General features: G+C 41.8%; 1 protein-coding gene across 1 annotated transcript; it reads right to left on the reverse strand.

Moving 5' to 3' along the window:
• Nucleotides 1-952: 952 nt before the first annotated feature.
• ANKRD33B (ankyrin repeat domain 33B) lies at nucleotides 953-76,587 on the reverse strand. Its single transcript, XM_067569345.1, has 4 exons — nucleotides 76,177-76,587; nucleotides 20,571-20,700; nucleotides 7,633-7,773; nucleotides 953-1,803 (listed from the first exon to the last, which is right to left on the reverse strand). The coding sequence occupies exons 1-4, from the start codon at nucleotides 76,585-76,587 to the stop codon at nucleotides 953-955; spliced, it is 1,533 nt and encodes a 510-aa protein (XP_067425446.1).
• Nucleotides 76,588-143,684: the final 67,097 nt, after the last annotated feature.

Here is a 143,684-nt window from a genome sequence, read left to right on the forward strand (position 1 = left end):
CCATCCCCAAGGGGCAAACTTAGATTTAGGGAACAGGACCTTCATTTAAGACAAAAAACCAACCATCCAATGATTTTGTAGGTAAATGCAATGATACAAGAGTGGAATAGCACATTCCCTGAGACTAAAGAGAAGAAGGCATAGCAAGTAAAGGAAAAACTGTAAGGGAGGAGACAAATCTTAAAGCTGACCATGACATTAAAAAATTGAACCAAGTTCGCAGCTGGTGTAAAGGGCTGTAGCTCCCCTGCAGTTTATGGAGCCATGTTGATTTACATCAACTGGGGAGCTGATTATCTCAGTTGTTGAGACAGTGTTTATATATTTGATATGCAGCCATTTTTTATCTTCAAAGAGTAAAACCAATATCATTAAGAATCACATTCATCCCAGACAGTACAGGTGTAGTGTTTGATACCTTTGATGTCTTAAACTCTGATTTTCAGAATTAAAATGTTAATCATAAAGTGCTTACTATATTAAAAAAGATCTACATTACACATAGCCCTGGATTTGTTACCATTCATCTACTGTACCAAGATAGTGGCAGACCCTAAACTCTTTGTGGTTTTCATTATTATTACAACGCATTGCAATTCATGTGGTCCTATGGAAGGGGAAGGGAGTGTGACTAGTATCAAAAGCTGAAGCCCTTAATTTTATCCTGTAGAAAATGAACACAAAACCTGGCCCTTTCATGCATGTGTGCAGTGAAGGCTGTTTCTCAGCTGTTAATCTTGGACTGGAACAAAAATCACCACCTCAATGCCAGTGGGCAAACAGTTTTTTTTACACTTCAACCCCAAGATTTCCTCACACTCCACCAGACAAAGTCAGTGATAGCCCGTGTGCTATTTCAGTGCCCAAAGGCCATTATTCCATTTGGTAGCCCCTGCTTTGATGTGCGTCGTCTGTTAACATTGGAACTTCTGACATCATCTCCACCATTGAATCAAGTCCTGTTGTCCTGGGGAAGCCCCTGCCTCAGTTTCTGAGCCTCTCCTGCTTTCCTCTTCTCTTGTTCCTCTGCCTTCTTCCGCTCTTCCTTCAGCTCTTTGTATCTCCATTTGGGAATCTGCAGATAAGTGCCATCTTTGGCACTGCTCTTCCTCCTCACTTTCTCTGGTTGGTAGGTGGGTGGAGGAGCCTTGTTGATACGGACTTTGGGGATGACAAATCCTGGTCTCACACTGCTCCTTCTCAATAGGTGCAGTGGCAGGAGGCTTGCTTTCCTTGTGACCACAGTGTTCATGTGAGCTACCGTGAGGTTGAGGGGCTGCAGACTAGCCCGCCGATCCTTCTTTTTGGGGATCAACATGACTCTGGAGTTCTGAAATAATTTCTCATAACTGCTAACATGGTCTCTGTCCTGAGATCGGATTTCCTGGGCTCTCTGCTTCCTAAGGATTTCCTGCACAGCCAGTCTGCGTTTCCCAATGCAGGGTGGACTCCCTGGGCACACAGTCCTGCAGGATATGGCAATAAAGGGGCTGCTTAAACTTGTAGTCATCCTAACCATGTGGTCAAGGACCCCATCTTCTTCCGGGCCACTGGAAACCCTGAATGACATTGCTGACCTCACACCCTCACAGATCCTCTGCAAACAGCTTTTTGGCTCTGCGGCCTTGGCAAGATGTTCCTTCATCTTTGGCCATTCTAACTTATACTGGCCACAAAACTGCTCAGGGCATGGCCTGTCCATCAGCCTCTGCATGAGGAAGGCTGCTTCTGATCTTCCTGTGTAACAAGCCCATTCCCGAGGAGTCATTCCACGGTTTGGGTCAGTCGTGTGAACATCTGCCCCTTAAAGAAGAGAAAGGACAACATTTGCATTGATAGGTTACATGGTGCACACCTCAACTCCTACTGCCATAATCAAAACAGAGTTCCTGTAGAGAAAAATAGTATGTGATTATGTAACTGAAGACTGTATCATAATGCACAAACAAAAGGAGTAGAATTAATTCTGGCATTTCCTGACTTCTGAGTGCTTGACTTTGCAACCTTAATGGTTTTAATATAGTTTTCTTGTGTATAATTTCCTATTTTTTTTAAACCAGCACACTGAAAATAAAAAACAAAACAAACCACCACACAACCCAAATTCCATCATGTGGAACTGTACTGACTCCTCACATGGGTCACAAATAGGGTTGAAGCCTTTAGGCCCACAGCAAAGACCTCTGCTACTTGAGCTAATGGAGTAACTGGTAGCAAAAGCAAACTACTATCCTCTATGTGGACCAGTCACTACCAAGTAATGAGACATACACTTTGTGACACTTTGTCACAGCTACTTACTAGTGAACCGAGGACTGTTGAGACTCAGGGATCCTGAGTTCAACTCCAGCTTCTGGAAAGGAGTGTGTTCTAATCTAATAGTGTCCTTCTCTATCAATCCAGTCCTAGCTTCTGTCTGTGTCTCCCCACTCTGCTCCTATTACCACTGTGATGCTGTATGAGTGAATATGGTCATTGATATTGACACAAATCTTATACAAAGTATGTCATGTAACATATCAGTGGAAAAGTTATGATTTGCTAAGTATGATTATCCTGTTTATATGCATGTATCATCTTTGATTTGAAGTTATGAATATTGGCTATTTAGTGGCATTGAATACGTGTTGGATTCCTGGATAACACCCACCAGATAAGATTTACATCAAGGCTAGACTGCTATGTATTGATGAACCATTAAGGAAACTTCACTCTAACAATGGGCCAGAGAAGAAAACTCTTTCCACCCAGATAACTCTTCCTGTGGACAGCTCAGCAAGTATATGGGCAATGGCTGCCGCTGGGAGTCATCAAGTCATGTAAGGACATATGATATGACCCTGGACTCCATCTTGGGCCAGTAAACAAACAGAGGCTGTAAGCTGTGTTTGAGACAGTAAAGTTCCAGGCATATGGTAGAGGCTATAAAAGATCCCTGAGATATCTCCATTTTGCCTCTTTCCTGCCCTGATTCTCTGGACTGTGGATTTACAACTAAAAAGAGCATTTTGAGAGACCTTACAAGCCTGCAGTTTATTCCATCACTGTACAACCCTGATATAAGGATTTTGCAATTATTCATATGTAGATATGATCTATTAACCATTAACAACTCTCTTATTCTTTCTTTTGTTATTAAACTGTTAGTTTTTAGTTACTAAAGTATTGGCATCAGTGTGATTACTGGGTAAGATCTGAGTTATAGATTAACCTGGCTAAGTGGCTGATCTCTTGGGATTAGAAGAACCCTATGTTTGATTAAATTGGTTTTCAGTGACCACTCATCATAGACTCCAGTGTCTAGGTGGTGAGACAAGGGCTGGAATGCCTAATGAGACTGCATCTTTGACTTCCTGTTAACCAGTGTGGTGAGACAAAAGTTTACCTTTGTTACTGGTGTGGTATAATCTAATGATAGAATAACCACTAATTTAGGGTAAGGCTGCCCTATTTCCCAGCAGTTTGTCATGAATTTGGCATCCCCTGCTGTGACCCGCAGAGGTACAGTGAAAACCCCCTGTGCCTTTATCCTCCATACTCCTATCCTGCTTTCCCTAATGGCTCTTGCACTCCTCTTTCATGTCTCTGTATTCAAGTCAGATTGCTTCCTCCTCCTTCTCCATGGGGTCAGGTAGTCAGAGTACTGAGAGAACAGGAGAGAGAGTCTTTCTGCTCTCAGTTCCAGGACCCATGCCTCTGTGGCCCCGTCAGGAGAAGTAATTGCTGGGAAAGTTCTGCTCAGCCTCAGCCATGCTAGGATGGAGCATGCTCGGACAGGTAGCAAACAGAGGTAGATCTGTGAGGCAGCGGCATGAAGGTAATAGTTTGCAGAGAAGATCACCAGAGACAGGGTCCAGTGGAAGAAGAGATGGGGGCCAAAATGGAACTCCGTGGGACCCGACTGAAAGACAGGGAGGGAAGGAAGAGGAGGACCCACCAAATGAGACACTGCAGGAGCAGTCAGAGAAGTAGGAGCAGAAGCAGGATAAGGACAGTATTGTGAAAGCAAACAGAGGACAGGATTCAGGAAGAATCCGGCTAACAGTATCAAAAGCTGTAAAGAGGTCAATGAAAATAATGACAGAGGAGAGACTGTGATGTTTGGCCCTGGTCTACTCTTCACCACCCCATCAGCCTGACTGTCTCTGAACCCCATTCCTCTTCCCCTACACCAACCTCCTCTTCCTTCGCCTTTCCCCCTCTCAGCCTGTCCCCTTCTCCTGAATATCCTTGACCTTTCCTCAAGCCCACTTCTGCCTGCACTCCTTCCCCTCCCCAACTTTCATAGGTCTCCCTGGGAATATGGGAAACTGCATAGGAGTTGTTTGTTTATTGTGTACATATGACATACATTTTAATAGTAAGCTGAGGGTGGGAATGATTTATTACATAGGACAGCGCCCCCAACCATGTGCAGTGGGACCTGAATGTGCTTAAACTGGCCCTGGGTTTTCAGATCCAGTTTGCTGATGGCCATGCCCCATGCCCGCCCCTCCCTACCCCAAAATGCCATGTACACAAAAAACCAGAACAGCAGCATTTCCATGGCAGATGATCCAGCCAGACCTGATGTGAGGGGAGGAAGCTATTCTGATATACGGTTAAACAGATTAACCAATTTGTGAGGCCATCTCCACTTGGATTTGTTTGCAAACAGACAACGCAAAGCCAGGTGTTTGTCTCCAGATATATTCCAGATGTCAAATTATGGAAGAGCTGTGCTCTAGCTCTAAACCATGGTCAAATACATTGTGTTTCTTCTTATTCTGGTACATTTTTCCCAACTGATCAGAGACCATTTAAGAGGGACCACTGAGCTCACTATTCTTGCTGCCTCTTCTATCGTTTCAGGCTCTATCAGTACAAATTGACACATTCCCAGCTCTTTCGGGAACTATATCTCAAGAAAGAAATCTACCAAAACCAGAGATCCAAATCTTTTAGCAACCCACGCTACACTGACTTCATGTCTCATCTTACGAAATCGCATGTGACACAAGATTTTCTTAAGACAGTACTGACTTACTTTGCAAATCCAGAAACATTCCTAAACAAATTCCTCATTCAACAGAATTTCTAAGGACTTTACCAATTGGGTCAGACATGAATATTCAAGCCCTTTTTCAAAGGTTAGGGCAGTCTTATTGAAAGATTTAAGGATGGTCTAACAAGTCTTCTTTTAGAAAATAGGTGCATTGCCCTTAGTCCTCATTTTCATTAGATTAAATCACGTCCCAAATCCTGTTTTTCAAGCAACTAATTTGAGTAGATGTGTCACTTTGGGATATTAATATTCTATTCAATTAATGAGGTTTCATGTCTCATGAGATTGTTATCTGCAAAACTGACATCACTGCTGCTGTGTTTGTGCGGGGCCACCAAAGCATCAGAGTTCTAATTAATCAGAATTTCAGACCCGTGAATAGAAAATGCCTAGTGTACTATGAATGTTTTTTATTAAAATCCAGATGTAAGTCTTCTTCTCAATGTATGTAAGTCTATACGAAGTCGGGTCTAAAGTTCTGATTAAATAGTCATCTCTTTTAAAAGATAACAGCCCCATTAAATAAAGCAGCATCAGGACTTTAATTAAATGGAATCTTCAAGGAAAACTACACCCATTTTGCTAAGTTTAGCAATAACAGAGTGCTAGAGTAAGTGGCAACTCTAGCCAGGCCAACTCTGAAGCTCTGAGTCGGGCAGCACTTTCACTGATGTCAAGGTTTGGCCCCGGGACATGCACTATGAAATGTATTATTTGAGGTCCAGATTCTGCTCTCAGTTATACCAGTTTAAATTCACAGCAACTCCAATGATTTCACTGGAGTGGCTTTGGTGTAAAGGGGAGCACTATCTTGCCCTCTTTTTAATCACAATTGGCATTTCTGCACTATCTTCTGCTGGAGGCGGTTATCTTGCTCAGAAATGATATCACGTGACCTTGGCAGTGTGGCAGCTCAATGGAAGCAACTTCAGACCAGGAATTAACCTGCTTTAATATTAATTTTACATTCCAAAAAGTATATTCTTTTTTTTATACGATTAAACATATGGCCAAGATTTTCCAAAGTGACTAGTGACTGTAGGTGCCTCAATATTTTGATTCCCTACCTGAACACTCTGACCTTCAGAGAGAACAGCCTCTCTGAAAATTAAGCCCCAATCACTCATCACTTTAAGAAAGAGCAGGGTCCAGGGCACATGGAATGATTACCTGATGCCCAGTTGTACTTAAGGGAAAGCACCCGGGCCTTATAAAGAGGGAGACAGTTGCAAGTATGGGTTGGCAGATTCCTACAGGTACAGCATGGTGTAAGGCTCCTGCAGGGCCCTGACTCAGCAGAAGAAGACATCAGCAGGGTTTACAATGCACTACATCTGTGCACAGCTGAAATTGCCAGTCTAAAAACCTCACAGTGCTGGAATTAATGTTGTAAATACATCTCAGTAATTTAAGTGTGTGTGTATGGGGTCAGAAGAAGATCTTAAAGCTTCCTTGCTTTTAAATGTTTGAAAACGTACATTTCCCTTTTTCCTTATATTTTCCTTTGTCATGACTTGATGTAGTGTAATAGGATCATCAAGTAATGTGCTTCCTCTTTCTCTGAAATACACGTTATAGAGTCCTATCCTTTACAAAAGAACATGACAAACATTCTATAAATTGTGCTAAATGGCACAAGGCCATATGTACTCAGACACACAAATGATGCAGGATTTTTTTTATTTGGTTTTTAAAATGATCTGCTGTATAATGATTACTCACAGAGCAATACTGCCAACTAAGGGTATGTCTACACAGCAAGGAAAAACCCATGACTGGCTCATGCCAGCTGACTCAGGCTCAGGTTATGAGGCTTTTTCATTGATGTGAAAACTTGGAGGCTTAGGCTGGACACAGTTTGTCGTGTCTTATTATTTAACATTAAGTGGCTTTATAATTGTGGACACAAACATAGTTATTAGATCACATTTGAATATTGTATCATATTGATAGTATTTGAACTGTATGAAATGTTGATAATGAAACTCAATATCACATCAAAACTACTGGGTTTTCTTATAAAATCATGCCAGGTTTTTCAAATATTTCAGTGGACCTAAGCCCAATTTTGTAACAATATAGCTGACCCCATATTTTACAAAGATTAAAAAGAAAAAATGACAGTACTCTACTCTTTTAATATTGCAAGAGTAGGTAGCCTGTTAATTAAAGCATAGCAGTAGGAGATCTGTGTTTTGTTCCTTAGTTTGACTCAAACTTGCTGTGTGACCTTGAATAAGTCATTTAACCTTCTATGCCCTGGTTTCCCCATCTGAAAAATGTGGATAATAATACTACTTCTCACGGAATATGCAAGTCTAAATCAATGAATGCTTGTAATTTCCTTTGAGATGCTCAGATGGAAATTCAATAACAGTATTAAGTACTATTGGACAATAATAACAATAATGATGATAATTGCATCACTTCTCTATTTACAAGACCTTCAGAAATTATTGTTTTCATTTGAATCAATGGCTCCACCATGCCTCTCAATAAAGTAAATACTAGAAAGGCCAGCTTTTCATTGATTTACTGCTACTTTATTCACAGTAAGATGTAATGAGGAAGCAAAGAATTCCACATACCTGCCAACATTAAGGCTCTGACACATTCAGTTCGGCCTTGCATTGCAGCTTTCATCAGTGCTGTGAATCCAAATATGTTCCTCTTCTCAATATCAAGACCAGGAAAATAGTTCAACAAGTAGTTTGTAATGGTTATATGCCCTGTAAAAGAATAAAACGGGAGAGGAGAGTTATTGCTATTGAAAAATATTAGAGTGAAGAATCACTATGAGAGTTAGACTGCTTGAAACTTTTAATAGGCCACTAGCAGCTAGCAAATATGCAAGCCACAGCGACTTAATACTTATGCCCTTGTCTCATATCCTTTTTCACGTGCTGTAGTCATTAGCACTTACTCTTAAATCTGATTGGAGCACAGGAATAAGAGCCTGGAATTCCTGGGTTCTAATCTCAGCTCTGAGATTGACCCTAAGTATGGTTTTCCCCTCTATTTAAAAAAAAAAAAAATGATGTAGATAATACTGCTACTTACCTGCCTCAGGTTGTTGTGGGGAATAGCTAAGGACCAGACTGTGACATGTCATAGTAAGATGCCCCTACTTGCCTGTACCAGTTAGCCATACTTTGGGTAGTAGCACAGAGGGAAGAAGAGCATGTGTGGGGTTATTATGTGTTCTCCATTCATATTGTTGGGAGAGGTAGGGAATGGATGGAGTGAATGGAGGTGGTGGAACCATTTGTGCTGGCCAGCACAGCTGCACTGGGGATATAGGCCGTGCCACTTATGGGGCTGGAGCAGGGGAAACCAGAACATAGAATGTGACTCTCTGCACCAGGGTCTGCTACTAGGGCAGTGCAAACACGTTGCGCCATACACAGGGCTTGTAGCAAAACCAAACTGACCCCTAAAATCCTTTGAAAATGGAAGGGGTGATGCAAATGTGAAGGTATTCATTGTACATACATATTTTCAAATACTGCTCTGGAGACAGCTGGATCCTTTTCTCTAAAATCGTAGAGTCTGATTCATTTCTGGTTACATTAGGCAGTCAGAGCTGAAAAGTCTCAGCAGAACTTTGGAGGGCTCGATAGTAGACAAAGGGATTATTTGTGGGGTTTTTTCACCATTTCCCCCCCTGTCACTGGGCCACTCACTAGCAGTAGGCCACTGGGGCTACTTTACTGGCTTCACAGTAAAATCAACGTGACTGATGTTCTGCTGTCAAGTTTTACTCTCCAAGAAAGGTCATTGCTGCCTTTCATTTACTTTGGTTTGTGTGACAGTATCACTGGTGTCAGTAGGGATATCCAGAGCAGTGGAAGACTATCATTGGCTAAAATAATACGTGTCACAGAGCTAACAGTCTGAAAACCAAATTAAAGCATCAAGCCCTTATAACTGAACTAACAGAAGACAACAAATATCTAGTGCCATTTTGACTCATTCAAAACAGTTTTCCTTTCACTTGTCGTTTATTTTATGATGGTTTGATGGTTTGTATAATAATGCAATCTGTCAGGCAGCTGCAACAATCACAACATAACTACTGTGAGCTGTAAAAAATGTTCTGTCACCTCACTCTGCAGTCCAGTTGGATATTCTGTGATGCATGACAGTGAAGTTAATCCAGAAATGTTACTGAAGCAGATTGTAATTCATACAGGGCAATTTAAAAAAAAAATCTGCAGCACATGTGGTGCAGTTTTCATCAGCAGTTGTTTGCACCAACACAATCCTACACTTCTTCTGGAAGGCAGGAAAAACGAAGGTTTTTAATATATTTGTAGTTGTGTTAAAGATGTTTTCAGTTTCACCCTTCCTCCTTTGAAGTTTGCCAAATGCCACCAACCCTTTCTGTAACCAGAAACTTCCTAAATTCAAGCAATTTCCTACACAATCTAAAACTGGAGTTTAAATTGTGCAAAAAGCAAAGAAATTGAAGACCAAATGCAGAATTGCTCTTCACCTTGTGTCATCACTTAGTCCAATACAAAGTGAGTGCAAACTAGGTATAAAACAATTCCAAATCAGAATGGCAATTATTTACACTCATTTTCATCTGGTGTAAATGATCACATAAGGTGCAGGGCTATGATGAATTGAGCTCATAACATAACCAAATGCCCCAATCCTGCTCATGTTGCATTCAATAGCAAAGTTCTCATTAACTTCAATGGGAGCAGGATCAAGCCACAAATAAGGATAATGAAGACAATTAACACTGATGGTGTTTCTGCGTCCAAAAGGTTTGCCGGACTGGCCCAAGAATGCTCAGTTCCTCTTGATGTTTAAATATCCCTCTGCATAGCCTGAAGGCCTCAAGATAGCAGAAACACTGTTTTTCAACCACAGAGATCTAGAGAACATCAGAATAGTGAGGACTATAAAACAGTATTATATACATATAAATTTAGTTTGAAAAAAGACTCTAATTACTGTTAAAGATGCTCTTCTTTATGTTACCAAAAATATAAATACAATATAGGCTATTTGATTCAGATAGGATGGAAATCATAGTTAAAGCTCCCCAGGGAATTGGATCTAACTTCAAATGAAGATTAAAAAAATAGCAGTAAAGTAACAAAGAAAACTAAGCAGAGCTGTGTGGAACTCAGCTGTTTAATATCACAGAGGTTCATGCAAACCTCTTCAGTTTCAATCTACAGGGGTTTATGTATCCCAAGGTTTGCTTCAAATTTCAGGTTCAAAGTAATGCAAACTCAAAGTAAAACTTAGACATAACTGCCAAATTTCACCTTATTTTGCGTTCAAACTGTCACATGATTTTGATACGAAGCCAGAAATTTGGCCCAGGTTCTCTTGAAAAGTTCACCGGTATTTCAGCGAACCTAGGTGAACTTAGAGTTTGTACCTAAACCCAAAACCAGGTGAGTGTTGTGTGATTTCAGGTTTGCTATGAAAGCTTCATGAAGCTCTAAAAACAAGTTAACATGTTATATTTAAATTGCATGCTATTGCTGACTATTAATGACAGATGTAAAGTCTGATCGATGGTGGCAGTAACCGTGGGTTACTATACCTACTGTAATTTTGTGGGAGTGGGAGGAAAGTCGCAGCACTGAGAGGGTGTGAAAGGGGATTGTGAATGAGGGAGCATGGCACTGCGAAGTTGTAGAGTGGGGGAAAAAGACTTTCCAACATCAAGGGTTTCTTGGTCTGTATGCTTGGTGTACCACCTATCAAGAATAATTTGCTCAGTATACAGTTCTTTGTCCTGTATGTCTCGTATTTAAAGATCTGGAGAGAGACTGCCATCCAGCTGAAGTGTCTGTTTTTCATTCACACCATGAATAGCTTGGAGAGAACCTGTACAATTTTTACAGTATTACTTGCTTATGGAAACTTTGTGCTGTTTAATTTCTTATACATCACATTAAATACAACTCAACTCCCTTTTTCCTAGGATGGTACTGATTCACCTTGGCCTCGCAAAGTGGTGCACAGCACAAGACTCAGTAAATAGAGAAGTGTCTATTACAGTATAAGTAATCAATCATACCATAGCTCATGCATATGCCAAGCATATTTTCTGTGAAGTTTATCAATGGCCTCAAATACATGTTCTGTGACTCACTTTATGCCTGGCATGGTTGGTCCATTAGAATGACTTTTCTATTTGGTTTAACAGTGCGTGGAACAATGGGGTCCCAATTTTCGTTGGGGCTTCCGGGCACCGCTGTTCTACAGTAATAATTAATAATAATGGAAGCAGCAGCATGCAAATTCAGTCCACTAGAGGCAAAGGCTCCTCAGCCTGTCGTTATTTAGAAAGTATTTTTTCCATCCATGTTTTACAAATGAAGGTAAATATTATTTTCATTTTACAGATGGGGGGACTGAGACAAGAAGGTGGAATGACTTTCCCCAAGACAACACTCCATTTAGGGTCTCTTGGCTTCTATTTTGGGGGCTTAAACATTGGATTATGGGTGCATCATTGATATTTCTACATATAAGCAGGCATGATGTCACACACTGACTGTCCTGAAAATGTGCATATCAAGGAAACATGGATTTGTTGAAACATGGGTTTGTGTCTGAGAATGTAGTGTCCAGTCCTGTCAGATATCTAATGACTCCTGACAGATCAGCAGAATGGAGGCTGCTCAGCACCTTCCATAACATTCTCAATAATTTGTGTGATTGGCTTTTACATCCTCATTAATGTAAAGGAATTATTCTAATTTGCAATTCTGTATTCCACAATTACTACGTAACTGTGTTACAGATTGACAGGTAGTTGGTCCATATAATACACAAGTATCCAGCGGATGTTTTGAAAGAGTGAGTAAATTAGGATTTCCGCTGGATATCAGCACCTCTGTTATCACTCATATCTGGCTAGGGTAATTGCAATCCAGCAGCAGCAATATTGTGCATCGGGACCCTGAGAAATGATGTGTGTTTTTAATAGTATTATTTTTACTTTATTTTATGGTTGCATTAACCTTTATTAAATAAAAGTTACTGTACTCTATCTTCCTTCCTTTTTTCCCTTCTATTTTTGTTTTTTATTCCTTCATTACTTTCTTTTCTTTTACTGTACGTGGTATTCTTTCCTTCTGTTTTTGCATTGTTTTTCTTTCTCAAACTATATATTTTTCCTCTTCCTCTATTTCTTTTCCCCATATTTTTTCATCCTCTCATTCTCCTTTCTCTCTTTCCACATTAATCTCTTCTTCTTCATCATTTTCACATTTCTTCCTTTCTTCCCCACTCTTTTTGTCACTCCTTTATTACCTCTTCCCCTTCAACCTCCCATCCTTTCTTCAGTGCCCCACAACACCCACCCAATCAATTTTGTTCCCACTGTTAGTCAGAATTTTTAAAATGTATATGTAAAAACCCTTTACCATCTTTCGGGCGCAACCTGTTTTCAGGCTGTGATGAATTTTATAATTCTAGAAGGCATGTGGTCTCCAAAAATAAATGCTTTGTCAGGAAGAGATGCTGAGAGACGGGTAGGCAAGTTACAGAGATATGTTTGCCATTTTTCAAACCTGTGATTTACATGCCAAACTGGGTAGTTTGTAGCTGCTTCTCAACATTACTAAGATGACAGTATAGCTCCCTCCCTATACTATTTCAAGGTTATCAATCTAGAAAAGCCCCTGAGCTGGATGTTATCTTTGCAAAGATGTACATCTTAAATTTCAAAAAGCAGATGAACATCAGTGAGCTGAATTCATTTTTCTACCAAGACGTTAGCTAATCTGAAGTTTTAAAAGCAATTCTGCTGCCAGCATTTTGACAGACCCTGATGTTCAAATCAGTGTGTCAGAATAACCATGAAATTCCACATATCAAAGAGTTTCTTTTAACCTCAATCTACAAAAATAATAGACAAGTCCTTCCTACAGTCTCACTAAACACTTCCGGTCTGCTTATCATCTATATCATGTGTTCCCAACCTTTTACTCAGTGTGACCCAGTTTAAACACTGAAAATTTTGGTGACCTCAGCAGACATGCCAGGGCATTGCAATGCTTGATATTTATATTTTTCATTTAAAATCATTGTAATGGTTTTTAAAATAAAAAGTACAACATTGAATACAAAACCTAAAATAGCTATTAAATCAATTTATCTGACATTTATTACTTTTGCTTTAAGTGTGGATTATATTTACTGTGTGGTCATACTGTTCAACAATCCTAGATTTCATGGTTGCTAAATTGGGAAAGGGGCACACTGCATAGATTCTGGGCAGTGCTGCTATGTCTAGGTATCTAGCAATGGGCTGCAGTAATGTAGGCTGTTCCCTGGTGATGTCTCAGTTTTGCCATGGGTGGCTCTGGCTCCCAGATAACCCAGACACCCGAGGATACAAAATGACTTAAAGCCACTTATCCCTTTTCCCCTGGGCCTCAAGTTTTGTCGTGCTGCACCTCTTTAGTGCCTTGCAGTAATTGTCCTCATTCGGCTCACTTAGGCCCCATCCACAACATTGTGACCACACCCCCTCCACTCTCCTGCCCCAGGCAGTCCTACACCCAGCACTGTGACACCCCCATCTCTCCTGCTGAGACACCCTCATCTCTCCTGCCCTAGGCAGCCCCAGACTGAGTACTGTGACATACCCATCTCTCCTGATTCCCGCCCCCGCACTGTGCCTCTCTCCTGCCCCAGTCCCCAGCAGTGCCTCCTCCTATTCCAGGGCTGCCGGGCACTGCTGGGTGTCGCGATGCACCCAGGACTCACTGTGGCGGAGAGGGCGCGCGGGCGGGGAGGACACAAAGTGAAAGAGGAAGAGTGAGGTGGCCTGCTCGTGATCCCCACCCCTTGCTGCCAGTGCTCCCAGCCGGGAGCTGTCAAGCATCTTTGCGACCCCATTTTTTATTGTTACAACCCCAAATGGGGTCGTTACCTTAAGGTTGGGAACCGCTGACCTATATATTTCCTTTGCTGAACGGCACACCAAAGATGTGTCTGAGACATATGAGAAATTCAATAGCGCCACCATATTTACACCCAAATACTGTTTGAATTCAGACCCTGTGAGAGCATTTCGGAGGACACACATCTCAGCCATAAAGTGGAACTGTTTTATATAACCTTACAATTAATCAAAATAGTGTGGCTTTACCATTGTGTATAGCACATGAAAGAGAATAATTTCAGATTAAAACAGAAATGATCTTGATGTAATAATTACACTTATTTTTTAAGTGTCTATTTCAGTGGCTTGAGAGTTTGTTTCAATTATTATTTTAAATGGGAATACCATGCAGTTAGGGAAAATCAATTACTAATAATAGCTTGAAATACAGTAAACTAATTAGGACCATGGGCCACAGGAGGTACTTGTGGAATCACAAAAATTCAGACAGGATGCCTTAGACTGAAACTGTGATAGAAATGCTATATTCGGACAGCATGTCTTAGAACTACAATAGAAATGCAAAATCGTTGGTCTATGTTGTAAGACATTAACTACCTTTGTAACTGCACCCAGCCATACCCTGTCAGATAAATAACAAGTGACTATATGTGACCCGGGACTCACTGGCACCAAAAGAATCGCCAGGACATGCTGGCACCGTGAGACCCCCATTGTGTGTTATAAATACCCTATGTGCGGTAAATGACCTGTTAAGTATCAGAAACTCCACTATACGATCTGTATGTAAAAAGGAATCTTAAAAACCAATATAAGCCACTTGTATTTTGTACCAAGGTGAAGTTCCAGAGATCAGCACGGGGACGTGCTGTCCGGGCTTCCCTATAGCTATAGCTTCCTGTGTGTTTGTCACAATTAAAGTTCTGCTCGATCCAACCCTAAAGGAGAAGATGCGTGATCTTTTCCACGACATACTACTACTGCTTCATGGCATATTTCAGGCAGGGAGATTTACAGAGCAACCACTTGGAGTTTGGCTCACAACTTCCCTAAGCACAATTCATTAAACCTGGCCTTCTGTTTAGAAGCTAGATTTGGGCAGCTAGTTTAGCAATAATTCTGTAGTTACAGAACTCCTCGGCCTACCATTCATCTCTGGTGGTACTGCTCACTAATGTCCCACAAGGGGCAATGCACAGAGAATAAGAAAGGTCAGTTACTTACTGGTAGCTGTTGTTCTCTGAAAGTCGCCTCTTTGCATTCACATTTCCTTGTCACCTTCCCCTCTTTCTCAGAGTTTTTATCACAGTTTAGGATCGGGAGAAAGGACTGAGGCGGTAGAGGGGATGCACTTATGAAGATTCAAACATCAAAGTCACTGTGCTTATGAGACCCAAGGGACATGCTGTTTGTAAAGTTATTTAAGCTCAAACCAGGGACCACCAAACCCCAAAATTAGCCCTCCATAAAGGGGACACTCAGAGAACACCAGTCACCAATAAGTAAAATTTTCTTTTTTGGATGTAATATAGGAGTCTATGAAACCCCAATTAAATTAGCATTTATCGGGTGACTAGATGCCTCAGGGCACTGCTAGTGCACTACTAAGTCTTTCACCTCTGGGTTGTTGGTTTGAATCTAGCAAAGCTCAGTACAGATTAAAATGTATTCCTATCTAATGGATGTTTGGTGGCCTTTCCAGGAGAAGATCTCAGTTTCAGTTCCCACATCACAAACTCACCAGCACACTTTGCACCAAGTAGCAGATTCAGCAGAGGAGCCAAGAACTTTATGAGCTATGAAAACTCAATTGTCCCATTACCCCAGATAAGAGTAGAGCAATGCTGGCAGGGCAGTGTATATGGTATAGACAGAGAGCTTCGTTTGTCAAGGTGATGCCTTTCACAAACACTAAAGGCACATGATTTTTTTAAAGAATATAATTTATGCAAACTGTTTACAAATAAACTCCTTAAATAATTCACAAAACCTCACACATGGAGCTGACCTTGGCAGCTATGTATCACCACCATAACCAGGAGCGGGCAGGCAGCACTGGTTCTGCCGGGCCAGTTGAGGAAGGGCCAACCTGAAAGCATCAACAGCTTAGAAAGCAAAGAGAGAGAGTGATCTTGGGGAATGGGCTCTTCACAGCAATGGGGAGTGACAAATGTTCCATTTCTCAATGTGGTCACCTTGTATGTATGTGTGTGTGCACGTGTGTATATATATATATATATATATATATATATATATATACACACACACCATAGTCAAGAGATATATCTTTAGGACTTTAGTAGTAAATTACAGTTCATGACAAATAACTGGACAATTAGGTTCAGTTTGACAAATTTATTGACTTTAATAGTGGGCCAATCTACCCAAACGGCGTAGAAAGCTAATGAGAGGAATTGTGGGGGTGGGGCACGAAACCAATCAAAAGCTGCAAGAAAGTAGAAACTGCAGATAATGGGAGGAAAAGGGAAGTCACTAAAATCTGGTCTACACTACAGAGTTAGATTGACGCAAGGCAGCTTACATTGACACAACTATGGAAGTGTTTACACTTAAATTTTGGTCCCACTTACATAACTGCCCCGTTATGCCGATTTAATAACTCCACCTCCACGAATAGCATAGAGTCCAGGTCAACATAGTAGGTTGAGGCAGTGACAGTGTAGACACTGCATTGCTTCAGGTGACTGTTACTGGCTTTCAGGAGCCATCCTACAATGCCCCACACTAACAGTACAGTTGAGACAAGTGCCCCTGGTGAGGATGTGCACCGCTGACACAAGAAGCAAAGTGTAGACATGCACAAGCAATGTAAGTACTGCAGTGGTTGTATGCTGATGTAAGTTAGGTCAACTTAATTTTGTAGTGTAGGCATGGCCTGACCAAATAAGAAAAACAGAAGACATGAGACAGGGTCATTCTACAGTTTTAAAATATTGTATTAGAAAAGGTTATTTACAATATACTTGAAAAATTAAAGAAAAACCACATAAAATCTCTGGTTTCAGCCTTCTATAGTATATTGCTGTCAGCTACCACTTAGAATTAAGAAGCAACTATCTTCCATTCTAACTCCAATTGCGATGTTAACCACATGATAATCTGTATTAAACACAACATTCTTGTAAGAATGTATTAAATAACAGGTATCAACACTGTGGCTCAGGATTACAAAGGGGAAAATAAGTAAAAACAAGTATTAAAGAGCTTGCCTAAGCTTCTGCCGACTAAAGTCAGCCTCATTTGCTTTTGGGATCAATATCAAATACTGATAGACAGTGCCAAGTCAATGTTTGTCAAGTCAATCTCAGCACTGTAGATTAATTCTGAGCTCATTATAATTAAGTAGAAACGTCAGAAAAGAGCCAGCCTTAACTCTAAACCTTTTATGGGCCGAATATACATCAGAAGCAGATAAAAGAAAAGCAGGTTACAGAACTTCTGAGACCTCCTGATTCTATTTAGAAAGCTACAGATTGCTATAAATAAGACAATTCTGAAAAGACAAACATTTTTATAAGGAATTACTATCTCCTAAGAATTTCTTAAGTAAAATATAAATCATCGTTTCCTTTTTCAGAATCATACAAAAAAAGTTGCCAGGTAAAGCCAAAGATTTTCTAGCAGCAAAGGTGATATTGTTTTTTATTGATAAATAATGTCTATGCATGTCCAGTTAGCTGCCAAACAAATTTTGTGGTAATTAGGGTATAAAAAATGATCACTAAACTATATAATTTTATTTTTTTAAACTACAGTGCTAGATGCTTTTAAAAGGGACTTGACTACCACAGCTGGTCCACTTGTCTGATGCTGTCCATTACATGTAAAACTAAATGTACACCGACCTATTTGATGCTAATTATTACATTCCTTCAGTTCATCCGATCTCAGATTTCGAACTCCTCAACACTAGGTATAAATCCTCTTAACTAACATCTGTCAGAATTAATTATCTCAAGGTCTATCATTTCCAAGTTGCAGAACCACCTACTCCATGCCAGTCAGCGACACTAAGGCTTAGATCGACAAAAGGACTTAGGTGTTGTGACGCTAAGCTTTGAGGTGCCTAACTTTTATGCATATGGAAAAATCACAGGGACAGCACTGCAATCCACTAAGCTTAAATTTGTAACTCTGCTAGACACCAAAGATCATGTTTTAATAAAGACACCGGATTTGTTTAGATGAGCAGAGCTGCAGAGCCTGGTGTGACTGCAAAGCTGTTTTGGGCTCCACACCACAGAAAAAAAATAAAGACTGTATTTGGCCAATAGATACAGATCCTAATCATTTTTGCCACCTCTCTTTTGCGAGTCATTTCAGCATTTTGTAATCAGTTACAGTACATGACTACAGCAGTCTTTAAAACTAAGGCATAGTATTTTAGCTTTTAACAATGATCAACAGTTAGATGATTCTGAGTGTACTCATGCTAGAAATAAACACACATTTGTCTTTGGGTGGGATAAAATATGCAGACTGATTCTTTATTCTCCTCCCACTCCATTGTAAATAAGGCGTAACTCTACTGAAGTCAATGTAGTAACCCTGTTGTGTAATACCAATGTTAGTGAATGTTGAATCAAGCTCATAATATCTGATTAGATTCCTTGTCCTTAACAGAGAATGACTGAATAATGTATTTGCGGCTAAAATACTTCTGGCTATCATATGGCTCCTTAATTTTCTTTCCAATATTCAGCAATGACCACAGGGCATCAAGATATGTGCAAAGTGTGTGAAAGAAAGCTACAGTTATGAACACACTGCAGCTATATAATATATCATATTAACATTAAGACTGGTTGTTTGTCATGGGAAAAAAAGGCAAATACAAAAGGAAACAAGCAAACAAACAAACAAAAGACACCGGTCACATTTTTTAGCAAAATTTTCTTTATTTTGAAGTTAAAATAATTAAAACCATCTGTTAATAATTAATGGCTTAGACCCATTCATAAGCCCAGGTTACTCTCCCATACTCCACTACAAAAGATATTGTTTGAATGTGTTATCAATATATATATATAGCTGGAAGGGCATAACAAGTGGGGTCCCACAGGTATCAGTTCTGGGTCCAGTTCTGCTCAATATCTTCATCAATGATTTAGATAATGGCATAGTGAGTACACTTAGAAAGTTTGCAGATGATACCAAGCTGGAAGGGGTTGCAAGTGTTTTGGAGAATAGGATTAAAATTCAAAATGATCTGGACAAACTGGAGAAATGGTCTGAAGTAAATAGAGTGACCAGACAGCAAGTGTGAAAAATTGGGACAGAGAATGTGGGGTAATAGGCGCCTGTATAAGACAAACCCCTGAATATTGAGACTGTCCCTATGAACTCGGGACATCTGGTCACCCTAGAAGTAAATGGGATGAAATTTAATAAGCACAAATGCAAAGTATTCCACTGAGGAAGGAACAACCAGTTGCACACATTCAAAATGGGAAATGATTGCCTAGGAGGAGTACTGCAGAAAGGGATCTGGGGGACATAGTGGATCACAAGCTAAATATGAGCCAACAGTGTCACACTGTTGCAAAAAAAGCAAACATCATTCTGGGATGTATTAGCAGAAGTGCTGTAAGTCAGACACAAGAAGTGAGGCTGATAGGCCTCAACTGAACTCCTGTGTCCTGTTCTGGGTGACACATTACAGGAAAGACGTGGACAAACTGGAGAAAGTCCAGAGGAGAGCAACAAAAATGATTAAAGGTCTAGAAAACATGACCTAAGAAGGAAGATTGAAAAAAAAGTGAGTGAGGCCGGGTCTACACTGCCAGCGAAATTCGACAGCAGTCGATGGGAGTTACGCAAGCTACTCTGTGTAGCTTGCATAACTCCCATCGACTTCGTAACTTCCCTTTAGTGCACTGTCTCCACAGCGCTGCACAGATGGGAAATGCCTATCCATCATCGCAGTGCTACATTTTTGGGGGAGGTAGTTTTATTAAATTGACTTCCGGATAGATTGAGGGGATCTTCACTTCCGCTCAGTCGATCTGGATAAATCGATCTGATGGTGCGAATTTGCCGCTTTCAGTGTAGACATACCCTTTGTTTAGTCTGGAGACGAGAAGACTGAAGGGGGATATGATAACAGTTTTCAAGTACATAAAAGGTTGTTACAAGGAGGTGGGAGGTAAATTGATCTTGTTAGCCTCTGAGGATAGGACAAGAGGCAATGGACTTAAATTGCAGCAAGGGCGGTTTAGGTTGGACATTAGGAAAAACTTCCTAAGTGTCAGGGTAGTGAAGCACTGGAATAAATTGCTTAGGGAAGTTGTGGAATCTCCTTCATTGGAGATTTTTGAGAGTAGGTTGGACAGACACCTGTCAGGAATGGTTTAGCTAATGCTTGGTCCTGCTTTGAGTGCAGGGGACAGGAATAGAAGACCTCTCAAGGTCCCTTTCAGTCCTATGATTCTATATTGAACTTGTAAAAGATTCATGAGAGACTTGCTTGAAAGTAGACTAGCTGGGTTTATAAAGTCCATGAGTTGTGGTGGAAAAAACCCTAGGAGTCACAGATTTTGTCCCAGAAGTGGTGGCCATGACAAACATACTGCCGTAAACCAGATACATAAAGGTGAAACAGAAAGAGAACCTTACCTGCCTGCGCAGCTGTAATTAGAGCCGTGTTCCCTTCATTGTCCTGCCAGTTTACATCAACATGAGGGCACTGTGCTAAGGCTATTACAATATCCACAAAACCTTGGTAACAGGCAACAATAAGGCCAGTCTATAAATGAAAAATAAGGAGGTGGTTAAGGGTGAGCAAACTTATCAATAGTATGTTGATGAAGCATATCATTTTACTTATTTTTTTTACATGGGAGAAGTCAGATGACATCTGAGTGTTAAGTAGCGATGGGCTCAACTTGCAAAATTTAAATCTGAATTTCCACAAAGTTGGGATAGTTGGGTGAGGGCTTAGACTGGACCTGGATCTTCCACAAACCTGGGATGGGGGGGTGTTTGGATCTGGGGCTTTCATTTGGGCTAATTTTCTTAGGGCCAGATTTTGCCCTGCTGCTTCATGGACAGCAGTCCCTGTGCTTCCTGTGCTAAAGGGACTGCTCCCTGCATGTGCCCCTGGGTGTATGACACCTCAGAAGGGCAGGAGGTGGGGTAGGTCATGACTGTGTCCCCAAGAACCAGCAGGAAATGGGGGGTAAAAGCAGATATCTGGAGACCTCCACATTACTGTAAATGCAGGGCTGTGCCTGACATGAACGATTGACCCTTTAATTAGGCTTCCTGTTTATATTTGTAAATTACTTCCTTTAAAAAACCTCAACAGTTTATAATATATTTTGAAAAATATTAAGTGAGCTCTAACAATTTTAAATATTATGGAAAATTATAACTCATAGAGCCCCACTAACTACCATTTATCAATTAGTGCAGCTAGTAATTTGTTGTAGTTCAGCAAGTGACCATGCTTTTCCATATTCAGAAACGAGTTTTGACAAAATATTTTAATTCAGAAATTCTACTTCTCACAATAGATTGGGGCTCACAGACAAATGAAACCATGTGGCTCTAACATGGTAAGAGTCTATTATAAATTAATGTGGGATTATGAAGTATAAGAGTATTCACAAGCCAATTTACAACTCATAAAGCTGGTTTTGGAAGCACAAAAAAGGATTATATTAAAATACAGACTAGTATGCTACTAGAACACTAATGCTCTGACTTAAATCTGGGATACTCAGATTTAAGACACCCATGGCATACTGAATTCTGTACCTTATATGTATATTGTATGGTGGGACACAAGACCTTTCCTTACATGATCACATAGCAATAATACTGTACTACTGGGCAAATAATTATTTTACGAATGTGGCTTGATATGCAGCACTAGAAATATTTTGTATATGAATTATTATAAACTATCTGATGATATTATATATCAAGATGAACAAAACAAGTTCCCAGACCACTGGGTGATTTTGCATTTAGTTCTCTGAAAAGCAAATATCTGTCCTCTGGGTAGTTTTATTTTAAGTTCATAGTATCTGTGATCAATTTTAAATATTTCAGCTATCATCTCGCAAAGATACATTCTTAATACTGTAAATAAATCAGCTTTTTATTTAAAAAAACCAAAACTTTTATGTTCTTGATAACAACTAAAAGCTCAGTAAAATCTCCAGGAGGAAGAGAAGCCAGGAAATGTATCTGACCACCCAATTTCACCTCAAGCCATTGTTTCATTGAAAAGCAATGAAATAACAGCTTCCCTGAAACATCAAAATACTCTGGCCATTGATTAAATGGAACCAAAATATTTAATCCTCAACATCCCACGTGACCATTAGGATTAAAACCATTATCTCATGTTTCCAGGATTACTTGTGTAATTCAGTATGTAAACATCCATATTGCTCTGATAAATGTACAATAAGGCAGCAACAAGTAAAATAACTTCAGTGTTCAGTGAGATTCCATGGGTTTTCCCCCACTGCCTACACATTGTTTTTAGATGCTGACTGTGATCTAAAGACATCAACTAATGGCTCAGAAGAAAGAGGCAAAGAACAAGAAGACAAAATTCATCCTCTCTGATCCCTCTGCAAGCCAGAAAGCACTAGGAGAAATACAGAATTCAGCTTGACCACCAATTTACAGGGAGAAGTAGAAGCCCATTGATGAAAGATCTTTAAACCTAATGTAGTGGCAAACACAAACCCCACTGAAACGTTTTCAGTTCAAAAGACACAAATTACCCCATTTGACTCCTACCTGGTCCCTATTTAATCTGAGATAAGTGGTGACTGCTGTTAACAGTAGCAGTCCTTCACATACTCTAGTTTGTCCACCGTGTGCATGAGGCCAAGAGAGAATCCCCATCTTGCTACAATCCATTAGTCACATTTAAAACAGAGTAATGAGGAAGGAATAAGCAGATCAAAATCTGAGCCTTAGTATGTTTTTTCTTTCTTTGGGAAAATTAAAGCAGCAACAAGGGCCCAGCATGATGTGGGAAAGATGGTTGAATAGATATAAACACCAAAGTTACACATTTCTTGTAGTGATGGGGTCAATAAGCTTGTAAAGGAAAGATCTCCGCAGAAACCATCTCTAATCTTTTTTATTCAGGAAAATATTGGACAAGATCCCTAGCTGGTGTAAATGGGCATAGCTCCACTGAAGTTAATACAGCTGTGCCAATTTATACCAGTTTAGGATCTAGTACACTTAATGCACCAAGAGAGAAGTAAGCAAGCAGTTGTGATTCACAGGTGTGTCTCTGAGTTACAATTCCTCTCAGGCTAATCCTGAGGTGATGCACTTTACACACCACCCCTGGCTTAAGGATATACCTAAATTCACAATATAGCCATTAGCAAATACAGCAGACACCAGTTCATTTCTGGGCTTAATTTACTCAACCTACTACTCCTAGTACCATAGTGCCATTACTGCTAATAATCCTGTCCTAGTCAATCTCACCACCTTTCTAAATTCCTCTTACCCTAGGCCTCTTGTCTGTGCAACTGAACTACTACTGACACAGACCCCATTGGGCAATGAACTTCCTCTGCCAAATTACTGTCATTACAATCAGGTTGCTAGTTGTCAATATATTAATGTTACACCATTGTCTCAATCCCCTCTTCCCTTTAAATTCTGGGTAGTCCTTTCAGTTCAGGTGACAAACAGCGTCCTTAAGATACAGACACAATGGGTATGTCTACACTGCGGGTGCCTCGTCAGGTTCCATGGATCAATACAGCAGGATTGATTGAGCGGGCAGTGGAGACCCACACAGTCGAACCCGGATGTGCTCTCCAGCTGACGCAGTAAATCTATCCCCCCAAAAGGAGTAATGCGGCGTCGACCGGAGGGCGTTTCCTGTCGACGCAGTGCAGTGAAGATGCTGTGGTAAGTGAAAGTTAGTAAGTCAACAGGAGATATGCAAGTTTCAATACATAGCTTGCATATCTCCCGTCAACGACACTGACAGTGTAGACTAGGCCAATGTCATCTTTTTGGTCAGCATACAGACCACAATATTTCTCAATTGCACCTTGGAATAAAACTATTATTCTGATTTCTTTTCTACACAATTTACTTCACACCCACAATTTAATAAAGCTCAGCACTCCTTGATAAAGACTGTTTCAATTTCCTTCCAGTTAACATGCAATACTTCAAACGATTCTTTTGAAACTGCATAGGGGATCTTGCTAAGTGAAAGCATCCTTATTTGATACAACTTCAAGGAACATTATTAGAAGGCATTCATCTTCCAAGTGGTGCTGTCTCAGATAATTGAAACCTTATTGCAATTTAATCATTCTGACCCCCTGCAGGCTCATATGCTTCCTTTGCCTGAATGGTTAGCCCCAAGAAACAATGCAACTCCTTTTGGTCACACCCTTAACATTATTCTATTTCTTTAAATTATTTCACTTCCTGTTGAATGTCCAGGGCCCAAATCCTCTCAGGCTTTAAAAGTCTGCATATGAAAAAAAAACCCACAGTTTGATCATATGGGGAAAAAAATAAAATATTAATGGTATCCGCAAAATAAGTGTACAAAAGTTTTAGGAATATAGTGCTCTTCAGGGAAAGAAGAGGGACTGTTTTATTTTAGAAGAAAATAATTTTTAATACAATGGTATTTTTAGCATGTTCTGGTAACAATAATGTAGTTCTCCTTTTCAGTGGGTAAACCACTGACTGTTTCAATCACTATTTGAAATATCAATACTGTAATAGGTTCAGAAACTCATTAGTGTTCTTCAGAAAAGCCCATTGCTCATGTTTTGAGCTTGCTTCTTGCTTTCTAAAAAAAAGAGAGAAAACACTGCCTCCTTCATTTGTGGGAAGGTTACTACATTACTACAGTTTGAGACTTTCCTCTTGTTTTTAAAGGCTTGTAGACAAGGTTCCTTTGTGAGCCAAAACATCACTTATTGGAGTTCAGATACAGATTTGGAGAAATCTTGCCAGTTTATTTAAAAGGTAAAGGTTTTACATGAATCTTTTAGGGTTTCCAGATACTTTACTGACCAATTACATTTAAAAAAGTAACTTCTCTGAACCCTGAACATGTCTTTCTTTTCCCAAGGTTCCTGCAGTCAAATGTTTGACTGACACCAAAGCTATTGTCATGATCGAGTTCCAGTGCAGTGCCCTGACCCAATCAGATCAATGTCCCATTGTGCTAGTCACTGTACAAATATGCCAAAAGACATCGTTCTGGCTCAAAACAGCTTACAATCTAATTGGAGAGGTAGTACATGCACACAGGAGGAAACTAAACTCCAAAGCGATGAGGAGAAATTGTTCTCATGAGAGCAGCAGAGAATGGGAGGATACTTTTATTAAAGGCCCATGCCCAGGGAAAGAAAGTAAATAACACACATACACAGTACTGTGCAATGTAATCAAATAGCAACAACTGTCTCATTAAAGTGGGTTTATTTTTATCTAGTCTTTTTAATATCACCTTACTGTTATTTTCATATAGCTCTCTATTTGGTGTGGGATCTGGAATGGCAGGGGAGCTGGTCCACTAACACCTTTGTTTTAAGAAGTGATCCACAGAATAAAATATTTGAGAAGCACTTCTATAGGAAATGTAGTTCTCTGTCCTTCATACCCAAAAAAAGAGGAAAGGTTTTCAGATCTGTCTGAAAAGTCAGACTATATTCCATTTAATGTAAGTATAAGGGCAACATAAAAGTGTTGATTTTCATTTTTAATATGCATTACATATTATGAAGCTTTACGAACAAATTATGATGTGGACATTTACTGATCTGTTGTAATTCTGTCACCATTCCCCTTCCCTCAACATCACATTATTCTGTGCAGCCAGTAAAGTTAATTTAGTCACAGTGCACTATTTTCCTTCTGCGGCCAAGAGGTTCCTGGTAAAACTAGTGATATTACGGTCCCCTTATGGTTTTTATCTTTTTATTTTTTGAGGAGAATGAATAAAAACTATGAGATCATGAAGTCCAACGTGACATACTTCTGTAGAATTGTATGAGCCTGGAATAGTGACAAAACAGCTATGAATGTTGTTTAGTGAAAATCTTTATTGTAAAATCTTCATTTCATTTGTGAAATGGACACTATTTTCAGCTGCTACTAATCCCACAGCACAATGAACATACTGCACAAACACCCATTAGTACTTTGCTGACACAACTACAGACATAGCAGACCCAAGTAAGTAGTTCTCTCTCATGCTAACAGAGATTTCTGTGCTTAAGCAATAGGTAAGTGCTAGTGTAGAGCATTTATGTTACACCCTGTAGCACTAGGCGGTAGCATGACTCAGTTGAGTGAACTCCTGTACATGTCTTATATCTTAAATGTAAAATGTAAATGTAAAATGTTATAAATAAGGCTGTACAAACGTTGTGCATTTTTTTTACTCAAAAGCTGCAGCCACAGTTAGTTAAAATTGTGATTGATGTAAATTTGAGTGGTGTTGCAACAGGGTCGGCATTTCAAATTTCAATGAAGGGGCTGCTTAGCCCCAGTGCTGGGGATTTTAAAGTCTTTCCCTCTCTGTCTTGCATCCAGCCCTGCTCCCTCCACAAGAGAGTTGCCATCATAGCCCAGAGCAGGCAGGAGCACATGGACTGAGCACATCCTGCCCCAGTGGTGGCAGTGATACAGACTCACTCCCACCAATACTGCAGCTCTCTGTTGGGCTTGGCTGCCAAAGGCTCATTTCAGCACTGCTAGCCCTTGGATGATGCTGCCAGTGGCAGGGACTAATCTCTCCACAACCATTTCTGCATGCCTCTGCTCCCTGATCCAGAGCAGGACCATGACTGGCCTCCCTACCAACAGGCAGAACAGCTTGGTTTCAGTTGATATGAAGCATGGGGTGCCCTCTTCCCTGCCCTACCTGAATGGTGCCCCTGCATTACTCACTGAAACTTGGCCTGGCTGCTCCTCTGTCAACTGAGCCAAATTTGAGTGGCATTGCAGTCCTGTGCACCATGTCACAATACCACTCACTCAAATTTGGCCTTCCCCCTTCTCCCCACCAGCCTTTATGACTGAGGGCCAGCCAGGCCACATCTGAGTGAGTGGTATTGTGGAAAGTTGGGGTGAGGGTGGAAAATCATAGCCTGCGATTTTCTTATAGCCTTAGGGTATGTCTTCACTGATCTATTTATCCGGATTGATTGAGCGGAAGTGAAGACAGCTCAATCGATCCGGAAGTCAATTTAGTAAAACCACCTCCCCAAAAAGTGTAGCACTGCGTTGATGGGTATGCATTTCCCATTGGCGCAGCATAGTGGAGGAGAGGTTTTAGGAAGCACAGATGAGGATTTAGGAAGTCGACATAAGTTACGCAAGCTACTCTACATAGCTTGCTTAACTCCCATCAACTGCTGCCGAATTTCGCCGTAAGTATAGACCAGGCCTCAGTTATGGGTCAGGTGTGGCTGCTGCCATCCATTCCAGATAAATATAAAGCAGCTTTGTAATCAGGAGGCTGAAATAATAGCAATAGAACCCAACAACCCAAGCACATGGAAATACTGGGTAGAAGCTGAATGATGTAACCCAAGGTTTTTGAAATGCAGGAAACTGGGGCTTTGATAGGTGGATCTGTTTTTGTTTTTTGTATGTGTGAGAGACAGACAGGACAAGCTGGAGGAAGGCAGACTGGGAGAGTCAGAAGGACAGCCTGAACAAACTCAGTATATGAACTGGGAAGAAGCTAGAGAGAGGGTTTCTGGGTCAGATGCTGGCAAAAGAGATTTGGGGTTATAAACAAAGACGCTATGCCTGTTTTTGGCTCCTCCTGCAATTGGTGAAGCAGGACTTTGTACATTCCTTGTAAATAAACAAGACTGCATCAAAGAAAATACCAGATCCCATCATCAGTTTCTACTCCCAGCTTGAACACCCCCAGGGCCTTGACCTTTGACTAGCTGCTTGGGTAGAAAAGCGGTAACAACATAGCCTTTGCATTTTGTCACATATTTTAAACTAAAAGTTGGTGACTAGAAGCTAAGGAACCAAGACAGCTGGAGCTAGGTCCCTGTGTTTTGTCCCTATTTACCAGTGTTCTCAACTGTCGCAAATTTTTGCAAATTTTTTTTGTGTGCAAATTTTTGTAAATTTTTGCATGGCACCTGTGAGCATGAGGTCTCTAGAGTGCTATACAGACCAGCAGAAGGTGAAATGCAAGTTCTCAGACTATGAATGCTAGTCCTAGCTCTTACACTGATTCCTATTAGTATTTCTGAGCCTTCTTAATTCTTGTTATGAGACCAGGTCCCTTACTTCAGAGGGCAGTTTTTTCACAGATAATATAACAGAGATTACACAAGGTCACTTCAGGTAGATCTGGGAATAGAAACCTAGTTTATAATTAAACACAGCCCATTATCTTCCTGAAAGAACTTGCTGTGACCTATATTAGCACAGTGTGACTCTGTCACCCTCTTAACAGCTACACATTATGTATAAGTTTGAGTGTTCTAGCGCTTATTTCCCAGTTCTCTAGCTTGGATGATAGCTGCTTCTACTGTTATATCTGGAAGTCCTGGACTCAGTCCCACAAATGACCCAAATAGGTGCATTGTTATGTTTAGCTATGATGTTTAGATCACAATCTATTCCCAGAACCAGGAACAGAAACCAAGAATCTTGATGCCTGGCATTCCACTGCTGTCTCACAAATACTTGTGTAACTCACTGGTAATAGGTGTGTTGTGTCTTCCTGTTTGGACTGGTCCATGCAGAGAAGACCAGTATGCCTTTTCTCCCATCAGTTACCCCTATAGCAGAAATGGTCTGTGCTATCATTTTGAGAGTTGTGGGTTACAACCCTGCTGACAAACTCGTGGCGGGAGAAAAAGAGATATATGTACCAACGTTAATGTAAGACCCTTGGTATAACTAGTAGAATGATTTTATATTGCAAAATAGTGTATTTAAAGGTGAATGTGGATTCTGTGCTAATATTTGCTTTACTGTTGCATTTTTAATTATTGGTATTTGGTTAATAGGAGCTGTCCCTTTAAGAATAAGGTGTGACAGATTTAGAATGTATTTGAGACTGAGATCAGTGTGTGTTGGTGATTTTGTCTGTGTCCTGAGAGTGGATGGCTCTGCCTGAGTGAGCTGTGAAAAGGTCAGAACTTGATTTAATAAACTTATTTTCCAGAAAGCAAACCCAATTCTCAAAGGTGTATCTTTAGTGCTTGAGGGGACTGGACAACTCAGGGCATTGCTAATGAGCTATAGAACCTTTCACTGGTAAACCACTGGGATTAAAAATTCAGATGGGATTAAAAGCTGTTTGCATTTCATTGGTATCCCTTGTACAAAATGAGTTTGGTGAATCTGAGCTCCAGCTCCCATGTCACAAACTCCCCACCATGGTTACACTAGATTGTAAATTGTTCATGGCAGAGATTCTCTTATTATGTGTTTCTACAGTGTCTATCACAATGGACCCCCGATCTCACTTGTGTCCTCTACATACCTCCCAACATTTCAAGTGGTTAAAGTGGGACGCAGTGCCCTTCCAGTCTGGCCCATCCGCCTCTCTGGGAATGGAGATGGAGGGGAGGATGGGCAAAAATTGACTGGCATTGGCCGCGCCCCTCCTCCGTAGATGGTGACAGAGGAACAGCCAGGCTAACCCTGAGCTACAATTCTGTGTGCCAGGTCACACCACCACTCGGTTTGGGGTCCCTCTCAAATGCCCTGGGCAAACTGGTCCTTTTGCCCCCACCTCCTGGGAGACCCTGGCTGTGGGAAATGTTCTGCTTCAGCCAGGACAGGGGGTTTTCGGGGGTCAAAGCGGGACAGTGTTGCAAAACCTGAGACTGTTGGGATGTCTGCCTCTAGCAAGAATGCCTGTTGCAGGGGCCAAAATTGCATTTACTCACTATAAATGTGTGAAATTTAGCAACACTATAATGTCATATAAGCATATGCTGCATGAGTTCAAAAATCAAAATAGAGACCAAAAACCATGTGTAATCTTTCTTTTTTAAATCACATGCTTGGGAAACCAATCTCATGGTTTGGGGGGGGGAGATGGACTCATGATTTTTGAAATTTTGAAATACTCGTCCAATGTGCAGAGCAAGAATTGCAGGAGCAGTGTGGGAATGGGAGATAGCCTACCAGTAACAAGAGAGAAGGAGCTAGTTCAGATGGTTCCCACCTATAGCTGCTACCGGTGCTAGAGACAGCTAGGCAATGAGCACAGAAGGTGCTGTGATGCTAGTAATGATAACTACTCTCACAGTCCCTAACCTCTCTCCTGTTTCTGGTGCCTTCTTGCAGAAGGTTACAATAGTCCACAATAACAAGATGGAGCAGGTTATCTGGGACACCCAGTGAATCGCTAATCTCATTCTATAGGAGACAGCAGCATTAGCCAGGAGAGTGTACAGCATCTCAAAAAAGCTGTTTTAATTTGAAAGGCACTAAATTCAGTTAACAATAGTCATAATCGACTTAAACTGTTTCGACAATACCAATTAACAAATATAGCTGACATAAAATGGCTACTGGCATCTGATGTCTTGGGGCTACTGATGAAGCTGTAAGATACGATGGACTACAGAGTAGTCTGCAGTAACATACAGTACAGCAATAAATGTCTTTTCTTTTTTAAAAGGCAGTTTAATTGTGATGAGGGTGAAAGGTTCCTGTTAGACAACCATAGAGTCTGAACTCCTCTATTTATATTTATCCACACAACGGATGCAGCACTTTCCCACACTGTCTCACTCATGCTCTACCCTGTGTTCAAAGTACCATCTTGCTGGGGCAAGAGCATAGTTTGCTTCCATCTTTGCCCAGCTGAGTGCAATTGTAAGCACAACACTCCCCAACTTTCAGGCAAGGGGCAACAACAGTGTCTCTTCCCACTACCAGCTTTTGAGTCTGAGGCAGAGGAGAGGGGAGGGAAAGGGGAAACCAGCCCCAAACCCAAAAGTGCTCCTTTGGGCAGCAGCAACAACAGCCTTTGCATTTCCCAACAGTCCTGCCTAATAGCTGAGGAGTGAAGATGCCTCACACAACAGACTCAGCCAGCACAGGGAGCCAGACGGAAGAGTCCAGCTTTCCTTCAGCAGGCTTCACTGACAGGGAGGGGGAGGAAGAGTCTGCTCCCCACAGTTCTGGAGCACATGGGAGGAGGCAGAGGAAACCCCCACCCTCTAACACTGGAAAGGAAGATACTGTGGGCAAGGGACCGATGTTCCCCAACACTGGACCTGAAGAGAGGGCAGGATAGAGAACATGGTGGGGGATATAGGAGGACAGAGGACACTGGGGGGGAAGAACAGGCACTGAGAGGACACAGGCAGGACATCAGGGTTAGAGAGCACGGGGATGACAAAAGGGGATATAAAACTTGGAGGTAGACAGAGAACATGGGGAGAGCAAGAGGATCATGGATACCTAGGTAGAAACTGGAATTGGGGTAATATAAGGGGTGGACAGAGTGCTGGGTGGGGCTGGGACACATCGGTAGTGGGTAATCAGAGTGCTGTGCACACACAAGCATGGTCACGCACACATGGAGACACACACTTTTATGATGAGGGGCTTTGAGGAGGAAGGGAACTGAGCCCATCTGTGGAGCTAACTCCTTGTACCCTTCCAGTTTTATTTCTGGTGGTTCTGCATATTGTTCTGATGTGAAAACTTCTACGGTAGGAAGTAGACACAGATATTCAACTCATTTCACATATGCCATTGAACAACCATTATATGGGAACAGATTTGTTACTAGCAGGAACTGAAACGGTGCCCTAGCCATGAAAGGTTCTATATCCCATTACTAATCCCTGAGTTATGCAGTCCTCCAGTGTGAGGTGGGTGCATTTTTAGTAGGTGGGTTTCCAGTGGCATCTTGCATGGATCAGTTCTTGGCCCTATGCTATTTAACATCTTTTATCAATGACCTGGAAGAAAACATGAAATCATCATTGATAAAGTTTGCAGATGATACAAAAATTAGAGGAGTGATAAATAATGAAGAAGACAGGTCAGTGATTCAGAGCGATCTGGATCAATTGGTAAACAGGGTGACTGCTGCTGAAATACTGTGCCCTGGTCTGGTGCCCACAATTCAAGAAGAATGTTGATAAACTGAAGAAAGTTCAGAGAAGAACCACAAGAATGATGAAAGGATTAGAAAACATGACTTACTACAGTTATATTCTCAAAGAGCTCAATCTATTTATCTTCACAAAGGGAAGGTTAAGTAATGATTTGATTACAGTCTATAAGTATATAGATAGGGAACAAATATTTAATATTTAGTAGTGTAATAGAATCTTCAATCTAGCAGAGACATGTTATTTCTCAAGAAATAGAGTTTCAAGGTTTCTGACTCTCTTTCTCCTACCATCCACTCTTTCCTCCTCAGCTCAGTTAGTCTCTGTTGCCAACTCCAGAGCACCTCATCCCCTACCTCTGCCCCATTACCACCATTTGTTTGAAAACTTAGTAAAAATTCAATTGCTGGTACTAAATAGCTGTGCTAGGAGAAGCAATCATACACACACTTACACACATACGATATGCACACAAAACCACCCAATATTCAAGGCTTGTTATGTCAGTAAAGATCTGTTCTTTCTTGTGCTTTTACCATAGCTGTTGCCAGTCATTCCAAGACCAGTTAAAAAGGAGAAGGAAAACTGCCTTGTTTCCCAGGACAGAAGAAAAGATCAAGATATGAAAGGATACTGATGATGCCTTTGGACTAGAATATAAAAAGCTTCTCTGTCTAAGAACACTGGGAACTAGGTTATACATCTCCAAGATTTGGAACAGGTCCTATTCCATCCTCTCAAACACCATGTCAAGAGACTCTGAAACCAGGCAATATGAGTTCCTTTTTCTTCACATCACCTGCACATAGAATCTGTGCACCCTGCACTTGTGAGAGGTCTATGAAAGCAGGGCTCAGCTGTGCTTGTTTTCCTAGTAGTGGGCCTGATCCTGCAAGGCATTGAGGACTCACATTTTCCTTTGACTGCTATGGAAACTGAAGGTACCCAGAACTTCCCAGGATTGGGCCCACATTATTAAATACTGCTGGGAGCAAAAACATCGTTCTTTGTGACTAGCACAGTCTTCACTTTTTGGAATGACAGAGCACAATAAATAATGCTATCTTTAGAATATGTGACAAATGAGTCATTCACCTCAGACTTCTCAAATACACATTGGAGAACTGGTCTAACAGCTGTATACAAAGTTTACAGAAGCCAGAAGTATATTCATTTTCCCCAGGACCCTAGGTGACTTTTATGAAGCTTAAAGATTTCACAGCCTGCTTCTGAAACTGGACTCTTAGCAAGCAGGATTTTAAGGTCATTTGAAATTATAATTTTAAAATACATATTTACATTAGGATAAAATAGACTTACAAACTCTTAGTTATTTTTAAACTGATGATAATTTTAGGTGTGTTTGGTTTTGCATGAGACTGGAGTTGATGTAAAAATAAGTTCTGAACCGTTCAGCTGTGCTGGCCCATCACACCATCGTGTGACAGATTTAGCAAACTATAGTGAAGGATTTTTTAGGAGATGATTTTATAACTTAGATTTTACGTCAAGATTTATACAGGCAATGATATTTGTGCATCATGTCATTATGGAAAACAAAGAGATTGCAGGAAATACCACAGGATCAATAATGAACATAAGGTGAACAGCTGAGCAAATCACAAATACTATAAAATAATTTTAGCTTGATTAAATTCTCTTCAGACAACACATTTTCCTCCAGGAAGATAAGAATGAAAACAACTTAATCAAATCTTTCTTCTACTTGCCTGGAACAAGTAATGTGTCTGAGAGGAGAATAAAATATCATTAGATTGTTCTGAGCATCTTGGTAAAGAATTGGCAAGTAGATTTTGGGTGGGTTCCACAAAGATACTTAGGCACCTAAGCCCTGTTTTTAGGCTCCACTGTGATACATAAAACTCCCTCCTGGCTGCCGCCTAAACCTATAGACCCTAAACTTGGTGCCTAAGTTTTCGCAGTAAAAGTTCCTTAGGTGCCTGTTTCTTCCTCTGAGCATGCACACTGCTCCCCATTTTAGGTGACCAAGTGCCAAGTTCCTGCCTGAGCCCCAGATCGATTCACAAATCAGGGAAAAGAGAGAGGGAGCTGAATGCCTACATGGTTTGCGGCCCAATCTGTAGGCATGATCAGAGGTAACCTAACATCCATACAAAACTGTTAAGGGGAACAACTAGGGGGTACTCCCTCATAGTCTTCAGTTTAGTGGTTAGGGTATTCTCCCAGGATGTGGGAAATCCCTAGTTCAAGTCACCCCTCTGCCTGCTGATGAGAAGGGATTTAACCAAGGATCTATCGCTGCTCAGTTGAGTGCTCTAACTAGTATGTATAAAGCCATTCTGACGCTGTCTCTGGCCCAACGAATATTTAACTATTCAATTATTTTATTAAAATGGAACAACTTCAAGAGGAGAGATAGAGGAAGCCCCACGTCGAACCATCCCATAGCTCTGTGGTTAGCACATTTACCTCAGAGGTGACAGACCCCTGTGCAAATCCCTTCTCCTTAGTAGACAGAGGGAAGACTTGAATGAGGCACTTTCCATGTCCCAGGTAAGAACCCCAACCACTGAGCTAAAGGTAACAAGGCAGGTTTGCCTCCTTCCCCAGCTGTTTTGTGTAGAGTCAGGTGGCCTCTGAGCACATCTACCAGATTGGGCCCTGCACATGACTTAGGCAGCCGAACACCTGGCATGCCCTGGTTCATGAATCAGAAGCAGAGATAGGCGCCTCCCTGCAGCCATCTCCATGAGAGGAGAGGGGCTTAGGACACACCTCTGTTGTCAGCATCTCTCCTTGGCTAGCTTAGCCAAGAAGCTACCTAGCATGCTGGCTTTGTAGCTCACAGTCTAAGGCATCACTCTCTACCCTTTTGTGGTACAGGGAACCTAGGTGCCTAACTCAGGCTCTGTGGATCACAGTGTTGTTCCTGTGATTTTCCAAATGCTTAAAAATTAGGCATTGGGACACTGAGCATCACAGTGCCTAAGTCTCTTGGTGGGTCTGTGCCCCCGGAGCCTAGCTTTGTAAGCTTTCATGACAGTTTTGCAAGGTTGGCTAAAAGCAAGATTAAACAAGGATGTAATTTAATTAAATTGAATAATTTAACTCTAACAATGTATATATGCACAAACCTATGCAGAGAGAATTATGGTAACTGCATTTATGAGTTTTAAAAATATATAAATCAAACAGCATTTATAATCAACAATAATTTTCAGTTATAAAAATAAAAATACTCTCCATCATTGTATTAAATGTGATAAATTACAGTAATTCATAAATAAAATGTTTAATGTGATGAATAGCATTAAAAATCTGGATATTTAATACTTAAAGATAGCATAAAGCAAGAGAGAGACCCATAATTTTATAGATTTAAAAAAAATCTCCTCAAATTATTCAGTATAGGTCAAATTCTGCTCCCAGCTGAAATTGTGTAAATCTGGAGTCACTCTTAATTTATCTCTGCACTTGGAACTGGGGGGATGAGTCCCAGTTTGCATAGACATACCCGGGTTAAAATGATCACTGTAGCGAAAGTTTCACAGGTGGTGGCTCAGCCTAGCTGCCTAAGTACATGCCCAGAGGGTCCAGGTGAGTTTGTATTTGGGTGGCTAGCCTCAGCTGCTACCCTGGCTCTACTGCTATTTGTAGCATGCTACCTCAAGTAGGGCTTGCGTGGGTATGTCGACATGCATTGGGAATCACAGCCACAGCTCCCAGTGTAGAGGTAGTCTATAAATCATCTGAGAAATTCCAGATTTACACCAGAGTAACTGAGCAGAATTTAGTACTGAGCATTGATATCTGTTATTACCTGATTTGCATAGACTGGATAAACTCTTACAGACCACATATAACATTAGGAGAAACATTTGCCAGTAGCTGAAATCATATTTATAATTGGTTTTACTAATTAGGTCAGCAGAGAATGAGATAAGGTAATTATCCAGGTCTTCCATCCCATGAGAAAGATTGTTTGTGTGCCACAGAAATCTGTCAGGCATATAAACTTAAATACAATTCATAAAAAGAGAATGTAGGCTGACCTTTTAGAGAGAGAATGGTAGTAATGTATTTGTGTAGATATTTATATTGGGAAACTGACAAAAATAGGAGTTTGAAAGAGAAAATTGTTGTTTGGACAAAAATACAGGAGCCTGGAGAAAGATGCTGATTTTGCCAATGAAAGTGGTCAGACAAGTGCAAAAGAGAGTATTTCAGTGTGGATTGAAGTAGTGGGGTGTAAATCTTTGTGACTCTGCAAAGAAGCATAACAGCCAAAAGCAAAATCTTGTCTCCACCAGCAAAGCTTGATGACACTATCCCGCCAAGTCCTGAATAAGAGTCATAAAAATGTCACCTCCATTGAAGAACATTAAGTACACTTAGAACTCAGCTAGAAGTGTACCAGAGTTTCCTTGCACCTATGTAAAAGCATGCCAGTTCTCAAACCGTACAAAAATAAAGTGTAACTCATCTTCCATTTAATGAATGCAGTATTCTGCCCTCAGTTATCCCATAAAATGCCACATCAGTGGGGCTTCACAAGTGTAAATAAAGGTAGAATTTAGTCTGTGCATCAGTTCTGCTAAAAATCCCTACTTAATCTATGTAATCTAAATCTACACTAATCTCTACTAAAAATAGCCTATGAGAGGCCATTTTTCTGTGTTTGCGAAAGCTTACATTGTACAACAAATAAACGAGTGGTTACCTGGAAAATGAATAAGATGGCAGGACATGTTTTCTGCTAATAATTATTTACTGTTGTTAACATATAAATTCTTTTAATTAGTTATAACTGCATCACTAATGACATAAAGGAATGATGAGAATAGGCTGGCAGAAACTTCTGCTTTACAAAATTAATCTCTGTTTTTCATAGTGAAGGTACTATATGGAAACTCACAATCCCTATGATGGCATGGTTATTTCTACCTCTTACAGGAGTTATCTCACTTTTAAAAGTGCTTCTCTTAACAAAATGTTTATGTTAAAGAAGAAGTGAGATGGCATTAACTAGCTGCGACCAGGTAACTTGTAAGGAGCTAACCAGTCTCAGCTGATTCAGTGTCAAAGGCAGTAAAAGCGGTCAGGTAAAAATCCATTTATAGTTCTTTGAAACAGATCAAAGCTGTTTGTTCAACTCTCTGGTCTGGATACAATTTGACTGAAAGCACAGCTTGGATAAGAGCTTATATTCCTATCTCAGTGTGCTTGTAGTGGTTTTAGTATTTTGTTATTGATTATTATTAGATAGTGGTTTTATTATTTTGGGGGACGTAGTATCACTGTGGCATTAATGTTTCCTTATGTTCTTAATATGAGATAAAAAGGTTCTGTACTGAGTACCACTTAGATGGACCCAAGTATCAGGGCCTATGATTATTACTTCCCCAAATGCTGGAAGTCCCAAAGTGAGTGGAAAAAATTGGAGCCTACACGAAATCTAAGAGACTTGAGTGTCTTCTCACTTACTCCAGCAGGGTCAACAACACTGAGTTGTCTGGCCCTCCAATGAGGAAAACCCATGTCTTGTATACGAGAGAAATCCCTGAATGATAGGTTGCCTTTCACCATTCTCCACCTCCTAGGGGAAGGTAGTTAATCAGAGTTGCTGTACATAGTGAAGGGTAGTTTCCTCTCTGAGCCTGTCTGTCTAGCAGGCTCCTTCCTTCCCCTCCACTCTGTACACAAGAGGCTAGAAGGCTCCTGAATTGCTCAGCCCTTTCATCACAGAGCCTAAGGAGCTCCTGCTCCTTGCTGCCTCTGCAGCTCACTCTCTCACCTATTCGGGCCTGGAGTGTGGCAGCTGACAGAGCTTGTGCTATTCCTCACTCCACACCAGTATCAGTAGGGAAAAGACAGACCTAGGAAGAGCAGATCAAGTGCAAGAACAGTAGCTCCTGCAGCAGCAAAAATGGCCCTGCAAAAATATTAGCTGAGAGAATAGTTTTATGTGCTGTGGGGGGCTATGCAGCATTGTCAGCTCCTGTGATTTTATTACCAGTCTCACCATATTTGGTGTTTTATTTAATGGCCCAGAAACTGGAGTCCCGTAATTACATGAAAATCTCAGCTTTTTTTCTTTTTAAAGTAAGTTCCTATCTCACGTTTATGTAGAAAGGCTTGAAAACGTGAACTCTAAAGGCTCAAAAGAAGAAGGCAAATACAAAGGAATGCCAAAATCTATTATTTTAAAATCTCATTAGTATTAAGACACTTTTATAATTTGGGGGAAACTGACTCATTATTTTTTAATGTTCTGGGTTGACAATATTGAGTTATGTTTTGAGTGGGACTATATGTATTTATTTGTATATATGCTTGTGAGTAACAATATTTTTAATGTGCTGGAATGGCATTAAATAGAATCATAGAAGATTAGGATTGGAAGGTACCTCAGGAGGTCATCTAGTTCAACCCCCTGCTCAAAGCAGGACTAACCTCAGCTAAACAGATGTGCTGAAGTTAGGATTAACTATTATTTGTTGGTTTTGGGACCCCCTTCCATACCAATGGAGGGGATCTGGAAGCCCCACACTATCAGCCAGCAATTAATGTCAATGTATATAAGATTTTATGCAGTTATTATAGGCAGAGCTGGTAGCACCACCTAGAATTAAGTTTGCCTAAACACTTTCCATTACATGACCCTGTTTTCAGTTGCTTATAACAAGAGTTGCCAATCATTTGGACTGAAGTTTGGTATGCTGGATGTCAGGATCAAGATGAACTATTTGGAAAAGTTTCAGCAAAACAAGCTTAGAGAAAATACATTGTTCTGCCCATATTAACAAAATGTTACAGTTGTATTGTTGACAGGCTCTAGTGTTTCCATGATGTGGAGCAGGGACATAAAATTTGGCAGGGGTGTCACGCTGTGTCAGGGATGTGCCTTTTGCCTTTGATGTGAAAATCCACCCAAATTTAGCTAAATTATAAACCTTTGAAAAATCTCAGTTTGCACATTCTCAGTAGAGAGTTGTTAGAGTTTGGCAGCTAACTTCTCCAAAGATTCCATCTGTACTGAGCATGCTTCAGCCCCTCACAGCTCCTATGTGCTGACAGATTGTGCATGGGCCATCCCCACAGAGCACCTATGCACATTCCAGCCTGGGACTGCAGGGGCCAAGCAGGAGTCCTCCCTGCAGCTGTTCCTCCCAACTTCTGGTGGCCACTATGGCACCAAGCACAGAGACCCTGTCTCTCCTATGTTCTAAATTCCCCCCACTGGCACCCAGGCAGTGTGGAGAAGGACGGTGCCTGACTGCAATGAAAGGGGTTGAGAAATGGGATGGGGTGGGATGGGATGGGATGAAGGTTGTAAGAGTCAGAGGTTGAGTGGGGGGAACAGAAGCAGCCAGAGGAGGGGGAAGTAAGGTGGGAGGGGATCAGGAACTGGTGGTGTGTTCAGACACAGCTGAATTAAAGGATGTATATTTCTTAATTAAGAGGGAATATATGTAAGAGCCATTTAAGGAAGTATTATTTTACAAAGGGAGAGCTTAAATAGATGGAATGAATTGACAGTTGAACTGGTGGACCTGATACTAGTTAATTCCCCCGTTAGCCTGAAGATGAAAATAAGCACCACACTTTGGCGCACCAACACTACCAGTGAGTGTCTCTCTAACCCAGCCAGGCATTCAATTTGTGTGAGAAAGTATATACTGTTTATGGGATGTGTCATTGTGAAAAATGCAAAGCAGCTTTGGGGGGAGGGAATTAACCTATGCATTTTTTACACAGTCCAATTCCATTTTTCAGCTTAGTTAGGTTGTCAGGTTGGGATAAAACTATTAAGTAGCAATGATCCCTGACAAATAATGTAACCCTATTAATCCTAACATTATAGTTTGTATTACACAGATTAATCAGTGTTAATACTGTCAAATATGAGAGCTAAATCTTGATGGTGTTGGCAGGGATAACAAAAATACTTTGGACACATGGCAGCCAAACTGCTAGCTGATCCCTACTTCTCAGTATTTATTTGAGAGTTAGCCTATTCTTCTCACTTAGAAGTATGGACAGAGAAATCTAAATCCAGGAGGCTAGGCAGAGAGGTCTGAATTTACAAATAATAATGTAAACAACACATTTAGTGTTAATTAAAGGGATACTGGTGAAAACCCTCACTCTATTTTAGAAGACAACTTTCCCCACACATCCTGTGTCTGCAGTTTAATATCATATAAATCATTAGCAGCTTGATCCAAGCCCACTGAATTTATTGGAAAGACTCCCATTGACTTCAGGCTCCAGCACAGTGAACTGGAAGTCAGACCTACATTCTGTTCTTTCATTGACTTGCTGTATGGCCTTTAGCAAGGCTCCTAAACGCTGTACCTCCACTTCTGCACCTATAAAATAAGGGGTAGTAATACTTTACATTTTGTAAAGTGTTTTTGGATCCTTTGATCTGGAGTGAATTTATAGTAAAGACCAAATTCTACACCTTTGAAGAAAAAATCATATAAGAAAATTCTGGAGTTTCAGTATGAGTGATGAAGGCAGAGAAACAAATACCAAATCTAGCCATTTAAGGAATACAGATCCTGTGGTGTGGTATTTGCTGTTAAGGGTGGCTTTGGAAGGGCTTTATAAATTCATAGGTCATAAATGTTACTATTTAACCAATAATTAGTGCCATATATAGGTCCAGTATTTTGTTTCACGTTGGTTTTTGCATAGTGCTTTGTTCTGGTTTCATAACACAGAATAGATTCCCAGGTTATATAATTAATTTAAATTACAGTAATGATCTTCCTAACTATCAGTGCCATTTGAAGCGCAATAGTATTTCTGCAGAGGGCTAAGCAAAACTAGCATGCCACTGCTGGATCATCCTGGATGGTGTATACCCAAAATGTGACATAACACGTATAGCGATGTTCCCAACAAAACATGGAGTCCGAACACCCCTAAACTTTGGGAAAATTCAGAAGTGAATCTGGATCTGAGCTCTCTAGGTTGGGCCTAATCACCAACCAGCTGAACATATTGTATTTCTGGGCAGGACTCTCTATAAACTCAGATTTTTTCTTACTGTTCAAAAAGCAGTAAGGGTGCATTTTTGGACATACTATAGCATATAGAGCAGCAAACTGAAATGCATGCCGCACTGCCATGTAATGATATGTCACTGCCAAAAAGACAGCATACACATTCCTTTGACTTTATAGCATATTGCATATCACCAAATGCTTCAACTCTTTTCTTAGAAATTTTATGTAAGTATTTTCCATTCTGTTGTATTTTGTCAGCTATGGGACCATCGTGATTTAGATTTAGAATTAATTACCAAACGAAGAATATTAGATCTGTAACAAATAAAAGAAACTACACATATGAAGAGTATTATCCATTCACATAATTTATGAACACAAAGTCCTCCAAGAAAGGGGAACTAAATAATGAATCCTTATGAAGTTCCTGAGGACTAGATTTTAAATTTGGTATCTGTTGAAGGATGTGCACTTTTGCATAATATTCTAAAACCTCCCCATGCCCCATCTCTTTTATAAGTCACATTTCTCCTTCGAGAACTCTGTATATTTCCACTTGGGAAAGGTCAATCCCTGCTTCCCAAGCACAGGGCGATTCTTTGTGACTTGGCACCACCGAGGGCTGCTCCTTCTAAAAAGGATTAAAAAAAGCACTCTGGCACCCAGAAGCTGCCCAAACAAAATAAAGAAGAAAATGTATTAGTGCTCTTCTCCACCCCCAGTGCCAACTTCTTCAAAGCACTAGCACCAGAGTTGTTGGTGCAGAGCTTATTAGAGCTGATGATCAAAGATCTATCCCTAGTCAGGATTCCACAAACATCATCCATTTCCTGTGCTTTGGTCCATCCCTTTACATGCATTCCTGCTGAAGGCCTCCAAGAAGGGTCAATCTGTTCTGGGCATATACCACCCTTGGTGCCATCAAGATTGGTCATGAGGGCCCCCAATGCTAAGCTTGGCATTTTGACAGTGGGTCTTGCAGCTCTCTCCTCGTGGAGGGACCTAATACAAGGGCCATTTCCTAATGTGACCATACATTTATGTAGGACTCAATCCAGGCTCTGGTAGACACAGCCAGACCTAAGCCTACCTTCCCACCTGATCCCTGAGTTTTGGGGAAAGCCCATCAGCTGATGTGACACAGAGGTTACCACTTCAGCACATGGCATTGACTCCAGTATAAGGAAATATTATTTCAGATCAACCTTCACTACCCCTCTCCACCAGCCATGACTCTCCCTCTGAGTCATAGTCAGAATGACTTTGCAGATTCCCCCAGAAAGGACAGCAGGTGCCACCTCCCTAGATAATAATATGGGTTTATCCATGGTGCCACCTACAGTGACCAGTAGCAGTAGAGGGGTATTGTTTAACCAGTCCAGTGCCAGTTCAGTAGACATTTCACAATTAAAACACTCCATTTTGTTACAAAGGTATGTCCTTCTCAGGGAAAGGCTCCCTTTACTGGGGAGTTATCTCTTGCCACAAAACCTGGATTCTACACCAAACTCAAGTGATCTTGTGCAAGATTTGTTACTTTTTTTGTAAAGTTGGAGGGGACAATAAGTGCCTGCCTCCTGCAGTATGGATGATGCCTTGGCCATTAATAAGGGTTGTGAACTACACAGAATTATCAGTGCCTGTAAATGTAAGTTGTGAAACCAGAACACATGGCCTCCGTGGAGGATAGTTCTCTGTCTCTGCATGAGATTTTACCCTAGATGCAGGCATGTATGATAAGGCTGCCTCATCTGTGAGTATCAGGCAAGATATGAGAAACTTGACAGATCCAGCATACGTTGTCTAGAACATAGTTTCTCAATCCGTGGTATGCAGGGGTACGCAGAGAAAAACCCAGTGAAGGGAGGCGGGTGGCAGCCACCGACTTCTGAGGAAGCCAGCGGCAGACTCCCACTTCCCACCTATCCCACCTCCCAGTTGGGAGGTGGGCAGCAGCCGCCAGCTTCTGGGGGAGGCGGGCAGCAGCCGCCAGCTTCCCGCCTGCTCCCAGCTGGAAGGCGGGAGGCAGCCACCGGCTTCTGGGAATGCCAGGCAGCAACCACTTGCATCCATCCTGGTTCCAGCTCTCAGGTGGGAGCCCGGCAGCAGCCTCCTGTACCTGCGAGGTGGGTGGAAGCCACCCAGACCGTGGTTCTGAGCCAAGGGACAGCCTCCTGCACCCCGGCTTGAAGACAGACAGCAGCTGCCTGCTGCCTGCCCACATCCCCAGATCCCAGCCCACATGGAAGTCAACTCCACCCAGCTCAGAGCAGGTGGCAGCCGCCCACCTCCCGGGCTGGCAGCCAGATGGCAGCTGCCTGCAGCTTGCCCAGGTGGCAGCCCCACTCCCCTGCTCGAAACCCGGTGCCCAGAAAGCCAGGCGAAGAGCCCAGCGGCTTGCCCGGTCCTGGAGCCGGGCTCTACCTGTAGGCTTACTTGTCAATTTCACTGCTCAGCTAGTGAATTGACAACTATGACAGCCCCAGATTTTACCAGTATAAAAATGTTAAGCAGGACCCACACAGTGTGATTTGTCCCAGGCCCGCACCCTCTTAGGGACAGTAATGGGGAGCGTTGCTATCCACTCTAGTGGGCTGCTAGTGCCTGCTCAGACCTCACAAGTTCCTGCCTGTGTGAGGAGAACACCACGTGACCCCCACCATCAGGCCATAGTGATTGGCTGGTGCTGAACTTTGCTCCTATATGGAGGAAGGGGAGGAGGAAGGAGGGGAGAAAGAGCAAAGGGGGTTGTGATCTGCCACAGCCACACAGCATTGCAGAACTCAGAACTCTCCTGCTTTATGAGAAATACAGTCGTCCAGCAGTAAAGGGGAACAAGATTGTGTTTCTCAGAGTTTAAGCACGTGCCAGTCTGCTGTAGTTTCCACGTTTAGTGTTTGAATGTAACTGGGCTTGTGTAACTGTTTTAATTTTACTGACTGTGAGGGTGTTAAAATGGATCGTTTTCTTGTAAAAAGAAAGACTTCAGATTTAGAAGAAAGTAGTTCCCATACAAATGTGCAACAAGTGTTGGGGCCAGAGAATCATGTTTCGGGGGGAAAAAATAGCATCAGTAGTGAAAGTACAAAATCTTCACAGGTTCATAAAGCATGTAGCTAGGATCCCTTTTGAAACAGAGGTATACTTCCATCACCACTTTGTGTGATCTGCAGTGAGACATTGTCTAATCACTGTATGAAGCCTTCCCTTTTGAAAAGGCACCTTCAAATGAAACATCCTGATCTGAAGGACAAATAAATAGATTTTTTCACAAGAAAATGTGAAAGTTTGAAAAAATCAAGTGCTCCTATGAAATTGTACTTTGCGATCCCTAAACAAGCTCTACAAGCTTCTTCTGAAGTTGCACACATAGTGGCAAAAACAAAGAAACCACATACCACTCCTGAGAACCTTGTCATTCCTGCTGCTACCAGAATTGCTGAAATCATGTTTGGCAAAACAGAAGTAGATAAAATTAAAACCATCCCACATTCACATGACACCATGACAAGAAGAATTGATGGCCTGGCAGAAGACATCATTAAACAAATTTCAGAAAAAAATCATCCAGAAAAAATCCAATTCACTTTACAGATTGATGAATCTACGGATGTATCCAACTATGCACAATTGATGATGTTTTCAGATACATTGATGATGAAGATGAGCAAGGAATACAGGAATAAATATATATATGGCTGCAAAGAATTGGACACAAAAACAACAGGAGAGGACATTTTTAAGATCTTAAATGAGCACATTGTAAAAAATGGATTGTCATGGGAGTGGTGTGTGTCTGTGTGCACAGATGGAGCAGCAGAAATGGTAGGTCGACGAAGTGGTCTTGTTACTCACTTAAAAGCGATAAATCCTTCAATCAAGTGGAACCATTGTATTATCATAGACAGGCAGTGGCAGCAAAGTAACTGAATGAAGATTTAAACAGCATGCTAGGAATGGCTGTGAAAACAGTCAACTTTATAAAAGTGTGGGCTCTGAATTCACATCTTTTCCGATCACTGTGCCGTGACATGGGATCTGAACATATTACTGCACTTTTTCACACTGAAGTTCAGTGGCTGTCATGTGGAAGGTTGTTGAATTGCCTGTTCGAGTTTGAGATATGAAGTTACTGTCTTTCTCAGAGATATGAAATCTGAATTCTTACAGCATTTTGAAGATGAAGTATTGGTCTGCAAATTAGCCTAGTTTAGTGACATTTTTTATAAACTTGAACCTTCAGCTTAAGGGATACAACACAAATATATTTATCTTGCATGACAAAGTAAGAGCTTTTTGAAAAAAGTTGAGGTTCTGGAAAAATCGAGCTTTATGTGGAAATTTTGTTTAATTTCCATAGCTCTCAGAGTTCTGTGAAGAAAACGAAATCACTCTGAATGAAAGTGTGAAGGAAAATATTAAAGAACACTTCATAAATTTGGAGTCAAACTTTGAATATTATTTCCCTAATGTTGAAGAGCATGAAGAGCCACAGAAACTGTGGATTTTGAATCCATTTAATGACAGCGCTATTGAACAAGCAGGGATTCTAGAAAGCACGAAGGAAAAACTTTTTGAGCTTTGTACAGACAGTACGTTGCAGAGGATGCAGAGCATGAGACTGGATGACATCCTTGCATTTTGGCAGAAAATGAAACGGGAATACCTACAGCTGAAGAACATGGCTCTCACAGAGCTTCTCCTGTTTGCCTCAACATATTTGTGTGAGACCAGTTTCTCACACTTGACTGGGCTAAAAAGTAAAATAAGAAATCGTTTGTCCCTGGAAAATGATCTGATAGTAGCAATAAGTAGTTTAAAGCTGAGATTTGGAATGCTTATGTCATCCAAACAGGCCCAAGTTTCTCATTAAATCCAGCTCTTACAAGAATTCTTTTTTTTTTTTTTTTTTGTTATTTTGTTAAAACTAGGAAAAAGTCCAGTCCAGTCCCTGATTTGTAGAACAATTGTAGAGGGGGAGTATCAGTTCCAGTCACAAAGATACCTATGTTTAGAGTTTTATTAATATAAATGTTTGAGTTATGTTGTTTTTACTGTACTATAATTTTTATGATTCATGTTTTATTTTGTTTCAAAAACTGTTGTAAAATTCAATAAAAAATAATAAATCTTACATTCTGAATTACTGTATGCCTATTTATGTGTGTGTGTGTGTGTGTGTGTGTGTGTGTGTGCTTCCATGTCTGCCTGCATGTGCATGTGTCTCAGCATGTCACTACATGTGTCTGACTATGTCCTTGTCTCTTTTTATCTCTGAACTACAGGTCCAAACACTCCCTTCACCCACTGCCACCACAGTACTCCTGCCGACATACCCTTTTTAGAAAAAGAGCAACCACAGTCTTCCCTCTCACCCTCCTTCCCGGTCTCTCTCTCTTTCTCTCGCCCTCCTTCCCTGTCTCTCTCTCACCCCTTCCTCCTCTCAAATCTATGGCAAAAAATTTGGCACTCCACGTATTGGGTGGCGCTTTATATTCCCCCGCATAGGGATGCCACTCAAAGCCTCCTAGCTTTGGCCAACATCACCTCTAGCCCAGGTACATACTTGAGTTGTGCACCCCTGGTGTAAAGGTGGCAACCCTACCCACACTAGATCTGACATCACAGCCTTATATACTCAGCACTTTTTCCAACATATTGCTCACATTAGTCTGTAAATATAAAATCCCGTGGAAAATTGAGTGTTGGGGTACTTATTAAAATTTTCAGAAGATAGGGGGTACTTGCTACTTAAAAGGTTGAGAAACACTCATCTAGAAAATAATTCTTCCTCAAAAAAAGCAGATGCAGAATAAAGAGAATGATGATGGAAAACTCATGAGAACAGGCTCTCTGCAATTTCCTGGATTCATCTTTGGCTGAAGAATAGCCTCATTTATATTATTTCTAAATATAAAAAGAAGTAGTGCTGAGATATATGAATAATAAAAACAAAACTTAGTTATTTCAAACTTCAAAAATGATTACTCTCTATAGGCAGAGTGCCTAGCACCTTGCTCTTGATTGGTGGCCTGTAGTTGCTATTGTAATACAAATAGTATTTATCTAAATGTAAAGTAAGTACAAACTGCTCTTTTCTCATCATCTACTCTCTATAGCTCAGCATATGATAGTACCCCAAAATTTTCATACAGAGATAGTATTGTAGTGCAAAGGAATAGAGTATTATCGTAGGGAGTGGCCAAATACTCCATGGTAGCAACTTCACATAGACTATGCCATACCATATATGGGACTTGTGGTTTTGATTGCAGGAGATGCCCATTCCAAATGGCCTGAAATATTCTGTATGAATTTAACTAATTCAGCACAGACAGTGGAAGTGTTAAGACTATCATTTTCAAGGACAGGAGTTCCTTGAACAGATTGTAAGTGACCATGGAACCCAACTCAAATCTGAAGAATTTCAATTGTTTGTCAAAAGAAATGGTATCAAGCATATCACATCAGCTCCTTACCATCCAGGCACAAATGGGTTTATGGAAAGATGTATCCAGACATTCAAGCAAGCAATTCATGCTATGGCTCCAGATAAAGGTAGCTTACAATATAAGATGGCAAAATTTTATTAGCCCATAAAATGCAGCTTATGCTACTATGAATCAGATACTAGCAATGTTGTTTATGGGATGTAATTTAGAGGTTTCATGTGGTCTTGTTAAAGCCCAGTCTACAGAGGGATGTTCTTATGAAACAGTATGATCCAATGGCCACAGTAATCACACCTGACCGTGCAGTTTTCACACGGGAGAAAAAAATCCTAGTAAGAGACTGAGATAATTCATAGTAGCATGCAGTGATTATGTAACAGTCTGGTCCTCTGCCTTATCAGATAGAAGTGGCATTAAACATGTCCTGGAACAGACACATTAAACCATCTTTAAAACACATGTTCAGCATGATTGTCTACACCATTGACCCCTACAATACAGACCAACTCTGCAATACAGCCAAAACCAGTGACTCAGGATAGCACCAGCTAGCCCCAGATCCCTATTTCTACCCCAGGTGACCCTAACACTACAGAGCAGAAAGATGTTGCTGTTACAGCGACGCCAGAAAGTGCAAATGCCGTTCCAGATACTGTTGTAATGCCTGCGAAATATTATCCAAAGTTGGGAACCATTGCTCAGATTTAATATGTAGCATGTTGTCATTTGCAGCATGTTGCATAGTGATAGTAGATTTGATAATTATGCATTTGTAACTTTTTAATGTCCTCCTACATTAAAGAGTGAGGAATATGTAGTAGATAGGAATAGGGTAGTATCCCTTTAACTAGATTGTGAACCCTCTATGGGGTTTATTGTGGATTTTTTGGTAGAAACCACCAGAAACCAGTCAGCGCAGTAGGATATATGTAACTAGGGCTGGTATGTTTGTGTTATTTAGTAAATAGTAGAGCTGGTTAGGAATTTGTCAATGAAACTGGTTTTTGATGGAAAAAGCTGATTCATCAAAACGGAAACTTGTATCAGGGAAGGTTCAGATACAATGAAACCTTCATCAAGAAAAGTTTCTCAGTCCAAGTCAGAATTTCTGAGAAATAGTCAGGGGGAGACAGCAACCCACCCACACCCCAAAATTGCCAGGTGGTGAGGACACCCATTTGGGATGTGTGAGAGACCTGGATTTACATCCTATTCTGCCAGATTTGGAGCAGCGAATTTAAACCCGTGTCTCCTACATTCCAGATGAATGTCCTCACCACCAAGCCAATGGCTTTTCTGAAGTGGGTGGGTGTCTCTCTCTCTCTGTCTCAATCTCATTTTTTGACAAAAAGCTTCAAAAGTTCTTCACAGGGACAGAACCAAGAACAATAAACTATTTCAAAATCTTGGTTTTCACCATGCAGGAAAACCATATCTGCCCTTCCCCCCCAGACTCTCATAAATAGGTTTATTTGGGACCCAGCTGCACTTGTGCGGTTTCTTCATATTGTTTCTGATGTGTAAGAACAAAGGACACAATTATGCTTATCTGTAATCACATTGGAACATATTCTATCTCTGCACATATATGCAACTATCTTTGAAGCTCATGTAGATGTTCACGAATCTGAGGCCAGATCATAAGGACTCAGGAGTGATGTAATAGGAATTGGGAACTTGTATTAAGGGAGGGAGCTGATTGTCAAAGGGAGGTGTGGAACGATCACAGGATAACTTGCCCAGGATTATCTTGTGAAGTGAAGAGAGAGGTGGTTGGGACCTTAGGGGTAACTGAATGGTCAAGGAGGGTCATATAGTGAGAATTGGGTAAAAAGGCAATTTGACCAATAGGTCAGTGGGTTTAGGCAGGAGGAAATTTTTCACATATTAAGATATATTTTATAAGACGACATGTGAATAGCAGCTAGGTAATTGTGTAATATTATTTTTATAAACCTTGTCCATCTGACTTCCTAATTTCTCCCACCTATTGTAGCTGTCACTTGTTGCATCATATCTAGCATTAGAATTTAAGCTCTTTGAAAGAGTTTGGGTGTTCCCACAATAGAACTGTTATTATTAATAATATAATTATACTAGTCTAACATTACTCCATGCCAATAATTTTTAAAATATGATTAACAATAAGAATGGACTGCAGAACGATGGTCCCTTAGACCGATGAAGATTGCTTGCAGCCACATCCACATATTGTGCTAGGTTCTTTCCAAACACTTAAAAACCCCACAGTCCCTGCTCTGAAGACCTTATAATCTGAAAAACACAAACAGACAAAGGATGGGGGAAGAGGGTAGAATATACAAGCCAATTTTAAGGGTAACGGCTGCCACACATACTAGTAATTCCATATTTGCTGCTATTGTTTTCCATTTGTTTATTGCATAAACTACCCCCAGCTGCCTTCCTACCTTGTGATTGACAGCTGGCAAATTTTGTAGTCTTTATAGCAAAAATGGGTCTTGTTTCTAACATCTATATTAATAAGTTACACACTGACACATGACTCAGAAATCAGGAAGTGATACAGTTACTATATTAAAAATAAATGTTTTTTGAGGAAGTGGAAAATAAAATGTTTGAACTCACATATTTAATAGCTATTGTAAAGCTTCTTTCATAGAGAAATGTATTTGGTGGAAGTGGGAAATGGGGAAAGGGAAAAGTTAATATAAGCGGGTCAGAGCTACAACTATTATTTGGCATTGCACAATGCTAACACTGAACTGCTTAGTTAAAAACAATCATATGTCTTAGCCACAGAAACACTTGTACTAAACTTTCAGTCTTTTTATACTAATCTATGAATGACATCACCCTAGCCAGAGAGAGAGGTATGCAGAGTATATTATTCACAGCAGTAAGTGAATACAAGTACACTACTGTACTTGTGTGCACACACAGGTCTCCCATATAAGAATTGTAACATAAATAGGACCAGATCATGGACTCATTGAGTAAGGACTCCAGTATGAAACCCACAGCCATCCATATATGTACTTTCATAAAATGTGTGCAAAAGCCATACAGGGCAGGAAGCATTACACAATATTTAACACATACGGTAATACGTATGGTAATAGTACGGTAATCACTACTCTAGGAAATTAAGGACACAGTTTAACAACCCTGTGCTGTAGGTAATGACATAAACATTTTAGAATATGTAACCTTAGTGTCCTTTTCACACCACTTTCACATTTGTGTAAATCCAGTCTTCAGTGGAGTTATTTCTCATTAGCACTGGCGTAAATAAGAGGTGAATAAGGCCCATAATATTTAAACTTCATCTTTATTGTATGTATTACATGGGCGCAGATGAAAATTTGGTTTGTGGTTTGGTTCATTTTCTACATGTGGGACTGTTGAGTCTCCCTAAGCTTGTGCACTGGAACCTTATTTAAAGTAATTTCTGCAGACTTATGATGGCCAGTGGGTCTTGTTATCTCCAACTAAGATATAACAGAAGTTGTAGAGTCTCTCTGCAGCAGAAGGAGCTACGGGCTGGGACAGAAGAAGTACTGCAGGAAAAGTCCTAGGAACAGCCAACCTTGGGGAGAAAATGCAAGCTGAAGTTTGTTTTTTGTTGTTGAAGTTACCAGCAAGCCAAATCCTTGGAGGAAGGTCAATTTGGATTTACACACACACACACACACACACACACGTGATGAAGAACTGGATAGTTACAATACTAAATGTTAGAGTGGATATACCTATTAATTGCCACTGCTATTATTATTGTGAGTAATTTACTATGATAATAATTAATAATTTGTATATTACAGATTATGAATAGGTACAAAGAGAATATACTGCCATTATCCCTTTTGCCTTTAATTTTGAACATTATCCATTGAATAAAAATGTATAAACACTTTCAGTAAAATGTGAAGCTACGTGATTGTATTATTACATATAAAGAGAAACTATTTAAAATTAAACTATTTGTGTATATTTAGTTATCTTTCTGATGATGCTATGTGAAAAATATAAAGTAATTATATATATAAATATAATTATAATTATTTCTATTTTGTGTGTTGTTCTTATGAAGCATAAACTAGATCAAACTAAAAAAAAATCACTGAAAAATATAAAACACTAATGTTAAATGAAGGACACGTCACAATCTCTGAGGAAAATCATTTGGGTGATGAATTATGAGAGAAAGGTTGGTAGATCACTTCATCACTTCTCTTTATATATTTGTGGCTGCTTGATATTGCTTATTTCTACTAAAACATGTTTTCTCGGTTAATTTTTTTACATCATGTCAGATCACTGTCATTTATCATGAAGTTTGTTGGGAACAGCTTTATTGAGGAAAAACAGACACTGATTTTTTGCATTGCATTTGACATTTATAAAAAATTGCATTTTGCTTTGTTCTTTCAGGCACCTGTACACTCAGTCTTTAATAAGAGGTGGGGTAAAGCATTTAATAGCACCCAGGAGTCACATGAAATGATCTTTCTGTTATTGTTTTCCATAACTGTAATTAGTTTTATTTGTTTTTATGGGAACTAGCATATTTCTTGTGAAACTGGGTGGAAAAGTGTTATTGTTTAAATGTATGAAAGTTATCAGGATTCAGTTTGTTTCACACAAGCTATTTTAATTCAAGTGAGGTACTAACAAAATTATTTCTTTTCAAGGGCCCAATTGTACTATGTTGTAATTAGGGCCCCTATTTCACAAACATTTATGCCCATGAATAACTTTACACACTGAGACTATTCATGTGTGTTAAGGAACTGGATACATAAGTGTTTTCAAGGCTGGCACCTAAATTTGCAATCCACAAACAAGTGGTAGAAAACATCTTCAGACTTCAGAAACAATACAAAGAAGCTGTCTTAATTGTATTAGGCTGTATATGACTCAGAAGGGAAGGAAACCACTAGGCTAACACAGATGAAATACAGCACTTTTAAATTTATTGATGGGGCAGGTCTGATAGAGACTTTGATTAAGCTTCCCAGAGAAAGGAGGAGCTTTTGTATGGTAGTCTGAGGACTTAATTAGGGATACCATGTGGTCTGTCTTTCATCCTCTCTCATCCTTCAGATGCCAGACCTCTTGAGGTCTCACAGCTAAGGACCTCTTCAATTATAGTGAGTATATATAGTTATGCTCTCTGTTGCAACTAAATTTTCTGCTTTTCATTAATAAAATCTCTTAGCTAGTTTTCAGGAATACATTTCCTGGACAAGCCACTCCTCCATATTCTGTTTCCTCTTGAACATTTTACTTTCCATAGATTGCAAAATGAAACATTATAACTACAATTCTTTTCACTGCATAATATTTTAAGGAAGCTCTCCTTTGACATGCACCTTTAAAGCATTTTGCCAAAGCATCTCCACTACACATAGAAATGTTTGGTCCTCATTCACTGTGGCAAATAGCAAGGCCCAAGCATAATTTTCTCAGGCCCAGTACAAACTTTTAACATGGGCTGCCTCCCATAATGGAGGTAATAGGGGTTGCAGCCTGAGCCGGGCCTCCCACGGCCTTCAGGCCCCGGTAAAGTGTACCCTTTCCCCACCCCCATGTGGGGGCCATGACAAAGAGTGTTTGAATCATGGCACCAGCATCTAAGAGGTTCGCTTGTTTTAAATTATAATCCAAGATAAGCCAAGGAGTTTACATTGGGATGATGTAACCTTGGATATCCAATAAAAGTTTTGGATACATTATAAATGCAAGCACTACATGGTCATAAAACTCAAGTGTTTTGGAGAATGCTCTGTGAAAGCATGCTGTATCTATTGAGAGGCAAAATATCAACATGTTGGTAAAGAACCAAAAGTCCTCAGTAAATTGCCACAGTGTTTGTAAATTATAGCCAACAGAACTGTTCATTTCTGCCCTTTGACTCACATAGGGCTGCCTCTTCTCAATTTTAATTTGCAGAGATTATTTATTTAACCTCTTTACAGCCAGGTAAACCCTATAGCTATTCCATGTGCAAAGCTCTCACTGAAAATCAATGAGCCTCATTCTGGTTGCTCACCAATTTTACATTGTTGTAAGTCCATTGGGTGAGACTCAACTGGTACAAATTGATGTAACTAGCTCTGTTGACTTCTGTGAAGCTACACTGATTTATGCCAGCTGAAGATCTATCGCACTGGCTTCAGTAGAGTTACTTGTGATTTATTTTTGATTTATGCCTGCATAAGATCAGAATCAAGTCCAAAAGGAATTCTTTGTTCAGAAGAACTGCAGAATTATTCTCTTCCAGGGGAGAAGGCCAGTAACTTGCTTCTTGAACTCATATTAGTTCATATTCTTGTGTGTAAAATTCCTGTTGCCATCAGCTAGGGACCTTATTTCTTGTGGTGTTTTCACCTAATAAAAAATGACTTAATTTTGATGGTTCTATCTGTACTAAGAGGTGCTAGTCAGAAGTCTTTTTGATATTTTTCCTGTTGATATTGTATGGACTACACCTTACAAAATACCAGTTTTTTTATAATACATTTTCAGAGTTGTTACTATCAGTTCAGGTAGAGATAATCCTGACTATCCAGGTTTCTGGCAAAATGCAGAAGAAGTGGTATGGGACATACAAATATCATCTATTGTTCAAACACCTACTCTTCAGATTTGACAAAACTGCATGTGAAAATCCTTCTTGCTCCCCCCACTGGGTCAGACTCTCCAAAACTAAGAAGTGTGGTACTAATAGAGAGCTAACTCTTGTTTCCCTATTCTTATTCACTTTGCATTAACACCCCAAATGTATCAACTGCTTTCCAGACACAGAGGGAAACACCTAGTGGAAATGTGAGTGACTGATTAATCATGGCTGAAACCAGGGCATATTTCTGAACAGCAACAGTTGGAGTTAATAAACCCCGTTAAACAGAGAATACTGCAGTAATGTCAATGTGCAAAGCACAAAAAAAAAACAACCCAAAACAACCCACAACCTCACCCAAAATACAAAACAAAACCAACAACTGCCACCCAGAGAGGATGAATGGGAACAAAATTGAAGTAAATACTTAGGAATGCTAGTTTACAGTGAAGAGAAACAGCTTAATTATTGAGTGATGTGGGTTTAGAAGAAAAAGTACTGTTCAATCAAAACACTCATCCCTTCAAAATAATCTTTGCCTTACTTATAACCAAATAATTTTGTTAGTGATTGTCAGGAGATAAGGTGGTCATCTAACTACCTCAGGCAATGACTAAATGTTTGGCTATTAATCCATGACTAAGGTTAAGATCTGTCACAGGTATTTTTAGTAAAAGTCAGTGATGGGTCACGGGCAATCAACAAAAATTCAGAGAAGCCCATGACCTGTCCCTGACTTTTACTAAAAATACCTGGGGGAGGAGGGACAAACAAAGTCCTGCCAGGGCTTGCAGCTGCTCCAGCCCCGCCGCTAGTCCTGAGGCAGGACCTGACTGCTGCTGCTTCAGTCCCAGAGGAACTACCCAACCCTGGTCAGCTGTTTGGTGTCCCCTCCCGGGGCTGATAGCTGCTCCAGCCTTGCCCCAGAAGAAGTCACAGAGGTCCCAGAAAGTCAAGGAATCTGTGATCTCCATGACAGAATCGTATTCTTATCCATGACATAGAAGGATTGTTCATGTTAGTAAAAAGCTATTACTGCATCCCAGAAACTTTACACTATCTGGGAAATCAAATTAAGGTCAGAGAGCTGTAGAATATGATAGTTTAGCAGTCCAGCAATATGTATATTTTGAAAAGTACTGAGCAGTTTCAATTTCCTTCTAACATGTCAGACCAATCAGAGGGTGCAGCTAAGTAGCAAGAATTTCGATAAACATTGTGGGAAAAGAGGTATATCTGATCCCTTTCTTTCATTCCTTCCAAATGCGCTGGAACATGAATTATTCAGATGGTGTAAAAGTCACAAAGCCAACACAAACCCAAGCAAGGGTCTTTAAGCTGAGTAAACACAAGCTTTATTCAGAGGACTATATGGAAGATGGCAGGCGAGACAGAATCCACATGCCCTCAATAACCAGGAAAGGCAGGGAATAGGTGTACAACTCTTCTACAATATGCAGTAATTCTGCTGTGTTAGGGGCATTATATGGGCTCTGTACCACTAGGTAAATTTTATTCATATGCAGCTTTATATATTTGGTAGTTCCCAGTCAGCCTGTGTGCTACTTTTCAACCATGGTACCACAGTGTATCCTTTATAAGGCCTTTCTAGCATGAGAATGATACTCACAACGCTGATGCCCCCTTCTATTCAAAATATCTCAACCAACCAATCCCACCCCCAACACACACAAAAGAAATTACAAATAAATAAATCAAAAATAAAACCACTATTGCAAGCACAGTTTCAATTCTGGGGAAAAAAAAAAAAAAGCAAGACACTCCCTGAATTCAAGTAGGAACTTTGCTATGGCTATTGATTTTACATGGAAGATGCTCTGATACCATGGTGATGGGTAGCAATTTCAAACCTTTCTTAGATAGATATAACCATGCCTAACTGATTTCAGGTCATTCTGAAATCAGCTAGACATGTTGATTACCCAAACTATTACAAGCTCCTTTATTTGTCACCCTTGAGATGTGGGAGAGCTTCACTTGCTGTGTAGAACCAAAAAATGAAGTAATTACTCCAGTATAAAGTCCCTTTTGTACTTGAATAGAGGGTCAATATGGGGAGCTAACCTGAAATAGCTACCCAGATTAGCATATTCTACTATATCCATGAGGGTCAATTTATCTGTATAGAGAAGGCCCTAGTTAAAGAATATGGAAATATTACCTACAACCCAGTAGAAAAATATCCTTTCTCCTTTCACAGCTCCCTCTCTTTCCCTGTCAGCTCACTGTCTCTGGACACATGTCCCAATAAGGTATATTGAAGTGTAAACAGAAACTTTTCTATTGTGGGTTTTTTCTTTTACATAGCTCAGATGAGTTCTGGAAGTTCAAATGTCAAATCTCAATTAGTTTTTGAGATACTTTTTCTTCAAGAACAGATCAAGATTGTCATTTCATTTAACAAATTATCATCATCATTTAATTAATGTCCTTTCTATAAAGTCTAAGCATTAAATATATTCCTTCGTGAACCTGAGTTTTGGCTAAGGTTTCTTTCTGTCTCCAAATTTACAAATCAATATGATATTTAAATACTTTTCAAGAACATATTCCCTATCACCACCTTCAGAGTAAGGCTCAACTGTAGCCTTTCTCCAGCTAACACCTTTGAGACACACTTTAATTAACACAAATATAATGCCTCCTAAATTTCCCAATCCAACAGTAATGCTTAATCCCACTCCACACAAATTATAGATAACAAGAATATATAGAGTTATAATAGTAAATACTATGTTAAAGAAACATGGGATTTGGAACAGATATAAATACTCATGTTTCAGGACAGAAGGTGACCTCTTAACTATAGGATTGAAGAGGAATAACCTTGTGGGCAGGTTATCCCCTAACTGCCTAATGCAGAGTTGCTTTCCTTTGAAGAATCTAGTACTGGTCCTTGCTGGAGACAGAGTGGACTAAGTGGACCATGGTGTAATCCAATATGGCAGTTCCTAGATAAATGACACACACAAAGATATCAAATGGAAATTATTTACATAAAAGATACCAGTAAAATAAATAGGTTAGTCTTGTTTGGGATAGTTCTCAACTCCAGGCACTTTTTGGGTATCCCACTCAAAATTTCTCATATTGTGCCTAGTTTCTCCCCACACTTAGTATCAATTTTAAGACTTTGTTAAAATAATGTAAATGATGTAATTCTATCATACCTGTCTTTAAGCTATAATGATTAATTGTATACACATTTACAAATTGTATTATCATAGAATCATGGAAGATTAGGGTAGGAAGGGACCTCAGGAGGTCATCTAGTCCAGCTCCTGCTCAAAGAAGGATCAACCCCAATTAAGTCATCCCAGCCAGGGCTTTGTCAAGCTGGGCCTTAAAAACCTCTCAGGATGGAGGTTCCATCACCTCCCTAAGTAACCCATTCCAGTGCTTCACCACCCTCCTAGTGAAAAAGTTTTTCCTAATATTCAACCTAGACCTCCCCCACTGCAACTTGAGACCATTACTCCTTGTTCTCCTATCTGCCACCACTGAGGACAGCCTAACTCCATGCTCTTTGGAACCCTCCTTCAGGTAGTTGAAGGCTGCTATCACATCCTCCCTTAATCTTCTCGTCTACAGACTAAATAAGCCCAGTTCCCTCAGCCTTTCCTCATAAGTCATGTGCCCCGGGGCACTAATCAATTTTGTTGCTCTCTGCTGGACTCTCTCCAATTTGTTCACATCCTTCTTGTAGTGGGGGGCCCAAAAATGGACACAATATTCCACATGAGGCTTCACCAGTGCTGAATAAAAGGGAATAATCACTTCCCTTGATCTGCTGGCAATGCTCCTACTAATTCAGCCCAATATGCCTTTGCCTTCTTGGCAACAAGGGCACACTGTTGATTTATATCCAGTTTCTTGTCCACTGTAACCCACAGGTTTTTTTCTGCAGAATCGCTGCCTAGCCAGTCGCTCCCCAGTCTGTAGCAGTGCATGGGATTCTTCCGTCCTAAGTGCAAGACTCTGCACTTGTCCTTGTTGAACCTCATCAGATTTCTTTTGGCCCAATCCTCCAATTTGTCTAGGTCACTCTGTATCCTATCTCTATGCTCCAGTGTATCTACCACTCCCCTCAGCCTAGTGTCATCTGCAAACTTGCTGAGGGTGCAATCCACCCCATCCTCCAGATCATTAATGAAGATGTTGAACAAAACTGGCCACAGGACCAACCCCTGGAGCACTCCACTTGATTCCAGCTGCCAACTAGATAGTGAGCTGTTGATCACTACTCACTGAGTCTGATGATCTAGCCAGTTTTCTATCCCTCTGTGTAGTCCACTCATCCAACCCATACTTCTTTAACTTGCTGGCAAGAATACTGTGGGAGACAATATCAAAAGCTCTGCTTAAGTCAAGGTATATTACGTCCACTGCTTTCCCTACATCCACAGAGCCAGTCATCTCATCATAGAAGGCAATAAGGGTGGTCAGATATGACTTGGTCTTGGTGAATCCATGCTGATTGTTTCTGATCACCTTCCTCTCCTCCAAGTGCTTCAAAATGGATTCCTCAAGGACCTACTCCATGATTTTTCCAGGGACTGAGGTAAGGCTGACTGGGTCTGTAGTTCCCTGGATCCTCCTTCTTCCCTTTTCTTAAAGATGGGCACTATATTTGCCTTTTTCCAATCATTCAGGCTCTCCTCCAATCACCACAAGTTTTCAAAGATAATGGCCAATGGCTCTGCAATCACATCAGCCACTCCCTCAGCACCCTTGGATGCATTGCATCTGGCCTCGTGGACTTGTGCATATCCAGCTTTTTTAAATAGTCCTGAACCTGTTCTTTTACCACTGAGGGCTGCCCACCTCCTCCCCATTCTGTGCTGTCCAGTGCAGTAAAGTCTGGGAACTGACCTTGTCTGTGCAAACAGAGACAAAAAAGCATTGAATACTTCAGCTTTTTCCACATCATCTGTCACTAGGCCGCCCTCCCATCCCCCATCCAGTAAGGGGCCCACACACTCGCTGACCTTCTTCTTGTTGCTAACATACCTGTGTAACCCTTCTTGTTACCCTTCACGTACCTTGCTATCTGCAACTCTGATTGTGCTTTGACCTTCCTGATTTCACCTGCATACTTGAGCAGTATTTTTATACTCCTCCCTAATCATCTGTCCAAGTTTCCACTTCTTGTAAGCTTCCTTTTTGTGTATAAGCTCATCGAAGATTTCTCTGTTAAGCCAAGCTGGTTGCCTGCTACATTTGCTATTCTTTCTGCACATCAGCATATCTATTATTTGTATTCCATTACGTTTTCAGTATATGTTACATTTTTTTCATAGTGCTGAAAGAGGGTACTATATTTTGTTTTCATATGAAAATCTGTAATTGTAATCAATTACAATTGATTACATTAGTTTTTAGGATAGTTCTGCTTTATGCCTCCTAAAAGGCTGTTTATTGATCAAATTTAATATATTCAGCTATTCCGCATTTGTAAAATGGGTATAATGATACCAACCTCCCCTGTAAAACACTCTAACGTCTACTAATGAAAAGCACTATCCAAGAGTCAGGTATTATTATTCATCACATTCCTACTTCATATAACTATTTACAATGGTTTTTTCAATCTAAACACCCATTCCTAATGCAGGTAAAACTCCCACTGAAGTCAATAACAGTTTTGCCTAAATATAGCCTTATCTTGCAAGGAATTAAGCACTTTGAACTTCCATTGACTTCTGGGGCCTGCCCATACAGAGCTCAGTGCAAGGTAGGGGCTTTGCATATAATAAGATAGGAGCTGGCATTATACATAGATGACAGGTTTGCTCAGCATATTACAAGATCAGGTCCATAGGTAGAACAGGTTGGGCTTAAAATATTACACATAAACTGTGTTGTGCATCACAAGCCTGAAAATAAGAGCCATTCTGTCACCCTACACACAATTGATATAGATCCTTGACACTTAAAGAAAAGAATGGACTGCTCTATACTGAAAATTGAATAAGTTTGGGTTTCATAGAGCTATTTCACATTGTTCCCTATAAAATTTAACATACGCAGTAAAAAGTAATAGAATTGAGAAATGGGAACCATTTCCACATTGTTTTTTCCATAATGGTTGAAATTTGAATTGCTAATTCACTGCCAGATGTGCAGCCACAGACTGTGTAACAACTGCCCTGTTCATGTGATACTTAATTATTTCTTATTGTGACATATAGGATATGCTGCAAAATCTGGTAATTAGCCCTGATTGGGGGAGGGAGGAGGAGGAGGAGAAGAAGGGGGAGAAGTAAATTAAAAAAACCTCACAGATGTAGGAATTTGGATGTATATGGCATATGCATTAAATAATTTACCAGAAAAAAACCCATTCAGAATGAAGCACTACAAGCAAGCACTAAAGGTGAATCCCTGGCCGTATTGAAGTAAATGGGAGTTCTGCCACTGACTTCACAAGGGCCAGGATATAACCCTATACAACCTTTCCATACTCCAGATTTTTTTTCAGATGTAAAGTTCCACTAGTAATTTTAATAAATGTCCTTTATTTGTGCAAGCAAGACTCACCACAAAAGTCAGTTATAATTGCACAATGGAGCAGCATGGACATAATGTAAGAAGAATGTTTGGGAGAAACTAATTAGCAAACAATATATTCTGCATGTAATTCATGACAAAAGCTACCTACAATAAAAATATTTGTATCAACACAGTATGAAAATTTTTAAAAAATTAATGCAATTTGTCATCTCAGTTCAAAAAATTTTCAGAAAATCACTTTGGGACAAAACTATAGCATATAGCATCCTATCTGAAATACGTGTAATTTAAAAATTGCTAATATATTATTCTTAGGTTTAAATGTACAGAAGAACAAAATTATTATTTGTGTAAAGAACACAAAAACAAACTGAGAATTACCAACAATCCTTCACATTTTGATGTAGCAATACAGAATTAGCAGGGAACTAATATAACCACCTTATTTCACAACATATAAAAATAAGTTATACTCATTATACATCTTGCTTTGTGTTCCTTGATAGTGGGCCCTTCTGGAGCCAAATCTAGCAATGAATTTAGAGGACAAAGTACTATTGAGAATAATAAATGATGTCCCTGGTTTAGAAATAGAACTATGACCAAAAAAAGTAACATAATACCTTGTGAGTAAAGTAAAGAGACACTTGGCCAAAAATTGTTATAATTTACCCAAACTTGTCAGAAATAAGAATATTAAAATAGAAAAGATATCCTAGTACATTTAAATCACCCTGTTATATGACTCCTTCAAGTCGAGGTAAAGCTACCAGCATTAACCCAAAGGAGCACACTAAGTCCTGGTCTTGTGCTTTCCAAGTGGACATTCTTAAACTCAAGTAGGTATTCTTAAAGAGTTGCACTTGTTTGACAAATTCTATCACCTCTCCAGATATTCCCCATCTTGAACAGAATGGGAAGTTCTGTTCAAAACTTTTGAAACTTTTTTGAGAGCATCCACTGATATGTAATATATAGATCTATGAATCACTTGGTATATGAACATACGACTGGCATGGCTACAAGGGTCATTGAACAGATATCCAACCTTTGGTGATCCATAAAAGAAGCTGCAGAGGCCAGAATACAAACACGTGTTATAGCTGAAGGTGTAGGAGATCAAAGATCAGGTGGTTTTTGTGGTGATGGATCCCACTCCCCTCACTGGAAATAGTCACACCCCCCAAAAAAGGGCAACATGGTCCTTATGCTCATCCAGAGCTAGGAAAACCCATAGGAGGGAGGATGTTTGACCCTGGAAGTCCAGATCAAGACATTTGAACAGAACGAGTCACAAAGGTAGTGCCATAGTGCCACCCTGCTGCAGAGAACATGCTTTTCCTCCTACCTACACTGCTGTTTCCCAACTGCACTCTCAGCCTGAGAACCACAAGGTGGGAGATAGCAGGGATGGAGCTAGCAAGCTGGGTATAAAGAGATCATGTCATGGAGTTCACAGCTACTCCATACTCATGTACAGAGCCAGCAGCTGGAAGGACTTGGACAGGCTCTTCACCAACTGATTCAGGGAATGAATTGGGGTGTGTAGTGATTGACGCTGTTATGGGTAGGACCCCTGTCTCATTCTCTCTAGGACTTGAAAGGTCAGTAGCAAATGAGAGAAAGGACTTCATGATGAGCATGTGATTAAAGCAATTGACTGTCCCCATTTCCCCTCCCCCCAAAAAGACAACGGGGTTCTATTCCTGGCACAGGCACATACTTCTTATGTGACACTGGGCAAGTCATTTAAACTAAACTTTTCAAAAGTGGCCACTAATTTTGTGTTCCTCATTTTGTAGGTATCAAATTTGAAACCCTGGGGCCTGGTTTTAAGACTTGTTGACTATGTATCACTGCATCTGAAGTCAATGGGAGCTGTGAATACATAGCACCTTAAGCAGTAAGACAGTGTGGTTTGGGGGACTGAGTGTAGCCTTGAGTATCAGAAGGGCTTGCATTCTATTCCTACCTTTGTCATTCATTCATTGTGTATTGGTAGGCAAGTTGCTTCATCTTCCTTTCTCAGTTTCCCCATAGGGGAATGGGGATAATTATACTCTCCTATTACATGGATGTAGTGAAAATAAATTCATTAATGTTTGTGACATACTCATTTACTATGATGATGAGTGCCAGTCTCTGAAAAAATTATTAATCAGTAGCTGGTGGGCAGTAAATAAGGCCTGGGACAACTTACTGAATAATGGGGATGAAAAGAAATATATTACTGCTGTCTCAATCAATAAGCATCTATCCTGGGCACTGAATGAGGTAGGGTTCTATGTTAAAAAAAATGTGTAATAAAAGACTGTCACAATATGGATGCACAAGGGGGGCAGAATTAAGGTTGCACAGGAAACCTTAATTCTGGCATTCTGTAACTTTTTAGTGCTTGACTTTACAACCTTATTACATACTTTTAACACAGTGTTTTTGGTACGTAATATATATATAAGGGACACATTGGTAAAGACTCTATAGTTGAAGTTGTGTTAAGATTTGCAGATAAAGCAGGACCAAAATCTCTGTTACACACTTGAGTAATTAAAATTACTGTATTCTCCAAATTTAACCATGATTTCATTCCCCCTTCTGGCACAGCTCAGCCACTTTTACCTTCAGAAACAGATGAGACACTCTGACGTACACTGTGTAATTATTGTATTAAACTGTATTTCCTAGAGATTTGGACAATAAATGTTTTAAACTAAAAAGAAATTATATAATTAAAATACATTTTTTCCTAGTATACGTCCATCATACTACTGGATGTGCTCACAGCTGTGGGGGTAATGATCTGCTCCATTGTTTTAAAATAGGGTGTTTTCTTTTCTTAATAATAGATTTTAGACTTAATTTTCTTTATTTAAATGGTAACTCTTCCTAATTTGACAGTGTTCCAAAAATGCTATAGCTAGACAAACATCAGCCAGACAAAGTAACATAGATCTTCACTAATATCCTCAACAGAGTATGTTTCCCTAAGCAACTGGGAAAAAAGGAACTGAACTCTAAGAGACATTTATGAATTGGAGTGACATAACAGTGGAAAACATCCTGATAATATGAAAAATCCTGTGCCAACATATGGTGCATTTTTGTTTCTGATGTAAAATAAAATTTATTCTGTAATGCGATGGAATGATGGGCCCAATCCTGCAGTCTTTTTCCATGCAGAACTACTATGGATTCCAGTGGGAGTTCATCTTGCAAACAGTCAGAAGACCAAGACCAATATGGACTAGTATTTACAGATTTTTAAGGCTATAATGGACCACTCTGATCTCCTGTTTAATACCGACCATAGGACTTCTCTGAATTAATTCCTGCCTCAAGTCCAATAGTATATTTTAGATAGTGATAATACACCTTTTTCTTAGAGAAAAAATGTCTATTTTGAGTAAATGCAATTTAAAAAACATTAAAATCACTAAGCAACTAAGCATTAAAATCATACTGTGACTCTGTAGAGTCACATAACAGCTACTACTCAGTCCTAAAATCACTCTGCTGTATGAGAATGAGTTACTGAGGTTGGTCCAGTACCCAGTAGACAAATCTCCACATTCAATTAAAGTCACCACCTAGTGACATTAATTGGCGGTCTTACCAGTGAGGCCAATGACTGAAAAGACATGGAGATTGAACTATGCTCTCACTCCTGGAATAGTCTCTGTAAACCAGGTTTCAGGTATGTTATGGTATATCTACACTGGAATTAAAAACTCATGGCTCGCGGTGCTCAAGCTGCGGGTCTGTTTAATTGCAGTGTAGACTTCTTGGCTCGGGCTGCAGTCCTGAGCCCTGGGACCCTTCCACCTCCCAGGGTTCCTAACTACTTATGCTAAACAATCTGCTCCACTTGCATTTAGCTGTGACACTCAGAGTACCTTTCCCAGACCTGAAGAAAATCTCTGTGTGGCTTAAAAGCTTGTCTCTCTCACCAACAAGAAGTTGATCCAATAAAAGATATTACCTCATCCACCTTGTCCCACCAAATTCACTGACATAAATAAATAAATAGGGCATACTAGTGTGAATAAATCACGTGGATTTGATTAGCAGGATTGTTGCAGCTCAGGATTTAATAAGGTATAAAAGTCAAATGAAGAATTATCCTTATTTAATGTCCCTTTTCTTGTGTAAAACAAAACAAAAAACTATCCTAACTGAGACTTCACCTGGGCATCCTTGGATCAAAAAGGAAAAACAAGCTATTGAGCTTAAGGAAAACTTTTGTGGAGTAGCCCTATATAAGCAAAAAACAAATTACAGTGTTACAAGCAAGTAACATACAATTCCTTTCTTTAGAGGGAGAAGGATAAAAGAATAAAAGACTTGTCTTGTACAGTAATTTTTTAAAAAAGAGGTACTGAAATCAGGAGTCATATAGCACTTTTGGAAGCCCTCAGTCTTCTCCTACCATGATCCACAACACCCTCCCTAGAAAATGCTGCAGTTTCCAACCACCCACAACTACCTTCAGTGTGAGACCCCATCACTCTCTTCCTCTGCAGCAAAATGCAGCACTACTGAGCTCAGTCTTTCAAACTTGACACTTCTGAGACTCTCCTTTGCCTCATACCACAGACTGCACAGCACAGGGGAAAAAATGGGAGATCATAGAAGATTTCTGACCAACTGCACTAGAATCATTATTTTATGGGGCACCTGCCAGGGAAACACCCTAGAAAGCAGCAGCTGGTCCAGGACTCATCCCCAACAGGCTCTTCTAATTTGCCACAAGAATGCTTTCTGAAATGAAGTGCTGGACAAGATTGTCTTCATCTATCTATTCCAATTGACAAGGTTCAATCCACATCTGTGCTGGCACAGATGCAGTGAGAAGGTGACAGAAAAAAGGCAAATGTGACTCTCTCACTTTTATGTCTCTGCTGATCCCGGGCCTGGCCAGGGGCCAAATTTATGCCAACTAGAATAACCTCTTAGAGACTGTTCAGCCATCTGGGGATGAGTGAAGCACATCACACTCCAATGCCAGCTTCTCCAGTGCCATTCACATTTCCTTCCCACTCCCAAGCAGCCCTGAGACACCCAAACACTAAGCTGAGAAAACTTTATGCTATCTCAGGATTCCTTCATGCTGAGAGTATCCTCAACTGCCCCTTTAGGGGATATCTTTAAGGTCACTTTGTACTGGCCTGGTGGTGCAAAGTGATCTTTCCAAGTCCCACGATGTTTAAATTCAGAGTAATGTTAAGAAGGATGACTGAATTTGAAAACTCTTATTAAAAACAGCTTATTTCCTCACGTAAACAGAGCCTAGCTAGCTCAAAGGGACACCACTGAATGGCATGAATAATTCTTTTTTCTTCGCCGTCCCAGGATGCCTCTCAAATCCTCCCATCCTGTGAGGCCATCCTAGAGTGAGAAATCTAGGCCTGCTGCATAGTAGTTTGGAACCCTGGTGCTAGGGCATAAGCCTGGCAAAGTCATCTTTCTTTTCTATCTCCACTCTAACAGGAATGGAATATGACTTCAGTAAGGAAATTTATGCTCTTCATGCTTCTTTCTCATGTTGCTCTATCACTCTTAAAATGCTCTAATCCCATCATTTTTCTCTAATCCTGCTCCGGCATCTGACTCCATTGTTAGAAGGAACTTCAGCTTTAAACTTAATGAGCAGTTATACAGTGCTAATAGACATATGTCAAGTCTTTATACAAATTACTTAAACTTTTAAAACTTCAAACAATATATATAATTAAAATTAAAAGTGTTATGTTCATGGCATACACACACCAAGCTAGAAAAAAATCTTGATATTCTTCCTTTAAGGTGGCAATGTAACACTACTCTATCTCTTAAGATCCAGAAATCTAACACACACCAACCAATTTCAGAGAGAAAGAAAGCAGGTTGCTAACTAAGGCAGAGAAGCACAATTCAACCGCCCTGCTCCAGGCTGGCTATTTGCAGACTGACTGCTGAAGTCAAAGACAAAGATTGCTCACTTCCTTACGGAGCCCCCTAGCCTGCAAGCAGAACCAGGAAACCTCTTAAAACTTAGTCAAAGGGTGTAATTTTAACACAGTTTTCAATTCACCACAAAAGGTACAAAAAGCTTTCTTAATCTGGATTTTTTTACTGCAATTTTCTTTCTCAATGAAATACCTAGAGGAAGAGTCTGTAAGTGAGAGAGCACACAAATGCAGTTTCTTGAGAGTCCTGTGCCACGAGTAAAAACATATATTTCTTAATGGGATGAAGGAGAGGTAAGAAGCACAAATACTGCCTTAATTCATTAGTAGCATTACAGCTTGAAAACAGCAATGCAAAGCTAACCTCAAACAGCCTCCTGGAAAATGTAAGTAAGGCATATTGGGTTATATTTCATGACTACATTAAAAGCACATTACATTACAAATATCTTTCTTTTTAGTCCTGTTCTTGGAATTGTTGATAACAAATCTCTCCGACCACCAACCTTGCTATAATTTCATGAGATTTTCAGTGTAACCATATTTTATTAGGTGTGGAGTCAATCTGTGCTTGACTGTACCCCTGATCATTCCTAGGCTTGACAAAAATCCCCATAAGACCAAGTAGCTGACTTGATATAAAATACCCATTTGGAGAAATGCCCAAATTCCATTTTCTTAATCTTTTTTCCTTGTCCTCTCCTTGGTTCTTTTATTTCATTCTATTTCTCTTTGTATCTCTCACATTTATTTTCCAAACATTTCCTTATCTTCTTCCTTTCTCTTTATTGCTCTTTTCACTGTGTTCCACTTTCCCTTTTGAACTTCTCCCTTCTTTCAGTCCTCCTTTCCTTGACTCCACAACAATCTGTCTTCCCTGTCTCTTACATTAATCGCTCCTTCCTTTCCCTCTTTAGTATTCGTGCATGTGTGCGCGCACCTCTTTTCTTTACCTTGGTCTTTCCCGCCCTCCCCCATCCTTCTTGCACTCCAAAATAAATCACAACTTATTTAGGATGCCATGTCTCTATTACATGGTCTAGGAACAAGCCCATGCCAGAATGTGGCCTTTGCAGGACTCCTATCTCACTGTTCTTAGTTCCTGCTGCACTCCAAGAACTGCCTCACCTCCAAGTTAGGTGACTGGCTGGCACAATGGCAGATGAAATTCAGTGTTGAAAAATACAAGGTAATAGAGTACATTAGAAGGAATAGTTTGAACTACTCATAAACATTGTGTGGTTCAAAATCAACTGTAACCACTCAAGAAAAGGACCTAGGCATCTTTGTGATCTGTATGAAGTTCTATAGCCTGCGTTATACATGAGTAGACAAACACAATGGTCCCTTGTGGCTTAAGAATCAATGAATCTGGACAGCTCAATGATAACCGATGTGCAGCTGAGATCAAAATAACAAACAGTGAAGATGTATAAAAAATGGGATGGAAAACAATACAGAAAATATAATGCCATTATATAAATCACACTCTCACCTGTGCAGCTCAGGCCAGCCTATTGCAAAAAAGATGTAGCAGAAAAGTTCAGATGGATAATGAAAATGATTAGAGGACTAGAAGATTTCCTTATGAGGAGATTGAAAAGGGAGTGAATGTTTACTTTAGAGAAGAGATGAGCGAACACAATAAAGTCATAATAGCTATCTTTCTCCTGGCTCTCCACTGCAAAAAGCTATTGAATGAAAAGAGAAAGAGGTGTGGATCTGGCATAAAAAGTTATTTAAGAGTGGAAGAATTCCATGGAACCCTTATTACATGCAGCAGCCTCCAAAACATTTCAATGAAGCTGGCTGAGTGCCCTCTGCTTGTTTTCATTAAAAGCTACATACTGCCATTAGAATAGAGATTCCATTTATTTCAATGACAGTGTGACCCAGGACCTGTTTGTGTCAACTGACACAAGGATGCATAAGGGTTACAGGAGTCCCCTGGGTCTGGAATCTACATACTAGTTTGCCATAGAATATCATGTAAAGTCTCTACAGAGAGCCTATGTCACACTGGCCATGATAATCACTGTGAGCTGAATGTACAAAAAATATGTGAGGAGCTATGTATATATACTAGACATTATGTTTTCTAGGTCTGTGAGTTAGGGCAACCAAACAAATGGTGAGCCACATATTCCTGTTATGCCATATGCTTATCTCCCTCTGGCTGGTCATGTGCAGTGACAATGGCTCACAATGGACGCCCATTCACAATGTGAGTGAAATGCTAATCAATAGATTGAGGGGGCGGCAAGGGGAAAATAACAGCAGAGGTTATCCTATTTAAGAGTAAAGACAATGAACTTGTGGAACTATATCTGGGGTACAAATGAACCCCCAGTTATCGATCATTAAAGGGAGATAAGTTGCCTGGGGGACTTGATATCATGAAAGAAAGGACTCAGCCATCCTGGCTGAAAAATACTTTGTGGAGGACTCTGAGGCAAGCAGTGCCTTATTAGACAAGAGGGTATCTTGTTAGTTGAGTTTAGGCTCTAGAATGCATGTCATGATTTTGTTTTATATGTAACCCTTTGTTTCCATTAATCCTGCTTGCTGTCATATGAATCTCTAGTCTTTGTTAAATAAACTTATACTTGCTTTGTCTACAAACAAATCTAAGCGCTGTGTGTTAAGCAAAGCTGTATTCTAAGATGTGACTGTGGTGTACTGCTCATTTGGGCACAGCAAGCCTGGTAATTCTGTCAGTGTCTAGTTGGTATAGCTGGGCACTGCAGGGGGATACTCAGAGGACTCAGGGTCAGAGGATGCTCAGTGAATTGCTGTCCCTCATGCATCGCTAGGCTGTGTGAAGGACTGCAGAGCCCACATAGGCCGAAAGGGGAGAGCTTGCATTGCCTGTGGCAGGGACAATAGGGAATTGAATCCTGGCAAGCAGAGAAAAGGTTCTCTCATGCTAAGGACAATAGAAGTTCATGTTTTCATTTCCACAAAACCCAGATTTAGTCCCCACAGGAAACCCAAGCAAGGGTGGCATTTGGCTATGCTATCTGTATCTCCTAGACCACAATCTGCTCCCACAGCCAGGAATAGAAACCAAAAATCCTTATACTCAGCATTCAAAGGCTGCCACACAACATTAGCCTAATCCACTGGCAATGCGCATGTTGCATCACCATGCATGGGCTGATACACACAGAAGATAATAGCAAGCATTCCCCTCACTGGCCCCACCTTTTAATAAACTCAGAAGAGATCTGTGTTGTAAATGTGAAGATTATGGGTTCAAATCTTGTTGATGATCCATGGGAGGACTGCAAAAATATATATATATATATTTACATATATGTATATAAGTTATATTCAGGACCGTGGTGTAACTTTTAGAATGAATTTATATTGCAAAACATGTGAATGTATATGTATATAAGTTATATTCAGGACCGTGGTGTAACTTTTAGAATGAATTTATATTGCAAAACAGGTGAATGTGGATATTGTTAAAAAATTAGCTTTACTGCTGTGTTTTTATTATTGGTATTTGTTTAATAGGAACTGTCTCTTTAAAATAAGGTCTGGCAGACTTAGAATGTGTTTGAGACTGAAAGCTGTGTGGGAGAGATTTTGCCTATGTCCAGAGAGTAGAAAGCTCTACCTGTATATACTGGGAATCAGTAGAAGATCAGAACTTCATTTAATAAACTCATATTGCCAGATAGCTAATCTGATTCTCAAAGGTATAGCATTAGTTATGGGCAACTGGATGCCTCGATGTGTTGGTAATGGAACATAGAGACTGTCACCAGACTGAACTCTGCCCAGTTCACGTCAGATTAAAAGTTGTTCATGTCTGATGGAGTTTTGGATTCCCCATATCAGTTCTAGCTCCCATATCAGAAGCTCACCACCATACTTTGCATTAGATTGCAGGCTCTTTGGGCAAAACACAGAAGCATTTCTGCTTGATTCAGGGGATCTGACTGTGGATGTCTCCAACAGAATTTATCCCCTAGCAAGTCCGTCACCTGCAACTCCAAATTACTTATGTCAATGGTTGGCACCAACCCACATTTCCATAACATGCTTTTCAGAGATCATGGTTTCCCAGCCTGATGTGATCCTAACTAGAGCTGGGTGACATTTTTTGGATAAAAATTTTTGTTCAAACAAAAAGTACACATTCAGGTCAACCAAAACATTTTGCAAATTTGTGCTGAATTCACCAAATTACCTGAGTCTTAGTTTTTAAACAGGTTAAAAAAAATACTCAAAAATGAAACAAAATGTGTCATCAATTTTTTTTTCAACTTTTTTGTTTCATCACAAACTTTTTTGGATTGACTCAAAATGATTTTTTTTCCCAAGTTTTTTGGCCAGCAAACCAAAAAAATCAGTTATTTGCACAACTCTAATCCTAACCTCTTTTTGTTTGCTGACTAATAGATACCTATGGGTTTTTGGTATGTCTGTACTCCTCCCCAGTGTATATCTTTATTGGCAGAAGCTTAGCAGCAAGCAACTAATGAGAAGGTAACTCAATAGGAGCGTTGATAATAGTGAACAACAAATGCTTTCAAAATTCTGCCTTTAGAGAGAAAGACAGACAGATAGACAGAAAAAGGCAAGCAAAATATGATCGGCTTCACAGAATCTTAAGTCATTCACCCCTGAAAAAGCAAAGTCAGCATAGAATAATGCTGGTCAATGGAGCATTTTATGGAGAATTAATGTGATACATTTATTTCTAACTGTACTTTTACATGGTTTCTTGTATAGAAAAAAGCAAATATTCTGTTGAGGCATGTGAGAACTTTGAGCTCACAGACAGGGACATGGAAAATCTTGTGTCTTCACACATTCTAACATAATGAGGTAAAAATATGATCACAACTATATCTTCAAAATGCAGTGTAATAAGTATGAAAATAATAAAATATGCCTTAATTGAGTGTGTTGCATGTGGTGGTTTCTGCACTCAACAAAACTGATCTATGAAATCATGATATTAAGGAAAAGAAAGTAGAAAGCTGAAGAGGAGGAAGGAAAAATAGCATGTTTGTGACACCAGGTTTTGAGGAGAGGCTGAACTCTAAAAGAATTATGGAAATATCAAGCAGATAGTTAAAATATATTCTGACATAGTTATAAATGTTTCTTTTAGGATGATAATTGCAATATGTATGAGAAACAACGCCACCTTTTTTAAAAGAAAGTTGTACTGCCGTGATCAAATCAAATGTTTCTTAACTCAATTATATAGACTTTTTAAAATCAAATTTTATAACTGAACAAGAGATACACAGACAAGGTTGTAAAGATGTATCAGATATTTCTACTAAAAATGTTAATGTTTTGATGGGTTTTTTTAATTCTTGAAAGTCCAGAATTTCTAAGTTAAATTTATGAAAAAATAAGTATTTGGAAGTCTGGAAATGTAGAGTTAAGGATCAACAACCCCCATTCTCCTCTATAGTCTGTATTAGTCACATGCTGTAAATTGCCACCTATATAAGGCATTCTGGATGAAATTCTTGTCCCACTGAAGTCAATTAGGAGCTTTGCCATACATTTCAGTGAAGCCAGGATATACTCTTTATATATACTCTTTATATATTTTTCAAATTTTTGTAAACTCCACTTCATTCCCTATATGGAAGACCTGAGGTTAGAAGACCTCAGTGAGGCACTGTCCTCTGGGATCTTCAGCTAGCACTGGTATATTATATGGGATCACAATGGATTCCTAAATGGTTACATCTCAGGCTTAGTATGAGGAAGGAAAAGTACCATATAATGCTGTTTGTACTTCATATAAAGAGGATAGTGGAATAGTAGAGACGGGTGGACGTTTGGGGAACATATGTAGACAATGACTACAACATATTGTCTCAACTACATTGGGAATGTGGAAAGGGAGTGGACCAGTGTTTGGGCTGCATCTGATGGCTATCAGGCTGGATGCTGCTGAGTCTGGCTCATTGCAGGAAGGTGAATTGGAGGAAAGGCTGCAGCTGGTAGGTAGCTCCTAGCTAGATAGTGTGCAGTTCATAGATTATTAGGTAGGCTATAGAAAAGTGTAAGGATGCACACTCACCACTAGTGCACCACCTTGTATCAGTGTGTGATATTGTAGGTGTTTTCATCTCCAATACTCCTTGCAGGCCATCTGTCTTTGCAGACCACTCAGCCCTCTGGCTGAGAATTGGCTAGTCCTTTGGGCTGAAGCTCAAGGTCTCAGACTTAGTGGCAGCAGTGTGGGGGGAGGGGCTTGAGATCCTGAACTCAGCTCAAGACACAACCTCAAAGCAACATCTACACAGCTATTTTTAGCGCAAGTCCCACTAACACAAGTTTGTGTGCCTAGGAGAGGAGGCTTGCTCCCAGATGCCGTGTGGACATATCCCATTGGTCTCTAGCACATCAGCTATTCATAGGAAGCAGCCTTCCTGTCTGCTCCCCCTGGCTTCTTTCCCAGACAAACTCGCTCAGCCTATTTATAAGGCCCATGTCTGAATTATCATCTGATTCTTCCTTGTTCCCCCCTTCTCTGTCTGCCAAGTTAATACCTAATTACTGCCCAGGTGAAGTGAATACAATTAACTGGGCCTTTAATTCCTTCTCCTGCCCTCACAGGAAAAATAGGAAACATATGAAAAAGAGTGGTATAGGGATGTAAGACTGTCTCTGGAGCATAGAATTCAAGGACATGGGAAAAGAAAGAATTAAGATTATTTGTGGACCTTAATTTAGAATTTTCAGATTTTTGTTTCTTCATAAATTTAAACTTAACTCAGAATTGCTTTTGTTTTAAGGCCAAGATTTTTAAAAATAGGTACCCACATTTATGCTCTCAAGTCTGTATTTAAGAATCTATGTTTAAAAATTTTGGTCTGTTTTTCTTTTATAACTACAATACTCCAATGAGGATTTTAATCAAAGCAATAGATATATTGTAACAATCATAACTGTATCTTAATAAGGTGTTTTGTTTACTATTTTTCTTGGTGTATTTAAGGAAAGTATTTGTTTTTTAAAAATTATGAAAATAAAAACATTTTAGATTGTTGTTATCTTCTGACAGGAACTCTGTGACTATAACTACACCTATAGTGTAAAAACATTTATGCTATTCAATGAAACACAAGTATGCATGGTTCTGGAATCAAATAATATCCTGGTGAAATAGTGTAGCCTTCTTGAACCTAGTGATCAGTCACAGGTGTTTAGAAACTATGATCACAAGTGGAGTTTATAAACTTGGCCAGATCCTTCACTTTCTTGGGAGTTAAGTTTAAAAACGAGTTTTGTCCATGCGTAACATGTTTATAAATGACACGTGTTGAGGCACCGTGTGTATAAACTCCCTAGAAAGGATATTATAAGGTCTGTAGCAAAAGCCTCTGTGTTCTTAAAGTCTCCTGCAATATGTGTTTTAGAGCTCACCTGTAGCCTCATCTTGGCCCCTAAGTCAGACCCTCCCTTTCCCTTCTAATGCTCAAAACTCTAATTCCATTAAACCTCTTCTCATGTGCAAGAGACTCTCCCTCCCAAAACAGAGTTCATGGAGTTTACAATACCTGTATCAGAACTGAAAGAGTTTATAATATCTATTGGCTTCCATGAGAGTTTATAATGGTCAGAGAGGAATACTATGTGACTAAAGACTTGTGAATTCCAAAAGACTAAAACTGCACTAGTTTTCAATTGGGATAAATAAGAAAAAACAAATTTCGAAGTCTTGGGGTCAAAGTAGGTCAAGTAGTGAAAAGCAACTAATTTTATCAGAACTTGAAAATGCCTTATTATACTCCAGCTTTCTTTTAAAATGTTCCTATCTGATCTCCTAAGCATGGACAATTTCAAACTGAAAAGCATTTGGGGAGATTTTCTCTGTTTGTGCAAAAATGAGGTGGAGAGTGTCAAATTGGGCTTTGAATTGCAACTGTCATAATCTTAATTCTGGAGTCACTGCTGTGAATCTATAATATCTCTGCTCAGTTGCACTGTGCACATCTGAACCTATTACATATTACCCAGGAAATTAATTACAAGCCCTGCCTTCTGCATGAGTGAAAGAAATCTGTCCCACCAATGAATCAAACTCAGTGCCAGACCAATTAAACCTTGTTTGACATTGTCAAAACTGAGAGAATGCTTATATTTTTAGTAAGAAACAATTGTAAAGAGAGAGAGAGAGAGAGGAAATTATGAACTTTGATCAATAATGAGAAATGTAAAATATCTTGGGGCAAGGGTGGGGTAGCAGAGCAGCTGGTTTACTTCTGGTAAATAAAATAATTAGTAATAAAGTCAGTCCCTCTACAAATCTACATGAACAAGAAACCAACTCAAAACAATACTGAGAAGATGAGCTTGGGAAATTACATAGTGTTTCAAACTTTCACAGCTAATGCATTTATTTTAGTAAGGAAACATGACCACCGTCCTTCCTCTCTTTTAATTGGAGCCCTATTTATCAAAGGGGGATGGAAAGTTATGTCAGGCAGTGACTGTTAAGTTCTATGCTTTTTTCACCCTCATTCTTGTGCATAAGGGTGCCGCTCGGTCCTGTGCCCTACCCCACATAGCAATATGGATGCACACTTCTCCCTAAAACCCTACAAAGCAGGAGATACCATTATGCCTTTATTTTCTACTTCAGAGTGTGAGGACAGAGGATATAGAAGAATCAGATGTGGGGGCAAACATGGGGGTAAGATGTGTGAACAGAAGAATGGGTATGTATGGGGAGACAAAGGATGAATTCAGGTGTGTGGGATATCCAGGTGTGTTCGAATGGTGGAGTCGGGAGTGTGGGAGGCAAAGGATGGCTTTAGAGATATATGGAAGGTGTGTGAGTGGAGCCAAAGAGTGTGTGAAGAGTACAGGAGCCAAACTCAAAAGTATTTGGAGATTGCTGGGTGTCTGGGGAGTTGTTGGAAGACAGGAGAGGATGGAAGAGACTAGTTTGAGATGTATGTTTAGGAAGCATAATTAAGGGAATTTTAGGGGTGTTGGCTGTACATGATGGAGTTTGGAGAGCATATATGAGGAGACAGAGTCTGGGAGTGTGTTGGGAGTGTTGCATTAGTGCTGATGGGGTGGAGGCCCAAGGGGATGTACAGGATCAGATTAAGATACAGGCAGTATATATGTCTACACCAGAAAGCTCCCCAAATCCTGGAGTCACATGATTACATCAGAGTCTTGGCTCTCATTTTTTAAAAAGAAAGTCTCTAGCCCTTGTGGGTGCAAAGAAAACCTTGAAAATGGGAGCTGAGTGTGAACCATGCAGTGACCTCTGCCTGGGTCTGCTGAGAGGCTGGGAAAAGAATAGCTCAGGTGCTCCAGGGCTGGGCATGGTATAAAACCTGCACGGGGTCGGGATGCAGTGGGAGTGCGTGGGTCAGGACAGCGGGGCATAGCTGAGGCAGGGGTTAGAGGGCGGAGTGTGTAGTGGGTGGACACGCAAGGCGGGATGCGCGGGAAGGTGGGGAAATACTGGTGTGAGTGGAGCAGCGGGGAGGGGCCCGTGCAGGGGCGGTACCCAGGGGCGGGGCGGGGCCGTGTGCGGGCAGGAGGAGGCGGGAAGGAGCGGGCTGCAGCCCGGCCGCGCTGGGCTCACCCGATGGTTGCGGTCGCTCTCCCGCACCTCCTCCTCCTCGGGGCCCTGGCGGATCAGCGCTTTCAGCACCACGGCGTTGTTGGTGCAGCAGGCTCGGAAGAGGCTCAGCGGCTCGGGGCTGTCGGGCTCCGACTCGCCCAGGGACCAGCTCTCCTCCTCGTCCTCCTCGGCGCCGGGGGGGTAGAAGGAGTCGTCCGAGGCGATGCTGCGGGTGTCGGGCAGCTCGGAGAAATCCTCGTACTCCTCCTCCTCCTCCTCCTCTTCCTCCTCTTGCTGCTGCTGCCGCTCCCCCTCGGGGCTCCCCGGCTCCTTCTCCCCCTCTGAGCCGGGCCGGACCTGCTGCTCCCCCTTCAGTCCTCCCCCGGACTCCGCCCGGGCCTCCCCGGCCCCCTCTCCGGACAGCAGCACCATGATCGCCTCACCTGGGCCTTGGGGGAGGCCCGGGGCGGGTCGGGGGTCGCCCCTCTCTGGTGGTGGGGCCCTGACAGCTGCTGTGCCTCCTCCGCACACGGTGCACTGAGACCCGCCACGGGGACGGCCCCCCAGTTCACCCACTGAGCTCCCCCCCACACTGCCCCACCCAGAGACAGCGCACAGCTCCCGCCCACACACACCCCTCACCGCTGAGCTGCACCCCAGCACTTCCACGCGGACCCACCCCGCTCCGGGCCCCGCGCGCGCGCTCCCCCGGAGTGCAGCCCACCAGCCCGGACAGCAGCGGCCCGGCTCCCTCCGCTCTGCGTCCCAAACACCGGCGGGGCGGGGCGGGGCGGGGGGGGGCAGTTTCTATGCAAACACCCGCCGAGGGGAGGGGGATTTTTCTCTCTGCAATTTTGGAGCCATCTGGTCAGAAAGCCCCGGTCCTGGAGCTCCCGGGGATTGACGCGCGGGGCCGGGGGAGGGGAGGCGCTAAGTGAGTTGTCCCGTCCCAGGCGCGGGAGACACCGGTTGGCTGTGCTGCGGGTAACCCGCGGGGGAGGAGGGGGCGTGGATTGAGACGGGCAGAAACTCCAGCAGCTCCCGCGTCCCGGGAAAGCTGGCGCCGGCCGGGATGCCCCCAGCCCCGCGCCGTGGGGGGAGGAAACGCCGCCGCCCCCCGCTCTCACATTTCCCGCCGGAGGGGATGGAGAAGCTGCGGGGAATCCCCCCTCGGCTGCCTGACGCGCTTGGCGGTCAGGCTCCTCTGCGCGAGTCCCCCTGCTCCCCTCCCCCGGAGAGAAACAACCGCGCTGGGTTTCCCCGCCGCCCTCGTCTACCCACAGACCCCACCGCGGGAAGCCTCCGACGGCCCGGCGAAAATCCCCGGGCTTTGTAGTTTCTTTCGGCTGCTCAGAAACTCCGACCCCATCTTAGCGCCGCTCTTGGGACCTAGGAGCCGGGACAACTCTTGATGCGCACACCCGCTTCTGTCCTCTTGCCTCGGCTCCCATCCCAGCCAGGTGTGCAAAGGAGAGAGCCCAAAACCAACAACCACCCGCCGGCTGGGCAGGGAAAGGCTGCGAGGAGGCACCGAGGAGCAAGCGGCTGCCACAGGAAGAGACATGTAGAAAACTCCTGGCCCATAAGCCGATCAGCGTCTCTTTTGAGATTGAGGCTGCAGCTTAGCATGTTGACATCAGGGACACATTTTAAAAGCGATTTAGCCAGGGGACACACGCAGCTGTCAATGCTGCTTTTTACACGCCACACAACGAAATTGCAATTGACAGGTGAGTCATTTGAATTTCAAGAACACCTTCAACTTCTTCACCTCCTGTACTGCTCATTATTATCTCCATTGAGTAATTCGTTTACATTTCTGATTTTATTCCTATTGTACAAAAAAGAGCTCCAGCGGATTGCCAATTGTCTTTGCTGCTTATGTAGTGGGGGAGGTGAGGAAGGGTCTAGAGCAGTGTTTCTCAACCTTTTTGATGTCAGGGATCCGCTTGCTATACTGTGTCAGGGAGATCTCAGGGACCAGTGTTGGTCCATGAACCCGTCTTGGAGAAACACTGGTCTAGAGCAAACTGTTTAGTACAAATCCTAAATTTCTAAAAGCCATGATTTAACTAAATTCTGTGAAACTTTTCAGGACCCAATATAATTTATGTAAAAACAACGAGAGTTCTGTAGCACTTTAAAGACTAACAAATTTAATTTCAGCAGGCATAAGCTTTCCTGGGCTGCTGTATACAGACTAACAGGGCTACCCCTCTGGAATAATTTATGTAGAATCCTGATCAACCCTAACTTAATATTTTTTAAATTATCATGTTAAATATGTTAGACTTAGAACAATTAAATTATTATGATCAATCAGGATTCTTAGAAAACAACTTCATTTTCAGATAGGAATTCATTAAATGATGTAACCAATCACAAAAATGTACCAAATGTAGAGATAACACATACATAAAAAATTATGGGGGATATTATCTATTCTAATTGTGTGGACACATATCTCTATATCAGTCACTTTAAGGATCATATTCTGCTATCTGTACCTACCTGTGGCATACCACTCTCCACAAGCCATCAATAGGTCTACCTTCTGATTAAAGTACTACATAACACAAGTAAGGGCGGCAAAATCTAGTCCTAAATAACTAGAGTTACATTGTTTCTTTTATTATTGAAAGCATTTCAAATAGAAGGCAAGGGATAATGCATATATAGATTAAATTCCCAGAGCTGCCTTGTCAGAGTTCTTTTCCCTGCCAATGTCATGCATTGGTTAGAACATCCCCTGCCCTGTCTGCTGAGCATGAAGAAGCACTCCTTCTGAAGCCTCTCAGCAATGCTCCTTCACTTCAGTCAAAGCAAAGGGGTGCTTGGCTATCTAAACAGCAATATAAGGAAACCCGCACACATACACTCTCAGCAACTGAATGTGCTTCAGTGCGACTCCAATCCCTGCTGATTTGGGGAAGAAGGATTACTTGATGAGTGCCTGTTCTGTTCATTCCCTCTGAAGCATCTAGCACGGGCCACTATCAAAAGATGGGATACTGGGCTGAATGGACCATTGTCTGATCCAGTATGGCTGTTCTTATGACACTGTGTTGTGTGACCCCATAATTTTTTGTTAAAATAATATATGAATTAAACAGAATATAAAGCTGTGTAAAGGTGGACTGAAAGGCATAGAGCATTATGCATAGGATACAAAGATTTGCAACACTAGATGACAGGTGTGCATCTGACTCAGTAGTGATTAAAAGCCCAATGGCTATTTAGTGAGCTATACAGAAATAATCAGTGCAGTTTCTAGTAGAAAGAGATCAGAATTAGCATCAATTAGCTCCCTAATTGACTGCTTCAACAAAGAGGCTACATTGTTCATGGCTGAGATTGAACTACCCATTCACCGCTAGATATTTCTGAGATTACGGTTAATGTAAATGGGCTGGGTAGGGTAGGGAAGTGCACGCTGCTGGCTATCTTCTAGGAAATAGAAGATCTCAGACTCAGGGGCTGTAAAGACAGCTCTTTTCACAAGCAAGAGTCAAATAAATAACGTCAAGTCAGGCTTTGGTTGCAATGTAGAATAGCACAGCAATTTAACAGAATTAAAATTCCTAATTCATATTACCTATCCATCATTTTGTATTTTGCTCTTGCATTAATAAAACTCAAGTGCTCTGTTCTGTATATCTTTACAATTCTCTACTCACTGTTGATCCTTGGTCATTAATGTATTCACCAATATCTACAGTCTTTAGAGTTTCACTTACAGTCTGGCATAGGTTCCTTCTTACTTGCTTCCCCTATGCAGTCGATGAGTGTATTGGCTGTTTGGTATTTAACACAGTGTGCAGGATCTGAATGAAGATTCATATCATCTGCAAGAACTCGGGTTTCAGTATTGCCAATTTGAAGAGATCAAATACCACAAGTCAGATGCCCCAAAATCATGAGATTGGCCCAAAAATCATGAGATTTTTTAAAAAGATGATGATGTGTATTTTAGGTCAGTCTCTTGATTTTTTTAACTCCTCCAGCCCATCCCCAGGGTGTGTGCACAACCCCAGGGTGTTGCCCACTCTCCCACATGTAGTGGATGAAGTGATTTTGGCATCTGCTGCAGGAGCTCTCACCCCCCACATCTGCCCGTCCCCTGTCCAACAGTTAATCCTGCTCCCAGGCTTGGTCTACATTTACCCAGAGATTTGGCAGCAGTCGACGCAAGCTACACAGAGAAGCTTGTGTAACTCCCATCGACTGCTGTGCTTCTCTTCTGCACGCTGTCTTCACTGCACTGCACCAACAGGAACCGCGTTCCTATCGACGTAGTGCTACGCCGCTTGAGGGGGTGGATTAACAGTGTCAACTTCTGGATCGATTCAGCAGGTCTTCACTGACCGCTCAATCGATCCAGATAAATCGATCTGATGGCGGCGACTTTGCCACCATCAGTGTAGATGTACCCCCAATCACCAATCAGTTCTTTCCCCACCTAACTCCCCTCAATTCAGCTCCCCCTCAGTTCATTCCCCCAGCCTCCATCATCACAACCCCATCAGTTCAGCCCCCCACCCTGTCAACCCTCATCACCCTCAGTTCACTCCATCTGTTCAGAACCTACCATCAATACAGCCCTTCCACCCCATCAGTCCCCACCCTCCTTACTTCAGCTCCCCCTGTGGCTCCCAGACCATAGTTCAGCCCTCCCAACCTCATCAATGCTCCTCTTAGGGTTCTTCACCCTCTCCAGGCCCGGGAGGCGCTGCCGTGGGGACCCCTCTCCCATTTCCCAGGCTGGCAGAGGACTCCTAGCCACCTGGGGCTGACAGCGGGAGCCCCAGCCGCTGGGGCCTGACAGCGATTTCTAAATAAAATTAAGCCTTACTCATGATCTCAGGATAGAACTCTCAAATGTCAGGATTTTTTTTTTCAGGCGGATCTGAAGTCTACTATGTTTCACATCTAATTAACAGATCTCAATCACAAGATTGGAGCTAGGAGAAGGCTGACGTCCACAGTGGATTAGGTGAGCACCAAGGCCCATCAAACAGGCTCATCATTAAGGTAGGGAAGGGGATTTTAGAGTCCCATTCAAAAAGACCTGAAGTAGTAACGCTAACATACATACCCATGTTCAGAAACTAGCAACCTGAAAGGGGAATGAAAAATATGTGTGGCTAGAAAACAAGAATATCACTGACAAAAATCTTTATTAATGCAAAGTTAGATTTCTCTAGTGCAGCCTCATGCCCTTCCACAACATGGAGGCTGACTAAGCTTAAACCTTTGAAAACAAGGAAATAAAGAGTGAAGGTAATGTCCACACTAATCCCCACACAACTATAACTGCCCACCTGGGAATAAAATAAACTTGACCCATCCCTAAAAAAATCCATCATTTTCTGTGTAGTGTGGTGCTGTATTGTATGCTGTTCCACACAAGTCTATAATATCATTCTTCCTCATACACTCTCACTGACACCCACTATGTAGCTGTACTGAAGCATGGATTAGTTGCCATAAGTTGCCACCATCTGAGAATTGCAGCTGCAACTGAAGAAATCAACAATCCCTGTTGTCTGGGAAGTTATACAGGATGGTCCCTGATGGTCCCTCTGGGCCTTAAAATCTAGGGACACACGAAAGAGTTGTAAAAGCAAGTGTAGGGTTTCAGGGCCACTGGAAGAGCTGTCTCTGCCATCTCCATAGGCCACTTCCTCAAGATATGTCATGAAGATAGCAGAACATAAGACTGCATATCCCCATTTTAAGGGCATGTCTACACTACAAAGCTAAGTTAACTAGCCACTGAGGGTTTTGGGAAGGGCTTGCAATGTTTCATGGGACCAAAACATTGTTGCAGGGGGGAATGGGAACATGGCTTCAGCCTCCATGATGCAGTTTCCTCCCTCCTTCCTTACACTGATATCAATGGCAAACAACCCATACTTTTACACGCCTTTTTTTGAAAGCCTGTTAGCCACGCACACACCATAGCTTGAGAAGCACGGACCCCACTCAACTGTGCACTCTTGCTGCGAGCATTACACTCACGCCATATCCTGCAGTATTTCCAGAGCTGAGACAGGAGCCACCACACAGAATATTGTGATGTCATTCAAGCACATATTTGAACAGCTAAAGCTTGCCTTCACCACTGCTTCAGTATTGGCCCACCCAGACATGATGCAAGTTTTCATTGTGGATGCCGACATCTCTAGCATGGTAATCAGGGCACTTCTCTCCTAGACTTACAGACCCAAGCAAGTACTGCACCCTATCGCCTACTACTCAAGGAAGCTTACCTCTGCTGAGCAAATCTATGAAATCTTGGACAAAAGTTCTTGGCAATCAAGGCTGCCTTTGAAGAATAGCAACATGACTTGGAAGTGGCTGTCATCTGGTCCAAGTATTCATTGATTACAAATAGAAAGAATCAACCAGATCTTAGAGCAATACCTATGATGTTACACCAACCATCAGCAGGATGACTGGTCTGCACCATTACCACAGGCTGAGTTCTTGTATAATAATGCAGACCATGCATCCATGGACCATAGCCCCTTCTTTGTTAACTACTCTGGGTACCACCCCCAATTTCATCCACAACTACTGAGATCCTTCTCCAACCCATCGGCCTTGGATCTAGTATAGCACATCCATCATACCTAAGAAGAGGTGAAGGGACACCTTGAGAAGGCACAGAAGGACTACTAAAAGCATGCTGACAAGCAGAAGGAACAAGTTCACCTTGTCCTACTCTGTAGGACAAAAGGTATGGCTTTCTTCAGAATAACTCCACACAGACAGACCCTCTCGGAAATGGGGCCACCGGTTCCTTGGCCCATATCAGATTTGGTGACAAATCAACCTGGTCACCTTTGAGCTCTAGCTCCCTCAGTCCCTAAGAGTCCTCCCCATATTCCATGTCTCACTCCTAAAACCATACACTGAGAACACATTTCCCCACAGAGCTCAATCACCACCCCTACTAATACAAGTACAAGGTCAGTTGTCCATGAAGTCCTTGTTTCCAAGGTCAAGTGGGGTAACTTGTGCTACCTGAATGACTGGGAAGGTTACAGCCCCAAAGAAACGCACTGGGGAGCCAGCAGAGAATGTTCATTCTCCCGCCTTGATCCAGGAGTGTGAACTGAATAACTGGGATCCAACCTGCTGTGGAGTGAGCACCTTGAACCTTATGGCTCCTGCTCCTGCTCCCCTGGCTTGACTTCCCCAAGTCCTGACCTAACTAGGCTCCTGACCTCTGACTTGTGGTTCTGATCTCCAGTTTGACTCCTGCTTCTGATTTCCTGGTATCTTGACTTCTGACTGTGGATTCTGGCTCTGACCACTAGGTTTGGCTGCCCATGACCCAGCTTTGACAACTATTTGGAAAAAGTTGTATACTTTTCTAGAGCTAAAATAGGATCTTCTTGTGACTTTTCCAGGTGCGGTGGAGGGTAAGAATACAATTAGCTTAAGTGAGAGGAGGTAGCTAACATCCTCTTTTTTAAAAGTTCCTGCTGATCTGATAGATGTGGAGAAGACATCCAAGATGAGATTAAGCAGTGAGTTGGAAGTAGACCAGTGAAGAAATGTTGCTTGTCAATTTAAAAGGTCAGATAAAATGCAATTAAAGTAGCAAGAGTGAAGCAGCATTTGTTTTCATACTTGCACAAGGTTGTTGAGGGAGATTTTTTCCTGCCCTACCCAGATGTAAAACTGGCAACACTCATTAAAAGATTGATCCCACTTAAAAGATCCTTTTCAAGACTGGAACTGAAACTTAAGATCTCTATTCTGCTAACCGCTGAGTAAATCCTTGGAGGTAAATCCTTTTTTTTTTTTTGGAAAGGAACATCTTCTGAGGAGCTGTAGAAATTAAAATGTCTATCCCACAGGCCAAAGTGAGCACACCAAGTCAAGTGATGAAGATGAAACCAGTGATTGAGAAATATCAGTCCCAATTTCGCTAAATATTAGTGTTTTCTCAACAGTCATTTTTTCCAGCTGGATTCATAAAGCTGAAATAATATCCAGCCAGTGTAAATGCTGTTCAAGCGTATTTGCTGCACCACCAAATTTCTTTCTGTTCTAAAGCTAATAAAGTGAGGTGCTATATGAAATGGCAGTATTCTGATGCCGGCTGTGTTAATTTCCCTAACTAGTTTTGTCTGGAAAGCTATATGTAAATAATCTGTACCAAACTGTTCTATTAACCTACACATTGCTGTCCACTAGGAATCTAAAACCAGCCTACACACTAGAAAAATTACTTCTTGCTGCCAAGGAGTGACAACAGGTGCAGCTATAACGGTACTGAACACCGTTTAACTGAAAAGTCTACTCTTGCACAATTTATGTTCAGTGTCATGTCAGTGAAGTGTGGCAAACACTTATTGCCAGCATGTTTTAAGGTTATTGAAATAATGTGGAACACAGTTGGTCATGACCTACGCACTTGCAGTCAAATCATACCTAGAATATCATTATGAAACCTGTTGTGGACACCTATTTTCAAGAACAAGGGATTTTCCTACTGTAAACCAGGCCTATAGACTTGAGCCTTCAGAGTGCAGAATACCTCATTACAAGGTCCTGAGCAAGCTGCTCTGTTCTTTGGCAGTGCCCAGCACACAGCAGGGTGTGCATCTTTCCACACCATGCTAATCTAGTTGGCTTTAGCACAGCATGCTCAGGAGCTGCTTAACTCCCTCCCCTTTTGGGATACTTGTTCACCTTTGCAGGAGTAAGCCCCAAATAACTTATTGTAGAAGGCTTTCAGTGAGTGCACCCACCATTTATAATGTTATATATTTAATATTAATTTTGGGTTTTGCTGTAGCTGTGTGGAAGGACATTTCCCCTCTAGCTGCCATTCCCCTTTATGTGTTAATATAGGCCCTACTATAGAGTGGTAACGGTGAAGATCACTGAGGTTCCTAATAAATCATTAGAGTTAGAAGGATCTTTGTTTTCAAATTCCTCCCTTAAATTTCAATCTGTGGGATTTCTTGCAAAAAAACTGATGCAGTAGAGTTGTTTGTTTGTTACTGATGTTGTTTTAATACAAAGCAAAATGTCAAGTGCAGACAAAACTCAGCAAAATTCTGGACAAAGATTTTATGCAACCGTGTAAAAGTAAGAGAAATTTCCAATTGGAAAACAAGGTTTTTCTTCTCTCTTTCTCTTTTTGTGTTTTGTTAGATAGTTATGTGTTTATTTATGAAAAAGCTAAATAAATATTCAAATAGAAAACAAGGGAAGAGTTCCATAATTTAAAATGTGTTTTCACTAGGAGGAAGCATGATGAAGATAGAGTAGGAGCAGGAAGTATCGAGAAAGGAAAGCAAACTATTTCCCAAATGCTAAACTTAATTTTACTAACCTCCTTCTACTTGTGTATGTACACGAAATAGCACCAAAATAAAATCAAGTTTCAGTGTAGAAATCAATCAGTGAATTAGATTAGAAAAACATAGAAATCCACCTGTTGAGATCTAATTCTTGGGGTAAATTTTCAGAAGTGAATGTGCAGTTATACTTCTCAATATGGTCTGTCATTCAGCCCAAATAGGGCAGATGAGACTTTATCACAAATGATTCAATGTTATTCATCTTTACACTGTGGCTTAGCACAGAAATCCCCACAAATGTGTTAGAGAATGTGTCACTCATTCTGTGTATCAAATCAATTCTTCAGAACAAACAATGTTCCCAATATACTAAAGCCAATCTTTCTAGGCTGGTGACAATGTTTTTTTTTCCTGGGAGGGAGCAGAGGGGAGCAGGACAAGCTATGGGAAGTGGGGAAGGCCCAAGCGAGCAGGGGGTGTCTCCCCACAAAGTCTGTTCCATCCCTGCCTCCCGTCTACTGGTGCTTGGCTCCTGCTCACCATGAGGGACTCTGCTGTCTGAGAGGTCCTGCCACTTGGCTCCCAACACTGCCCAGCTCCAGCTCCACCCTGGGTTCCTGGCAGCTCCAGTCCCTGTGCTGCCTCACCTGGTCCCAGCTATAGTGTCTCTGACTGCCTCCATGCTGATCTGCTGCCAAGTGCCCCCCTCACAGGCCTGGCACCAATATCTGCCAGCTTGGAGAACATGCTGCAACCAAGGGGGAAAGGAGCCACCTGGACTAGGACTTGTAGAAGTACTTGTACACCATTCTGTGTCCTAAAAAAGAGCTGGAATGGCATTCTGGCATAACTGGAGAGCTGGTATTATCCTAAGAATTAGGAGACCTAAGTTACCCTGGGGAAGTCAGTCTCTCTGTGCCTCACTTCCTCAGCTGTAAAATGGGGACAATAGAACTTCCCTACCTCACAGGGGAATTGTGAGGATAAATACATCAAAGATTGTGAGGTGCTCAGATGCCGTGATAGTTTGGGCCATGAAAGTACCAAATCCATTTGTATTTAATCATTTTACGTCTCGAATGGTCAAAGTATATAGTGAAGAATTCAGAACTGAATTATTTTTAGTTACATCTCTCTAACAGACCCAGAAGGAATTCTAAATACATGACCCAATTGTTTTTTCTGAAAATGCTATGTTTTCATTCTCTTTCTATGTTAGTTTTACGTAATTCAGACTGGGAGCCGGACACACCTTTTCTAATACAGCACAGCACTGGAGAAATGTTGATATTAAACTTGAACTAAAGGTAGTTTTGGAAAGAAAAGTAACAAAAGGGGAGGTCTAGAAAGCCATAGTTTCTGTACCTTATTCTTCTGATATTTCATTTTATTGTACATTCATTAGGAGAATTTGGTAAAAGGCTTATGGTAATAATATAATTTGCATTAATATGGCACCTTTCATCAGAGGATTTCAAAGCTCTTTATAAAAGCAAGTATGATTCCTATATTAGACAGAGAAATTGAATTAAAGAGCGGTTGAGGCCTGGATCCAGCAAAGCACTTCAGTATGTCACTTTAAATGTACATATAGTCTGTCTTTGGGACTATTTATGTGCTTCAAGTTACTCACTGCTTAAATGAATGACTCGTCCAAAAGTCAGCAGCAGAGAAGGGAAGAGAGCTTGGTTCTCCTGACTAGCAGGCCCCTGCTCAAACCACTAGACTAATCCATCTCATTATCTGTTATGAACCTCAGTAAAGGGCCACAAGTAGTCATCATGAAACCAATTCTCTTTTCAGAGCCTACCTACAGCCTGCCAACAAGGCCAGTTAATGATATCATCTGGATCAAACATGTTTTATTACTGGATTATTCTCAGCTGTTTCTTCCAAAATCCTAAATATAAAATAGGCCGCTGATCGGATACAATCACCTCAGGCAACATTCACTGAGGGATTTGCTTGTTACAGAGCTCACGTGTCTCCTCATACATTTTGCCAAGCAATAACATTCAGTATTTGAAAATCTGATTCCTCCCATGTCCAGCCACGCTTAAAGTGTTTTTTCCTTCTCCTCATAAAGATCTGAGCCCTGAGTCTCCAGAGTATTTAAGCATATGCTTAACTTTAGGCACATGCTGAAAAATAAACATGCTTAAGGGTTCTCCAGTGGGACTACATGTGTGTTTAAAATTAAATATGTGTTGAAGTATGCTGCTGCATCAGCACCCTGATAAGGATATTCCATAGGAAAGAGGGGCTGTTGTTGTTGTTTTAAATAATTTGCACACTTTCATTTACTCTGACAGTATAACATTTACTTTAATCTTGGCAAAAATGGGGTTGACTTTATCTGCAAGAATATTCTCCAACATTAAATAAAACACCTATTTAATATGTTCAGGGAGCCAGTTAAATTGCCACTATATCAAGCTAAAATAAATGGAACTTCCTCACTCTCTCTATCTCCCAATGTTTTCCTGTTTCTAAATGTTTTCCTAATGTAACTTTGACAGTCACTAACTCCTCTGTAGTTGTCATACAGGATGATCAAACAATAGCAAAATACCATTCACTTAAAGTATTGCCTTAGACTTCATATCTCCCATTTGATCACCTTTTATATCAGCTTTATTTCATAGCACTAAAATTGCTGTTTTACTATGAAGTGTTTGGTTTAATCGGATCGGTAGAATGTAATATAAAATGATATCCTTACCGCATAAATCTATAGGAGAATTTTTAAAAAAATCCAAAGGAAAGCCATCATTCAATACTAAATTCTGCCATTTTTTTAGTGTGATTTCTGTAGAACTCTATTGGTTTCATCACTATTACATTCTATAGGCCTCTTCCAAAGAACACATTCTCAGTGTCCAAAGCAGATTACAATACAGAAAATCATCTTTCATATAAAATGTATTCCAAATTGCTCTACAGAGTTGGCTAGTAAGTAATAGCAGATGGAGGGTGTAATATCTACTTCTTCCATTGCTCTCATTCTATGTTACATTTGTAACATTTCCTTTTAAATCCAAAATAATCTCCTTCTGCAGGAAGGAAAGAAAGAAAACAACATATAACGCCACAGAATTATACCTTCCTTTCTTGGAGAACTCCTTGTAGCCATTGGGTCATTTTTCTTTTAATTCCTTCTAATGTGAGTTTTTATTTCTTTCTCCATTAATAATGGCTTTTTGGGTGGGGGGAGGGGAAGATGGTGACTTTCAAGGTAATAATAAGACTTACAGTATATTTTCCAGTATATAGAATTTGCATAGTCAAAGTGTTTTACAAACATCAGTTAATGCTCAAAACACAATGTGAGGTAGATAGATAGGTTAATGTTATCATTCCAGATATTCAGACAGTGCAACTGAAACAAAGAGCCCAAAGTCAATGTTTTCCAACTTGGAACCTAAATCAGACATCTAACTAAGAATTGACTTTCAAAAGTGCTGAACACCTGCAACTTCCGCTGAACTCAGTGACAGCCACAAGTGCTCAGCACTTCTGAAAATCAGGATTCAGGCATCCTCATATGGATTCAGGTGCCTAACTTGATGCACCCAAGTTTGAACATTTTAGCTTACGCAGCTAGGCCAAGGGCACAGGATGAGTCAGTGTCAGAGCTGGTATTAAAATCCATGAGTTCTTGGCATCTGGTCTTGTGTTCAGATCAGCAGAAAATGTCTCTATTGTGAGATCATGCATCATTATTCACTTATTCTTTTATTTTATTAGTGTTTGTATAGTTCCAAGATCTTAGGAGTAAAGTTGCCATGAAAGTACAAACTATTGTACTTGACTAAACTGACATATGCAATTTTCCTTTAGCTAGTGCTCTATGTATATGTAAATAGTTAATAGATAAGGTGCCAGTAGATGGTTCTCAAGAATATGTAGGGTTATTTATGGAGTTTGGAAGGCCAATAAAACATGTTGTGTACCTTAAATCCCCTCTCCAGGAGAACAAGCAAGTGGGAGAAGTCAGGGATCATCCCTGTTTCAGCAGAGGCAGGGGAGGATGTTGGCACCATGTGTGCATTTCTTCTCTTCCACAGGATAGGGAATGTAGACAAGGCTGGGAATGCTCTTCTCCCCTTGCACTATCAAGAGGAAGGGGAATACCCTGTCTGAAGTCTTGATGCTGCTTTGTGCTCTGACTGAACTCCACACCTTGCATGGTCAATCAATGAGCAGGGAACAGCAGCTGCTGCTGAGAGCTCCTGGTGCCACTTCCAGGAGAAGCCCCAGAGTAGAATTTGTCCAGCCCTGAATGGACCACAAATTTCAAAAAGATCCAATTTTGCCCCTAATTTTGAACTCACAAAATATGCATGGGTGACAATTAGATAAAGTGTGTTAACCCAGCCCTAATTTAAATCTCATTATGTTACTAAAGGAATTAGCATTTCAAACAAAATAATGAAGGGTAAGGCTATGATTTGGTCATAGAGGTCACAGATTTCATGATTTTAGGTGACCTCCGTGACTTCAGCCCTGGGCAGTGGGACTCGGGCTGTCAACCCCGAATGGAGGGGCTCGGGCTTCTGTGATTTATTGTTTATTGCTCACAACCTGCCCATGACTTTAGTTAAAAAATACCTGTGACAAAATCTTAACCTTAATGAAGAGTAATTGCTACACATGCTCCCATGCAATTTTTCAGACAAATTTCTCCCCCATTTCAGAACATGTACAAAAAAATAAATCCCAACTTTGCCTAGAACCTCCCAGGAGGATCTATCTGCAGCACAGTGGCAGAGAGTGTAGAACTGGTTAGCAAGAAGGGACAGCGAAGGATAAAAATGTAGTGCTAGGTTTTAAAATAAGTCAATAAAACATTCTGGAAACATTGGGCTTGATTCTCAGCTCTGGCTAAAATACTCTTAGTTCATGACCCAAAGAGGTGGGCTTTATGTGACTGGGTCAGAATCAGACTGGGTCTGAATAGGGACTTGGAATCGTTATCCCATTACAAGAACTAATTGTCACCGTTCACACATTCCCACCTTCTGATCAGTGGTTGTGAATAGGCCTCATCTACTCTAGCTGAATTGACTTTGTTAGCACTCGCCCCCCCCATTGTTGTTTCTTACCCTTGGATGTATATATATACCTCCTATCTGTGATTTCCACTTCATGCATCTGACAAAGTGGGTTGCAGCCCACGAAAGCTTATGCCTGCAGAGATTAGTTAGTCTTTAAGGTGCTACAGGACTCGTTGTTTTTGCTGTATACAGACTAATATGGCTACCCCTCTGGAACTTTTCACCAGAATTAAGGTTACTTATTGAACTTCAATTATACCTCTCTGTGTATATGCATGATGATGCAGTCTTTAATTATAAAATGGCATCCTACTGTTTTCCCCACATGGGTTGTGAACATGTCTAAACCCAGGTCTTTCCAACCCACAACACAGAGTTCAGCATTTGAGCTCAAGGCATAAGTGGCACTAGAATTAGGTTCTTAGCCTCTAAGTAAAGCATCTCCTATAAGAGATGTATGTGCTTCATACACACATACCCTGCCAGTCAGTTACTGCTCTTTGTGAGACATCACTGAATTAGTGGGGTATCAAGATTCCTGGGTTCTATCCCTGTTGTGTGAAACGAGTGTTTGCTAGTGATTCCAACAGTGGTTTACAGGCATGGTAGCCCAGCCCAACCTAGGCTGAAAGGCAGTGTGCTCAAGTGGATGAGACTTGGTTGTTTAATATTAACGTTCTATTTCTAATTATAATACTGCATGTTCTATTCCCAGACCTGCCTGCATTGATCTTCTTCAACCTTTGTTACCTCATTTGTAAAATGGATGAATAACATTTGTTATTTTTGTGAACTGCAGATAAATATTACCATAGGCCAAAATAAGAGGTGAGACAATAACTCCTGGATCCCAGCAGTGCTTTTTGCCCTAGGCCTAAGGGTTCTTGAATAGGGAAAATTTCCCTTAGAAATACATACATTATAGGTTGCACAGGTAGCGACGCACCTATAGTTAAAGTTGCCTCTCCATTAAAAGACCCTGTTTTCAATTGCTTATAACTTTGCCAATCTTCAACCATTTAGGCTGAAATTTTCCAAGCTGGGTGTCTGTCTCAGGCTGTGGTGGGTGATTTTTTCTTTTTCTTTAAGTTTCGGCGGGTAAGAGAGGGAAAGGCCAAGCTATAAGCTTCTGAAAAATCACCATTCATACATCCTCAGTTGAAATTTCTTAGAAGCTAGCATCATTATTCATAGAAGATTCTGTCTGCATACTTAGATGCTTACTCCCCACATAGCTCCTGCATGCTAACCAGACTGCAGACTCTACATGTATCATCCCCACACAGCAGCTGACTATACTCCCTCCCAGAGTTCCATAAGACTCTATAGGATTTTGTTTTGTTTGTTTCGTTCTTTCCCTCCTCCTGGCTACTGTACACTGTTGTGGTGCTGAGCAGGAAGACAATCTTTCCTATGCTCTCAATGTCCCCGGCTAGTATACAGGCAGCATAAATAAGGAGGAAACACTGACTTGAATTCAAAGGACTGAGTAACACACTGGGGGTGGAGAGACAGGAGTACTTGGAAGAAATAAGAGCCAGAGGGAGAGGAGAGGGAGAATAACAGCTCCTGGAGTTGAGGAACAGGAGGAAAAGAACCTATGGAAGAATGTTCTATAACTTGCTGCCAAAACCTGGAACTAAACCCAGGATTCCTGAGTCTTGAGATTCCTCTTCTAACAAATAACTGTGAAAGCCACTGGCAAAATGTTTCTCTTTACCGTCTAGTGGCTATTCTAGATGGAGGATAAAAGCCTACTACCAGTACCAGTTAATAGCTCAAGCATGGTAGAGATCTGTGGTGTGCATATGGAAATTACTTACAGTAAGTGGAGGTTCTTCAGGATGTGTGGTCCTGATTTGGGCAAGGTGCGCATGCGTGGAATACGCATAGGGACCATCACTCAAAGAAGAGCTAAAGATCCCAATGTTGCTGATAATCCATGCAGGGTTCAATATGGTTCCTCTTGATGGAATTTTTAACTTTTTTAGTTTGCTTTTTAAAAAATGCAGGAAATATTAAAATTCTACATTCAAAGAAAGTTAAGATTGCAAAGTCAAGCACCTAAAGTTAGGAAGTGCCAGAACCCATGCAACATTTTACACATACACACACACACACACACACAGACACACACCTTGTGCAAATGCATTATAATACAGTCTTTAATTACATTATCACAAACTATTTTTTCCCACAGGACCCCTGCCTCATTCAGTATGCTCTGGTGATTAATAAGGACTATGTAGTGAATGAAGCTGCTGTCTGTAGGACCCATCAATTTGTTGCACAAGTTGGAAGGTGTGTAGCGAATGAGACAGGGGATTGCTGAAAAAGAGAAGATGGTGTCCTGGTTAAGGCATGTGTGCTACCCAGGAAAATAAACATATATATCTTTTCTGTCATAAAGTTCCTATGTCACTTAAACTGTCCTATGTCACTTAAACTGAACTTTTCAGAGATGGTCACTAATTGTGCTCCTCATTTTCTGTCTGCCCGGCTTTGGACACATGTGGTCTCATTTTCAGACACTGTGAGCACTCTCAGCTACAACTGAAGTTAATGGAAATTGTGCTTTGAATACATAAGGGGCTATATAAATACTAAGTATCTTGAAAAAAAACCAGGGCCTAAATGTCTCAAGTTGGGCACCCAAAATTAGTGGACACGTGACAGTTTTGGCCTTAATCTCTCTGTAACTCAGTTCCCATTCTGCAACATGAGGCTAAAGATACCATCTTACCTCACATGGATATTGTAAAGATAGATTGATAAATGTTTGGGCAGCACTCATATACCACAGTGAAGAATGTACTAGAGAAGCCTGTGAAGAAATGACCAATTTTGTATATGGTGCAAGCTGTGAAGGGTGCGCAGTAAATAAAGCCTGGGACTACACACTGAATGAGGAGAAGATAAAGAAATATTGAATAGCTACCCATTCAGTGAATAGTACACTGAATGAGTCAAGGGTCCTGTGGCAAAATAGCTTGTGATAATGTAATTAAAGACTGTAACATAATCTATATGCACAAGGAGGCAGAATTAAGGTTGCACTGGCAATCTTAGTTCTGACACTTCCTAATATTTGAGAGCTTGACTTTACAACCTTAATTTTATTTTAACATAGCTTTTTCCGAGAGTGATGTAGATCTTTATTGGGGCTGTGTAGTTTTGAGGGATACAGGACAACTCTTTCAATTCAGGAACTGTCCAACAAAGATCAAGATGGCCTGGGAGAACAGCTGCACTGGGAATGTTTGTAGTGGCTGATAGGGAGGAAGATAGAATCATAGATTAGGTTTGGAAGGGACCTCAGGAGGGCATATAGTCCAACCCCCTGCTCAAAACAGGACTAACCTCAGCTAAATCATCCCAGCCAGGGCTTTGTCAAATCACACCTTAAAAACCTCTAAGGATGGAGATTCCACCACCTCCCTAGGTAACCCATTCCAGTGCTTCACCACCCTCCGAGTGAAAAGGTTTTTCCTAATATCCAACCTAAACCTCCCACATTGCAATTTGAGACCATCATAGGCGTGCACAGCGCATTTCATTAGGGTGTGCACATTACCCAGGGAATTACCTGCGTCCTTACGGAAAAACTACCAGCGTCCTTATTTTCGGCAGCAGCTCGCATCATGTGCCAGGTCATTCCCCGCCGCCGGAAGAACTGCCAGCGTCCTTATTTTCGGTGGGTTTCTTGAGCTCTGCATTAGGGTGTGCCTGGGCACACCCAGCACACCCTTTGTGCACGCCTATGGAGACCATTGCTCCTTGTTCTGTCATCTGCCACCACTGAGAACACCCTACCTCCATCCTCTCTAGAACCTCCCTTTAGGTAGTTGAAGGCTGCTATCAAATCCCCCCTCACCCTTCTCTTCTGCAGACTAAATAAGCCAAGTTCCCTCAGCCTCTCCTTATAAGTCATGTGCTCCAGCCCCCTAATCATTTTTGTTGCCCTCCGCTGGACTCTCTTTAATTTGTCCACATCCTTTCTGTAGTGGAGGGCCCAAAACTGGACACAATACTCCAAATATGACCTCACCAGTGCCAAATAGAGGGGAATAATCTACTTCCCTCAATCTGCTGGCAGTGCTCCTACTAATGTAGCCCAATATGCTGTTAGCCTTCTTGGCAATAAGGGCACACTATTGACTCATGTCCACCTTCTTGGATAGCACTGGTCTAAAAGGTCTTGAATAGGCAGTTAGTGATGTATGTGAAGGAATATGGATCTCCAGACCAGTAAGAACACCCATTGCCTGGAAGCAGAAGTAGTAGGTTGCTGGATAAGCAGTGAGAGGACACCCTGTAAGATGGAGGAGAAGTGACTTTGGACTTGAAGCCACTAGGGATGAGGAGGGACCAGAGAGACAAAGGATGATTGACTCTCCTTGATCTTGCTCTCACTTCCTTTTAATCCTTCTCCTTTTTCCTCTTTCATTCTATCTTCTGTTCGCATCCTAGAAGATGAAGATAGAAGAAGGGTGAGTGGAGTATGTCAACTGAAGCAACTGCTGCTCCGTGCTTTCAGTGTGCAGGTGACAAAGGACAGAGAAGGGATGAGCTGGGCTTTAATTGCTACTGTTGATTGACAGATCTTGCCTCCTGCTGCCTGACCGGTGGAGTCATAATGCCGATAGACCAGATTGCTGGCAGGAGGTGGGATAAAAAGAGGGAAGTACAACAGTATGTTTTGGTGTTACAGAAGTGCTTGTGTGCTGAGACAATATCTGCATCACCATTTCTGCTATAAACCTCATTTTTCATAACTTTATTACTCACCTAGCTAAGGACATTATGCAAAATTTGGCTTGCTGTCTCTGAGTTTTGCACCAAATTTGAAAAGACAAACTGGTTTTATGACTGTCCAGAACATCTGCAGTTTACCAGTGTTGGGTGCTCTTCACATTTTAATAATTCAGAATCCTCAGACTTAAAAACACATGGACACTAAATGCAATTACCCATATTGCCCATGACATACAATAATAAACAGGGACAATGAATAATAGCACTTTACAAATGATGTTTTTCAATTCCACTGTACTTTACATACATTAACTAATGAATCCTAGCAAAACCCCTGTGAGGTGAGGATGTAGGAATTAAGCCCATTATACAGCTGGAGAAAATAGAACAAGGAACTTAAGGCCATGACTTGCTTAAAGACACAGAACAAGTCAGAACTGGGAATCAAAATCCAAGTATCTAATTCTCTGCTTCCATTACAAGAGCTTAGCATGGAGCTAGGTGATTGTGGAAGGCTTTGAAAGAGCACTTTAATGGTCAGCCATATTAATGTGCAGTGCCGGACTGTGTTCTGGCCCTGAAGCTTTGTGGGCTGTTGAGAAATGTGCAGTGTTTGGTTTACATTTAAAAAAAAAACCCTGTGTCTCACTGAAATCCTGAATCATGTGGTGCTTGCTGTACACTTACACATGTGACCAAATGTTTTGTTGAACCTAGGAGTTCTGGGGTGCAATATACTTCCGAGTACTGGGTGTTTTGACTACCACTAGGCACTCTGCACTATGTGTGGTGAGCTAATAAAGATTTATTATTTTCAAAAATAGAATTTTATTGAGTGACAAACAGTGCAAAAACCTACTGCGCAAATAAAGAAGGACAATACACCACAAATTTCTAACATAAATTAATAGAATGGACTTTAAAACGTGAAAGGCAGCCAACATTTCAGTGCATGGATGCAGTCCAGTTTGACTACACATATACTAACTGTGACTCTCACAGATCAGTGAACGTGAAGCTGTCATCCTTACTGCCCTGCAACGTTTAGTGGTAGGGGTTTGCCTGTGACCCTGATGCTATATGAAATGTTGGGGGTGGGGAGTTGGGGAGCTGCCACCATGGAGTTCTCCAAGGACTGCAAACAGGTGGGGTCTCTGTGATTGTTGGACCTGTAGGTCAGCAAGAGCCTGCAACATTTGTGTTTGCTGCCTAAGAAGTCCCATTGTATCCCAGTGCCTCTGCCTCTCCCTCTCCTTTTCCTGCTGGGATTCCTGGGTATTTCTTCTGTCCCTCTTCATGCTGCCAGCCACCTGGCCCTCTCTAAACATCTCTTCCCTAGTCCTCTTCTTTCCCCTCTTTCTCAGGGTCAGGCGTTCCACAGGTGTAGAAGAGGGCAACCCTCAAAGCTGCAATTCCACACAGCAAGGAAGAGATGCTAGGTGCGCTTGCCAAAGTGGGAATCAGGAAAAGGCATTTCAAAAATATGCAGGCAGTAGTGGCTTCCAGTCTCCTTGGCAACGGAGATCACAAGTGTGAACAGAGCGGTAGCTGAGAGCATTGTGGGACAGCTGATGGAGGACTCTTAGGGACCACATAGGTCACGTGGTATCTACACTCACCCGGTGTCAACTTCAGCAGGACAAATGTGGCTCTATGCTATTTGGGGAAGTAGTTTTATGGCACTGCCTTAATGGGGCACTTGTGTTGGCGAGAGACAAACTTGAGTGTAGACACATGGACGAATAAATTGACACAAGGTGACTTACATCAGCATAACTCTGTATTGTAGACAGGCCTTAATCTCTCTGTTTTAATTACCCACCTGTAAAATGGGAACAGTAATTTTATCAGTAACAGTATCTTTTCCCCTTTACTTTATTTAGATTGTAAGCTCTTTTGGGCAGGTTATGTGTATGTACACTGCCTAGCACAATGGGGTCCAATCTTGGCTGGAGACTGTAAGTATTATTATAATACAAAGAATTACAGAGAAACAAGGGCCCTATAATTAAGGTTTCACTATATAAAAAAACAAAGCTACAGAAATGTTTGGTAACAATACATAAAAACAGTGTATCTCCCAGGAATGATTGTTTTGCTGACCTTAATCTGTCATTGGCAAAGCTTTCTGGCTGCGCTGTATTAGCAGATGGATAATCGGATCCAGCTGAAATTACTTGTGCAGTTAAGTAGTTTATTTTCTCATTTTCCTAGAGTGACAGTCTTAAAGAACACAGCTGCTCTATAAGAACTCATGTTTTCTCTTTGTTTGTATTTGTTTTGCTGTTGTATTGAGTTGTTATGAGAAAAAGGCAGCCAATAGTGGAGCTATGTGCTGTAATTCATTTTCCAATTCTTCTTACAACAAATCCAAAACTGAGTGAGCCCATTAGCTGACTAGCACATTTCACTTGGCTAGAGAAAGTGCAGAGGATGCACGTATGTTGTTAATGTGACAAATAAACCTTTCTTTTTTCAACACTTTCACTATGAATGGGAAAAAGTACAGAGCTTGGATCAGCCTCCCATTTCGGGCTGTCTTAAAGCCCATAAAATAGGAGTCTTTCCACTGACCTGAATGGCTTTAGTCAGGTCAATTTCCTCCTTTAAAATCTCTTGTTACAAGGCCTCCCTATATTGACTTTACTAATGATGTCTCTATGCCTTATACAGAGAAATGAACATTTATAGATTATTTTGCTGAGAGACGTTCAAAGGGCTTTTGATGAGGCCAAAAGCCTTTGAGGACAAGGGAATACAAAATCTAAGACTGGTCATAAACAAAAATGAAAGTCTGGGTTCATCCTACCAAAGACAAGGAACTACCAAAAATTGTGTTTGATGAGCAGAAAGATTGTGAGCACTGCAGAAACATATTTATCACTCCAATAACCCAGTAGAGGAATTGGGACACTGGAGATCTATAGAGTCAGAAAATACAGTGGGATAAGCACTGCCTTCATTCACATGTGAGATCCTGTGACCTACAACCGTTCCAGTCTAACAAAGAAGAGTTCTTATGAAGACTTCTATAAAACTTTAAACATCCTGGAAGACCAGCAAAACAAATCAAGTCAATAGCTCTTTCCAATGGCCATTAGTCCAAATGGTTTCTAATCCCTCATAAGAGTCCCTGGAAAGAAATTCGTCAGTGCAAGGTTAGATTGGATTGCATGTGCCCCCATGATTTCTGTCAAGACTAGCCTACTAAATTGCTGAAATAAGCTTAGACTAGAATCAACAGATATGTAATTATTGTCTCCATCCTGAAAGGGGGCCTAAAGTCTGTCCCACAAACACACAAGAAAGCAGTATCTAACTAGAATACACTGATGACCAAATGGGTAAAAATAGAAATAACATGAGCAAATCGTGCATATATTAGGTGCCATATCCAGGGAGATTTATTAGGGAAATTAAATTTGGATTACCTTGGAATCATAAGATGCACCATATAGTTGTAAATGTGGTAACAAAAGTACACATTATTTTTTGGGATGCTGAAGTAATGTAAATTAAAGATGGGTTGTCTTCTTTGCCATATAAACCTGAAGCAACTGCTGAGCATGCCTCCGGGTAATTTTAATGGAATATGAATTGGAAAGGATTGAAGAAGCATTGGATGTAGAAGTCCCATCTTGATTATATTGATTATGCTTTCATAAACCAGAGACAGAAGGTCTATCTATTTAACCATTCTTTATTCTTGACAGACTAATTGGTAAATTATGCTCAAATAAGATTAAGAACAATAGTGTAATCCTCCACAGATGGCTAAAACTGTAAATGAGAGCTCAAAAAAGGGAAGTCTTTGAGAATGATGAAAAACTACAGTAGCCAGTTTATACAGTCTCAGATTTTCCAAGAGTTTTATTGCCTTTATATTCTGCAATGTAAAGAAAATATAGCTCAAAAAGAACAGATGAGATTAAATTAGTACTGTTTCATGCCAGGCATCACCAGTTGGCACTGTTACACATAGTAATCCAAGTTCTTTTTCTTAGTGGGCAAGCAAATGCTCACTCTTAGGAAGAATTGCTGTTGTACTGTTTGTTAATTTTTGGATTATGCAAGGTCCTGCGGAGGGACAGTGTTCCTTGGGAAGGGAGCTGTGTGAGCTGCAGAAGAGTTTGCTCTCTGTCTTGGTCTCTTACTAGATGCAATTCTGGAGGCAGATTTGCTTTTTGGAAATAGGGCACTGGTATTGGGCTGAGTTTCCTGAAAGAAGGGATTGCCCAGCCTGCTTTTTGATCATCTCTGTTCTAGGACTGGTGTATATATGACAATAAAAAAGTTACATTTATAAGATACCTAGACTCTGCATCACTGATTTCTTTTCCATTGGGAAGCCAATCTACAAAGCTCCTGGACATCAGCAACCACTCATTATGATGTGATAATGGGACACTGGTGTTGGAAGAAGGGGTAATTCTAGTGTCAGGTATGGGAAGGAGTTTCTAAGGAGATAAATTGTGAACTGCTCTTCCTGTTGAACTAAGAGAAAATAGTTGAGGCACTTCAGGAATTCAAAGAGGTCCAGGAGGAATAAAAGCAGCACCTGAAGGCATCTCAGAAAGGAATGAGAGATGACCAGAAGACAGAGATCAAATCTAGTGTGACAGGGGCTACCGGAGGGTGGTAGAAGGGCACTATGTTAGCCTAAGAATGACCAAGGCCCTGTTCCCCTAGCAGCTGCCCAAGGCTTCCCCCAGGCTAATCAGGGTCAGCTGAGGCCAGAACCAGCTGAGACCAGTTAGGGTCAGCTGAGGCCAGAGTCAGCTGAGACCCATTAAGCACTGCCTGGGAGGGAGCCAGGCATGGAGTTTGGAGAAGGAACAGTGAGTGGCAGAAGCCAGAGGAAAGCAGGGGCTTGTCCGGTGGAGTGGCTACTTAGCCCCAATAGGGACCAGGGTAGGGAAGCAGCCTAGAGAAAAGACTTACACAGTGCCTTATAGCAGCAGCCGCCAACCATTGCTGTCAGCCAGGGTCTCTGGTCTGGTGTCTGAAGAAGAGGGTGGGCTCGGACACCCCCTACCCCAAACCTTAGAACCTAAGGTCCCGAGGGCACTACTCAGCCTGAGAAGGCCTGAGGGAAGACTGGGCCGAAGAGAGATGGCCGCCATTTTGAGACTGGTGGGAGCCCTGCGTGGCCATTTTGTGCCCACCGCACTGAAAAAGTGCTCGGCCCATGGGAGCACGAAGGCCACCCCATCACACTAGTCAGCTCTAAATAAAATCTCTGATGGCTAAGAAGCTGAAAAGTTACAAAGCCAGATCTTGAAGCTCAGTTATAAAATGCCCAGTCCAAACTAGTGAAATTGGTCAAAGAGGCAACCAGCAACTTGACTAGCATGGAGCAAAATGCTTTCCAAGAAATGGGGGAGACCCAGAAAGCTTTGGCCAACTTTGAATTTGCTAACAGAGGTGAGCTGCAGCAAAGACTTAAGGAGCTGAAAAATTGTCTGGAGAAGAAATTCCAAGGTTTGTAGATCACTGTTGAAGCCATCTGCTTGAATGAGGAACCGAGCTGATCAGAGAACTTGTATTAAACATGGCATTTACAACATGTTTTAAACCCTGTCTGTGTGATGATTTGGGGACTCTGCCTGGGAAATTTATGAATTCTATAGGAAATTATGAACTCTCCATGTGTACCTGTTCCAATCTGCAAACTCCATTTTTGAATGTGTAGCCTTTTGACTTCTCTGTTGTCCTTTTACCTCCATGTTGGACTGATATTCCAAGGAGTAGTGGTGCAGGGCTAACAAAAGAGGATTGTAAATCTTGATGGCCCGCTTTTCAAAAAGAAACAGCTTGAGACAAAAGACTGGCTCCTAACCAGGGGTACTATTTTGTCAGGGGATAGGTCACCTGGCAACAGAGTCCTCTTGTAGAGGTCTGTGATCACTGGAAGAGGCTGATCCCTGGCAGTGGGATTGGAAGGATATAAATGCAGAAGCTGCTGATCTACTTGGGGTCCTTGGCCATTTTCAGCAGCTCAAGTTGAGGGGATCCATTGCAGGAGCCTGATGAGGAATGGAGGCAGGCAACCCTACCTACCCAAACACAAATGGACTTCCATGGGAAAGGTGAGCTCAAGTGAGGGGTGTTGCAGTCATGTTGTTGTTTTCTAAATGTTCCTTGCTCTCTTGGGCTTCATCGCTTAAGTAAAGAGCAATGATGATGTTTTAGAATCCTGTGCAAAGTCTGCTGTGTGTCTGTTTCCTTTCATGGTCACATACCCCTGAAGGGTTAACTGTGAACCAGAGAGTTCACCCCTTTGGTGAGATCCTGGGGAACACACACGAGCTGCTGAGGAGGCTAAGGAGAGACCACACTTGTTTCAGGGACTAGGCAATTGAATCAGGATGTCCCCACTGCCAAGATGTTTGCACTGACCGTGTGTGCCTAGAAGCCCAAAGCCAGGGACAATGCTTAGCCCCAGCAAGCTACATGCATATGGGATTCAGCATTTGGCTCCTTCACAGTAGTCTAGTGAGTGTCTGTACCGCTCAGGGTATGTGCACCCTGCAGCTTGGCACGAACCTTCCAGTGCAGGTAGACAGACTCACACTAGCTCAGGTCAAGCCAGTGCACTAAAAACAGCATTGTGGCTTGGGCTCTCAGACCCACCCTGCTCCTTCGGTTTGAGCTCAGTAGTTTCTAGTTAGTTCTAGGTAGTTTCTACCAGAGCTGCAATGCCTATACTGCTATTTTTAGTGAGCTAGGTTGGCCCAAACTAGCATGCATCTGTCCACCTGGGCTAAGAGGCTCCCCCAGCTGCATTGTAGAAGTGCCCACAGAAGCCCAGATAAAAGAGATCAGACTGCCTCAGCTCACTTAATACCAAAAAAAGAGAAAAACATTCCCAGGAAGTTGATTTGGCTCAATTTGACATCAGAACCCCCAATGAATGGTTGGGGAGAGGAGCAGAGAGGGGAGTTTCTAACTGCTAACTTGAGTGGCTACAGAATAGAAGAGACTGAGTTATCCAGCTCTTATACAAACTTTTGATATGCAATTTGGAGACAACCATGAATGAGCTGGCCAGAAGAAGAGACAAAGTAGAGACCCACCTAAACTGCCAGAGGACCTGATGAGACATATCTGGCGTATCCAGACACCAGTGAGGATATACAGGATAAAATGGCAATAGACCAATTTATCGATGCACTGCTAGATAGGGAGTGAGTTCATGAGTCCGTTGGCTTTGACTGCATTAGCCTTTCTGAATATCAACACACACAATAGTTTTGCCAAAAGACTCTCAATTGATTTTCTTAGCTGCAGAAATGCATGTGGCAAGGATTCTTTCAGCACTGTAACTGCTTGTGTTGCTATTCAAGCTGCTGAATCTGCCAAGAAGTGTGATTAGGTGCCCAGTGAAACATAGTCTTTCATTACCATCTTTACTGGTGCTTATCTCAGGGATAATTATCTGGGATATTTATGGAGAAAACAAAATTAGTTTCCCCTGTGTCTGGTGAATGAAAGTGCTATTGTCAAATGGTGAATGATGAATGAAAGGCACGGTCTTACCCTAAGGCACTGTTTGGGAGGAATAAGTGAAGGAAACTGGAAGATGATGTGTAGCAGTACTGTGAAATATTACATGATAAACCAAAGTTAGTGAAGTACATATTATAGCCTGAATTTTGTAAAAATGTATCAGTCAGGGGACTAGCTAAGAAAATTAATCTCTTTCCTGGGGATAAAAGATCACACCAAATATTAAATAATAACCAGACAGTAAATCAGGTGATGATGTTGATGTCTTAATGCAAGGTCTAGTAAAGTTAGTCAGCTAACACCTGCTCTTTATACAGAATAAAAGTCTGGTTACAATACTAGCCACCATAAAGTGTTCTGGAGGAGAATGGAGTATGTGTTTACTAAAACAACTGTACATCTTTATACACAGTCTCTAACCAATAAAGAAGACACTTGCCTTCAGATTCTGAAATGATTTGAAGTTCTAATTTAAACAAAGGACTGAAGAGTTGTCCAAGAGGGTGAGATTTTAAAAAGTGCCTAAATGACTTAGGAGCACACTTTCAATAGGACTTGTGCTCCTAAAGTCACTTCAGCACTTTTGAAAACTCCAGCTTTAATCTGTTTGAGCACAGGTCACATATTCCAGATGACTTTTTCAGAAGTGCTCAGGGCAGTTTAAGTCTGTTCCCATTGAAGTCACTGAATTTTACCCTTGACTTAAGTAGCCACAAAGTTAGACCAATGCTCAGTACTTTTGAGAATCCCACCTTAAAAGGACTTGAGTGGACATCTGCTGCACTGGGTGTCCAGTACAATGAGTTTTCTGAAAATTTAGCTCAGAAATTGGTTTGCTCTGTAAACATATATTGCCATTTTCATGGTCTTTTGAAACAAATGACATAAATTTGACTGTTCAACATTCTGAGAACATCATTCAGAACCCATTGCTTCTGATTAGTCTTGTATGGATAAGGCACATATCCTGTTGGTCCCTTAACACCAAGTGTATGTAGTAACATTCCACCAGGCTCAGGAGAATGTCAATAGGGGCAACCCAGCAAGGTGTGGGATAAGGATCAGGAGAGAAAAAGATGAGAAAACATTGGGTGGGCCTAAGTACCTATGAGTTAAGCTTCCTGTACTCCATATGGGTTAATTATTTTTCCTGGCAGAAACCTTGTATCTGAATGGTGTTTCTCCCAGGAATGTTCTCCTGCTTAATTGGGTTATTAATTCCATATTAAGAAAAAGTGCATCAATTTCAGATTGAAGATTAACATAGTAAAGTAGAAGACGTTCTTTAATAAGGAAAATGTGACCTGTAACTCACCCCCCTCAGGCAGAGAAGGCAGAAGAGATGGCAGAAACAATGGAGAGAAAAGTTCCAGTGGGGTAGCCATGTTAGTCTGTATATAGCAAAAACAATGAAAATCCTGTAGCACTTTAAAGACTAACAAATTTAATTTCTGCAGGCATAAGCTTTCGTGGGCTGCAACCCACTTTGTCAGATGCAAGAAATAGAAATCAGGTAGGGGGTGTATATATATACATCCAAAGGTAAGGGACAACAATGGGGAGAGTAGGTGTTAGCAAAGTCCATTCAGTTAGAATAGATGAGGCCTATTCACAACCATTGATTAGAAGGTGAGTGTGTGAACAGTGGCAATTACTTCTTGTAATGAGATATGAGAAGAATGATATAGATATAGAAGTAAGGAAAAACATTGTAAGGGCTATATAATAAATTGGCCAGCCCTGGAATGCAAAGAGACTATCTGCGATTCCATATCATCCCATATGTTTTATCAGAAATATAGTCATGTGTAATTGAGGGCAATGAGGTTGCATAGGTAATAACTGAGGTCAACATCTGGCCTGCACCATTTTTATTACTGGTGATTTCCAAGCCAGGAGGAAGATAGCTTGACTGTCAGATCCCAGAATGGGTCTCCAGGAAATATCATTTCACTTGTAGCTGAGGGAGATTGTCCAGTGGTTTAGGTGCTAGCCTGGTCCTTGTTGTTCCGACAGGTTAATGATCCCCGAGAGTCAGTGAGTCGATTAATGACTAAATGAATTGTATTATAAAACAACAGGAATAATATAGATTTTAACCATTTCTAGACTAATACAATAGAATATGAAACAGACAATTATTATACAATATAAACTGAATTTGAACTGACAGTTAACTGCAAGACACAGAATGATTTTAAACAGACAGTTAACTGCCAGGTACAAACTAATTTTAAAAAGACAACAAACAATTAACTGCAAGTTATAGACTGATACGGAGGAAGGAATGTAAAGCTGCAACACAGACTGACAGTTAACTCCTTACCATCCAGGTGAGAAAGACACACAGCATAATGAACGTAAAAACTTGAACTCGGCTGGCTAACAAACAATTCGCGCTTGGGGGGGGGGGGACACGGGAGCGGGAGAGTCCGGACCAGCTGATCAGGCTGGTAGTTCGGGAAGGCTCTCAACCAGGGGCTTGGATAAGACCCCTTTTATGGGCTTCGTGCCAGCACCAGATTGGCCGGGGGATACTTCCAATAGGTTTAGTTTCCTGGTTGATGTTAAGTTTCGTTTCCCATATAATGGTCAGTTAAGTTTTTTGTTTCCCATATATGACGTGGGAGCCGAAGGCACAGCCGATCGCATAGGCATACCCTAATAAGGTCAAGTTGTGGGTTGACTGTTAGCACTGAATGGGTAAGGGGGGGCTGAGGGGTAGTCATGGCAGAATTGGTGCAGCAACACTTGTGAGGTCAGTTTCCTCCTCAGCCACAGACTTCCCAAGTCTGCTTGGGCAAGATACTCTGCCTCAATTACCCATCTGTAAATTGGGGCTAATGACATTTCCTTATCTCAGGGGATGTTGTGAAGCTAAATACAGTGAAGGCTGTCAGGGGCTCAGATGCAATGGTAATGGAAGCTACGTAAGTACGGTAGATAGAAGCTAAGGTGATTGGATAGGGAAAGGATTAAAACATAGTAAATGTGGAACCCTACAGTGTGCTTCCTATCAAAATCATTGTTAGAGTAGAACCTAAGTTGACCTGCAAATGATTTTCTAAATAAATTGGGCTTCTCTGCCTTTTTGTTTCTTTGTGTAAAGACCCAAAAGGTTTTTTAGTAGTGCTGTTTCTAAGGGCTTTTTCCCTGCTTAATTTTTTACCTAACAAAAGATCTGGAATGCTCAATCTAGATTTCCTTGGTTTTGCTGGAGGACCTACATGAGGCAAGTCTCACAGATTTGATTGTGAACTCTGCTCTGTCACTTTAATTGAAAGGGCAGAGATATTGAACCGCAACAAAGCTATCCTTTCTCTGTAGTATTCATTAAACACTGGTGTGAAGAAGGGTAACAAAAGAAAAACCAGCCCCTAAATGTTATAAACACACTGGTGTAGTTGCTCTGCTTTCAGTCTCTTGACTCTTGTGATGGCATCATTTCATTAGTTCTCTGGTCACCATAGTCATAGAATCATAGAACTGGAAGGGACCCCATGAGATCATCTAGTCCAGTCCCCTGCACTCAAGTCAGGACCAAGCATTATCTAGACCATCCCTGACAGGTGTCTGTCCAACCTGCTTTTAAAAATCTCCACTGATGGAGATTCCACAGTCTCTGTAGGCAATTTATTCCAATGCTTAACTACCTTGGCAGTTAGAAAGTTTTTCCTAACATCCAAGCTAAACCCCCGTTGCTGCAATTTAAGCCCATTGCCTCTTGTCCTATCCTCTGAGGTTAACAAGAACAATTTTTCTCCCTCCTCCTTGTAACAACCTTTTATGTACTTGAAAACTGTTATCCTGTCCCCCTCAGTCTTCTCTTCTCCAGACTAAACAAACTCAGTTTTTTCAATCTTCCCTCATCGGTCATGTTTTCTAGACTTTTAATAATTTTTGTTGCTCTTCTCTGGACTTTCTCCAATTTGTTCACATTTTTCGTGAAATGTAGCACCCAGAACTGGACACAGTACTCCACTTGAGGCCTAATCAGTGCAGAGTAAAGCAGAAGAATTACTTCTTGTGTCTTGCTTACAACACTCCTGCTAATACATCCCTGAATTATGTTTGCTTTTTTTGCAACAGTGTTACACTGTTGACTCATATTTAGCTTGTGATCCAATATGTCCCCCAGATCCCTTTCCGCTGTACTTCTTAGGCAGTCATTTCCCATTTTGTATCTATGCAACTGATTGTTCCTTCCTAAGTACAATACTTTGTATTTGTCCTTATTGAATTGCATCCTCTTTACTTGAGACCATTTCTCCAAACTGTCCAAATCATTTTGAATTTTAATCCTATCCTCCAAAGCACTTGCAACCCCTCCCAGCTTGGTATCATCTTTCCATGGTAGACAAGATCTGGAGTTCTAATGTAAAAAGCAAGTAGAAAACATTTTAGACTACAACCTTTCCTGCCCTCTTCATACATCATGATAAAGGAGGAAACAGCACTGTCCTCCCAATTATTTTGTCCTTTATTTTCTCTGCAGAACTCCTGTAAGGGGTAAAAGAAAATGACACTCAGAATGAAAGAAATCGCTATGTGATAAGTCTGCAATTATGTTCTTTCATAATAATGATTTTTATGAGAACTAACCAGAGATGTTCACTGAGCCAGGGACCCCAAGAGCTGGATTTTGAATTAAATGCTCCAAGGATAGTTTCACAAGATGAGATATTAGACTCAAGCAGTATTAATGAGTTTCAGTAAAACCTGAACAATGTCTTCAGTCAATGAGCTGTGGTTCTAAATAGGTCTGATCTTATCCACAGCTGAAGCTGCTGTGGAGCAGTGAACAAAAAGCAAAACTCTCAAGAGTTTGGACATTAGGTAATCCAGCAACAGAAAGGGGTTTTCCTAGGAGGCCATTTTCCCAAGCACATAGTGAGAGTATGAACATGCTGTCACCTAAACATGTATGTACCCAGCTCTGATGAATTTCAGATGGATCTACTAGGCAGCCCGATCAAGAATTCACCTACCTATATCTCAGAGAAAATGGGGAAACAAAGATTGGAAAACAAAGAGCAGCATGTTCATGGAGTCACACAGACTTTATCTGCATGTGAGCTCTGGAAATACAGATCACACTATGGTCTCTAAGAATGTGTGTCTGGAAGTTTTGTGGAGATGTTCTTCTCTTTCCTTGCCACAAAGTTTTCCAAGGGTAAGAACACATCTTACTAGATAGGGTCTGTAATGTGATTATTTGACACTTCCTTTTCATTTCAAGTTTTTGACTGCATCATAAAGGCGTATTCACTCGGTGTTATTTTGGGAAAGTGCTCTAATGATATGTCCAGTACAGACGCAGCTGTCTGAATCTATTAGTTGAGCAGCCAGGAGAGTATTTGAAAAAACACGCCTCAGAACATAGCAGAATATTTATCTTGTTCCTACACAAGCAGAAAGACTCTGCCACGGAAGTACAAGTACTGTACCATAGAATTCCATGCTGCATCACATGGACGAACACTGAACAGACCCAATATCAAGGCATTCCTTCATTTGTTATACTGTACTGTACTTATCATTTTAAATTTACTCAGCAGCTGAAAAAGATGTTTACGTTATGATCACCTAACAGTGCATGCAAGCAGCATGTGCTGACCTTAAAGCTGACCAGGCACATGGAGACAGTAAAAATCTCAGCAGCAAACGAAACAGTCAAGCCAGGGAAATGTATTTTAAGCTGAAGTGAAAGTGCAAAATGTGCTTTGTTTTAAATATAGTTTGCTGTCAATGTGCTTCAGAAATTTTGTACTGAAAATATAAAGGATGCTATGCACTTAGCTATGCACTTAGCTTCCATCAGAAGGTCTCATCTTCATAAATATTCATGAAATAATTCTCACACTAAACTGTAAGATAGGGAAGTGCTAAATTTTCAGGTGGGAAAACTGAGGTACACAGGGGAAATAACTTTCCCGAGGTCACACAGGAAATCTGTGGTAATAAAAATGAGGTCTCCTGATTCTCAGGCCTGTGCTTCAGCTACAAGGCCACCTTTTCTGAAAATTCCCTGAAAATGCAACATTAGGGTTAGAAACCAAGGCCCAGCTCCACAAAGGTACTTAGGCACTTAAAGCCTAGATTTAGACAATAATGCAATCCACAAAACTCCTGTTGAGCTGCTGCCTAACCCTGTAGGTGCCTAAACTCATTCAGTCTGAAATTTTCACTGTAAATGTTCCCTAACTGTCTAGGTTTCTGCCTCGGGGGATGAGCACTGCTGCCTTCCTCCAGGCATCCAGTTGTCTATCTCCAGCCTAAGCCTCAGTGCAATCCTCATACCGGGTGAAGACGTGTTCCCCTGCCTATCTCACCTATGGGCATGATCCAAGCACACCTCAACCTTCACAAAAGACCAGAAGGAGAAGTCTTCCCTTTAGCCCAGTGGTTAAACACTTGCCTGGGATGCAGGAGTCCTGGAGTGCCAGAAGCTCCCTAGAAGTGGGGGGGGGGCCCCCACTGGTGCCTGGACCATGGCCCTGCCCCCCGCTCCACCTCTCCTGCATGACTCCATTCTTGCTTCACCTCTTCACATGAGGCCCCACCTGCCGCTCACTCCTTAAGGCAGGAAAAAGTGATGGGACCATGCCCTTCCCCCCATTCCAGCACCCCTGCAGAAGACCCCCCCATTAATTCATCCCTTTGCCTGAGAAGAAGAAGGGATTTGAACAGGGGTCTCCCACCTCACTGCCCTACCCACTAGACTATGGGATATTCTGCTGTAGGGTTCCCTCAGTCTCTCTCGTTGCAGCCATGCCACTTTGTATTAAACAGTAAGTGGGGCAGCAAGTGTGAGAATGATTCCAGTAGGTAGGGCAACTGAGCAGCTGGGTAGAAAACCCCTGTTCAAATCCCTTCTCCTCATCAAGCAAAGAGGGGGATTAAACTGGGGTCTCCCACATCCCAGGTGAGAGTGCTAACCACTGGGTTAAAGGGAAGCTGTCTTTGCCTCACTCTGTTTTATGTGGAGTTAGGTGCATGCATTCTTGCAAAAAAGAGCTTAGATGCCTAAGTCTGAGAGGGGATCCGAAGTGTGAATCACCTGATTTTAGGCACCTAACTCTGTGAGAAAGACAGAGCTTAGGACACACCCCTCTCACTGGCATCCACTAGTGGAGAGTTTAGGTGGCTCCCCACCTAGCATGCTGGCTTTTGTAGATCCTATCCTTAGGTGTCTGTCTCTCACCATACATTGTGTAGGGAGCCTAGGCACCTAAGAAGGGTTTGTGGATTGCACTGGGTGGCCAGGTGCCTAAAACTTAAGTGTTGCACCTTTGTGGATCCAGGTCCAAGAAATTCTGCCAGCTTTACATCCTGCCCAGCACTGAACAGTGTCAACCAATATTGACTGCTAACAAAAAACAAGCAGCAAAACTCCATGTCTCTCTGTGCATGGATTCATCAGCCCTGACTGTCTATTATTAAACCTCAACAAATATGTTTTTGATAATCAACTGACATTTAATTACATTCATATACTTTTATTTTAAATCATTATTAAAGCCTTATTTCAGACATTTATTCTAATATAGGAGCAAATAGGGTGCAGCTCCCTCTTAAAAGCTAATGACAACGCTGCTGGCCCAGCTCAAACCTTGTTTTTAGAGTCATCAACTGTGTATTTCTTTTGTAATAACTAAGTGTGATCAGGAAATAGCCTACATAGTGTGACAAGTCATATGAGTTATTACAAATATCCTCCTCCTGAAAATGATTATATTCATCAGGATTTCAATCAAATTTGAATGGTTTGCAGAACAGCTGTAGAATTGCCTCATTGCTAATGAGTGAGTTCCGCAGCTGTGAGGTTTTTGCTTGTGGTGCTGATTTTGCACCTTGGTTTTCCTATGACCACTTTGCTTGTCTTTTAGACATAATACTGCAGTGCTAGAGCTTATGCTATGGTCTGTGATAATGCCAACGTTTTCGTTTCACAGTAGTTCTTACACTATATATAAATATATATAAATATACACACATAAACATAAAGTGGAATACAACAAAACAATTGAATGGATGGGATGTATTAAATAGCTTGTTAGATGATTAACTTCCCTAAGAAAATGCCTTTAAATAAGAGAATAAAGAATAAATCTTTATTTTTACCTTTATAAATGTGTGCGATTGATCTCATCTAGCTTTGTGAAATGTTAAAGTAACAGAAGCAAAATCTTTAACGCCTTCCACCATCCTGTTGCCTGCAGAGGAAATTCAGTAGAATTAATTATTATTAATTATTACTGGCATTAGTATTACAGTAGTACCTAGAGGCACTATTATGCTAGGTACTATATACCCACACAACAAAAATAATGACCCCTGCCCCAAAGAGTTACAATCTACACTAGAGACTTTTGTTGACAAAAGTCAGCTTTTTGTGCCAAAACAGTGGTAGTGTACACATTGCAATCTCCCCACCCTCCCCCGGCCCCCGATCAACTCCCTTGATTTTGTGACAAAATAAAACTACTTTGACAAGAGGCATAAAGCTTTTTGCGCCAAATTTTTAGTGACAAAGTGTCAGTGTAGACACCGTACTTGGTTCTGTCGTGGTAAATGGCCTCCAGGAAGTGTCCCACAATGCCCATCCTGACTGCTCTGGCCATCAGTTTGAATCCTGCTGCCCTGCAGCCATCCACCCCTCCCTCTTTAAAGTCCTGGGAATTTTTGAAATTCCACTTCCTGCTTGGTCGGCATGCAGAGCTCGCATCTCATCTTCCCAGCTGACCATGGCAGCTCCATGCACCGAATGCTCTCCTGCTTGGAGCACGCCAGAGTTTCTGGATCCAATTAGCATTTGGAGAGAGAAGGCTGTGCAGTCCCAGCCCCACTCCAGCCGAAGGACCTTTGATATGTATGGTCAAATTTCTCATTTAATGGCGGAGAAGGGCTATGAAGGAGACGTTGCAGTGCTGTGTGAAAATCAAGGAGCTGCAGCAAAGGTACCAAAAAACTAGGGAGTCAAACTGTCACTCTGGTGCAGAGCCAAAGACCTGTCACTTATATCAGGAGCTGGAAGCCATCCTCGCTGGTGACCCCACCTCTACCACCAAGAAACCCGTGGATACCTCCATGGGCCTGGGGGCAGTGGACACCAGACTCAACCCCGACGAAGAAGTCGTGGATGAGGAGATCGAGTTGGAGGACAATGCAGAGCAGGGGACCGGGTCATTTGCTGACATGGGGAGCCAGGACCTCTTCTCTACTCAGGAGGGTTTGAACCAGTCCCAGCACTCCAGCTCTGGGGTGCAGGATGCAGGAAAGGGGAGCTCAGGTAAGTGATTTTTTTCAGCTGATGCTGTTTGGTTCCATGAGGTACAGCTGTCCTTTGCTTTGTTGCATTATACAGCTGGCTGAAGGGATAGAAATGCATAAGAGTAGCTGTATTTGCATGTGGTTCCCATTCCCCTGCTTAGCAAGGCAGTGCAGCGGAAAAGTGCACATCAAAATTTCACAGAAATTCGCCAGAGAGATCTCAGAAACTTTCCTGGAGGTACTCACCTATTCTCTGCCGGCGAGTCCTCAGTAGAGCTGCTTTGTTTCTTCCCCCATTGTAGGAAACTTTTCCACACCAATCAGCAATCACTTGTGCAGGGACCAAAACGGCACACAGGTGAACAGCATAGGGACCCAGTTTGAAGATGCTCACATGGAGGAGATGCACCCTAAGATCCCTGTTTACTCTCAGGAGTGAGATATCAGCTTCTATGGCCCACGCCAGTGGAAAATGGTGGCACAATTTGAAATTTTGTCCCCAACTACCTGCATCAATACCCCAAACAACCACCCAGAACCTTTTCCCCAGCTTCAGTATCCCCTCTTCCTGGGCACGACTCACCATGCCCTGGTTGATCGTCGAGCTGTGCGCTTGCCGGGGGACAGTGAGAAAGAGGTGTATTTTACAGTAATGCATCAATGCTGTCTGTGCACTCACAATAATGCTTCTAAAAAAACCGAGAGTCCTGTAGTACCTTAAAGACTAACAAATTTCTGCGGGCATAAGCTTTTGTGGACTGCAACCCATGCATCTAACCACTATATTATATATTCTTAACTTTAAAATCTCTAACTCTAAATCTGAAGGCTTCCCTTCAATAACAAAAGAAGAAATAATACCCCTGACCAGTCTCAACAACTACTTCAATTACTTCAGACAAGTCCCAAGAAAAAACAACAGAAGGGTGGGGGCGAGTTCCCTTCTTTTTTCTCGATGGCTAATGTGCTCTTAGCTGATCGAGAGGTCTTTACCCGTCGGGACCTAAAAAACAGTTGGGATAAGCTGGTGATGGACAGATCTGGGCGCAGCCCGGGAGAGTTGTAGGGGCTGAAAATACTGCGGCCTTTCTGGCGGCTTAAACAAAACAAAAATCAACTCCCCCACCACCTCAAAGTGTGGGTCACCGGGTCCCGGTACTACTGCAATTACTTATACTTCTGGTACCTCAATATCAATACTCCTCCTACACTGCAAAGCCTCTTAAATGCATGTATCACTTTAAACAGTATAACTTTCTCTTGCAAGATTAAACGCTACTCACAAACAGTAAAGAACAGGAAACACTTCTGGGTGCACTGCCAAGAAGCATCAGGTTTCCGGTGCTTCAAGGCAGCTACCAGACTAATACACAGACAGCCGTTTTGCTCTCTAGCTCAATTTACTTCAGGTGAGTCTCCCACGTGCCTGGGAACACCTAGATTTCCTAAAAGAATTCCTGTCACACTCCTGGCTGGGGCTCGCTAGTCTGTTGCCTGATTTCTGGGTGTTTAGTAATTTGAATGGGGTTATAGGCTCACCAGTTGATCTGATCAGAAGATAATGAGGTTCTAGTCCCAGAATCAGGCTCCAGAAGAATTTTTACAGAGACCTCTGGGGTGCACGACAGGAATGCTCACACTGATAACTGAATTTGTATAATTTTATAAGCTTTTATTAAGATAACATAAAATGATAGACAAATGACCAATTAAAAGAAAATGAATAATCAAATGGATAATGGGGGGGGATTACAGTCTTATTCTAAAGACACATGTGATATATATATTTATACTGTATACTTTGGATTAATATACTCAAACCCTTCCCTGATGACCTGGTTGAGAAAGATTTCCAGTTTCTCAGCTCTTGAATGGAGGGGTGGAGAGCTAGGCAATGCTCGAGGGCTAAGAGCTATAACAATATATGTCTTATCCTTTAACTCCTCATTACTTATCTGGGCCAAAGGTCCCAAACACATGTATGCTAACTGCCTTAGCTTTCATACAGGATGTGGCCTGTAAGGTACCTTGCATTACAGCTATAATACATTCATATGAATCTATGACTCTAGTATAATAAAACAACAGAACTTAAATCTACAAGGAAAGGTGTATATGTGCAAGCAAGCAGGCTAGTCCTATAGGCTACACCCTAAATCATTAGTTTTGCTGTGGTGTAAAAAATGTCTTCATTGAATAATCTCCTTTATTTAGCAGACACAGCTTAACCATAGGAGAAAGTAATCACATCTAATAGAAGTCATGATCTCTACATAAAGATAATGGCTCAAATCAGTTGAGCTACAGCTCTTCTCAGATTTTCAGAGATAGTTAAGATTTTTAAGCTTGGGTGGGATCCACACAGTTACTTAGAGTATGTCTAATCTGAGGTCTGTGGGACCTGGACTTGTAGACCTGGTGTTTCCAAGCTTGTGCTTGAACGTCCACACAGGATTGTAAACCCGGATTTACAATTGCTGGAGCTGGGTCTCACAGCGGTACTGACATGTCCATAGTGCATTACACAGACCTTCTGGCTTGGGTCTGTTGCTTGAGTTGCATCCACACTGCAAAATGATGGGGTTTGAACCTAAGCCACAGCAGGATTTGGGATCTGACCCAATCCCCTAACAGAGTTTTAGGACCTAGTCCTATGTGCTTGCTGACCCAAGTCAGATTGATTTGAGTGTGAACAGAAGTGGGACTTGCGCTCAAACCTGAGTGAGAGCCCAGGCTTACTGTGCAGTGTAGACATACCCTAAGTCCCATTTGTAGGCACCACAGTGATCCGCAAATCTCCCATTGGGCTGCCATCTAGCACAGTAGGTGCCTAAATTCACATGGCACCTACATTTCTGCCTTTGGGCATGTGAACAGCTGATGCACTCTAGGCCTGACCATGCACACTACTGCCTTGAGATAGGCGTCCAGACACTTATCTCCCACCTAAGCCCTAGAGCCGTTCACAAACTGGAAAAGATAGGCATTCGGATGCCCATGTTGCATGCAGGGCCTGATCAGATAGATGAGTTCAGAGGCCACCTTCTGGCTCAGGCCTCTCAGGCAAGTTCACACAAAACAGCTAGGGGGATGGGGAGGAGCTGTATTGTCCACAAGCTTTACAAGTGCACTCTTTATGCCATTATTCAAATCGTTTATGAAGATATTGAATAGAACCAGACCCAGGAGAGAGCCCTGCAGGACTGCATTCAATATTCCCGTTCAGCTTGATTGTGAACCATTGATAACTACTATCTGAGTATCATTTTCCAACCAGTTATGCATCCACCTTATACTAGGTTCGTCTATGTATATTTCCCTCGTTTGCTTATGAGAAGGTCATGTGAGACAATGTGATCTCTTACCACATTTCCTGTCTTTCCTACACAATGAGATAGTTTGCTCTTGTGCCCTTAATAATGTCTCTTTAAAAAAACTGCCAACTCTCCTGAACGCTTTTTTACCTTAGCCTGGCTTTCCACAGGATCTTATCTACCAATTCTCTGTGTTTGTTTAAGTCTGCCTTCTTGAAGTCCATTGTCTTTTAATCTTTTTTCCCTTCTACCGTTCCTTAGAATCATGAACTTTTACTTCATGATCACTGTCACCCAAGCTGCCTTCCACCTTCAAATTCTCAACCAGTTCCTCTCTATTTGTCAGATACCCACATACCCACAGGGTTCAGGCATATCTTTACTTGCCTAAGCAGTGCTTCAGCAGCTACACTGCTATTTATACCCTTGGCGGGGCGGGGGGGCCTTCAGTGTATGTACTCTACACACTACCAGAAGGAGTGTGCAGTATAGGTGCCTAAAGGTATATCTATTTCAGAGAGGGGAGGGTCTTAGCACACACCCCTGTCATCACTATCTCCAATTGTATCTACTTTAAGCCATTCCCCACCTGCATGCTGGCTTTGCAGATTGCAGCCTAAGGCGCCTATCTCTCCCCAGGCATTGCATAGGGAGCCTAGGTGCCTAACTCAGACTTTGTGGATCTCAGTACTGTTCCTGTGATTTTTTTAGGTGCCAAAAAGTTAGGCACCAGGACGCTCAGCATTGCAATGTCTAAATCCCTTCACGGATCTGGGCCCTAGTATTCTGTGGGGTTCTAAAAGGAGTGTTATGTCATGTAGGAACTGCATATTTTATTTGACATTATATTCTTCTTTCAAATCAGCATTCTTAATCCTCCTGCCTGCAGTCATAATGTGACACCAGCTGTGTGGGGGGGACTCAATTAAATAGGGCTGGAGGGTTATTTTTGATCCAGCAATGAGCTCCACCGGGGGGGCTCAAGACTGCAGTCAGGAAAAGTTCACTGTTAAAACATTAGTGGTTTGCTTCTGTCTTCAGCGGCCCAATCCTGCAATCCTTCCTCTGGCAATCAGCCTTTGAGTAAAGTTTGTAGGATCAGATCCCACACATGTTGTGAGCACCATCATCAGATATTTTGGAATACAATGCATGCACATTCAAATCAAGCTCTGGTTTTCCAAGATACACAGCCTAGCTGTTCTGAAATGGCAGACAAGATTAAGCTCTAATTATTGTCACAATTTTTCACAACATAAGACCGAGGTAAATGCAGCCTTCAAAAAACCCCATGTCTCATTGCTCATTTTGGCTTCTCATTTTCTTAAGCCTTTAAACTAATAATCTTTTTTTTTAACTTCCTTTTTGTTTACAAGTCTGATTAAGCAGTTCAGTATTTCTGCTATATTTGATGATGCATGCACCATTGAGAATTAGAATGAAAATTGGACAGTGATGTGTTTTTTCCCAGGAAGTTTACACCCGTTTTGAAAGTCCATATATAAAGAGAGAACATGCAGGAAAATGAGGTGTGAGAGGGAAAAACAAAGCAAAGTCCTTCCTTTGGGCCTTATTTTTCATCTAGAATGTACAGCTTAGTATTTATGATGCTCTAAAGGGGGCTTGATGCTATAGCTCTATTTTACATCTCTGCCTAAATTCCCTTTAACATTGGAAGTCAAAGAACCTTATCAGAAGTGGATTGCTGCCAGCAGGTACTATGCTTCGAGGAAATAAATTGCCCATCAGATGTTCATGTTGCCTGTTGAGACATGGCAGACCTTCCTGTCTGTCTATTCACCTGCTGCCTCAGCCTACAATCTGCTCCGTCCCCAGCTGGGAAATAGCAAGCCTCAAAACATTATGTCAAAGTAGTCAAATATACTTAGTAATAATAAATCCACTCCAAGCGTATTTTTTTTAAAAATAGTTCACATCAGCCACAGAAAATTAAACAAAAGTAAAAATTATTCCACATTACTCCACATTAACCTTTAATCTAGTAACTGACAAAATACTCAATTACTTCACATGGTTGCTAATTAACATTCACACTGACATATGCACACCTACAAATATTACAGTTAAAAACCCTACGCATTTAAAAGAATGGGAATAAACAGTTAAGGGGACTAACATAAATAGCCGCCCCAGCCATATGATCTCTTAAATAAATGTACATGTGTAAAAACCTTACATTGCACATTTTCAAACCAGTCTCAACGCTGCCCTTGAACATCTGCGCAGGTGTATGCACATTTTTAACTCCATCTTCTTTTGTGTATGATGATTTAGTGTTGTATAACATGGTCACATTGGTGCTCAAATAATACAATATTAACATGTACAGTTTTTTTTTCTAAAATCACTTGTGGCATTTAGAAGTAATTCATAGCACCATGCGTGTGGGAGTTGAGGTCCCAGATTGCTGTTTAAATTAAACAGTACAGGATCATACTTTCCTCCTACAACCTTATATGCAAAACTGTAGTATGTTGAGCCTTGTCTGCATTTCAAAAAATATCCTTTGCTGACACCAGCTAATTGGACTGGTGCTGACACCATGGTTGCACCACAGAAGAATGTGTTAACAGCGTTACAGCACTATATACAACACAGAACCTCTTTAGAATTGCGACAATGAAGACACTCTTTGGACAATTTTGGATTTTGCAAGTTAATGAAAAATTGACCAAGCAATTTTAAAAGGTCAAGAGTCCTCTGTTTTGATAACTATATATTTGTTTGTTAATAATGATGATTTTTAATTTAAAGTAATTGTACTGGGACAGAGGAATTGCCATACCATAGCACACTACTGGTTCATCTAGTCTCACCTTTGATGGTCACCATTACCAGGTGCTTACCAGGTAATTCTGGTATAATCTGCCCACAGAGGAAGTTTCTCTTAGACTCATCAGCTACTGGCTGGCCTATGTCCTGAAGCATAAGGGTTAATTTATATCTCTAATTTGTCTTATTTTTATCCTATCTATGTAAGTCTGCAAGTTGTCGTCATCTTTATAAAGTATATATAAAAATCTATGTTAGAAGAATGTTATTAGGTTTCATAGATTCCAAGGCCAGAAGGGACCATTGTTATCATCTATATAACTCACACCATAAAACTTCCCAAAACTAATCCCTAGAGCAGATCTTTTAGAAAGACATCCAATCTTGACTCAAAAATTGTCAGTGATGGAGAATTCATCATAACCCTTGGTAAATTGTTCCAATGGTTAATTACTTGCACTGTCAAAAACATATGCCTATTTTCCAGTTTGACTTTGACTAGCTTCAACTTCCAGTGACTGGATCATGTTATACCTTTCTCAGATCGACTGAAGAGCCCATTATTAAATATTTGTTCCCCATGTAGAGCCTCAGAATATAATAATGTTATCCCTTAATCTTCTCTTTGTTCAGCTAAATCAATGGAGTTCCTTCAGTCTATCACTGTAACGCATGTTTTCCAGTCCTTTAGTCATTCTTCTCTGAAACCTCTCCAATTTATCAATGTCCTTCTTGAATTGTGGACACCAGAACTAGACACAGTATTCCAGCAGCAGTAAAATAACCTCTCAGCTCTTACTCAAGATTCCTCTGTTTATGCAACCCAGGATTGCATTAGCTTTTTTGGCCACAAGGTCACATTGGCAGCTCATGTTCAGCTGTTTATCCACCATGACCCCCAAATCTTTGTCAGAGTCATTCCTTCCCAGGATAGAGTCCTCCATTCTGTAAGTATGGCCTACATTCTTTGTTCCTAGATGTCTACAGTCACTTTTAGCTGTATTATAATGCATAGTGTTTACTTGTGCTCAGTTTATCAACTTATTCAGATCTCTCTGAATCAGTGAGTCCTCTTCATTATTTACCACTCCCCCAATTTTTGTATAATCTGCAAACTTTATCAGTGATGATTTTATGGTCATCAATAAAAATGTTAAATAGCATAGAGTCAAGAACAGATCCTACTGGAAACATAACCACTTGATGACAAATTCCCATTTACAATTACATTTTGAGACCTATCAATTAGCCAGTTTATAATCCATTTAACATGTGCCATGTTAATTGTGTATTATTCTAGTTTTTTAATCAAAATGTTGTGCAGTACCAATTCAAACACTTTACAAAAGTCTAAGGCCTAGTCTACACTACAGAGTTAGGTCAACATAAGGCAGCTTACATCTACACTATAGCCTTGCTCCATTTGTAAGTGCCCTACCGCACAGACATAGTAACTCCACAAGAGGCATAGGGCTTATGTCAGTGTAGTTAGGGTGATGCTGTGTCTGTATATAGACAATGCAATACTTACATCAGCTGTTGGCTGTCATTCTGGTCAATTTCGCTGGAGCCTAGGGCAGGTGGGGGTCAGCCGGTGACTACTACACATGTGCTCCTCATTTTCAGAATGCCCTACCTGAGACATGGGGGTCCTGATTTTCAAAAGTGCTGCATGCTCACAGCTGAAAACAAAGTCAAGGGGAGCTGCAGCTGGCCTGCACCTAACGCAGTGTTGTTTGGTGGCAGAAGTACAGGCTTAGGAGGTAGGTGTGCCTGAGTTCTTAGCCTGGCTCTGGCAGTGATTCCCTCAGAATCCTCAGGCAAGACTTTTTGGCTCAGGTCTCCACCCATAAAATGGCAAAAATAATATTCCTTATCGCAGATGGAGATAGGAAGATAAGGCCATGAATGTCTGTGGTGCTCAGACTCTATGCAGTTGCTCCTTTTAAATCTTGTCTTTGTGACATATGATTAGGTTATATGTCAGTAGAGAAAGTTACCCAACATCAGTATTTTATTAGACTCAGTTGCCCCTTTGATCTCCCTCAACATTGCACAATCCAGGTCCTTTTCCAGGTCAACCAGCCAGTGGTATAATCAGACTAGTCTACTTGTATTTGTACTTGGCATATGTATTGTAGAATATTTTGTAGTAGTAAAATCTTAATGAATTGGAACCACATTAGACAAGACTTGCATCGCCATCTTTGCTAAGAAGTGGGGAAACCACCATCTTTGTGTATACAAATGATAGTGTGAATTGGTGAAAGGTAAATTAACAAGGGTCTTCTGCAGCATATTTGTACTAAATAAAGGTGCACATTGATTAAAACTTCAATAGAATAGTGTAAAAATGTGTCTAAATGATTATAAGTGGAAATTCCTGTGTTTTTTTTTTTCAAATTCCTGTTCCAACTTGCTGCTTCTGAGTTTCTGTAGGAAAGCAGGAAATCTGAAGGTATAGTTCAGGAAATCTGTTAAGGTTACAAACCCATCCATCTCCCACCTCTCTGGGTTTTTCTTTGTATTTACCACTAGGTCCTGAGAACCCTTTAAAATGTGTGCAATGTTCACAGTTACCTGTGTGGTATTGTCTTCTACAGTAGAAACACACAGGTTAAAAAGTATAATGTGTAGTTGTACTCTGAACAGTGACTGTAAAATAAGGCACAATGAAATTTCCAGGTGTATCATGTTTCAGTGACGCTGTTTCAAGTTTGCTGAGCTCACAAGTAAAGAAAAACCATTAATTGTCAGTCTCTGCAAACTCAACTCAAGATCAGAAAATTCAACTGTGTGTTTCAGGTTCCTGCATAATCACTAGTAATAAAGATTCCGCAGGTCAAATTCTGACCTCAGTTACCTATGAAACACCATTTTCACCAAAAGATTTACACATCATTTATGATTTACAAGCAGAATCTGGCTGGCTGAAACTGGGACTTAGGCCCAAATCCAGGAAAACATTTAAGCACGTATTTTAAGCACATGAATATTCCCTTTGATTTGAAGTCAGTGGGATCACTCATACTTAAAGTTAAGCATGTCCTTAAGTGCTTTGCTGGATCAGGGCCTTAGCCTACGTCCACACAGCAAAAACAATCTTGTCTCAGAGTCCACAGCAAATCTCAGGCTATGTCTAGAGTTACAGTAGCAAATTCACCGCGTCAGATCAATTTATCTGGATCAACTGAGCAGAAGTGGAGACCTGCTCAATCAACCTGGAAATCATTGCTTTTAATCCACCTCCGCCAGGTGAATTAACATTGCGTCAAAGGGAGGGCATTTCCCATCAGCGCAGCGAACTGAAGACACTGCAGTAAGTAGGAGTTAGGAAGTCGACGGGAGATACACAAGCGACTCTACGTAGCTTGCGTATCTCCCGTTGACTGCCGCCGAATTTGGCAGCAAGTGTAGACATAGCCTCAAAGTCCAGATCAACTGGCTTGGGCTCGCACTACAGGACGAAAAATAGTAGTGTAGACATTCAGTTTCAGGTTGGAGCCCAGACTTTGTAACCCACAGAAGAGGAAAGGTCTTGGAGCCCAGGCTCCAGCCCAAGCCCAAATGTCTATGCTGCTATTTTTAACTCCACAGCACAGGCTCTGTGAGCCAGAGTCAGTTGACCTGGGCTCTGAGATTCACTGCTGTGGATTTTCGTTGTCTGGTGGGGGGAGGCGGGCGGTTGCTGAGTAGATGTATCCTTGGTTAATAATTCTATTGATGATGCATGAGCCAGAGTAAACTCCTGCTTACTCTCACAGCTGTACTGGCTCTGCAAGGTTAACAGAAGCAAAAGTCATAAAATCCTACTGTTGGCACTAAAGTAAACAAATATGTTTCGGAGTACAGACATGCATGTAGATCTATTGGGTAAGGAGGTGTTGTTTTCACCTGGTCACTATTTAGAGCAGAACCAACACTTCAAATATGTCATTTTAAATCTGTGGTTCATTTTTATATATTTCCCTCCTGCTTGACTTTTATGCATTTGCTTGTTCAGTAGTGAAATAACGATAGCCTTGTTGGTAAATCTTTCCTGCCTGTTTTCAGAAAGATTTGTGCCTTTGATAACAGTATTCAGCAGTGGCTATATTCGGCTGATACATTTCTTTGGAGACCTTCAATAGCTTAATTAGATTGAGCTCCTTTCAGCGGATTCCTTTGACCTTATGTCCATCTGTCATCCACCTTCTGACTTTTATCCTCTTCCTTGGATTCGCACAAGACCTGTGGTTCATTTTAAATTAGGTTTCCTGTGGAACAATAAAATACCAACCTATAGTTTTATTTGCCACCAATGAAATAGAAAAACTTCCCAATGTGCTACAGAGTTTGACAGAGATGATGTTACTGGGATTTATCAAAAATTAGAAGGTTCTAGAGACATTTCTTTAAAAGCTACAGAACTGAATAGAGGATGAGATCCTTTCTATAGGCCCTTAGAACCATCCTGTGGAACTCTTTAGCTTTGTAGAACTGTGTAACAATTATCTATTACATTCTATAGGATGGTCAAAAAAATTAGAGGTTTTTTTCCCTGTTAAATTCTACAGGACTTTTCCATAATAGATCTGTCATCATAACAAGAAGCATTTTCTTCTTGGTTTAAAATTCCACTGAGTAATAACTAGACCTGGAAGGAAACCGGCATTCCCATTCAGCAGGAAATCCCAAATTTTCAAATAAAAACAATGTATTCCAAAATGGAAGGAAAAATGAAATTTATAATGTTCCTCCAAAACAGGAATTCAGATAATTCATTTAGATGTTGATACATTTTGTTTTGACCTTTTGGAAGCATTTCTGAGGGTCCCTGAGCTGCCCAGAGCCCCTGCTGCTCCCGAGGTGGGGGCACAGCAGCTCAGACAGCCTGGGTGCAGGTCTCCCGGGGTTCCCAGGCAGCTGGGAGCCTGGAAGCCTTGGCTCTGCAACAGTCATACCAGGCATGCTACCAAGGAAGCAGGGGGGCAAGCTGAGAGGAACCCTGCCTGGTTTCTGTCAGAATTTCAACAAAACTGACACGGTCCCGCAGAACATTTGGATTTTGACAGATGTTCACTTGCTGATGGAAGAATGTGCCGTCAGAAAATTTCTGACCAGTTCTAATAATTTTGCATAGCCTGGATTCTCCATTGTAACAGGATAGATTGTTGACTGAGGGCTCTATTCAATTGAAATATGTATTCATTTTCACAGTAAAAATGCTATTCTTTGGGAGGCTACAGAAATGAAAAGTTATTGGAGAAACGCTTACGTACCTGAATCACTTTCCTCAGACAAGTAGTCCTGTTGAGTCCAGTGGGACCTGGAGGGCCCAGCATTTTTACCAGTCCTTCTGTGACTGCACACTAAGTGTGGCACCGGTTCCTCCAGCCCAGGTCTGGAGTGTAGCTCCATTCCTCAGCCACTGATGGGAGAGCAGGCGCAATGTAGAATTGAGCAGCTGCGGATAGGGAGGTATTTATATTGAAGCTCTGAGTATTGCACTGAGCTGCTTTGATAATGATTTCCACTTCAGAAGTTTACTCTTCTCACACACGATTAATTTAAAGGGGGCATGTTCAAATGTACCTGAATCCTTTGGATTGTATGAACAGTATAACTGACCTTCTTGAGAAATTAACTGAGGGCTAGATTCATAAGGGGGAATTAGACACCTATCTGTCACTTTAGCCCAATGTTTAGGTGCCACTGAGATCTCCAAAACCCCTGTTCATCTGCCATCTAACCTTGCAGTCCTAAACTCCCTAGGTGCCTGAGTTTCCACCAGTCAAGTCCCCTAGATGTCTACATTTCTGTCACTTGGCAGGGGCACAGCTGCTTCAGTCCTGACACCACTGAGCAGCTTAGCACTGAATTCATACCTAAACCCTGGCAGGATTCACAAGCTATGCATTCCCTTGCCTGTCTCAGCTGCAGGGCCCAATCTGGTAGGCAGGCTTAGAGGCTGCCTAAAAGCACACCTATTGATTGGGCCCCTGACAAAACACAGGAGGAGGGCTAGGGGTGCCCCAATAGCCAGGCGTTAAAGCATTCCCCTATGATGAGGAAGATGGGGGTTCAAATCCCCCCTCTACTTGCTGTAGCACAGGGACTTAACCTTAGCTTGCCCACATAAGTGCAGTAACCACTGTGCAATGGGGTACTCTGGAGCAGGTCTAGCTCAGTCTCTCCTGACTGAAGCTCTTCCACTTTATATAAAATATTTAAATGTCTATTGGCGCAGGGACTGGAAGCTGGGCCTCCCAGATGAATGTGCTAACTACAAGACTATAGAGTCACTCTCATTCATGCACTCTCTCTCTCTGGCCCAATACACCCCTCTTCCTTGTTTTTTTTCTTGAGAAAGGATTGACATCGCTTAGGCTCCTAACTCCAGGAGAAGGTTCACAGCTGTGAATCTCAGGCAGAAACAGGTGCCGCCCTGCAGCCTGGAGTAAGACACCTAATAACCACTGAGGCCTGATACCTCTCCTCAGCATTTCCTACCATCTAGCTTAGGGTGCTCCCTGCTCAGGTTGGTGGCTTTTTTAATGCCTTTTTAGGCACCTGTCTCTCCCCAGGCATTGTATGGGAAACATTGGAACCTGACTCTGAGCTGTGATTTCAAGTAGAAAACAGGCCACCTAACAGATAGGTATTGCCACTCTCAGCCCCTCTTGTGAATCTAGCCCTTAGTTCTTATCTACCATCCCAGTCAGCTTCTGTGCTATTTGAACTAACAAGGATGATGGATTTTCTAATTAATAGAATCACTGAAATTGGAGATTAAAAAGACATCTAGGTCAGCTACTATATCCCTGTTGCAGTGAATGCTTTTTCACGGCAGTCTATTGGTGTTGCTTCCAGACCTTCCTTAGTCGTTCTCTCTCAGATAGGCGAGACAATTGGCTTTCACCGTTTAACTCAAACTTTTTAAATACTGTGCAGATTAGTTGTGCTTTAGAATAGCCCCCTCTTTTCCTAGCAGTCTAGCTAGTCCTATATGGGGCTCTAAGAAAGAGCAGATACTGCTTATTACTAACATATAGTGGCTGTTGTACGTTCGAAGTAGTCCTATTTCAGGACATTAAATTAGTACACTTCCGTATTCAGGAAGAATATATCATCCCACAGCCTGTTGGCCAAGGAACACTATATAAGCAGCCAGCATGAATGTTGAATTGAAAAAGAACCAGAATATTTTGAAAACATATTGGACGTTTTGATTAAGGAGAGAGAGCACCTCTGACTGAGGAAATACCACAAGCAAGTGCTCCATGCTGTCCTTTAGTTTTGTCTAGCTCCACCTGCTGTCAAAGGAAAGTTTACCAAGCCAGTTGTGTTACCCACATTGCTTATAAGGCACAGGTACACCTTTGCTCCTGTCTCTCCAGGCTTCAAGGAAGTACATTTCAGCCACGCTTTTTTCTCCTTCAATGATTTGTAATATTTTCCTGGCAGTTGGTGTAGTGTAATTGGAGGAAGATAATTCAACTCCTCTTTGAGCAGTCACTGATGGGACTCACTCCAGGACCTAATGTATGTCATTATGAAAGCAAGGGGAGTTTTATCGTTGACTTCTGACGTGCCAAGTATTTGGCAATTTTGTAAGCTTTCTGGAGCTGACACGGGCACATGACATATCCAGGTAAGTAACTGGCATCTGACACCTTCAGTAAGTCTCAAAGGAGAAGAGAAAATGGCCTCTTTTTTGCTCAACACTGTGTTCTGGCTGTTCAAAAATACGCAGTAAATTCTATATTTGAAAGGCACATTTTTATTTAAAATCACCAATCCTGGGCCTCATGTGCAATATGAAGTGTGATTCTCCTCTGAAAAGTGACAAAGTAAAATGGAGCAGTCTTAACATATCTTCCTTGCTTCCTGTGTGCATTTGGATTCACATCTGCTTCCCTTAGTGAGTATGTAAGTGTTTACGGTTTGTTCCCTTGTAAACCTGACACAGCAAATAATACCTAAACACACAAACAATCCCAAGTGTTCAGTTCAGCAGCACACATGGTACAGGGAGCACCTGGGAACTGCCAGACTCACCGTGTCTCTCTAAGAGATGGGGAGACACAACTAAACTGGGCTCTGTCCCCAAACTTAGCCTCTGGCCTGGCCTGGCCCCAGCACATACTGTGGAGCACCACATGAGACTGTAGCTTCCCCAGTTCCCAGGTGGGGTAGAGAGAGAGAGAGACCACCAGACGGGGCTCCCCTGGCACCAATGCCTAGGACCCAATACCTGCAATCATTCTCATGCTCCCCTCTGGGATAATAGCCTTCTCCTGCTGCAAGTAAACATAGTTCTGTAATTCTATAATAAATAGCAGTCTGTGCTGTGATGCTGCAAGTTTGGGGGTGAAATCCTTCTGAAAATGCAGAGCAGGGGTTATTAAAATTTGGTTTTACCCTTTTACTTGTAAAAAAGCTAGGCAATTACATGCAAAAGAGTGCAACCTTAATAATGTTCTTTTATCATAACGTCAAGCACTACTAAATTAGGAAATGCCAGATTTACAGTAGTCCATGAAACCTTAAATTGGCCCTCTTGTACCTATGCATTATGATCTGTAATTACATGATCATATACTCTTTCGCCCCCCCACCCCACATTCCTGCCTCATTCAGTGCACAGACTGGATGCACAGGTGGGCAAAATTTAAGGTTCCTTTCAATAATTAATCCAGAATCCTCACTATATATATACAGAGAGAGAGAGAGCAAGAGAGAGAGGAAGGATCCTGAATTCATATATATAATATATATAAATAATCCCCCTCTTAAATTAAAGTGAGAACCTTGGATTAATTATTGAAAGGATTTTATATTGTAAAACATTTTATGTAGAAGTGAATTTGGATGTTGTATTTATATTCATTTTATTGTTCATTTAGTATGTTGGTTAATGACAGATGCCCTCCTCCCCAAGATGGGGCAATAAATTGTAGTGTGTGTTTGAAGGAGACTGCGGGTCTGTCTGTGCTGCAAAAGAAAAAAAAATCAGGTCAGCTAACAGGTTTGCCAAGGGTAGATCTACACTTAGGGCAGAGCGTAGAGCATAGACACTGCTTGTTCAGCTAGTACAGGTATAAATAGCAATGTAGACAGTGAGACGCCACTTAGGCAAGCAGAAGAGTGGGCCTTACACGCCTGAAGCCTCAGGGTCTGTACCCTATGCCACTTTCCACAGGCCCAAGCAGTGCTTCCCATGTCTACGCGGCTATTTTTAGCAGTGAAATGTCTCACTGCCTCCTCTCTGCCAAAGATATCCACTGACACAATTAGCTGCACACCACAGTGTGGAGGCAATCTGCCTTTCACTGAAGTATGTACCTACACATATCCCACATGCCACCTCCGGTGGAGAGAAGTAGAGACGAGGCCTAACTCAGGTTAAAATAGCCGTGAAGACACAGCACATCTGCTTTTTGCTGGGTTAGCAGTTTGAGTGAAAGCCATAATAGGGCTTTGCACAGATGCCACAGATGCTTGTTGACCTACACGTTCAACAATCCTGGGTTCACTTTGCCTGGCAGTCAATGGAGAGCTCTATTTTAGCCTCACCCTACAACCTCCAACATTCCCTGTGGCATCAGCGGACAGATCCCTACCCCAGCACTCCACGCTGAGGGACAGTGAGGACAACCACAGCATCACACACACTGACCTGTGAGAGCCACGGTTGCTCTCTGTGTAGTCAAAATGGACTGACATGGACATGAATGTTCTTTCTCCTTGTTAAGTTCTGGTCCATTCATTTATTTCAGAAGTTTGGCTGGTATTTGTATTTTAATTGCACATTAGCTTTTTGCACTGGTTTTGGCATGCAGTAAAAAATTTCTGGTAAATAATTCATCTTCATTACCTCACAACATATGCTGAAGAATGCCTAGTGCTTCTAACAGCATTCACTTCTTGTTTTCGTACAGGGCGACAGAACTCATAGGGTCAGTGACACACAGTGTAATAATTATAAACGAACAGCAAGCATAGCAAAATGAATAGGTGCATTAACAGACAGTGTTATATGCATAAATGTTCACCAAACACCAAACCATTCCTAACAGCCTCCAAAACTTCAGGGCTGGGAAGAACATGATCCACCACATTACTGGGGCTGACTATTAAAGTGCTCTTGCAAGGCCTTCCTCAACTGCATAGCTCCATGCTGAGCTCATCTAACAGTCCTTGTGTCTGACTGTTCACACTCAGCAGACAGCCACTCCACCTCCAGCCTGGTGGCAACTTCTCCTTTGCCTCACAGATATTATGCAGGACACAGCAGGCAGCTATAACCACTGTGATATTTTTCTCACCGAGATACAATCTTGTGAGTAAAGACTGCCAGCATCTCGTCAATCTACCAAAAGCCCATTCAACTGCCATTTTACACTTGTTGAGCCAGTAGTTGACTCTTTCCTTGGTGCTGTCGAGGTGGCCAATGTACAGCTTCTTGAGTCAGAGCTGGGTTGCTATTGGCATTTCAACATCACCAATGATAATCTGCTGGTTGGGGAAGAAAGTCCCTGCTTGTAGCTTTCTGAACAGTCCTGTGTCCTTAAAGATGCGAGTGTCATGCACCTTCTTAAACCAGCCAACACTGATGTCGGTGAAGAGTCCCCAGTAATCCAGCAAGGCTTACATAATCATAAAAAAGTAGCCCTTCCTGTTGATCTACTTGGTGGCAAAGTGGTCTGGTGCCAAAATAGGGATGTGAGTGCCATCTATCACCCCACTGCCGTTTGGGAACCCCATTGCTGCAAATCCATCTACTATGTGCTGCACATTGATGAAAGTCTCAGTCCTAAGCAGCAGATGATGCGTGGCCCTGTACACTTTCATAACAATGGCCCCCATTGTGGATTTTTCAACTCCAAAATGATTTCCCACTGATTGGTAGCAATCCAGCATTGCAAGCTTCCACAGAGCAATTGCCACTCGCTTCTGTACTGTCACTGAAGCTCTCATTCTGGCATCCCTGCACTGACGGGCTGGGCCAAGCTCAGTACACGGATACAGGAAACTTTTGCATCCAAAAGTTCTGCAGCTGCGACTTGTCATCCCCAATCTGCATTATAATGCCATCCCACCAGCAGTGCTCATTTCTTGCTCCGTGAATGCCACCAACAGCCTTGAATTGGCTTTCACTACGCCCCACAGCAATCTGTCCTCCATGAAATCATCATGTCCCCTTCTGTTGCGGTTCTTCCTGCATCTCGGCAAATGCCAGAGGATCATTTGTCCTGTGTTTACAATGCTCATGACAACAGTGCACAGTTGTGCAGGCTTTTGTCAGAGATGGCGGACAGCGATAAGTGCTGCAAGGATTTGGGATATTTTTTCTAAAAAGGCACAAAAATTATGGAATATGAATGGCATTATGGGATGGAGAAAGTTGTATGATGGGACTGGGACCCCTTGCTCCTAGTCACCCCTGCATAACTCATTTCTGCCTCACAATGCATTGCAAAAATTTTCCAAAAGACAGTGCGCCAGATCGTGGTGAGTAGCACACAGGGATAACTACCCATGGTGCACCAGACTATGCATCGACACAAGCATGCAAAGTGAGTACGCACAGTGCCGGTGCAAGCAGCTACCTATGCACCCGTATGATATATTAACTGCATCGACTTTGTGCCAACATAACTTGCCTTGACCAAAGTCTGTCGTGTGGACATGATCTGAATGACTTATTTCTCAGTCAGAAAGGAAAGAAAATCTAATGGTGGCGGATTAGCGATGTACTTAGATCCGCTGGCACAGAAAGGATTGGAGGAAGCGGAATGTACACAGAAACCTTGGCTTGGGGAAGGAGGGAAATGGGGAATAGAGAGCCTCTGGGATGGCATGAGGTGAGGAGTTTAAAAGAGTCCATGAAATAGAAGGGGATGGGAGAGCGGCACAAAGGGAACTTGTGCAGGGGAAAGGAGGAATTCAAGAAGCCTCGGTGTATGTAGTGAGCTCAGCCTACAGAAGTCATAAAGTGTGTCACCCTCTAGTATATCTAATTTAACCAATTGGGGAATACAGGTTCGGAGAATGCTGTTGCCCAAATTGGTAGGTGGCCAAGATATGGAATATGACACCTGTAATACATACACATACAAATGCCATAGGATCCTATCTGACCACGAGTGGTGGGAGTTCAGTTGTATATCTCAGATGAAGAACAGTGCTTCCAAGAGCATGCTGCACCTAGCACTATGCTGCAGTGTTGTTTTTGTCTTGACTTAGAGGGAAGAACTTCACTTATTGAATCGTTGTTTACAGTGTTGTTGTAGCCTTGTTGGTCCCAGGATATGAGAGAGACAAGGTGGATGAGGTAATAACTTTTATTGGACCAACTTCTGTTGCTCTACTCTCAGTTGCAGATGCCCTGACGGTGCTGTCTTTTCCTGGTGCACAGGTACCCTGGTGATGAATGTCCTCTGATATCGGCAGGCATATCTGCAGTATACTGTGACAATGTAGTCAATCATAGCTGGGATCTCTGCCAATCCATCAAAATTGTAACCTGAAACGTTGCAACTCTTTACAGGTATGCTCATCAGGTCGCTATCTCACTCTAAATATACCGTCTTGGTATATTAATCACCAGCCTAAAGGAAGCAAGGCTGATAGATCACGGACTCCACAAAGTGAAAGATTCATTACTTCTGTAATCTGGTAATTCATTACTTCTGTAATCTGGTCCCAACCACTTACATGGTGTAGCATTACTACTGTGAGGTGAGGCCACGTCTTCCTTGATAAGACATGGGCATCCAAGTGCTCGACTATTTATTACATGTCTTAAACATCAGCACAGTCACCTTGCTGTCATAGTAGTCTATGTGCCAACACAGAAATCAGCTGATCTAGTCAAAGATCATTTCTACAATCAACTGGCATCTCTAGTATGCATCGTCCCTCCACATGATAATCTCATGATTCTGGGCGACCTAAATGCAGTTACTGGCTCCCTGTGAATTGGGCTTGAATGGATCATTGGCCATTATGGTTCAACAATAATTCCTGCCGTTGCTCATATTCTGTGCCTATCAGAATCTCTCCATTCTCAGGTCATGGTTCAAGTGATAATGCATTCACCAGATGTCCTGGATCTCTCACGATGGTGTCACTCAGAAGGAGTTGGACCACATCATCACACGTGACAGGCATCTCTTCACCTCCTTCAGAGTATATCGAGGTACTGAATGTACCATGAACACAGACCACCTAGTAGTTACCTGCATGGTGCTGACACTTTGATGAGCAAGTAAGCCCTCTGCAATGATGAAGAAGTTTGACATTGATGGACTTCTCCACATACCATGTTTAGCCAACAGGTTTTGTATCGATGTCAGCAACAGATTCTCGACTCTAGCTGACTGCCAGATGATGTCAAGGTTGCCTGGTCTCTGTTCACCTCCATCCTCCTCCAATCCACCAAGCAGATGATAGGCTATAGGTGCCCAGCATGTTGACCATGGCTATCGGAGGAGGCCTTCCAGACAATTAAACTGAAGGCCACAGCCCATCAGCACAGTGATAAGTGCACTCATAATCAGCTGAAGTGAAAGTTCAACACCCTGGCACTTCGCAATCGCAAAGCCTATTATCACCAAGTGGCGGATGAAGTTGAACTCGGCTTAGCCAGAGAAGATTTAAAGCTGATATTCCACACGATCTGCAACCTCGGTGGTGAAGAGGTAGTCACTATGAATGGCATCCTGAACGACAGCCTTGTAAATCAGATGATGACATCCTCTCACACTGAGTGGAACATTACCACCCTCTAGCCACTGCTTGCCCAGAGCTGAATGATTTGGCAGCCACTGTGGTTTCAGAATTAGACACTTGTACTGACGCACCAACGCTGGATGAAGTGAAGCATGCCATCTGCAAACTGAAAAATGGATGCACAGCCGGTGCTGATGGCATCCCCCCAGAGCTGCTAAAATTTGCTATTGACCCTGTAGCAGAATCACTTCTGGCCATCTTTCACCAGGTGTGGAGAACTGGATCCTTGACAACTGTTTGGATGGAATTGTGATCTCACTTTATAAGGGCAAGGAACTGTGCAGCGAATGTAAGACCTACAGGTGATCACCTTGCTGTCCATGCCATGGAAAATGTTTGTACATGTGCTGGTGTGTTTGGAGCCCCTGCTACATCGGAAGCATTGGCCACAACAGTCAGGCTTTATGAGGAACAAGTCCACATTAGATGCCATTTTGGCCTTCCGCTTGTTGTCGGAAATACACTGCGAGTTCAAGAAGTCTTGTATGTTTCATATGTAAACCTTAAGGCTGTGTTTAATTCAGTTGACCAAGTCGCACTATGGAAGGCCTTAAAAGGGTATAGGTGTCCCAACCAGTCTGCTGGACTTAGTTAGTGAGCTGCATGATGGAACCACTGCCCATGTACCTATCGGGAATCAGATGTCATCTCATTTTAAATCAGTATCTGGTGTCAGGCAGGGCTGTGTTTTGGCCCTTGGACTTCTTTGTCAAGCAACAGATTTCATAATGCAGCGTTCCATCTGTCCAAAGGCATTAAGATCAGTGATCTCTCGCTGTCAGACCTTGACTATGCTGATGACGTTATTCTTCTAGTACAAAGCCCAGATAGGTATCGCAAGGCACTCCTGAAAATGGAGGAGGAGTCTGTCAAGGTTGGCCTCCATGTTTCATGGTCAAAAACAAAGCTGCAAAACCTAGGATCCGGTCCACCCGTGACTCCAATCTCTTTGAATAATGAAACTGTTGAAGCCGTCTCCAGCTTTTGCTGTTTGGATTCTATACTCACCAGATCCTCCAACTCTCACATGGAGGTTCTCCACTGGATTGGCATCGCAGCGTCTGCCATGGGTCATTTACAATGGATATGGAATCAACATAATCTTGACATGACAACCAAGTTCAGGATCTATCTGAGCTGTATCCTCTCCGTACTGCTGTACAGTTGGGAAACATGGGTACTAGGCTGCTCAGACTGGGCAAAGCCGAAGGCTTTCCACAAAAAATGCCAATGTCATATATTGGGCATAAAGTGGAACAACTTCATTCATCATGCAGACACTTATGGTCACTCTGGTCTACAGATTATGGGGGTCATTGTCCACAGACAGCATTTTACGCTTTTCATAAATGTCGCCAAAATGCTGCAAGATGTTCCAGTGAATGCCATTCTCTGGGTGACTTGTAACATCCAAGATAATATTCCACCAACTGAGGGATGGAGGCAGCTTAGAGGCAGACCCCTATTACATGGGTGCATAAAGTCTGTTCTGACATAGGACTATTAGCCCATCAAGCCCTTGTGGCCACACGGGAATGGACCATATGGCAAACGACCAGTCGGCTAAGTGTTGAATAAGAAGAAGAACTCCTGTTGGTGAGAAAGACAAGCTTTCAAGCTACCCAAAGCCCTTCTTCAGGTCACAAATCACAAACCTATTGAATCATCTAATACAGTGATCTTGAATGAGATGAGTAAACATATGTGTTAAAACCACATTGTGTCCAATGTTCATTTTGAAAAAGGATTGCCATTCCCTCCCAATCTCTCCCCTATGGTTGATGTTTATTTAGAGAGGCGGTGTGAGCAGCTGAGCACATGCCAGTCTCCTTGAAGGGAAGCTGTAATTCACTGTGTTAATCCTTCTTCAAGGAGGATAGTTGCAGGCAGCAAATGTGAATCTACACATATTAATCTTGTTATAAAACCTGGCCTGTCATTGTTCCTGCTGACTGTTACTGGAGGAATTGTTGTGGGTGAGTAACTTTCTCCTTCCCCTTGGTTTCCTTTGAAAGATTACACTGGTTTAACAATAACTGTTCCTTATATCACTGTCCTTATAAAAAGAAATGGCACCACAGAGGGACAGCTAGCATTAGTTGTTGTAATAATAGCGCTAGACATATGGGGTCACATTTTCAAAGTGACCTCTAAACTTGTACACGCAAGTGTTTACTGCCTACAGATCTAGCAAGAGTTCACAGACCTACCCAAATGGCATCCAGACATGATTCATGATTCACCAATTGTATCATGACAAAATCTTTTTTCTGGAGTGGCTCCCTACCATAAATGCCTCCTACTGGGCAGACTGTCAAAAATAAGGCAGACACCCCAAACTTGTGGTATGTTCTATAATTAGATTTCACCAAGCCAGTGACAAATTTGAACTCTTAGATCACTGTAACAGTCTTACCATGGAGTCACAGACAGTCAGTCCTCTTAGATTTTCCAGTCTATTTTGCCACCCAGGCAAGCTGGACTTAGTGATAAATGGTTACTTACACCAAAAATCACAAAAGATTCAGGTTGCTTCCAGTTCCAAGAGACCAGTCAGTTATCCCAGATCAATTGGTACCCTAGATCTTACACCAAAGACACCTGTAGTTTATTAAGGATTGGCTATCTAAAGGTTTATTAACTAGGAAAAAGAAATAAGCTATTTACAGGTTAAAGCAAGCAAACATATATACACAGATGAGTTACCATCTATGATTCCTAAAGATAATAGAGATGTGATAATCTGTCAATTCAAGATGTCTTTCAAGGTAGACCGAGGTGTAAACCCTGGGGATCTCTGCCTCAGTTTAGCGTCTCTGGTCCTGTGAGAGTTCAAACAATAACAAGATGGAAAATGTCATATGTCTGGTTTATTTCCTTCATTCAGCCTCCAAGTCCCTAGGAGGAGCTTCCTGCACATAGCATTTACAAGGAACAATATGGCCATTCATCAGTTCTTTGTATTGCGGTGTTCCTTGATAGCCCATCTGATTTTGATAGTCCTTCTGGATGGGTGGGGGGAAACACTCTTCCCATCTGAGTTCACAAGCTCAGAGAAAACATTTTCAAAGTTAGAAAGAAAAACTTATATATTTCCTTGTAGCATGGAATACCGACATTACAAGTGAAATTAATGCATGCAGCAACTTACAAACATTCTATAGAGACTAAAAACTCAATACATTCTTACAAGACTAATACCTATTCTGAGCAACACTAACACATAAATGAACTGGTCTAGTCTTCAGCTAAGAATTTGTCAGTTCTTAGCTCATGCCTGTAGCCTTGGCAATAGCTGGTGTTTGGGCTGCCAGTGTAACAGGCCCAGTAGTGAACAAGGAGGGAAAGACAATAATAGAAAATGCCGCAATGAACAAAGTGTTAAATGCCTTTTTTGTCACAATTTTCATCAAAGAGGTTAGTCATCAGACGACTAATATAGTAAACATCAGTGTAAATGGTGTAGGAGGTGAGAGTTAAGAATTACTTAAAGAAATTAGATGTCTTCATGTCAGCAGGGCCAGATGAAACACAACCTAGAATATAACTGAACTGGCTGAAGAGAGCTCTGAGCTATTAGCAATTCTCTTTGAGAACTCATGGAGGATGGGAGAGACCCCATAAGACTGGATAAGGGCAAATACAGGGTATGTCTATACTACAAACTTAAATCAACCTATGTTAGGTCAACTTACAGCCACCACAATAATTACTGTGGTGGATCATGTCCACACTATCCCCCCTGTGTGTTCTCATCAGGAGCGCTTCCATCGATTTAAAAGGGGCAGTGTAGGGAGCCAGGAGCCCCTGTGCAGGAGTAGGGAGCCAGGAGACAGCTGAGCTCTAGCTGGAGCCACCACCCTACCCCAGCTATCTTGTCAATTTCATGGCTCCAGCAGGAATGACAAGAATGACAGCCAATAGGCGATGTAAGTAACACAGTGTCTACACAGACACTGCATTGCCCTAACTACACCGACATAAGCTCTACACCTCTCATGGAGGTGGAGTTATTATGTTGGTGTAGTAGGGCACTCACATTGGCGGGACCGAGGTTGTAAGGTGGACACTGCCATAATTAAGGTTGACATAAGCTGCCTTACATTGCCCTAACTCTGTAGTGTAAATGGTGTCTAATCTATAAAAAGGGGAATAAGCAGAACCCAGGGAATTTAGAAACTAGTCAGTTCAACTTCGGTACCCAGAAAATTAATAGAGTAAATAATCAGGCAATCAGTTTGTAAGCCCCTAGTAGGTGAGGTGATAAGTAACAATCAATAAGGATTTGTCAAGAACAAATGATGTCATTGCCAGGGTAACAAGCCTTGTGGATCGGGGGAAAGTAGTAAATGTGATATCTCAACTTTAGTAAGTGTCTTTACTGTCTCACATGACCTTCTCATAGGGAGATATAGCTTAGACAAACCTAGTATAAGATGTATGCACAACTGGTTGGAAAATGGTACTCAGAGTATTTATTAATGTTTCACAGTCTAGCTGGAAGGACATACTGAGTGGGGTCCCACACTCATCAGTCTCTCAGTCCGGTTCTATTCAGTATCTTCATAAATGATTTTGATAAAACAGTATAACCAAACTGGGAGAGGTTGCAAGCAATTTGGAGGACAGGATTACAATTCAAAATGATCTTGACAGACTGGAAAAATGGTCTGAAATAAATAGGATGAAATTCAATTAGGACAAATTCAAAACACTACATTTAAGAAAGAATAATCAATTGCACAAATGCAAAATGGGAAATGACTGCCTAGAAAGGAGTACTGCAGAAAAGCATCTGGGGCTTATAGTGGATCACAAACTAAATATGAGTCGACAATGTAATACTGTTGCAAAAAAGTAAACATTTTGCGTTATATTAGCAGGCATGTTGTAAGCAAGGCATGAGATGTAATTCTTCTACTCTGCTCAGCACTGATAAACCCTCAATTGGAGTACTGTGTCCAGTTCTGGGCACCACACTTCAGAAAAGATGTAGATAAATTGGAGGAAGTTCAGAGGAGAGCAACAAAAAGGATTAAAAGATCAAGAAAACATGATCTATGATGAAAAATTGAAAAAACTGTGTTTGTTTAGTCTGGAGAAGAGAATACTGACAGGGGAATTGATAACAGTCTTCAAGGATGTTAAAGGTTCTTATAAAGAAGAGGAGGAGGGTGATAAATTGTTCTCCTTAACCACTGAGGACAAGACAGGAAGTAATGGGCTTAAAATTGCAACAAGGCAGATTTAGGTTAGACATTAGGAAAATCTTCCTAACTATATGGGTAGTTAAACACTGCAATAAATTACGGAGGTTGTGGAATCTCCATCACTGAAGGTTTTTAAGAACAGGTTAGACAAATATGTGCACACATTTCATTGCATGATGTCACACTACCTCATTTACTGTAAAGATTGTACAAACACATTAGTAAACGCACTATTCTCCCTTTTACATTGGCCCATGTAAGTCCATAATGTGGGATTACAGAGCATCTTTTATTTGTGCTGCCTAGATGCATCCTGCCCTAGCGGTAATAGGTGCACTCTCCGGCTGGGTGTAATAGTTGAGTAATCCATTACTATCATAGTTCCACTCAAGGGTAAATGTCTCACCTTTGGTTCCACAAAGATTATGAAGAGCACAGCAAACCACAATAAAGCAGACAACATTGATGACACTGGCATCCAAATGGGTCTGTCAACAGCTTCAGTGGGATTTCAGTCTGCCAAACACACATTCAGCCACCATTCTGCACATGCGGAGAGTGTCATTGAACTTTCTTTTGCCAGGCACTCTGAGGTAAGGATATGGTTTCATAAGCTAAGGCAAAAGGGGGTACACAGGGTCCTCCTGGATAATAATGGTGACAATAACTCCATTTATTAACTCTCAGTCTTTAAGGGGATGTGGTAAGGGGACCCTGGCCCTCCTTCTCCACCAGGTCCCAGACCAGAGCCCTGTATGAAGCAACACAGGCAGAGTGCTCTTGGAAGACAGTCTAAGTCCACTGCCCTGGGCTACTTCCTACCTATATCCCTTCAGTTTGGGGCACGGCCCCTACAGACCAAACAAAGTCTGTAGTGGCTTGCCTGGAGTAGCACCCCCTGTGGACCTTTTGTGGCATCCTTTTGCAGCCTCAGGTCCCTTTGGGCAGGGCAGATACACAGTTGGAAGTGGCTAACCCCCCCAGTGTCCTTGTAGTCAAATAGTAAAGTTCACTCATTGCTAGGTGCTCCCCAGGCTCCTCAACAGTCTCCCTCTCAGTGAGGGACACAGGGCTTCTACCACAGCAGCTATCCTGGTCATCAGGTTTGTAGTGAAGCTCTCCTCATATAGCGAGGCAGAGCTGCCTCTTCTCTAGCCAGCTCTGACTTGACTCAGGTTCTCTTCTTTCCTTCCCCCTCCAGGCCTGGCATTGGCTGAAGGTATAGCAAGGCAGGGCTAGCTAGGCCCATAGTCTCTCTTTAACTCTTGTTCTGGTGATGTAAGGTTTCTCTGCTCCATCGTACATCTCCCCCCCCGCCCTTAAGATTCCATTTGGGGTACACTCCTTCCTCCTCAGCTCTCCCCCATCTCACAAAAATAAATCTACGTTCAGGTGGGCTGTTCCAACCCACTGCTGGATACAGAAGGAGAAAGGCTGGAAGGACAGGTACCACCTCATAATTTGAGGGCCAGTGTCCTTCATTTAGAGGGGAATCGTTCGTGACTAAGACAAAGTAAGTGCCAGGAAATCGTATCAAAGTGAGTTCATAGCCTACTTCTCACCCAGTACTTCCTTTTCGATTACAAAGTAAGCCCTCTCCCTCGGGAACAACTTGTGGCTAATGCAGAGGATGGAGTGCTCATCACTTTCCACTTCCTGGGATAAAATGCCCCCCTAGTCCTGTATCCGAGGCATTGATCTGTAGCAGGAATTCCCTTGGTGAGGTCGGGGCTATATAAGACCAGTTTTCAGCAGAGCTGGCCCTTCAGAATTTGAAAAACCTCTTCACAAGCCTTGGTCCACTGGATCTTCTTTGGGCTGTTATTTTTGAGATCTGTAAGAAGGGCTGCAATGGTCAATAACCCAGGAATAAACCATGCCAGATCTAAAAACCAGTCTATCTGTTTCCTCAAGGAGGGGATGGGGCATGGCTGGAGGCCTCGACCTTATTCACCAAGTGTCGCACCGTGCCTTTCCCCAAAGTGTACCCAAGATAGGTTGTCTCGGTCTGGTCCAGGTGACATTCAGTGGGATTTACAGTCAGGTTTGCTCCCTTAAGGGACTGTAATATCCCAGTTACATGTTTTAGGTGGTCTTACCAGTTTCGACTGTAGATTACGTCATCTAGGTATGCCGTGGCATAATGGATATGGGGTTCATCAGTCATCAGAATATGACTGGGTCTCCATGTAACCTGAAGAACATTCTCCAGAACAGGAAGAAACCACCACTGATTTGACTTAATCAGGTTAAATCAATCAGCTGTGAATTGTTGTTTCCCTGGGCGGCACCTCCTTTCTTCAGCAGGGCAGGGCAGAGTCATTCTGACCCCTGCTGCCTCTGCTCCATTCTCTGGCAGCCTCAGAGCGACACCCAGCCATCTCCTCCTCCCCCACTGTAACCAAAACAAAAAGCAGCCTAAGGGGTTATGGTTAGACTGGTTGCCGTGCTGGGTGTTAGCACGCAGTGCCACCATCACCTGGGGGTTGGGGCTACCCTGCCTGCAGTGTCTCCCCTCCTCCTACCTGCATTAGTTTGTGCCTCCCTCAGCGAGGGCATGTGTGTGGCTGCAGCTCCCAGCCACGTTCCCTCCGACCCCAGGCTGCAGCAGGTAAGTCCCGGAGGGAGCCTGGCTAATCTAGGGCTGGGGAGGGAGGTGGTTTAGGGCAGCTGGCTGGAAAATTGGGTGCCCCGAGCCCCAGCAGCAGACCTCCCATGAGTCCCACCTGAAGGGACGTGCGGGGGAAGCCCCAGACCAGAGCCCTGGCAGAAGCCAGGTGGGGAAGTCCTGAAGCAGGGCAGGCACAAGCAGCTGGTGAGCACTGCTGTGCCACTGGTGGGGCTAGAGCTGGGCCTGGGGAGCTGGGGCTTCCTGCCACCGTGCCAGGCGGATGTGAGCCGGTGAATCTCTGGGGACCAGAACCAGGGAGCAGGAGAAGTGGCAGCTAGTCCAGGACCTTCCACCATCCTGCAGTCCCAATCCTGCCCTGCCACCCCTGGACCCCCTCGCTCCCACAGTCCCAGCAGCAGCAGAGGCAGGATTGGGACTGCTGGGGGTGGGCTCATGATCCCAGTACAGCCTGCCACCTCCTGCCTCTGCGCAACCCTGTGGGGCGGGGTGGATCCAGGGTAGGGCACCCACCAGCAAAACAAAAAGTCAGCATCTATGTCCCCATGTACAAGGAACTAACTGTGGGTGAGCTTGCAAAGTTCCTGATGGTTGGCTTGACCCCAGTCCTATTGGCCTATCCCATTATTATTGACCAAGACTGGGACTGTTTGGGGGAGTTACTAAAGGAAGTTTCAAGACCCTTGCTGGACACCACAGCCTCCCTACCTCCCGTGTGTCAGTTCCATCTAAAACAGTGAACCTTGCAGGTGTGGGGGAACTCACCGATCGTGGCAAGGGGACATCCACCCAGCCAGAGTCAACCCAACAGGGCAGGGCACCCAACCCAAAGGGGAGGCTGGTCCCTTACCTGAGTTAGAAATCTTTGCCCAGTTCTCCAACTTTGCTGAAAAACAATGGATGGATGATACAATGAGCTGAGCACACCCCCAAGTGTCAGTAGTAAATGGGGAAATAATCAAACCTCGTTAAGTTGAACTTGTTCCGACGCTTCAAAATTCAGGTCAACCACATACGTCATCTTGAGACAGTCTGGCAGACTGAGGAAGTCCAAAATCAGCTTCTGGTACCCCAAGCTTATCAGAGGGAGGCTATGTGGTTGGCCCACACCAGACCTTTCACAAGGCACCTCGGGAGGGAGAAGACATTAGCTTGAATTCTAGCTCAGTTTTTTTGGCCCAGAGTCTATACAGACATCCCATATCTTCGTGCCTCACGCCCAGAGTGCCCCTCAGTGATGGAGAAAGCTCCCTTGGCTCCCCTCTTAAACATCGTGTCAACATGTAACGTGGATGCTTGAGCCTTGGGCTTGCAAACTCAGGGTCTATGGACTCAAGTTCCACTAACCCTGGGTTTACAGCACATATTCACCGGCAGAGGACATAGTCGTAACAGCCATGGTGGTTACACGTAAACAGCAAAAACAGAAACCCCACAGCAGCAAGTCTCAAAGCCGGGTCAACTGATGCGAGCTCATGGGGCTCATGCTGCAAGCTAAAGTAGCAGTGTAGATGCAGGCTCAAGCTGGACCCTGGCCTTTGAAACCTTCCACCATTGCCAGATTTTGAAGACCAGGCTCCAGCCCGAGCCCAAGCCCAAATATGTACACCTCTATTTTTAGCGCTGCAATGTGAGCTCTGCGAATTATCAATTGCAAATCTGTCAATTGACGAGCTTTGAGACTTTCTGCCGCAGGTCTTTTTCTGCTGTGTAGACGTACCCTCTGGGACCTGGCCAACTGTAACTGTGTCAGGGTGTCTTATGGCATTGCGATGGTAAACTTGTAGTTCTGTTCATGGACTCACAGCAGTGCTGCGAAACAGAAGAGTTTGGCCAGCTAAGCCAGACTCTTGTTCAACAGAAGGCAAAAAAGAGGGAGAGGGGAAAGAAGAACTAAGGTGGGGAAGGAAAATGACACACGAAGGAGCTGGGTGTCAGGATTTAGATGGAGTCACTGGAGGTAGCAATATCATCTGGGTTCCTCGCAAGACATCTCTCAGGATCAAGACTGTGAAGATCCAGTGGTAACATAGTGGATCCCTGGCTCCCAGGAGATGGTGGGAGTAGTAGCCATGATGATAAATCTTGCTCCTTCCAGTTCATCCACATTCACCATTTTAATCCCCTCAAAGTCTCTTTTTAAGAACCCCAAAAAGGAGTTATGGGCAAAATAGCCCACTCCTCATTATTTTGTCCACCAATTAGGCCTAAATTCCAACACACCAATTTTGGTTCATGATTTTCCAATTCCCTTATCCTTTACCAGTCACAATAGTAACAGAGTCCTTGGGTGGTATCAGTAGACTTTTCCTCTGCTATTAACTTTTGCTGACTATTATAAGCCATTTTATTTAACAGGCTGAACTGGACTTTTGTTACTTTGGACAATTTAGAGCATATTGTGCTAGGGGCTGCGCAAACAAACACACAAGATCTTACCACTCAGTTTAAGATAAGGCACCAGAAGTAAGTGTAAAACAAGTCTGAAGTGGGGGAGGAGACATAAGAGTAATGGAGATGAGCACATGATTATATAGGCTGCACACGGGCATAGCTGGATGGGTCTGAGTTATACTTTTGTTTTTCTCTCTCAAAACTTAGGCTAAAGGTAAACATATAAATCAAGAGCACAGAGTACTGGCATTGCCTGAATTTGTTTGGGGCATGCAAAAAGGTGCACATGTAGCAGATGCAGATGTAGATGGAGAGGCCATTTTGAAAATGTAACAGCGTGGTTTTGTTTACTGTAGTGCCCGGTGGCTAGTGCAGTGAAAGGACATCTGCACTGTGGGGACTTGGCCCTGGCACAATTCCAGTGGATGCTGTGCATCTGGTATGTAGCATAATTAGTATTTTTACCAACTAGTTTTGACTGCTCAAGCAATTGAAAATTTGCACTTAGACTGTATGTTAAAGGTAGGCTGTAATGTGGCACACTCAAAGCGGCTACACTGCCTCACCATGAATGCATAAGAGGACATAGGTGCTGTAAACAGCAGGAAGCCTTGTTAAAAATCATGAACTCCTTCCCTCACTGGAAAACATCTTCACACACATTCCTTTTACGAGGAACTGTGCAGTTAGCTAGGGACCAAGCACCCACGCTGAACTCTGGCAGGTAATTAGCTGTTCAGTTCCATACAAATGCAGTTGTTGTACAGGAAATCATTCTAACTGCTAATGCACATCAGGCAAACACATCCGTGACACAGGAACAAAGGCCAGCCCTTGCAAAAAGCAAGCATTAATCTATTGCTACATTATTAATTATTTTCATAGGAAAGGAAGGAAATGTAATATACTCCTCATTTGTATAGAACCTTTCGTGCACAGAGCAGTGGTTTTCAATCTTTTGTCATTAGCAGACCCATAAAAAAATTTTGAATGGAGGTGAGGACCCCTTTGGAAATCTTAGGCAGGGGTCTGCAGACCACAGGTTGAAAACCACTGCCATAGAGCATAGATCGCTTCACAAATATTAAGTCATTAAATCTTGCCCCATGTCTCTGAGACACGCAAGCATTACCAATGGGGAAACTGAGACAGAGAGATAGTAAGGCCTACATTTTCAGAAGTGTCCACAAATTATCAGTGCCTCCATTTTTGGCTGCCCAACGTGACCCACAGCCTGATTTTTAGAGGTGCTGAGTACCAGAAAAATAGTGGGAACATTATATAAGCGGCACCTCTGAAAAACAGGCTACTTTTATATAACTTTAGGCACCCAAGTTTTAAAATGTTGGCCTGCAGGATTTACACTGATGGCTTGTCTTCACTGCAGAGTTAATTCAAGTTATAACTTGAATGTCCCCCCTAACTGGAGTCCCATCCACACCCAAAAACCCTTATCTTGAGCACAGTGGTGCTTCTAACTTGAGTTGCTG

The sequence above is a fragment of the Emydura macquarii genome, unplaced genomic scaffold (assembly GCF_026122565.2).
Source record: "Emydura macquarii macquarii isolate MOO-44397 ecotype Brisbane River unplaced genomic scaffold, CSIRO-AGI_Emac_v2 contig_320, whole genome shotgun sequence".
Lineage (NCBI taxonomy): Eukaryota > Metazoa > Chordata > Testudines > Chelidae > Emydura > Emydura macquarii.

Excerpts from the sequence above, each read along its gene's own strand:
- ANKRD33B (XM_067569345.1), bottom strand. The coding sequence starts at position 76,587 with ATGGTGCTGCTGTCCGGAGAGGGGGCCGGGGAGGCCCGGGCGGAGTCC. Across the intron at positions 7,774-20,570 it reads AATTACAGCTGCGCAGGCAG|GGCATATAACCATTACAAAC; the intron begins GTAAGGTTCTCT and ends ATTCTTTTACAG. Across the intron at positions 1,804-7,632 it reads CAGAGCCTTAATGTTGGCAG|GGGCAGATGTTCACACGACT; the intron begins GTATGTGGAATT and ends CTCTTCTTTAAG.